At 40.9% G+C, this 144,179-nt stretch overlaps 1 protein-coding gene and 1 non-coding gene across 2 annotated transcripts; one reads left to right on the top strand and one right to left on the bottom strand.

Moving 5' to 3' along the window:
* The first annotated feature begins 36,317 nt into the window (after positions 1-36,317).
* LOC126469793 (zinc finger protein 257-like) lies at positions 36,318-125,782 on the top strand. Its single transcript, XM_050097045.1, has 5 exons — positions 36,318-36,590; positions 82,486-82,638; positions 84,586-84,640; positions 101,270-101,447; positions 123,326-125,782. Exons 1-5 carry the CDS (start codon positions 36,474-36,476, stop codon positions 124,281-124,283), a joined length of 1,461 nt encoding a protein of 486 aa, XP_049953002.1. The 5' UTR covers positions 36,318-36,473; the 3' UTR covers positions 124,284-125,782.
* Trnaa-cgc (transfer RNA alanine (anticodon CGC)) lies at positions 102,940-103,012 on the bottom strand. Its single transcript has one exon. It is a non-coding gene; the product is annotated as a tRNA-Ala (tRNA).
* Positions 125,783-144,179: the final 18,397 nt, after the last annotated feature.

Raw genomic sequence — 144,179 nt, 5'->3', positions numbered from 1 at the left:
CAGCCATGATCTCCGAGCTGATAGTCTATGCTGCTGCAAACGTCGTCGAACTGTTCGTGCAGATGGTTGTTGTCTTGCAAACGTCCCCATCTGTTGACTCAGGGATCGAGACGTGGCTGCACGATCCGTTAAAGCCATGAGGATAAGATGCCTGTCATCTCGACTGCTAGTGATACGAGGCCGTTGGGATCCAGCACGGCGTTCCGTATTACCCTCCTGAACCCACCGATTCCATATTCTGCTAACAGTCATTGGATTTCGACCAACGGAAGCAGCAATGTCGCGATACGATAAACCGCAATCGCGATAGCCTACAATTCGACCTTTATCAAAGTCGGAAACGTGATGGTACGCATTTCTCCTCCTTACACGAGGCATCACAATAACGTTTCACCAGGCAACGCCTGTCAACTGCTGTTTGTGTATGAGAAATCGGTTTGGAAACTTTCCTCATGTCAGCAAGTTGTAGGTGTCGCCACCGGCGTCAACCTTGTTTGAATGCTCTGAAAAGCTAATCATTTGCATATCACAGCATCTTCTTCCTGTCGGTTAAATTTCGCGTCTGTAGCACGTCATCTTCTTGGTGCAGCAATTTTAATGGCCAGTAGTGTAGTTTCTTGTCAGGTACAGGAAACGTCGTTAATGTCCGGAAATCTCAGTATGTGATTTGGAGAGCAACACCATGGGCTCGTGACTTAATTCATCACAGATGTCAACATACTACCGGAAAAAAATGGTACACCTGAAAAGACGATATCGATTTTGATCCGATGACGGCAATTGCCATCTGGGGGATACTGGATGTACTGCTAATAGTTTCAACATCGTCCGCCAACAGATAGCGTAGTGGCATAGCTCCGAGAGCGCCATCTTTGTATACCCTTTTATAGGGAATGATCACAGCCGGAAGGCTCAGTGTGGTGCAAACGTGTGAAGGAAGGAGATAAACACGCTACAGACACACACTATGCTTGATACAGCCAACTGAGCGAGATTGGAAGTGGTCAAAGTGTGGCCTTGTGAGTGGCGGGATGGTCTTTTCGGGGAACTGCCACGTAGATTGGACGTGCTGCGCCAGTTGTGCAAGGACGCTGGCATCAGTGGTAACGTGAACATTCTCGCACTCATAGATGAGGTTATGGACGTCCAAGCAGTACAGACGCTTGCCAGAACCGTTGTATTGTGAGGGCAGATTGTACAGCTACCACAACAAAGATAAGAGGGTTTGTTAGCTGAGACGTGTCAACACAAACTGCTGTGAACTTGTTATTAGCAGTGGGACTACAGCCACACACACCTGTAGCCCGTCTTCACACTCACGCCACAGTATCGACTTGCGCGGCTCTGCTGACACCGTCAGTGGATTGTTTGGAAGATGGAACGGTGCACTATGGTCTTCAGTGATGAAAGCAGATTCTGCCTGCACCCAAGTGATGGTCGTTTGCGTATACCACATAGATCTGGTGAGCGCTGTCTTGTAGAGAGTATTCGTCCAAGACACACTGGCCCCACTCGATCCCTTATGGTCTGGGGTGTGATAAGCTACGACTCTCATTCACCTTTGGTGTTTCTGGAGGGGACGCTAACGAGCGGTCGATACATGCAGAATGTTGTTAGACCCGTTATTTTACCGTTCTTGCAACAGTTGCAACAAGAAGGAGATGTGTTGCTCCAACAGGATAATGCTCGCCCTCACACTGCCCGTGAAACTCAGCCTGCTGTGCAAGACGTGCAGTAGCTTCCCTGGCCAGCATGATCTCGGGACTTGTCTCTTTTTCGAGCACTTGTGGGATATGATTGGACGAGGAGTGAGTCATGTGACTCATCAACTAACAATTCTTACGGAACTACGTGAATAAGTCGTGCAGGCGAAATATAAGATATCCTAGGACGGTATTCGCCATCTGTACAACCGACTGGATGCCAGTCAACGCCTGCACTGCCGCCCATGGGAGCTACACCACATACTGATATGGGTGTTTCAGCATAGGTCGATGGCTGGTACCTCAGAACCGCTTGTGCTTTTGATCTGTAAATGAAATTGTTTCATGTACTGCATATGCATTGTTGCAACAACAAATCTTGAGTGAATTGGAAACCTCTAAAAAAGTGCACTAATTTTTAAAATTAATTTTTCTGCTTATGCAAAAATACTAAAGGTTACGAGAAATTATGAGAGACTAAGTGTACTAAAATGATTGGTAAATAATGTCATGCAACTGAAGCCATAAGCTTACCAATACTTACAAAGATAAGGGTGTATCATGTTTTGTTTTCACAGTTGTTATCTGTTCTTCGCTGCCATGTGGAAGTCATAGGAACCCTACAATTTCCTACTTGTGGAATAAGTTTTAGCGAAATAAACAGGAAGCTGTTGGATGACTGTCAGAATGCTGTGTTATGCTTTTCTTGTACATTTGCAATTCCTAGGCTTATTTTCTCGTTTACTAAAGCGAATCAGTTAATAGCGAAAGTTACGTTTGAAGATAAATTGTTTTACCAACTCATCCATCAACTCTTTACAGTTAAATGTGGGCAGTAAGATGACTATTTAAGCATAGTCGACATAAAAACGTTCAGTGTATAGGATAACTTTTCAAGTACATAGAATGTTAATAACAATTCATAACTGGAAATATTCTCAGGAAATTAGAGAGAAATAAAAAAGATATTGGAGTTCTTCATCCACGTTTGGGGAATGGTGTACCTGTTTCATCGAGCACCTCTGCTCCCACTGGCAAGTGAGTAGTAAACACATACGTGTAGCCTACATGTGGGAGCTGCTGTCGTCTCTGGCCTGTTACTATCGTGTTTTGACGGCCAGAGAGCAAGCAAGGAACATACTGCATCATGGAAAGAAGCCGACGAATTACAATTCGGCAGTGCCAGAGAGAGCGACTATTCTCTATCTTAATCTCCTCTCTCTCTCTCTCTCTCTCTCTCTCTCTCTCTCTCTCTCTCCCATCCTCCCCCCTTCCCTCCCTCTTCAGTAACGTTGTCTCTCATCTGGCAGGTGTGTGGGTGATTGAGGCTGTTGCTTGGCTGTGGGACTGGAACGTGGGTGGCTTGATATCTCTCTCCCTACCCAGCAATCTGTGATTCGCTGATCGAAAAATGGCGAGGCACAGAGTCCTCTGTGAGACAGCGATCAGTTGCAGTAGTACTTCCCCCAGCTGAACACTGTTACAGTATAAGTGAGACAGCAGCAGCTGCAGAAGGCCCTTGCCGGCAATCTGCAGAGTTGCACACAGCTACAGAGATGATGACAGTTGGGTCTTCTTCTCGAATTTTTTAGTTTGTTTTAAGTAAAGTGCATGTCTATCCTTTCTCCATTCTATTCTGATGATGGTGGTGGGTTGGGGTAAATTATTTACAGTATAAGTTTAGCGATGTGGAGTGTGTGCATTTTTTACCGGTATTTACAAGTTTTCTATAATCCCATAGGGTGAAATTCCAGTAACGCAGTCTTATGTTGATATCATTGTCTTTATCATATTAATAATACAGGGGTGACTTCCTCATAGACTTGGTAAATACTGAGAGCGTCATTGCGAAAGAAGGGATTAAATGTAGGGGTCGTCACCTTTGGATAGCTGATTGGAAATGCTCCACAATGCCGCAGACTCTTCCAGTTCCCATATACCGAGATGTCTTTGACATTTTTGTCAATAAGAAACACTTCCTCTGTCTTTTATTTAAACCATTCTGTGAATTGTGGGAGCAGCTTGTGATGCTCAGCTTATTGTGGGGGCCAATGGATTGAAACGTGACAATATTGTTTTAGTATCTGACACAGACCGCAAAGTGACAATTGAAAAACAAAGGTTGTTTGGTTGATTTGGGAGGGGTGTGGGGGTGGGGGACCAAACAGTGAGGTCATCGGTCCTGCAGGATTACGGAAGGATATGGAAGGAAGTGCACTGTGCCCTTTCAAAGGAATCAGCCCAGCATTTGTCTGAAGTGATGTAGGAATATCCTGGAAAACCTAAATGAGGATAGCCGGAGTCGGCTACTCACAAACGCCAGTCATCACCACCTAACGCAGTGGAAAAAGAAAATGTATGGACGTGTACATAACTGTAATTATACATTGCTTCGATGTGCTATAGAAAAAAAAATGTATCGAACTATTTATGAAACAACAACACAAGGACCCTTTATTGTGACTGATAGTCTGTGGGATATGGTCTTCCTCCAGTAAAGGTGACGAAACTTCACACAGGTCTGTGCAAGTGACTTCAATCCTTGGCCACCTGTGGACCAATACGTTTACATTTAATAGGATCACCACATGTGCTCGATGTCAACACGCAGACGATATTTGTTTTCGATATATCGGAAGAGTGGGACATGGCAATATTTTATCGAGTTCTCTACCGGCTGACTTTTGCGAAGTTTTTACAGTTCGTAGTTTTACTCCATCAGATGTTACAAAAATAACGAGGGGGAGAGGAGGGAGAGAGAGAGAGAGAGAGAGAGAGAGAGAGAGAGAGAGAGAGAGACTGCTGTCTTCAAAGTCTCTAGCACCATTACACCGTTGTATTTCGAACGTAGTAATGATTGGAATAGGATAAAGGAGATCAGGACATGTGATATTTATGGACAGTCATTCGATATCGATGAATTATAGGTATTATGCTTCTGAATTTCTTTGTGCAGTCCACATACTCTCCATCTTTGTGAATTCCCTCCTGTACGTTAGTGCGCTATTTTTCTCGTTGTGGAAACCCTCTGCCCAGTCAATGACTGGTGGAGAACTAGACATCCTTCTGACTAATGGAACAGTGCCGTTGGAACGTGAAGGAATTTCGAGATCTTGGCAGGGGACATTTCTTACTTGTGGAGATCGTGTGGCTTCAAATGCCGTATATCGAAAACTGCAAGATTTTTGAGAATACAGCAGGTAGAAATACCCAGACGAAAGGACAATAGAAAGTTGAGCTCTATACCGCTTCTTCCAAGTGTTATGGGAAAACACATTACAACCCCTCATATACGACTCGTGAAGTAACTACAATGAAAACAATTAGGAGCTAATTCGAAGATTTTTACAGAGAGACAGTCAGCTGCAAAAGTTGTCCTTTTTTTCTCGATAAATAAGAGACAATATTCTTCTGTGAGATTTGTGTGCCTATAAATGTATGGAGTGACATCTTAATAGGTGGAAAAAATGGCTCTGAGCACTATGGGACTTAACTTCTAAGGACATCACACACATCCGTGCCCGAGGCAGGATTCGAAACTGCGACCGTAGCTAATAGGTAGACTAAATTTACATTTACATCTATATGCTTAGATGGCATAGTACGGTGTGTGGCGGAGGGTACCCTGTTCCACTACTAGTCATTCCCTTTTCTAGTCCGCTGGCAAAGAGAGCTAGAGAAAAAAACTGCCTATATGCCTCTGAATGAGTGCTAATTTCTCTTATATTACCTTCGTCGTCCTTATGCGAAATGTATGTTGTCGGTGGTAGAATCCTTCTGTGGTCACCTTCAAATCTCAGTTCTCAACAGTGATCCTCGAAAAGAGCATCGTCTCTCCTCCAGGGATTCCAGTTTGAGCTACCCGGCGGGAGTAATTCTACAGCTGGAAAAAATTACTCACCGTGAAAAATGACTCATGATCAGTTTAACTAATTAGCCTATCAATTTGATATCAATGATATGGTGCTGGGCGGGTGGAAGCGAGAGCTAGAGTATCATAGATGTGATTCGGGTTGGTAGGTTGGTTGGTTTAAAGAGGGGGGGGGGGGGAGGGACCAAACTACGAGGTCATTGGTCCTTTGTTCCTAATAAAACAATGCCACAAGTGTGAGAATAGAACAGACGAGACATGTAACACAAAACGGAAAGAAAGGAAAAACCACAAGATTGAAGGAAAGGCAACGAACCCTAAAAGGAACAAAAGAGGACAAGAAAACAACAAAGACGCTAGAAATAGAAGAGAGTAAAACAAGAAATCAGATTACAGAGGCTGGCCGACCACGAGAATAAAAAGGAGAACCCAGTCACTCTGCAACGCATTAAAACTTCCACCCTAAAAGCACCAGGGTGGATGACACAGAGGGAGAAAGGACATGCGCTAAAACCTACATAGAAGTATAAAACCCATTCTCACGGATAAAACTTAAAACTAAAGCTGCTGCTGAGGCATCGTCACCCAACACCCAGGGAGCTGAGAAAGTTAAAAGTCCGCCGCAGAGCGGCTGAAAGTGGGCAGTCCAGCAAGAGGTGGACGACTGACATTTGGGAGCCACAGCGACACTGAGGTGGGTCCTCGCGATGGAGTAGATGACCATGAATTACCCATATATGGCCAATGCGGAGCCGGCAGACGACAACTGATTCCCCGTGAGAGGACCACATGGAAGACTTCCACACATTCGTCGTCTCCTTAATGATATGCAGCTTGTTGTGCGTACTGTTATGCCATCCCGTCTCCCAAAGCGTGAAAACACTATGGCGTAAGACAGAATGCAGGTCAACTTCGGAGATACCTATCTCCAGAAGCGGTTTCCGCGTCACCTGTTTGGACAGCCTGTCGGCAAGTTCGTTGCCTCTGGATTCCGACGTGTACACGGGTCCACATAAACACCACTGAACGACAGGACCGTCCCGGATGGACGCTACCAGAGGATGGCGAGGGTAGCACTGGTCGATAGCTCGTAGGCAGCTCAATGAGTCTGTACACATCAGAAATGACGCGCCAGGGCATGAGCGGATGTGCTCAAGAGCACGAGATACGGCCACCAGCTCTGCCGTGAAAACACTGCAGTCATCTGGCAAAGAGTGCTGTTCAATATATCCTCCATGAACATACGCAAAGCCTACATAACCATCAGCCATCGAGCCGTCAGTGTAAACCACTTCATAGCCCCGGAACACGTCAAGAATCGAGAGGAAGTGACAGCGGAGAGCCGCAGGGTTAACAGAGTCCTTAGGGCCACTTGAAAGGTCCAGAAGAAGCTGCGGCCGTGGCGTACACCATGGAGGCATACGTGATCGGAGCGCAAGTATAGGTGGTAAATGGAAAGAGTCCCCTTCGGAAAGAAGGGACCGCACACAGACCACAATCGTTAGCCCGGACCTGGGCCGCCGATGTGGGAGATGGACTGCCATGGGCGGAAAAAGGAAATGGTAATTCGGATGCTCAGGAGAACTACGAATGTGTGCAACATAACTGGCGAGCTGTTGTGCACGTCTGATCTGCAATGGAGGGACCCCAGCCTCCACCAGTACGCTGGTCACTGGACTCGGCCTAAAAGCTCCTGTCGCTAGTCGAGCCCCACAGTGGTGCACAGGGTCGAGTAAATGCAGCGCGGAGGGCGCTGCCGAACCATAAACCACACTCCCATAGTCAATTTGGGATTGGACAAGGGCTCTGTAGAGCCGCAGCAGCGTAGAGCGATCTGCACCCCAATTGGTGTTGCTCAGGCAATGGAGGGCATTGAGGTGCTGCCAGCACTTCTGCTAAAGCTGACAAAGATGAGGAAGCCAAGTCAATTGAGCATCTAAAACCAGTCCTAAGAATCGATAGATCTCCACTGCAGTGAGTGGATCGTCATGAAGTTAAGGTTCTGGGTACAGATGAATGGTACGACCCCGACAGAACTCCATGACACATGACTTTGTGGCTAAAAACTGGAAGCCGCTGACTAGAGCCCATGACTGCGCCTTATGTATGGCTCTCTGCAGGCTACGCTCAGCAACACCAGTACTGAAGCAGCAGTACGAAATGCAGAAATCGTCTGCATACAGAGAAGGTGAGACAGACGGCTCGACAGCTGCTGCTAGACCGTTAATGGCCACTAAAAATAGAGATACACTCAATACGCAGCCCTGCAGAACGCCATTCTCCTGGATATGGAGGGAACTATGGAAAGCACCACTTGGACACGGAAAGTATGGAGCGACAGGAAGTTTTGGATAAAAATCTCTAGCGGGCCCCAGAGACCACACTGATACAATGTGGCAAGGATATGATGTCACCATGTCATGTCGTATGCTTTAGGTAAGTCAAAAATGTCAACCAGGTTTTGCCATCTGGAAAAGGCTGTTCGGGTGGCAGACTCAAGGGACACAAGATTATCAGTGGTTGAGAGACTCTGGCGGAAGCCACCCTGACATAGAGCCAATAGGCCACGTGACTCCAGGACCCAACCAAACCGCCGATATACCATACGTTCCAGCAGCTTACAAAGAACGTTGGTGAGGCTGCTGGGTCGATAGCTATCCACAAAAGCGGGTTTTTACCGGGTTTGAGCACCAGAATGATGGTGCTCTCCCGCCATTGCGATGGAAAGACGCCATCTCACCAGATCCGGTTGAAGCCGACGAGGAGATGTCGCTTGTAGTCATATGAGAAATGTTGAATCATCTGGCTGTGGATCCGATCAGGCCCAGGAGCTGTGCCGGGGCATTGTGCAAGGGTACTTAGGAGCTACCACTTTGTAAATGGGGCGTTATAGGCTTCACTGTGGCGTGTAGTGAATGAGAGGACGTTCCCTTCCAGCCGCTGTTTGAGAGTGCGAAAAGCTGTGGGGTAATTCTATGATGCACAGGCTAGAGCAAAGTGCTCAGCAAAGTGCTCGGCAATCGCGTTTGCGTCGGTAGAAAACACGCCATTTATGGTAACACCAGGCACACCTATTGGGGTCTGGTACCCGACAAGACGTTTGATCTTTGCCCAGACTTGGGAAGGTGACGTATGGCACCCAATGGTCTAGACGTATCTCTCCCAACACTCCTGCTTCCGTCGTTTGATAAGTTGGCGAATGCGGGCACGGAGCCGTTTAAAGGCTATGAGGTGCTCCAGGGAAGGGTGGCGCTTATGCCGCTGTAGAGCTCCCCGACGATCCTTAATTGCTTCATCGACTTCCAGCGACCACCAAGGCACTGCCTTATGCCTCGGGCACCCTAAAGAGTGAGGGATCACGTTTTCTGCTGCAGAAACGATTGTTGTAGTCACCTCTCAACCATCACATCGATGTAACCGTGTGGGGGAGATTCAACGGTGACAGCAGAGGTGAAAGTTTCCCAGACCGCCTTGTTTAAAGCCCACCTGGGCAGGAACCCCCCACAAGAACCATGGACCTTGCCGTTGGTGGGAAGGCTTGCGTGCCTCAGTGATACAGATAGCCGTACCGTAGATGCAACCACAACGGAGGGGTATCTGTTGAGAGGCCAGACAAACGTGTGGTTCCTGAAGAGGGGCAGCAGCCTTTTCAGTAGTTGCAGGGGCAACAGTCTGGATGATTGACTGATCTGACCTTGTAACACTAACCAAAACAGCCTTGCTGTGCTGGTACTGCGAACGGCTGAAAGCAAGGGGAAACTACGGCCGTAATTTTTCCCGAGGGCATGCAGCTTTACTGTATGATTAAATGATGGGGCCCTCTTGGGTAAAATATTCCGGAGGTAAAATAGTCCCCCATTCGGATCTCCGGGCGGGGACTACTCAAGAGGACGTCGTTATAAGGAGAAAGAAAACTGGCGTTCTACGGATTGGAGCGTGGAATGTCAGATCCCTTAATCGGGCAGGTAGGTTAGAAAATTTAAAAAGGGAAATGGATAGGTTAAAGTTAGATATAGTGGGAAATAGTGAAGTTCAGTGGCAGCAGGAACAAGACTTCTGGTCAGGTGAATACAGGGTTATAAATACAAAATCAAATAGGGGTAATGCAGGAGTAGGTTTAATATTGAATAAAAAAATAGGAGTGCTGGTAAACTACTACAAACAGCATAGTGAACGCATTATTGTGGCCAAGATAGACACGAAGCCCACGCCTACTACAGTAGTACAAGTTTATATGCCAACTAGCTCTGCAGATGACGAAGTAATTGAAGAAATGTATGATGAAATAAAAGAAATTATTCGGATACTGAAGGGAGACGAAAATTTAATAGTCATGGGTGACTGGAATTCGGTAGTAGGAAAAGGGAGACAAGGAAACGTAGTAGGTGAACATGGATTGGGGCTAAGAAATGAAAGAGGAAGCCGCCTGATAGAATTTTGCACAGAGCATAACTTAATCATAGCTAACACTAGGTTCAAGAATCATAAAAGAAGGTTGTATACATGGAAGAAGCCTGGAGATACTGACAGGTTTCAGATAGATTACATAATGGTAAGACAGAGATTTAGGAACAAGGTTTTAAATTGTAAGACATTTCCAGGGGCAGATGTGGACTCTGATCACGATCTATTGGTTATGAACTGTAGATTAAAACTGAAGAAACTGCAAAAAGGTGGGAATTTAAGGAGATGGGACCTGGATAAACTGAAAGAACCAGAGGTTATACAGAGTTTCAGGGAGAGCATAAGAGAACAATTGACAGGAATGGGGGGAAAAATACAGTAGAAGAAGAATGGGTAGCTTTGAGAGATGAAATAGTGAAGGCAGCAGAGGACCTAGTAGGTAAAAAGACGAGGGCTAGTAGAAATCCTTGGGTAACAGAAGAAATACTGAATTTAATTGATGAAAGGAGAAAATATAAAAATGCAGTAAATGAAGCAGGCAAAAAGGAATACAAACGTCTCAAAAACGAGATCGACAGGAAGTGCAAAATGGCTAAGCAGGGATGGCTCGAGGACAAATGTAAGGATGTAGAGGGTTATCTAACTAGGGTTAAGATAGATACTGCCTACAGGAAAATTAAAGAGACTTTTGGAGAACAGAGAACCACTTGTGTGAATATCAAGAGCTCAGATGGGAACCCAGTTCTAAGCAAAGAAGGGAAAGCAGAAAGGTGGAGGGAGTATATAGAGGGCCTATACAAGGGCAATGTACTTGAGGACAATATTATGGAAACGGAAGAGGATGTAGATGAAGATGAAATGGGAGATACGATACTGCGTGAAGAGTTTGACAGAGCACTGAAAGACCTGAGTCGAAACAAGGCCCTGGGAGTAGACAACATTCCATTAGAACTACTGACAGCCTTGGGAGAGCCAGTCCTGACAAAACTCTACCATCTGGTGAGCAAGATGTATGAGACAGGCGAAATACCCTCAGACTTCAATAGGAATATAATAATTCCAATCCCAAAGAAAGCAGGTGCTGACATGTGAAAATTACCGCACAATCAGTTTAATAAGTCACGGATGCAAAATACTAACGCGTATTCTCTACAGACGAATGGAAAAACTGGTAGAAGCTGACCTCGGGGAAGATCAGTTTGTATTCCGTAGAAATGTTGGAACACGTGAGGCAATACTGCCCCTACGACTTATCTTAGAAGCTAGATTAAGGAAAGGCAAACCTACGTTTCTAGCATTTGTAGACTTAGAGAACGCTTTTGACAATGTTGACTGGAATACGCTCTTTCAAATTCTGAAGGTGGCAGGGGTAAAATACAGGGAGCGAAAGGCTTTTTACAATTTGTACAGAAACCAGATGGCAGTTATAACAGTCGAGGGGCATGAAAGGGAAGCAGTGGTTGGGAAGGGAGTGAGACAGGGTTGTAGTCTATCCCCGATGTTATTCAATCTGTATATTGAGCAAGCAGTGAAGGAAACAAAAGAAAAATTCGGAGTAGGTGTTAAAATCCATGGAGAAGAAATAAAAACTTTGAGGTTCGCCGATGACATTGTAATTCTGTCAGAGACAGCAAAGGACTTAGAACAGCAGTTGAACGGAATGGACAGTGTTATGAAAGGAGCGTATAAGATGAACATGAACAAAAGCAAAACGAGGATAATGGAATGTTGTCGAATTAAGTCGGGTGATGCTGAGGGAATCAGATTAGAAAATGAGATACTTAAAGTAGTAAAGGAGTTTTGCTATTTGGGGAGCAAAATAACTGATGATGGTCGAAGTAGAGAGGATATCAAATGTAGACTGGCAATGGCAAGGAAAGCGTTTCTGAGGAAGAGAAATTTGTGAACGTCGAGTATTGATTTAAGTGTCAGGAAGTCGTTTCTGAAAGTATTTGTATGGAGCGTAGCCATGTATGGAAGTGAAACATGGACGATAAATAGTTTGGACAAGAAGAGAATAGAAGCTTTCGAAATGTGGTGCTACAGAAGAATGCTGAAGATTAGATGGGTAGGTCACATAACTAATGAGGAGGTATTGAATAGGATTGGGGAGAAGAGAAGTTTGTGGCACAACTTAACTAGAAGAAGGGATCGGTTGGTAGGACATGTTCTGAGGCATCAAGGGATCACCAATTTAGTATTGGAGAGCAGCGTGGAGGGTAAAAATCGTAGAGGGAGACCAAGAGATGAATACAGTAAACAGATTCAGAAGGATGTAGGTTGCAGTAGGTACTGGGAAATGAATAAGCTTGCACAGGATAGAGTAGCATGGAGAGCTGCATCAAACCAGTCTCTGGACTGAAGACCACAACAACAACAACTGGGCAGGAGTCCGTGGGCCTGACGCTGGGGCAGTGACAGAAGATGGGGAAGTGGTTACTACCACACAGGTCGTCATGTGCTCTCCAGTGGATAGATGGGAGACGGGGCAAATTGATAAATCAATGGCCGAGTAACTACCATAAGCCACACTGAAATGCATGGCGCCCCCAGTATTTAAGAGGCATAGGTCGAACTGAGACAGTAAAGTTTCGACATCTCTGCCTCGGCCAGTAAGCACAGTGCCACCTCACAAGGGATTATGGGCGTTAAAATCTCCCAAAAGTAGGAAAGGTTTAGGGAGTTGATCAATCAGTGCACCTAATACATGCAGGGGTACTGCAGCATCTGGAGGAAGATATACATTGCAGACAGTTATTTCCTGTGTCGTCCTTATCCTGACAGCCACAGCTTCAAGAGGGGTTTGAAGGGGCACAGTTTCACTACAGACTGAGTGTAGGACATAAACGCAAACTCCACTTGACACTCGATTATAGTCTCTACGTTTCATGTAATATCCCTTATAGCCGCAGAGGGCAGGGGTCCGCATTGCTGGGAATCACGTTTCCTGGAGGGCAATGCAGATAGCAGGTGTAAAGCTTAACAGTTGCCGTAGCTCAGCCAGGCGGTGGAAAAAACCGCCGCAATTCCACTGGAGGATGACGTCATTGTGAGACTGGGAAGCCATGGAACATTCAGTGAGGTAGTTTACACCTCAGAGTCACCTGCTCCCACTGACTTATTGCCTGAGCAATCTATATCCATCGTGTGTGAGGGCCTGGCGAGATCTAGGTCCTCAGCGGACGCCAAAATCTCCACCCCATCCTCAGATGCAGAGCTTGTAGATAGCAGTGATGTGGGTGCCACCGCAATTTCCTTGGTCTTAGGGGTTTTCTTTTTATCTTTCTCTCACTGCTCCTTGGGTTTCCCTGGCTGGGAGGACTTCACTGGCTCAGTCTCCGGGACTGAGGATGAGTGTGAAGCCCTATGGCCAGTTGCTTTTGGGCTCTTCAGCCAGTGGCGGGTGTCATCCTTCCCACTTGCAGAAACCTGGGAAGGGAGTGACCCGAGGGACCCCTTCCTAGCGAGAGAAGCCGAAGAAGAATTTCACTTCTCCAGACTAGAAGTGGGGACGGACGTCCCCGATGGTTGGGAGGGTGTTGCTCCAATAGTAGGTGGTGCAGGAGCAACAGGGGGGTTAAAAAATGGCTCTGAGCACTATGCGACTTAACTTCTGAGGTCATCAGTCACCTAGAACTTAGAACTAATTAAATCTAACTAACCTAAGGACATCACACACATCCATGCCCGAGGCAGGATTCGAACCTGCGACCATAGCAGTCGCCCAGTTCCAGACTGTAGCGCCTAGAACCGCACGGCCACTCCAGCCGGCCAACAGGGAGGGAAATGCCCCCACCATCAAGGGGGCAGGTGTAGTCTTCCAGCTCTGAGAGGTGACTGGGGTTGGAGGGGCTGGTGGTGCCAGAACTGTTGTAGTGGCAGTGTAAGACGATGTCATACACACAGGATGCAAGCATTCAAATTTTCTCTTAGCCTCAGTGTAGGTCAGTCGGTCCAGGGTCTTGTACTCAATGATTTTCCTTTCTTTCTGGAGATTCCTGCAGTCTGGCAAGCAAGGCGAATGGTGCTCTCTGCAGTTGACACAGATGGGAGGCGAGGCACATGGAGTATTGGGATGTGATGGGCGTCCACAATCTCGACATGTGACGCTGGAAGTACAGTGGAAAGACATATAGCCGAACTTCCAGCACTTAAAGCACCACATCAGGGGAAGGATATAGGGATTTACATCACAGCAGTAGACCATCACCTTGACCTTCTAGGGCAATGTATCACCCTCAAAGGCCAAGATGAAGGCACCAGTGACAACCTGATTATCCCTCAGATCCCGGTGGACACGCTGGACGAAATGTACACCTCGCCACTCTAAATTGGCGCGCAGCTCATTGTCAGACTGCTGGAGAAGGTCCCTGTGAAATATGATACCCTGGACCATATTTAAGCTCTTATGGGGCTGATGGTTACAGAAACATCCCCCAGCTTGTCACAAGCGAGTAACGCCCATGACTGGGCAGAGGCTGTTTTTGTCATGAAAGATTCCCCATCAGCTCTCAAATATACAAGGTACCGGGGCAAATAAGATCCGCTGCCATCCTTAGACTGACATTCCTCCCATTTTGTGGCCAGGGAGGGGAACGATTTGGGGTCGTGCTTCTGTGTATTGAATTGAGCTCGTGAACGCTTAGAGACGGCTGGTGTTTCACCACCAGCATGAGATGGTGGACTACGCTTCATCGCGTGTCATCCGCCCTGATACGATTCGGGAAGTGGAGCGGTGATCAGGTGGTTTTTTTTTTTTGTGTGTTGCGGAGAGATCTTTTAACGAAATTTCAATCTCCCCTTCCCCCTACACAGGAGGGATGACGATCGTAATAAAATCATCTATATTACCGCATTTATAACGTGATACATAGTATAAACCTGATATCTATAACTTCTCTGTGCTGCTACCTTAAGAGACTTCATATGTGACGAAGCATTTGGTTACTTTAACATAGTTCGAAAGTGAGGAAGCATCCTATGATAGATGGCTCTGAGCACTATGGGACTTAACATCTATGGTCATCAGTCCCCTAGAACTTAGAACTACTTAAACCTAACTAACCTAAGGACAGCACACAACACCCAGTCATCACGAGGCCCTGTGATAGAGGTAGAGCATGCTCTTAGCTCTTTGTCAAAAAAAAGTTTAATATTCTACTCTTATGGTACAGCATGTAACAGATAACAGATTTTTTTTACCAGATGAGGGAATACTTAGAGGAAATATAGCCTATGCCGTACTGTTAAAGGATTTTCGCAGCAAGTAACGATACTTTACCGATGTAAAAACGTTTGCATGCCCCAATTTCTTCTGTCGTCGAAAATAACTCGTACAAAATTGACAAATCTACATTTCGTGTGAGAAATTCGAGGTGTGTGGTCAACAAAATCCCTATCTTAGGGTGGAACTGGTTAGAACTACTGTGTACATCCAAGCCACTACTGCTTGTCATGGAATGCCTGCCGACTAGATGTACTGACTTAGTCTTACATGACCGGCGGGTACAAAGAAAGTATTCTGGCTACTGGCTAGTCTGCTACTGCCCACAGCCACAGAGACAAATCCCGGTCGTTGCCCTCTGGAGAGCTGAATGGTGAAGTAGCCAGTATGCTGGTAGAACAGCGACAGAAGCGGACGTTTGTGTTGCGTGAGAAGAATCAAATGGCGAGTGTCTGTGGTGCACAATTATTTCCCCTCATGTAAACTGACCGGATGACGGCTGGGCGGCCACGGTGATACTCTCTCCAGCCTCTGAGGGTCTGGTATGGCAGCAATGGAAATGCCAGGAGATTGGCGCTTAACTGTCGATGCCCACAGCACAGCTGTTTTTCTCGACAAATATGTTTAGTGGAAACGTTGCGGTGGTGAAGGGTACTTTCGTTCTCAAAGGTCGGTGCATGAAAGATCTCAGATATATTTAGCGCTACGACCTATTTGCGGTGAAAATTTAATTACTTGATTTGCGTAATGTGTACATGCGATACTGAAACTTTTAAACTATGTTTCAATACGAAAAAGGATCATTGTAAAGTGGTGGTTAGTGTTTTAAGCGATCTGTTTGACTCTTGTAAATTGTTAAACAATTAATTTGATAGGGTAGTGCAAATGGACTATTTACCTTAATTTTTGATGTCGGAAGTGCGTCAGCTCTCCCTTTGTCCCCAGCATTAGTCAATAGTAACATGGTATTCTGAGGGGAAATGAAAACCTCTGTCTGTATGTTTGGAGATCTTAGTTCACACACAACAGAAAGTATCTACTTGAGAGAGGCAGATACAGGAAGCGCGTCGGGAATTTCCCACTCAGCAGAATGCTGCCACCTGATGCTTTGCTCCGGGCCGTGAGAACAAAGGAGGCCGGGCCGACATCCTGTTTGTGGTCAGTGGTATTTAGTATCATGATCTGTAAATAGAACATTGGGCGTTTTTTGACCTCTGTGGCTGCGCCTGGGCGACAGACATGTGTGGGGGACCCCAAACGTCTGCTACTATGCTCTATGCTGCCCTTCATTTCATTCCTTGGTGCTCACAGTCATTACCTCATGGGAAGTTGGGGTAGGGGAGGGGGCGGGTTGTGGACATGAGCTCTGGCCAAGTGGGAGAGCACTGTCTTCCACAAACTGATTAAATAAAGAATATGCGTCAGTATATTACTGACATTAATTTGAATTACATTTCAGGAGATTCTTCCTCTCCAGTGCAGAGTGAGTCTTTTTACTACCAAGTTTTCTGGAACGATTGGGGAGGGAGGGGGCAAGAGGTGGGGGAGGGGTGGGACATCCTCTGGTGATTGCATTGTGTACTAGCTCAATCGAGGCCCATACATCAAGGTGAACACCTCTGGTTCATTCTGCCTTGAGTAGTGGAATAGGACCAAGTTGTCTCCTGCACTGTGGGCCTCTGTGGCTGGGCGGGGTTTTGTCGTCGCCGTTGCTCGTATGTACAGTCTCTCATTATTAATTGCCCACCTACCTTAGTACGGCTTCCTTACGACGTCCCTTCACTCTTCAGTAGTAGATACTCACTAGGCTGTGTAAAGCAGCTTTGATGAAACCACGATCTAATACCTATAACACAGAGGCCGTGTTACATAAGTTGCGAATCAGTTCCTGTAAGTTCATTTTAACAAATTTCAGGTGGTGGGTAAATGCAGTTTACCTGCAGTAAGCTGGCTCAAATGGTTCAAATGGCTCCAAGCACTATGGGACTTAACATCTGAGGTCATCAATCCCCCAGACTTAGAACTACTTAAACCTAACTAACCTAAGGACATCACACACATCCATGCCCAAGGCGGGATTCGAACCTGCGACTGTAGCAACTCTGTGGTTCAGGACTGAAGCGCCTAGACCCGCTCGGCCACAGCGACCTGCAGTAAGCCTTCGGAAATTTTAGTAAACTGTTTTTTATTTTTAAGGAAGCACCTAAATTTGCTATCAAGTCCGCACTTACTACTTTTAACTACTCTACTATTCCCATCTCATAGTCTGTAAAAAATGTTCTCACACTAAAAAAGTAGCCAGAATGTCTACCAGTCCGACCCAATTAATGTTCGATCTGATAGTTACTGACTCACTCCTATAGCGAGTTGAAACTTTGATCGTATCAGTGGTCTTCAAAGTCAGAAGCGCTTGCCCAAGTATTCCATAATGTATACGGAATATGCCACGCGGAATTTCACTAAGACCGAGATATTACACGCTCATAACACATCAATTAATCAATAAAATTGTCCTCAAAATGTTCGTAACTTAAACTGAATAAGTCACGACACTTCCTATCAGCGATGAACTCAACAGTTCTTCATTTTACAAGTTTTTTTTCTCGGTGACATTTAGCTTGATGTTACATTTACGAAAGTTGGCTAGCGACTCTCTCGATGCCATCCCACTCTATGCCTATAACTTTCTGAGCGCGGGAACAGCTTAATTCTGATTGGCTAATGGTTTGAATGCCCAATCAGAATGATCCTTCTAGATCATTCTCGTGGCAAATCTTGCCTGTGCCAATCACTAATCAGAAAATCGTTTACGTCATTCCAATGCCAATTTCTAATATAATATTTAATAAAATAGACCGAAATGTAAAATAATCTTTAATTAATTTAAAAACTTATTCCACTTCCGAACTCTATTCTGGCAGCTCGCTTACAAAAACAAACAGACATCGACATACGTCATCAGCCTCGTGGTTGCACCACAATTTTCCCAAGATTCATTTTCATAAGTTTTTACATAAATAGTATTAAGTTTTTACGTATGTCCCGCAGACACTCCCTCATTCATCCCATGTATACACACAACAAAATAATAAGCAGATAATAATTTCGAATGATTCTTTTACACTACGAAATGCAGAGTAATTAAAGTTTTGAAAAGACAATTCCAGTTAAGTGATTTTATACACTGAGAACTCTGTTTATGACTTCAGATGATAACAAAAGACAAACTGCTATTGTTCCTAACTGAGTTTTGAAACATAACTGTCGGATTTTTGACATTGAAGTAATTTTCTCAATCTCCGGAACTATAAGAGATAAAAGTCTGAAAATTTTACAGGTTTCTTTACTTAATAACAAATGATGGTATACCAAGTTTGAGCAAAATCGGATGATAATTACTATGGTTTATTTAGATTCGTAGGGGGTATTAATTTACGTTCCTACTAGATGTTACTTGAGACCTTTCTCACGGCTAGTAGCGTCAGCTGCGCTGTGAGTCGTAGCAAAGACACAATCCTGCAGCCACCGAGCTGCACGGCTGCATGCTTTACTGCGATAAACGTTATCTCGTAATAACTTGCTATGTTACACACCCCCTAAGAACCTAAAATTCCTCTTGACTGTATTTGAGGTTCTTACAACGGCAATGTTATTACTGAACTCTTTGACAATAGCGACACATTTAACTATGGGGCTTCTAATAAAAGTTCTTCCTACATACAAACAAAATTTTTTTCAACTGAATAAATGATCAAAAATTACATTACAACTTCTACACTGTTACATCAAATGGCAAAGGCTTGGACTTCATAGCGAGTAACAAAATTATTGTACAAAATTTCCTCCTTTCCCCAGGAATCGTATATTTTTTTTTTTTTTTACAAAATTACGCATTTTAACATGTTTCCACAAAAATTGATCTAACAAACCATTTAAAGCAGTACATGGTTCAAATGGCTCTGAGCACTATGGGACTCAACTGCTGAGGTCATAAGTCCCATAGAACTTAGAACTACTGAAACCTAACTAACCTAAGGACATCACACACATCCTGAGGCAGGATTCGAACCTGCGACCATAGCGATCGCACGGTTTCGGACTGTAGCACCTAGAACCGCTCCGCCACTCCGGCCGGCTACAGCAGTACATATTCAAGCTTTCCTTGAAATTACAATTTTTGGAAAACAAAATTACTTTCCAAAATTTTTTATAGGTTGAACAGAATCGAACATTTTACAAGTCGCTTTGTCCGCGTTTAAGAAACCCACTAGACTATTTTTATCGCTTTAGTGAGTGTCCTTTTTATATCTAGCCACTTTACAATTGCTATCCTAGTGCTCATGAAATCTATTAAACCATTTTAATCGTCGTCGGTAGCGTTTTTGTTATCTAACATTTGGAGGTTTGTTCTTTTTACACAAAACGAATTAACTGACCTTCTGGTCGCTTTGGCGTGAGCTCCTTCCTTTCCAGCACACACCGAGTCTTTTTCCCGACTGGCGGGGAAGGGTGTGGTGCTGGGGAGGGGGGCAGGGGGATTTTCCAAAGAGTGGTTAATTAATTTATCGATTTCATTATTCAATTAATTCGATACAAAAATGCGTTTTTATCGGTTAGGGGGACTTCATTGATTGTCATGCTACCTTGTCACAATTAATATCATTGAGTGTTCCCACAAGCAAACAGGCTGACACAGTAGGGAAAAACCAATTTATATGTGGGGAAATTTGAGAATGATGCTCAGACCGATTTAGTTTCATGAACTTATTTGAAGTACTGATGAGTCAAACACAGAGGTACCTAGGTACTCTTGTTGCAAGGTGATTATTTTAGTTTACAAGTCTCATTGCTTACTTATGCTACACCTGTTTTTAGATTTTGGTCAAATATTTAAGAAGAAAGAAAACAAGACTTCCTAGGAACTACACAATGGATTCTTTTCCGAATTTTCATAGCCAAAAAAAAGAGTGGCAAATAGACAAATGGGATATCAAAGTGACCAGCAAGGTGTCTAGTTTCGCAGAAAATACTTAATTGCCTGAGTGCCTCAAAGCAATAAAGACAGTTAAGAAAAACTTGATTATTGATTTGAGAGAGATTGAAACAGCTGCTACTAGAAGTATCAAAAAGTTCACCTCTACATGGTCTAGCTATTTGGCGCATAAAAAGTTAAATTGGTGGATAAATTGCAGAATTCTTTGCTTCATGTTCAAAAAATAAGTTGAAACAGAAATTGAGACTTCTCTGGTTTCTCTTGATCTGTATTCTCTTAATAATAATACAGTCCTGATTGACATTTAAATAATTATACTTCATGTCTTCTGGACAAAACTAAATTAAAAAAAACAGTTAAATGTTTTATGGAATGATTTCTCTTAAAATATGAAATAAAATAGGTTAGAGAAACACTTAACGTATCTTATTTTCTGTATATGCTTTTGAGCATCAAATGTTTAGATAATCTATTTTATTTCTTAGTTCTAGAAAAATAATTTCACAAAACATTTGACTATTTTTTTAATTTTTTAAAACCCTGTAACCAAAACAAACATTGCAATACTGCCCACAATTTGCATCTTGTTGCCCATTTTCCACTTGTCTGGCAGATGTCTTAACACTATAGTGCTGATCCATGGTGCTGTGAACACCACAAACATTAAAAATAGCTTGTATTATCAGTTAAAATGTTCATACTACGCTAAAACTTCTGTAGTCTTTCTCTCTAACAGTTATGTAAATGATTAAATTAGAATACACTAAATTTCAGTTATCATTGTTATTCAGATCCCAAAACCAGGACACCCCATACCAGTCCTGATATAACAAAAGGCAAAATATTAATAACTTGAATACAACTTATTAACGTTCCACAATAATATTTATTAGTTCGTTATTAACCAGTTTCGGCTTCTCAGGCCATTCTCAGATAACTTAATGCTGAACAGATAGTCACAAGCATGAATCCAATAGCATCCAGGTTATATGGCTTTCCTAAGCTTCACAAAGGTGTTCCAATAAGACCTGTAATGTCTTCAGTTTCAGAATCTTGTCACAAATTAATGAAAGAGCTAGATTCACTAATTAAAACAAGAACTGAATATCAACCAAAATTGGTAATACCCAATTCACTTGTGTTAGTGAAAAAACTAAAAGATGTATGCATTCCACCCAGTGGAAAACCAGTCTCATTTGATGTTAGTAGTCTTCTTTCTAATATTCCTGTTGCAGAGGCAATGGAAATTTTAATGGAATGGTATTATAAAACTAGAATAAATCCAGTGGAGATGAAAGATACCAGAACAGGAACTGAATCGTGCTTAAAGCAGAATTATTTCTAATTCCAACACTCTCTGTACAGTCAGTCAGCTGGGTTAGCAATGGGGTCCTCTCTGAGACCCTCATTAGCTCAAATGTTTATGGATAATTTTGAACAAACATTTTTAGATAAAGAGCCGCCAAAGTTCTAAAATACAATATTGGACTAGGTACGTGGGTGATGTACTGTGATTGTGGACAGGTACCATCAGACAATTAAATAAAGTTTTTCCACATTTGAATTCACACCACAGTAAAATCAAGTTAACAATGGAGTTGTGAGGAGAATCTATCAATTTTTTAGACCACGCCATTGACATCAGTAATCAACAGCATTTTTTTTAAGATATACAGGAAAGTAACCTCAACAGACACAGTAATACCAGCCAGTTCCCAGCATCCCATAACACACAAACATAGAGCCTTCCGCTTTGCAGCATAAGATTCCACCTTTAGTACAGAGTGGAATTTATAGAATTTACTGAAATATGTGTGGAAAATTATATGTAGGTCACTAAGGTAGGTCTGTAGCCATCACACTGACTGAGAATGAGGAGAGTTAGAGACTGATAAAGAAAGTGTCACCCGTGCTGAACATGCCCTGAATGAATGTCATTTATGTGATGTGAAATGTGATGTTCTCCATAAAGGAACTAAAGTGAGAAAAGTAACATTACTTGAAATTCTGGTCATTAATAAACACCAATCCAAAAATCCTGACCTGGCCCTTATGACCAAACACAGTTTCATTACTTGCCCTTATTAAAGTAGCAGCCAGTTATTGTTTCTCTCAACATTAGCTAATAAGCTTTTTAGAACTGTTCCACACCCATATTCTGTAAACAATTTTCTTCCACTCCCTTTATTTGGTCTGCTCATCACATTCACCAGTTTGTCCATATGACATAGTAGCCTGTGCCATTACTCACTTGTAGAACATTTCTGTTTTATACACTCACAGTTTTAACATTTGAATCTACTGCACTGTAAGATTTATTTGTTCAGTGTCTCTTTAGGTTTTACATCTTGCTTGTGTTTTGTATCGATATAGTCACATATCTTCGTAAAGCATTCTTTGTCCAGCTATAAACTCTCGCTGATGTGTGGACTGTCTGTTAACATTAAGTTATCTCACAATGACCTAAGAAACCGAAAACCAGTTAATAATGAACTAATAAATACTATTGTGGAATGTTAATACATTATATTCAAATTATTACTATGTCTATGTCTCTCCAAGCACCAACTGAAAATTCCATAAATATTGTCAAAAAGCAAAATAAACCTAATATAAGCTTTTTAAAAATTTCATTGTTATTAAATTTTACATTATATTAACTGGACCCATTGTTGTCTATTACCATTATTATAGCTACTTCTCAAGTAAAACAAAAGTCTTGGAGTCAGTTTGTTTTCTGTCACTGTATGACAACAACTCAACCTACACTATGTGTATGTTCGAAGAAAACGAAAAACAAATTCAGAGTTTACTTGAAAAGTTCGAAGCATTATGATAAATCAGAGTCAGAATCATCTGGTGAGCGTGAAGAACTGGAACATAAAACTGATAGAGCGATATATGGCGATGACAATGATATGAGCTTTGAAAATAATTATTTATACTTACGAAAAGACAAATCAACGAAATGGATGAAGAATGCTCGACCAAGAAATGTAACGACACAATCTGAAAATATTATTATTCACCTATCAGGTGTGAGAAGTGAAGCCAGAATTGCGAAATCGATTTTACAGCTTTGCCTCTTCTATTTTGATCAAGGTATTTTCGAAAAATATGTCGATATACTAGTGTACATAAGAACCATTTCGGGGGATCTTGCCTGGTGACGGAACGCCAGAGGCAGATCTGACTGAAATTAGGGCTTTTAGTTATTTTGGCCTGGTTTTTACCGCTCTTGGCCCATGTACCTAAGGTATCGGTGGGATACAGATGGTTTTGGAACTGAGACATTCCACTCAACAACGATTTTGTTGCGGTTTGTGTTCCTGATCGCATACATACAATTTGAGGACATTCAAAGCAGGCCAGAGAGAATGGAAATAGATAGTGGCATTAAGAGGAAAGTGTAATTTTTGCCAGTATATACCAAGCAAGTCATCGAAATGTTGTCTGAAATTCCAAAACACTATGGTGCCAGGACTTGATATGCTCTTACCATGGAGGTATATGTCGGAAAATAGCCAGATGGGCCACACAAAGCTTCAAGCTCGCCACAAGATGTGATACGAAAATTTGCCTGATCAAGACAACCGATGGCACTGGCTGTAATATAACAGCAGACAATTGTTTTACTAATTGCATGTTGTCTAAAGAGCTGGGAAGAAAAAACTCACTTTGGTTTAATGTGTTCGCAAAAATGAAACTGAACTTCCTCCTGAATTTGTGGATATACAGTAACATGAAGCAAATAGCAGCTTAATTGAAGTAGAAAACTATTTGACTAAGGTGTCGTATGTGTCAAACAAGAACAGGACACACATTTCTTTTATGTACTTCAGTAATAAAATAGATGACAGCACAAGAGAGAAAAAGAATCCTGAAATTATCACAGTGTACAATTCCACAGAAGCAGGAGTCGATACTTTTAATGAAGTGCATACCACCTGCTCCACGTCAAGAAAAACTAGATGCTGGTCTTGTGCAATATATTTCCATATCCTGGATATTTTTGGAATAAGTTCTCAAAGACTATTTACCAGAAATAATAAGATTAATAATAGAGCCAGACGACTGTTCCTATGAGAACTAGGATTTCAGTTAATACAACCGGTATAAACAAGAGAGCAGAAAAGATACCCTTACCCAGATCCATCAGACAGAATGTGGCCAAGATGACAACACAAAAACGTGAAAACGAAGAACCTTCAGCAGGAAGACTGGGGCTTGCAAAAAGAAATGTAGAGTATGAAAGAAACAAGAAGGGAAGATGTATAAAGTGTCAAGAAGTAAAGACTGGGAAACCAAAAGTTTTTGTGTGAAGAACATAAAAAAATGTATCTAAATCATATAGTAAAAATATGTAATGATTGTTTCCGTAAACAAGATGTTTTTGATTCAGAATAAAGCAAGAAATAAAATAATTACTATTTGCAGTGTTAATGCATAAATTAATATTACCAATGCATTTGACTTGTATAAGCCAGTGGAAGAATTTAAGACGTCAATAGAATAATATTACAGCAAAGATTTTTTGAACTATAACATTATTTAGTCACTTCTACATCTACAACTACGTAGATACTCCGCAAGACATCATATAGTGTGTGCGGTGGATACCATGTACCACTACTAGCCATTTCCTTTCCTGTTCCATTCGCAAACAGGAAGCGCCAAAGAAACTGCTATAGGCATGTGTATTCAAATACAGAGATACGTAAACAGGCAGAATACGGCGCTGTCGTCGGCTGTCTGGCGCAGTTGTTAGATCGGTTACTGCTGCTACATTGGCAGGTATGAAGATTTAACTGAATTTGAACGGGGTGCTATGGTCGGCACAGGAGTAATGGAACACAGCATCTGCCAGGTAGCGATGAAGTGGGGATTTTTCCGTACGACCGTTTAACGAGTGTACCGTGAATATCAGTAATCCGGTAAAACCTCAAATCTCCGATATCACTGCGGTCGGATGAACATCCTGCAAGAACGGGAGCGACAACGACTGAAGAGAATCGTTCAACATGACAGAAGTGCAACCCTTCTGCAAATTGCTACAGATTTCAATGCTGGGCCATTAACAAGTGTCAGTGAGCGAACCATTCAACGCAACATCATCGATACGGGCTTTTGGAACCGACGGCCCACTCGTGTATCCTTGATGACTGCACGACATAAGGCTTTATGCGTCGCCTGAGCTCGTCAACCCTGACATTCGACTGTTGATGACTGGAAACATGATGCTTGGTCAGACCAGTCTCATTTCAAATTTTATCTAGCAGATGGACATGTACGGGTATGGAGACAACCTCATGAATCCATGGAACCTGCATGCCAGCAGGGGACTGTTCAAGCTGGTGGAGGCTCTGTAATGGTGTGGAGCGTATGCAGTTGGAATGATATGGGACTCCTGATACGTCTAGATATGACTCTGACAGGTGACACGTATATAAGCATCCTGTTTGATCACCTGCATCCATTCATGTCCATTGTGCATTCCGACGGACTCGAGCAATTCCAGCAGTACAATGCGACACCGCACACGTCCAGAATTGCTACAGAGTGGCTCCAGGAACACTCTTCTGAGTTTAAACACATTCGCTGGCCACCAAATTCTCCAGACATGAACATTATTGAGCATATCTGGGAAGCCTTGCGACTTGCTGTTCAGAAGAGATCTCCACCCCTCATACTCTTCCGGATTTATGGACAGCCCTGCTGGATTCATGGTGTCAGTTACCTCCAGCACTACATCAGACATTAGTCGAGTCCATGCCACGTCGTGTTGCGGCACTCTTGCGTCCTCGCGGGGGCTCTGCGTGATTCGTATTAGGTAGGTGTACCAGTTTCTTTGGTTCTTCCGTTTATATGCCTCTGCATGAGCCCTAATTTCTCGTATCTAATCTTCGTGGTCCTTACGCGTAATGTATGTTGGTGCTAGTATAATCGATCGGCGGTCAACTTCAAATGTCGGTTCTCCAAATTTTCTCAATAGTGTTTCTCGAAAAGAATGTCTCCTCCTCTCCGGGTATTCCCATTTCAGTTCCCAAAGCACCTTCGTAACACTTACGTCTTGTTTGAACCTACCGGGCCGGCCGGAGCGGGCGAGCGGTTCTAGGCGCTACAGTCTGGAACCGCGCGACCGCCACGGTCGCTGGGTCGAATCCTGCCTCGGGCATGGATGTCTGTGATGTCCTTAGGTTAGTTAGGTTTAAGTAGTTCTAAGTTCTAGGGGACTGATGACCTCAGAAGTCATTTGAACCATTTGAACCTACCGGCAACAAATTTAGCAGCCCACATCTGAATTATTTCGATATCTTCCTTCAATCCTAGCTGATACAGATCCCAAACACTTGAGCAGACTAGGTCACCCCTGCGTCCTATATGCGGTCTCCTTTACAAGTGAACCATACTTTCCTGAAATCCTCCTAATAAACCGAAGTCGACCATTCGCCTTCCCTATCACAGTTCTCACATGGACGTTTCATTTCATATCGCCTTGCAACGTTAAGCCCAGTTATTAAAACGTCTTGACTGTGTCAAGCAGGAGTCTACTAATACTGTATCTGAACATTACACGTTTGTTCTTCCTACTCATCAGCGCATTTAGAGCTAGCTGCCATTCATCACACCAACTAGAAATTTTGTCGAAGTCGTCTTGTGTCCTCCTACAGTCACTCAACTTCAACATCTTACCGTACACCACAGCATCATCAGCAAACAATCGCAGCTTGCTGCCCACCCTGTCTGCCAAATCATTTATGTAGGCCTATACAGAAAATAACAGCGGTGTATCACACTTTCCTGGGCACTCCTGATTATACCCTTGTCTCTGATGGACACTCACCATCGAGTACAACACACTGGGTTCTATTACTTAGGAAGCCTTCGAGCCACTCACATATCTGTGAACTTATTCCATATATTCGTACTTTCGTTAACAGCCTACACTGGGGCACTGTGTCAAACGCTTTCCATAAACCTGGAAATTTGGAGCCTGCCTATTGCCCTTCGTCCATAGTTCGTAGTACATCATGTGAGAAAAGGGCAAGCCCAGTTTAGCTCTAGCGATGCTTTCTAAAAACCAGTAGAGTGTTATAATTCAGTGTGCCAGTTTATGGCAGTGATATGGAGAGCCTTGTGGTAGCTTTACATACTAATGTCACATGGCATTTACTGAGCTGGCAGGCGCTCTCACTGCAGCGATGACTCCCACAGTGTCGTGGTCATGTGGTCCGAAGCGTGTTCAGTCAACATTAGTGTCTTCACTCCTAGGCACGGCATGGTAGTGTTTGAGGAAAACGTAACGTGTAGTTACTAAAACTCGCAGTAGCATTTTCTCACATTCCATGCTACTTGAACTGTGCTGTAAGTCTGGTAAGGAGTGAAATCGAAGTATTTACGATCAATCGTCCCACGTTGTGCCGCAAGGTACACAACAGCAATCAGCTGCAGCAAATACATGTCATGAAAAGGGCTCTTTCTGAAATGCTGTCGGACAGACTGAAACGGGTCTTCCGCAATTCCGTAATTCAGAAGCCGCTAATAACTCTCAGATCTACTTAAAAAATAAGTAATAATGAACAGTCCTATTACCATAGGTTGCCTGTCCTATCCTCATAAAGCATGTAATGTATGCTGGGAGCTTCGTGTTTTGGCCTGTTGATTTGCACTGTATTACCTTGACAAATCCTATATCATTGTGAGATGATCCTTGAATGAATAAAGAAATCAATACACATTATAAAAAAGTATTTGTGAGGATGTATGTTCCACAACTGTTTCTAAACCACTAGATTGATTTCAGACAAACTTAGTACACATACACCTTACTGTCAGGTGATAATCGCTGTGGAGATAAGAACCATCTACCTATCAAGGGGTTGGAGATGAGGGTGGAAAAAGAGGCGTACTCCGTGACGCATGAATTCCCTGACTTTATTCATCTGTTACTTCAGAATGAGAGCACTTAGCGACTTGCAACAAACTTTGCTTATAATTTCAAACCTTTACGAATTTTTTTCTCTCTGACAATCCCTACAAAATGATGAAAGGAAATATGTTTATCGCTTACTACACTTCCGATGTTCAGGCAGTAAAAGTACCACATGAAGTTTGACTTTATTACTTCTTTACTAGCAATTGTATTCCCAACACATTTTACAGAGTCTGCACGTATACCACTGAATTTAAGTGCAAAATTATATCGTCGTACGACGCATAGCTCAGGAGATATGCCGTCATAAACAATGAGATGGGTGAAAAACTGTGTCATCACGTAGTTACTTCTTTGCTACTAACACCATTCTCAATAAATTTCGCAATATGTATCTATGTATGCTGCTGAATGTATCTACAAAATGATATCACTCTACAACACACAGTAGGAGATATGACTTCATAAACATTAAACATATAACAATAGGTTGCGTGACATGGACAAGGCCCCAGAGCTGTAAATAAATACCTGAGCAACGCTATGTTTCTCCACAAGAAACTAAATAAATATAAAATTAGGACGACTTGGAGTTGGAAGATTTCTCTTTATTTAGGAGGATGAATCTAACATTTTTTACCTGCTTGATCTAGATAACTTGAAGTATGCATAACAATTGTGCAAAATAATTGGTACACCAGCGACAAATAGAATGGATTCGTACTGCTATCTTTATTTGAGAAACAGTATTTCTTTATAAAGCAGAAATTTGTGTACATCACAAGTGCCTCTTTGCGGGAATTGGCCTCATTTCCTCATCTTTCTGTTTATCAAACACTTTGTTTCATTCATAGTTTATTTATTTATTTGTCCTTAGACAATTCGGTACAATAATATTGGACATGTCAGAAACAAACGTTAATAATATATCTGTATAAAACATTTATAAAACAGCATAAGGTGAGAATAGGGCAGGAAATTGGACATGGCTTAATCAAAGGAACCATCTCAGCATTCACCTATATCAAAAGAGGAAACCATGGAAAACCCAAGTCAGGATGGTGGGGTGGGGAACAAACCCCAGTCCTCCAGAATGCAAGTCCAGTACAGTAAGTGCGGAGTAGCCACCTGGCTCAGTACACGATTGGATGGAGAATAGTGAAATACATCAGCTACATTGTGAGTGCAAAATGCACTGTAAGTAAATTAAGAAATTTTTTAGAATCAAAAGTGAAGACATAAAAGAATTACATGACACTGGATGCCGTAAAGAGCTCAGGCTTACGGCATATCAAATCAAATCAATTTTTATTGCATTAAACAACTTAGTGTTGTCATAGACAGCATCAAAAAATACAAGGAAAGGTACCAAAACACAATACAATACTTAAATATAGGTTTTTTTAAAGGTACCAATTAGTTTTGAAAAATATACAGAAAAGTAAAGTATTTACAGTTATACATCTCCTTGGATCAAATCTGTCACAGAATATGATACTGCCTATATTTTCACTACATGCTAGAATCATCATTCATTCTGTAGGCGTCTCAAGTTTTCTTCGAATTCCAGAATGTTGTAAGTTGTATTCAGAATCAGCCAGTTTTTTTAGTTTCTTCCCTAGTTGCTGTACTGTGATTTCCCTCAGTGTTATAGGCAGTTTGTTGAATAGCTTACCTGGGGCGTGTCAATGTAACGTTTATTTCTTGGGTTTTGTGAATGTACCTCCCCCCCCCCCCCCCCTGCTGTGAAGTTACTCTGGTTTTCTTTGATGTCTATCAGACAGTGGTATATGAATATTATAGAGAGAGTCATTATTTTCAGCTCCCTGAATACTGGTCTGCATGATTCATTGTCGGGTAAGCCCTTTATACCCCTAACTGCCCTCTTCTGTCACTTAAAACCTTCCTGAGCCCCTGAAGAGTTCCCCCAAAGTATTATGCCATAGAGCAGGTGCGAGTGGAAAAAGGCGTAGTATGCCTCTAAGATTTGGCTCTTACTGACACAAGTCCTAAGTTCAGGCAATAAAAAAATTATTCTGGACAGTTTCTTGCATAGTTGTGTCTTATGTTCACCCCAGTTCAAATTCGAGTCTAAATAAATTCCTGGCAGTTTGACAGATGTGTTTACCGTCCCTTCTGGTTTCAACTTACTCAAATGAAAATATATTGTCTCTGTTTTATTGCCATTTAAGACCAATTTATTGCTTTGCAACCATGTGATGGAGTTTTCTACCATGTCTGTATTTTTGTCCTGTAAAGTTTCCAAATTTCCGTCTGATTTTATTAAGGTGATGTCATCAGCATATAGAATTGATTTGTCTGGCAAGTTACGTGGGAGGTCATTGATATACACTAGAAAGAGAAATGGACCAATTACTGATCCTTGAAAAACTCCGATTTCAATTTTGAGTATGTCTGATAGTTGGTTCTCAATTATGACCATTTGTTGTCTGTTATCAAGGTACGATTCTATTAGCGATAACTGTGAGCCCTATATTCCGTATAGTTTTAACTTAGAAAGTAAGATCTCATGGGAAATAGTGTCGAAAGCCTTACTAAGGTCTAAGAGTGTAATACAAAAAATTAAATGTAGCTCGAAATTGGTAACAATCTCGTTGATGATATTGTCTATGGTTTTAGTGGTTGATTTACCTGTCCTAAATCCAAACTGAGTGTTGTTAAATAAATTGTTCGTTTCAAAGTACTTCAGTAGTTGTGGTTTCATGCAATATTCAATGACTTTTGATAAAATAGGGACAATCGAGACTGGTCTGTAGTTATTTGGACAGTCTCTGTCCCCTGGACTGGAACTGTGATAGTCATTTTAAACAACCTGGAAAGATTCCCTCCTCAAGGATGCAATTTAGGAGATACGTTAACGTTAACAATATTGTGTCTGAGATTTGTTTAATATCCCATTAGAGAAACTGTAATAATCCTTGGTTTTGGAGTTACTTAATTTTGCAATTATTTTAGACACTTCCGTAGGGGTGACTTGTTCCAACTAAAATTTAATCCCTTAGTTCTATCTGCGGTGTAGTTGCTCACTCTATGTTTATATGCTAACTCGAGATTGTCAGTGGGAGTAATATTTTTAACATTATTTACAAAGAACTCATTAAGTATGTTGGGTGCAATAGGCACTGATTCCTTTCTTACTTTTCTTCCTAATTCTTTATTTATAACTGCCCAGGCAGCTTTACACTTTTAGAATTATTGATAAAATTGTCATTGTCTCTTATCTTGGCTGCTTTTATTTCCCTTCTATAGGCTTGTTTTGCCCTGGTATACCTATCTTTATCTGCCTGGTTTCCCTGTTTGGCTTTTTTATGAAGGATGATTGTAACCTCCCTAAGGGCTGCGAGTTCTGGAGTGATCCATTTGCAGCTCTGTTTCCTTTTCAAGTTATTTTGGTTATTTAGTGCCTTTGTTATCTTTGGACAGTATTTATTAATATTAAAGCTAAGTGTTGACAAAAAGTTTGTAAAGGCCTCATTTATATTCTTATAGTTTAAAACTTTATTCTCCCAGTCCATCTCCCTTAAAATGAATCTCAGTTTTTCTGTATTCCTTTCCCCTAACATTCTGACATTTTCTGTTCCTTTTATAATGCTCAGTTCTTGTCATTGGAAAATGACAGAGATGAGTGGATCTTCAACTCTGTATGAAAATGAATTTCTGTCCATGTTGGTGAGAATATTATCTAGGCAAGACTTCTTTCTTGTTGGTTGGCCATTAATCAGATAGAAGTTGTATGATCTTAAAGTATTACATTGGGCCTTAGCATTTGACTGGGTTAAGACATCTATATTAATGTCCCATAGATAAATTATATTGAAATTCTTGTATTTCTGTAGATGCTGTGTCAGTTGTTCCCAGTGGGTTACAAATATATTTATGTCTGCGTCTGGGGTTCGGTAGAATGAGGTCAGAATCAGCTTAATTCCTGAGAAAATGACACTTGCTACTTCATATGACTGTTCTAAGCAGAAAGTTCCTAGATTCAATAACTGATGGTCTAGATGATTATTACTTCTCAGAAAAATTGAGACACCTCCATGACCAACTCTCTGTCTGTAAAAACCTTTTTTTAATTCAAACCCAGATGGAACATAGAGAGTTCCTTCAACCTCTGAGAGCCAGTGCTCATTAATACATAGAATATCACATAGAAAATCTTCCAAAAAATTCTCTAGCTAATGTATTTTGTTTCTCAGACACTGTACATTGATATGAAAAACACTTAAAATATCCTTCTCAATAGGGGCCTTGTTTTACAATTACTCTGTAAGGCATTCTCTGTGCAGTTGTTATGGGTACATATTTCTAATCTAAAAAGTATTACTTTCCTGACTGACTGAACTTGAATAATATTCTAATGGCAACATGTTACTAATATCCTTATGCTTAGATAGTACAATTTTACAAATTTCATCACTCAATAATCTTTTTCCTGGCTGATTTAAATGAAGTCCATGTCTGGTGTGCATTCCCCTTTCAGGGTCAGAAATATCTACAACTTGAACATTTTTAAGTGCTTACTGACCTTTAATATATTAGAGTTTGTTGTTTTCACTGCTAAATTTACGCAAGAATTTTCCATCAAGTCGTGGCGGTGTGGTATATTTCCGACAATTACATTAGTGTGAGTGAGTGATGACAATGAATCTTTCAATGATTTTTTCACTTTTTCCCCTTCGTTTCTATAAACGTCATTTGCAACACCGATAATAATCACAAAATCGTTTGATGATAGTTGTGCACACTCACGTTTCAAGTCCTTCGTAACTTCAGCTATATGGGCGCCTGGCTTGACCATCGATGAAACTTCTATTTCCGGGCTACTCCTGTGAATCTCCGCCGCTACCCCTCGTCCATGACTGTCTGCATAAATAAGCGCCTTCCCTAGTTTGATCTTCTTTCTCCTTTTTTCACTAACTGCCTTCTGTTGCATGGGTGTGTAGTCGTATTTAGTTTCTACGTTTTCCTCGAGAACTTTGAAGGAATTTGAGAGCGGAATTTCCGCTGTTACGTCCTCTTTTAGCAGTCTTATTATTTCGTCTTTAGAGTCTATTTCCTTCTTGAAGTAATCGTAGTCGTTGCTTGTAGGCACATGTGACTTAGCACAACAACAACACTTCCAAGTCTCTTCTCGAATATCATGTTCACTTACGTTGGAGCATTTCAGGAAGTGATACCATTTGTCACAATAATCACACATTATTCTATTTTTCACTACTCTAGAACATTTTCCGAACTTTACATAGATCAGAACTCTTGAAAATCGGGAGTTCGACTCACGTACATGTAACTGCTCTGCCGCCATCTTGCACCTTGCAAGCCTTTTTTAATGCACTCTTGCATTATGCAATACTTGTTTTGAGAAACTCTGCTGGAGCAAAAGAGGTTTTCCGCTAGCAGAAGAAAGCCATTACATGCTATTTTGGTTTGAGCAACTTAATGTCCTGCAGATATACCTTATTAAACACAAAATACTTTCAGTCCTCAGGCTATACAGACTCAGTGTACTCATGTACACCAAACAGAATGTTCACATGTATGAAAATAGGCCAGGTGTGCCTGCATATTAAACTTGAGATAGGAACTTCCTTGAAGTCGTTTAAGTGAAGTCCAAAATAATTTTCCACATGCTGCCAAACATTTTTAACAATGTCATTATACCACATGATGCAAGGGCATTACATGAAAATAAATTTAAAGTAGTGTTGAAGCCATTGTTGAATACAAAATTGTCCTATAACAGAAACGAATTCATTTACAATGAAAAATGATAATCTTTTATTATAAATGTGATTGTGAGAAACAAAATCTTAAGTTAAGGCATACAACCTAATTTATTGTCCGAATAATCCGTGTGATAAAACTAATTACATGATGAGTACAAGATAAGTAATATCTCTGTAATCATATTTTAATATGTGTGCATGAACTGACGATGCTGTAAAACATAAGTTTTTTGACAGGAAAATGATTCCATTCAATTCAATTCAGCTCATTATTCACATGCCTCACAGCACTGTTACCCCGGGTTCATGGCGCTGTAGGACGTCCTGAAAATCTCGCAATTGAGTGTTTAGTTGCTATTTTGATCCAGGTCATCTTTAATGCTGTAATTTCTGTCCTCAGACAGCCTACAGACTATCAAAGTATGTTGTCTTTTCTTAAAATAATTGGCGAATATCGTTTGCAGTTTCAAACTATTTCTGTATGATATATAAACAGTTTTGATTTTAGGAGTAGAATTCTCTCAGTGATCTGTTTCGGTGGTTCCATACGGGTATGGCTGCTTTTGCTGCCGCTCAGGTTCTCACTTGTGTCTTGGGAAAGTAAATCTTTCTGCAGATCGGGTGAGGTGGTCGGTTGGGGTCGGCTGACCTTGGATCTGCCGCTCGTTGCGCTTTCTGGTGGCAGACAGTGAAAGCTTAAATTCGCCTTTTCAGGACCAGGAGCCCTTTGATTCTTTCCGCGCGATATTCAAAATTGTATTTTAATTACTTAAGTTTTAATCTCATGTACGTTGTCACAGACTTCACATCACGATGTGCCAAAGTGCCTAGGCCGCTTATGCATTTTTTAGGACCTACAGTTTACGGTAATGAAGAACTTAACAAAAAAATTCTTGAAAATAAACCCAACTGAAAACATAGGTGTGGTCTCCCCAGACAAAGAGTAGTTCTTCCCTATAAAAGTATTCCAGCTGTTATTATAGTAACTGACTAATAGTATATGTTTCTGACTACAGAGGTCTAAGGGGATACATTGGCCCGAATCCCGTGTTTATCGCCGATGGCTGCACAAACATCATGGACACTAGTTTCCTTCATTAACCTGGAGCTGAATTTTATCTTTAAGTAGCGGAACTTTATGTAGTTCTCTCGTGAAGTTCGTATATATCTCAGCAATTTACGAGTAGCTTTGAATTTTTATGTACAAAGACTTGTAACTATATTTTACAATCCTGCAGGTGCAGAAGTATTTATCCCTGGATTGTAATGGAGTGGAGAATAAGCTGACAGGCTTTGTGATATAAGCTAGTTAGCGTAACGAGTCTATTATACTGCGAGAGCTATGTAATACCAATGTTTATGTAGTTTTGTCAGCGTATGAAATATTTTTAAAAGTGGGCGAAATGTTTTATAGTGCTTAGCCCAAGTAGTAGTGACCTAAGAAATTTTATTGCTAAAGATGTTTCGGATGAAGAAATTGCTAGAAGTCTGCAAACTGTGTTGCAGGAATTCATGACTATTTATTATGAATGCTACTTTAGTACCATTCAATAGTGTGAGGTTAGAATAAAATCAGCACGTGCTGTTTGCCATTGGTGTTTTTACTGATAAACGAAAAGCAAAGTGAATTGTCACTGCCGATGAAAATGAGTTAAAGAAGTAAAGCAGACAGTCAAAGCTTATTTCTTTATGATAATATGACAGAGTAGGTGACAATGTTTTTTTGATACAATTTGTAAACTTCTAAATGTCACAGAAACGAGATTTTAAATTGTGCATACAACAAATGATACATTTTATATCAGATTACTCAAATAAGTGTTATTTTTTCCATCAGTTTCAATTTTCATGAAATTTGATATAAATTACAAATATGAGACACCCGATACTTGGTATGAGAGTATAAGAACGTTGTGGCGACATCGTTCTTTCCATTATTTTCTAGATTAGAAGGTGTAAGACATTCAAGGTTAAAAGTCAGGGAGAATGATCTTGAAATGTAATTTGTAGTAAGGATTTGTAAGTTAAATAAAAATCTGTTTTTCTTAGCTTCTCAGCTGAACTAAAGAAAAAAGATATGGCCATTGGGTAGTATTGTTAATTTTAACGAATAATTTTGTTTTTATTATATTTGTCTCTTGGACAGTTTGGCGATATAAATTACTGCCATATTTTGCAGTGTACAAACTGCAACTATATTTTTCTATTTTCAAACAAGAGCTTTCGTAATATAAACAAACTACAATAACCAAACCAAGGCCACAGTACTAAAAATAGACTAGTATCGTAAGCTTTCGCTGTCTTCCGCCAGATAGCACTACAAGCTGCACCCCCTAGGCCAGCCGGGCGCACCCGATAGGCAGTAGGCACTAAGATTTGCTGCGTCTAGACGCATGTCAAGTTCTGTTGCATGTAAAATCTTTGTATTGCTAGTAACAGAGTCCTGTTGTTTTGTTTGTGGTAAAACAAATAGAAAAGGTGAAAGTGTTAGGGACTGTTTAAATGAATCGTGTAAACAAAGTCTGTGTTGACAATGCCTTTTACTACGGTTTAAAAAGCGTTCAGCGCGAGCATAAATTTTATTACTAAAGCAAACAAATGGAACTTGTGAAGTGTAGATTGTGTACCTCTAATGAAAATTTAATTGAAATATTCAGTGAGGATGGACATGCTCGCCGTCTCGCCCTGAAAATCAACGAATGCCTACCAGTCGTGGTAAGTAACTATTGGCACCTTCTTTGACTAAATATTGTGGATCGCCCGCAGAGGGGACAGTTAACGAAACCACAATAAAATATGATGCTGTGAGAGACTTGTACAGTGTTAGATGCCTTGACAGTCATGGGGAAAAGTAAATTACTTCACCCAAAACAAATAAGAGGAACTATAACGACAAAATGTGAAGTCTATGAAAGTGATCTAGTTTTAAACTGTTAACCCTCACACATTTAAAGCTATAACAATTTTTTAGGTTAAGCATGTTTGCTGGAATCTAAATGAAGGCATTGAATGTGAGCAAATTACTGGCATTATGAATTAATTTTGTTATTTATTTATGTATTTATTCCTTGATAGACAATTTAGTACAAAAGTATGGCATGTGAGATACATGACAGAAATAAAATATACTTATATAAAACATTTACAAAGTGGGCTAAGATTAGGTGAGCCAAGAGCAGACTAGAGCCATGACCCTATTAAAGGAACCATCCCAGCATTCAACTTAGCAATTTTGGAAACCATGGAAAACACGACAGAATGGCCAAATGGGGAACAAACTCCTGAATTTGTGTCCAGTACATTACAACTATAGTAGCCACCTTGACTCAGTACATGATTGGCAAGGGGAACCACAAATACGTATTGTACATTGTGAGTGTAACATGTGTAAGAAAACAATGAACAAGAAATTTTGAAAATAAACACACAGCTGGAATAGTGGAAACCATGAACACATTACATAAGAGTGCTGAAAAGTATAACGTACAATAAGTAAGTCAGTGCTATAGGTAAAACATAAAACTTTGATGCAAAACGTATACTGAAAAAGTAAAAATACAAACATGTTGTATAGCACTGCAGGAAAGTGTAACAGAAGAAAACCTGCCAACACTATATCAAGCACAGTGAAGCTAGTACCAGATTCCTTCTCAGAGGAAAACAGAAAACAAACAGCAGAAACACTCTTTGTGAAGACAAACACAGCAAAGATGGTACAGCATTTACATTGTAGAAAGACTTCTCAACAAGAAATCATTCTAACTCTGATCTAAAAGCCATTTCTCCCTCCAGCCCCTTTATGTATGTTGGCAGTGCATTATAAAGAATGACGCCAAAGTGGCTCGCATGTCTTCCGAGTATGGGTTGTTTTAACCTGGTCTATTTAGAGGGATCCACAGTTGCAAGTATTATAACTGTGGTAATATGAGCTGATTTGCAGGTCAGAGTCTAGCTCATGTAACCAACACATATACAAAGAGAGTACAGTAAGCAAAAAGCATTTAATATATGGGCTTGCGACTAGCCCTAGTGGAACTGTGTAGCAAGATAGCTATTATCGGTAATGTAAGAATTTCAATGAATCGACTATTAATTTTACATCAGAAGACTATTCTGTAAATTACAGGTGACTGGAAGTAACCAAAATAAGTCATTCTATCACCATCTGTGGAGCAAACTTTAGAAATAATTCTCAGAGCAAAACATGCGGAATTGAGTCTCTAGCTCAGTTTAGCTGCATGATCTTTTCAGTTTAAGTCTTGATCAACATACATCCCTGAAAGTTTAGTGCAATGTATCTTTTCTAACTCATTTCCACACAGTACGAGGTTAAGGTACTGGTTTGATTTATCTTCCCAAGTTTTATGTCATTTGTTTTCTTCACAGTAATGGTCAACCCGTTCGCATTGAACTATTGCTCCTTAGGGAATATCATAACTCTGCATATATATATTTTTTTCATGTTATACAGAAGATAAAAATAAACCCCGGATTTGCAGGTAGGTATTAAAAACCTCTCAGAAATGTTTGACATACTTTGTATAACAGAGGGACAACATTATCACCGAGAATGGTATTGTATTTCTGTTGAGTCCATGTCACCAAGATACTGATACAAGATTTGTCAAGAAAATTTACAAAAACGTATAATATTTACATATGATCACTATTCTCACTGTCAGACATTATAAATAATGGCAGACTGGGACGCCACCAATCTGTTTTGATCAGGGATATGACCAGTGACAACAGTGACAGATTCGTTAAGGCTTCCACAAAAATTTGTGTAAAGTTGATGTGTCCAACTATATGAATTTCATCAGTGCAATAAAAGCTGTTGGCTGCTAGCATGTTTTTTTAGTTATTTTTCAAAGTTGCATAGTTGTGAAATTTGCTTGATTCTTTGTGGCAAAGTGATGAAGACTTTTTACAGCCCTCTCCTGTAGTTAAAAGGTTTGTTCTGCGATGCTTATGTCATCTAATGTCAATTAGCCGTAGCAGCAATGCTAATTTTTTAAATAAATCTTTCTTAACAACAAGTAATTTTTATTTGTAATATTTCCATTGCACTGAAATATTGCATCATTATAGAAAATGGGAAGAGCTATCAGTGGTATTTTAATAATGATGTCAACAGAAATGAGCAAAACACTTGGCATAAGAAATGGTATGCAATTGCTGAGACAGTAGGTTACCATTTGTTGTGGTCTAGAAAATGTACATGTAGTGTGCAAAACTTTCCCCATCTGTTCTAGGTGGTAGTACCCCAGTGTGGTTGTCGGACAGCAATTGTATTACAGAATGGCACGATCCCTGAACTCTAAGTGTTTTATGAAGTGTGATATCAGTGAAGTACAATGCTGCATTTGCTTTAAAGATTAGAAATGGGATGAGCCACAGCGAACTTGCAACATCATAGAGCGAGAAAACTTCACTATTCATTCTCAGCGTACAGTACAAATAAAAATTAGTGGAAAGTTTGCCTGTGTTGGCATAATATGCCTTGATGTGCTTCTAGCCCTTTGAAAATGGACAGATTAACACAAAAAAATAGTTTTTGAACTTCAATTTTCACCCTTTAGCACTGACTACTCATAATGCGAAAATAGTGGCATTATCCTCTATGACAACATGATTTTTGAGCAGAGTTTCAAAAATTAGAATTAATTGAAGCTTATCCTCTTTCCAGAAAAGTAACAAACAGTATACAGACTAAATTTTTATTTTATTTAGCTGTTTAACGTAATGTTTTTGATTCTGTGCATCTTGAAACAGAGAGAGTCAAAATTCTCCATTTTGTGTTCGATTTCTACGTTTATTACTTCCCGCAATAAGTATAAAAAACTGAGAACCAGTAATTTTATCAGAAACCACTTAGTTTGAGAGGTTTTTTTAGTTAGGTTAAACTGGCGTAGGAGAGGGGGGGAAAAACATAAAACTGAAAACTGGTTGTTTCAACGATATTAACCATCCCTAATCCAGAGTAACCTTAGTGGAATGACCACATAAAACAGATAGTAGGAAAAGCAGGTGCCAGAGAGAGATTCATAGGAGGAAGCTTAAGGAAATATTACTCATCCATGAAAGAAGTGTCTTACAACACACTTGTTCAACCGATTCGTGAGTATTGATCATCATCTGGAACCCCTATCAGGTAGTACTGATAGGGGGGGGGGGGGGGAGGGGAAGAGAGAGAGAGAGAGAGAGAGAATCTAATGAAGGGGAGCAAGTTTCATCATGGGATTGTATGGTCAGCGCAAGTGTTCTACACAAATGCTCAACAAACACCAGTGGCAGATACAAGAGAGACATTGGACATCATGAAAGGTTTACTATTGAACTTTTGAGAGAGTATTTTCGGGAAACATTCAGATAACATATTAAATCCTCCCATACACATCTTGCGAAATGACCATGACAAGAGAATTCGAGAAATAAGAGCAAATACAGAGGCTTACCAACAATTATTCTAACCCACATGCCATTTTTGGATGGAACAGGGGAAAAAGGGGGGGGGGAGGCAGTTAGCAGTGCCAGAAGTACCCTTCATCACACATCATCAGGTGGCTTTCGGAGTGTCAGTGTAGATGTAGATCATCAACAGTGCAAAACTTAGAAGCTCGTTAAACACAGTGTGTTCTAGATTCATATAAAGTTCTTAACGTACTTCCATCCATTCCAAAAAATACCACCATTATGGTTTGGTTGACGAGCTTGCAATAAAACAAGAAACATTCGTACAGTGGAGTGGGGTGTGGATTGATATCACTGCAGACATTCACAGGCGAAACTATTCAAAAAGTTGATTAGTTTAATATACTAAATATGATATGGGATGGGGAAACATTTAAAGTAGTTCAGTTTGAAGCCATATTGACTGTCAAATGACCATGACTGTTTCAAAAATATGGAAACATTTTTCAGAGAATGCATCTAGTCAGAAAAGTTGTTGACTTACTTTATTTAATGAAGCAACATGTTTTGAGATATAGACATCAGTATTGGGCTACAATGAATCTTAACAAGAAGCCCTAGCAATGGAGGTAACTGAACACATCAAAAGAAGACAGCCATTTTATCTGAACAAAGTGAGTGAATATTTTAAAAAAAGCTTTATATGAACAGCTGACCAACACATGAAGTGAATATTCCCTCATATTTGGCTATCCATCTGTCCTCTTTTAAAATATTTTATTTGTGCTACTGATTTTGGACTCTGCTTTTTGCCATCTGCATCTGTGGTAACAATGTGCATACTTCTCCTCCTCCACAGAAGGGATACAAGACTGTAAAGACCGACTTAAATATCTACGTCTGTGTCTTTGTATTACCATTGTAGTGTCAAGGTGATGTTTGTGTCTAGAAACATGTTGCTTCATTAAATTATTTAAGTAAATCTGCAAATTTTGTGACTGGTAGAGTCTCTGAAAAACCTTTCCAGACACTTAGAATTCTTATTACAAGCTGAGTCATTATGTGGGACATTCCCTTCCAAGGCATGACATGCAAGAAAATATTGGCTCTCCCTCTCTTTCTAGTATAAAAATCTGTCTCATAAGTTCAGTTTATAATAACTTCTAATACTTCATCGACTAATGCTTACTTGCAAGTAGTGAGCCACTCCACTGGAATTTGATGCACTGCCATGAAGGTGGACTGGGTTTTGCCTAAGGTAGATGTAAGTTACACAAAATGCTATCAGAGTCAGTACAGCACTAGAAACCGTGACACTTAAGTCATGACATTGTGACCTTGCCTATCAGAGTACTGACATCTTCTGTGGTTATCAGTACCTTTTGTGAAGTTATTGGCTTACCTAATGAGTGAAGGAAGTCTAGTTTCAGGGAAGCATTTAAAAAGGCATGGTTCTGGGGTGACAACATGTTTGGAGGACTCATGTGATTTTGTCAGATTTATTATAGCTGTTCCAATGATGGTAGCTGAAAGACGAAATGTTGTACTCGTTATGTCACAGTTCATCCAATTGCCTAGTATTCCTCTATCGTATAATTTCAACCTTCTCCTTCAATTAGGTGTTCGTAACAGTTTACTATTACCATCTCGGGAGGGGGGGGGGGGGGGGACAATAAACCCAATGCGTGCCCACCTTCTGAAAATATGGGTGTAGCATCAGGCCTTCCTTCTGATATTCTGTTGCTTCCGACTTACCCAAAAGTAACTGAACTTCCAGTGCCCGTGCTCCCATCTGGACCATCCTAGTCAGTCATATTTTAATACTCGCACTATGACACAAGCCTAGTTTCTCTGCTGACATTGATATGTAGGTTTCTTTCCTCTTCTAAGCTAACAGTACTTTACATTTTCACTTGCGCAAATTTATGTAATCTTCTAATTTCACTGGGTGGGGATAATCATGAAGTGCTGGTAATGTGCATCCAGCCCCCCTACTGGCAATCACATCAGTACATGAGGCCTTGCTCTGTCTCTATTACCTAATTACAGTTGTTGATGTGTGATGGAACATTAACAAGCTCTGTGCCATTGCTTCCATTACTTCTGCCCTGAAGAGGTGCAGTATTGTCACTATTTCACACGTATTCTGTACATTCTCAGTGGCAATGCCACCTGGGAGAAAGTTGTTTGCATAATTCTTACTCCCTCTTTTGTAACTGTGGCCGTACAACAGTTGTTAGTACATTCACACAGCATCACAGTAATCCCTTCCCATTTACTGAAATTAAATATTTGCTTTAGCAAACGAGAAAGATATAATTAAACTTAACAATAATCATAAAAACAATCCCACAACATACAGTAAATCAGTGACCGAATTACCATACACATTATTCATAAACTACTTCATAAAACCCTATGACATTGCTGTCTGTTACAATGTGGTCTAAATACATAGGGCATTCCAGTTTTACCCTGCTTGTCAATCTCCGTTTCCTTCCTATCTTTCTTAAAGTTCTTTGCCAGTAAGCACACTAGTACTTGTAGCAAAGTGTCCACAGATCTTTTAAATGGCTTAATGTGCCCCATATGCACAATGGAAGTCCTTGTTGAGAGTTGTAACTTCACATTTACAAGTGATGCCATTTCTTATGACTGGGTATGGTCCCTGGTATTGAGTTAGGAACTTCTTCGTCCTACCCTTTGGTCTGTAGGTACTCACCAGCAAGACCCATTGACCGATATAGTATTCAGGTAGCTTACTAATGCGTCGAACTATTTGCTCTCTTTACCTTCTTCTAAACATCTCATGATATCTTTGCAGACTTATTCACAGACTTCCCATTCTTCCCAAACTTAGGCTTAATTACTTCAAAAGGTGAAGGTGTCTTGTCCCTGTATACTACCTCATTTGGTGATAGCCTAACGGTGCTATGTCCTTTAGAAATATATGCCGCTATGAAGTAAAAAGGTAAATGTCCCAGTTGATGTGATGGCTGTTCACATAACAACTTAACATTTTGCCAACATTACGTTGAATGCATTCTGTTCTTCAATTTGATTGAGGGTGGAGCAGGCTCGTTCTGAGCTTCGGAATGTATTCTAGATGGTATAGTTGCTTAAACAGATCAGACACAAACTTAGTACCTTGAGCGGTAATGAATTCTAATGGGAACGTCAAATTTCAGTAACCAACTCTACATATACATATACATAGATGCTCTGCAAGCCACCATATGGTGCGTGGCGAAGGGTTCCATGTGCCACTACTAGTCATTTCCTTTCCTGTACCACTTGCAAATAGAGTGAGGGAAAAATGACTGACAGTATGCCTCTGTATGAGCCCTAATTTCTTGTACCTTACCTTTGTGGTCCTTCCATGCAGTGTATGTTGGTGGCAGTAGAATTGTTTTGCAGTCAGCTTCAAATGCTGGCGCTCTAAATTTTCTCAATAGCATTTATATATTAAAAAAAAAAAAAAATCATCTTCCCTACAGGGATTCCCATTTGAGTTCCTGAAGCATCTCCGTAACATTTATATGCTCGAACCTACCAGTAACAAATCTAGCAGCCCTTTTCTGAATTGCTTCAATCTGACCTGGTATGGATCCCAAACACTCAAGTAGCACTCAAGAATAGGTTGCACCAGTATCCTACAAAATGTGGTCTCCTTTAGAGGTGACCAACTCATTCCTAAAATTCTCCCAATAAACTGAAGTCAACCATTTGCCTTCCCTACCACAGTTCTCACCTGCTCGTTCCATTTTTACCATGGCCTTTGCCATCATATTTCCCTGTTGGTAAGAGATTGCAATCATCACAAAAAACATAACATGAAAAATGGTCTGTGATTGTCGACGTACAGTGGTTATCTGCTTGTATTAGGCTGAATTGACCCAGAATGTCCATCCCTACCCTTTCAAGCTGCTTGGATGCCTCCAGTTATATTTACAATGGTACGCATTGATGATCGTGATGGTGATGTTATGCACATGGTATATAATTTCTTATATACTATCTGATGTCCTGCCCATGTGTCCTTCACCAGTATTTCTCGACTGCCCTCTGTGACCTGCGAATACATTGCTGTGTGCTTTTATTTGACATTTTGTGTCTCAAAGCTGCAGGTATCACAACAGTGGTCCATACATTGTCATTGTACATAATAGCCCCTTGTATGTTGTGAACTGTTACTGTGTCCTAAATACTTGACAGTCCGCATCAGCAATCTGCATTTCTTGTCATTCAGCAAGCTGTCTGCCAAGCACATACATGACCCCAATCTTCCCGCTCAAACCATCAGCACTGCTGTGTTTCTTACTGGAAATTCGCTTGGTTTTAGTACCCAACATGTTAATATGATTGAAGTGACAACAGATATATTTAATACCATAAGTAACACTTAGTATTTCCATCTTTGTGGTTGAGTAATTCTATTATGCTTTATTCAACTGTCAATGCGTGCACTATCAGGTGTTCTAATCTGTATCCTGGCTGAGAATACATCCAATTACCTGATTGCTCACGTCACAAGATATGATAAATTCCTGAATGAATTTTCACTCTGCAGCATCATGTGCACCCATATGAAACTTCCTGTGTGCTGGACCAAGTCTCAAACTCAGAATCTTAGCCTTTCACAGGCAAGTGCTCTACCAGCTGAGCTACCCAGCCACAACTCTCAACCCATCCTCACAGTTCAGTTCCAACAGTTTCCCATCTCCAGCCTTCCAAACTTCAGAGAAGTTCTCCTGCAAAACTTGTAGGACTAACACTTCTGGAAGAAAGGATGTTGCTGAGGCATGGCTTAGCCGTGGCTTGGGGGGGTTTCCAGAATGAATTTTCACTCTGCAATGGAGTGTGCACTGATATGAAACTCCCTGGCAGATTAAAATTGTGGTAGAGCACTTGCCCAAAGAAGGCAAAGCTCCTGAGTTGTTAGAGGTTTTGTTCGGCACACGGTTTTAATCTGCCAGGAAGTTTTAAGATTAATTACTTTTCATAATTCGGAAATATTAACACTGGACTTGTTAATGCCTCTTTCACTTTATCAAATGTGGTTTGACAGTCAGTTGACCAGTGAAATTGCACACCATTCTCCAAGAATTTCGTTAAGGTTTTAGCAATTTTGAGCAGAGCCCCTAATGAATTTTGTATAATAATTTCGGAATCGTAAAAATGATTTTGTCGTTTGCAGTGGCAAGAAATTGCATACAGCCCCGATCAACCTGGATCAATATTGGTTCCATCTTGGCTGGTCAGATGACCTAGTCTGGGATAATTAACTCTTGTTGATGTGAAGTGATACCCTCAGTACTTAGCATTAGATGTTCTGCACACAACCTCTTGAAAACTTCCTCCAGTTGTTGCACATGCTCCTATAGGTTTTTAAAAAATACAATAATGTCATCCAGATGAAACCTGCTCTGTTTCATCAGTTTTTGGTCCCTTCAACAGTCCATCCAATAGCCTCTGGAAGTAGCTGGAACATTCTTAAAACCAAGAGGCGTCTTTCGATACTGATAGCGGCCCATGGGACAGTAAATGCAGGCTTTGGTTGGTGGTAACCACTCTTTAAATCCACTGCTGAGAAGTTTTTGCGTAGAACTAGTTGTCTGTGTTATGTTCAGTATAGGTTATGCTAGGACATGCGTCCATGATTGTTCTGGGGTTTAGATATCACTAATTGCAAGAAAAGCTGTACCACATCATATCATTTGATGACTTCTTCGGAACAGTTAAAACTGCTGCTCCTCAGGTCTATCAGTCTATTCAGTGATGCCATCAGCCAACTGCTGACTGATGAATTCTTCCAGGGGAGTGTTGTAGGACCGTTCCTACTCACAATATATATAAATGACCTTGTGGATAACATCGGAAGTTCACTGAGGCTTTTTGCAGATGATGCTGTAGTATATCGAGAGGTTGTAACAATGGAAAATTGTACTGAACTGCAGGAGGATCTACAATGTATTGACGCATGGTGCAGGGAATGACAATTGAATCTCAATGTAGACAAGTGTAATGCGCTGCAAATACATAGAAAGAAAGATCCTTTATCATTTAACTACAATATAGCAGGTCAGCAACTGGAAGCAGTTAATTCCATAAATTATCTGGGAGTAGGCATTAGGAGTGAAAAAAAATGGAATGACCATATAAAATTAATCGCTGGTAAAGCAGGTGCCAGACTGCGATTCATTGGAAGAATCCTAAGGAAATGCAGTCCGAAAACAAAGGAAGTAGGTTACACTACACTTGTTCGCCCACTGCTTGAATATTGCTCACCAGTGTGGGATCCATACCAGATAGGGTTGATAGAAGAGATAGAGAAGATCCAACGGAGAGCAGCGCGTTTCATTACAGGATCATTTAGTAATCACGAAAGCGTTACGGAGATGACAGATAAACTCCAGTGGAAGTCTATGCAGGAGAGACGCTCAGTAGCTCGGTACGGGCTTTTGTTGAAGTTTCAAGAACATACCTTCACCGAGGAGTCAAGCAGTATATTGCTCCCTCCTACGTATATCTCACGAAGAGACCATGAGGATAAAATCAGAGAGATTAGAGCCCACACAGAGGCATACTGACAATCTTTCTTTCCACGAACAATACGAGACTGGAATAGAAGGGAGAACCGATAGAGGTACTCAAAGTACCCTCCACCACACACCGTCAGGTGGCTTGCGGAGTATGGATGTAGATGTAGGTAGGTTGTAGGTGCTCATGTATTCTTTATGGTTTCATATAGAACAGAGGGTTATTACCTGTCAGTATTCTATGTTGTATCACAGGTGCTCGTGGTAATGGTCCACCAAGATTGAACAGATCTGTGAATCGTACTAACCAAGCTTCCATAGATGGCTTATCCTTCCCTTCCAAATGCTTCACATTCTCGCATAATGCATATGGGTTGAGGGTTTTCTTGTAGTAGCTTGTGGCAGCTTCACTGATGGGGATTCTCCATAGTTCTAGAAGGGACAGACTGGCGTGTGGAGATTGTTTGGAGTGAAGGAGTGAGCCAATTGTGCCAGAGCCATCACGTGAGTAGGATATGTATGTGTGTGAGAGAAGCATCATAGTGTGAACAATAATTATGAAGCTCAGGATTAATTTTGTGTCAAGGGAATTATTATATAATTAAAAAATGATTGTACGGTAAGAAATCAGCGATGTTAAACTTGTATAAGCTTGTGATAAATGAGTGAGTAATTGTAATGCGAGTGCGACCAGAAGAAGTGGGAACGTAATACTGGATTTTAAAGTGAAATAAATTGACTATGTCATACAAAAGTGTTCACATATTGCAACCTCTTCATTATTATTAGAATTTTTGGAAGGCAATGAGCTGTAGAACAGTGTAGGAGAAAAGATGGGGCATGTATCATAGGCTCATGATCGGATGTTTAGTTCTGCGTGCATGTATCAAGAGAGCAAGTTCGCTCTCCAAACCTGGCTGCTTATGAATGTCCGATGCCTGATTTTCCAACCAGCCGGACTATACCAAGTAATAATCAATTGTAAATCAATAAATACTACAGAGTGGCTGCTTACATTTGTGACATGTGACAACTCTTAACTGCTTAAATCATCGGAGGTGATCGTAGGAAGTATGGGACACGTGCAAGAATAGTTTTCAAACGTTTGGATAGGACGAAATAACCGCTACAAGAAAGAAGAAGGAGCCTCATCACAGAACGAGACAAAGAATACATCAAGCAGATGCTACATCACAGTGAACAGCAGCCAGCAGCAGTGGAAAATATAGAATGTAAGTGTCGCAATTTGCTGTAGGCCATTAACAAAAATTATTTCTATAGAAATAGTCTAACAGTGCAGCATAGGCTATGAAGTGAAGTGATTAAAACTGCATGTGACAAAAAATGATATTTTCAGAAATTTAAATACTGATAGAAGTTGTGTAATATTTAGGAAACATAATAGTAAACTTAGAATTGCAAAAAATGGAGCCGAAATTGCTGATAGATGGGATTTAGAGAGAGAGAGAGAGAGAGAGAGAGAGAGAGAGAGAGAGATTTTATCAGATGGCAGACGATTGTGCAAATGTAAAGGAAGAACAACTACTTTTATCAGAAAGAAAAATTAAACAGGAAAAAAGAGTGTAATAGGGAAGAATATCTTAATAGTGACGAGACCGAATTCTTCTTTTAGAATATCTGAGTACAGGAAACATAGCTACACCCCTGAGCGATAAATGAGGGAAACATGAATACATACACCTAGAACAGAAAGGCACAAAACAGTAGTAGCGAGCAAATATAGTGGGTTTGGCGCATTTGTAGAAACGCCAAAACCAAGGGTAGGAACCGGTATCGATCTCGAACAATTAATGGAAGTGTTGGGAGAAATGAGGAAACAAAAGGGAGATGTTGAAAAAATTAAAGCATCAATAATACAGAAGATTGATAAAAAATGGGATAAACAAAATGTAAATGTCAAGAAAATGTTTAAAAGTAGGACAAAAAGGTGGGTGAGAAAATAAAGAAAGGAAGGGAAGAACAACAGGAAATGAATGAAGAAGTAAAATCACAGCTAGGGAGACAGCGAACAGTAATTAAGAAAAGAAAGGAACATCAGCATGAGAATGTAATGAAAAAAGTATATGTGATAGCTGTTCTGACAAATATGACTATACAGAGGCAAGAGAGAACTAATAAACACATAAAGGAGATCAAGCAAAAATTGGAAATCACTAACCAAGTTGTAGGAGAAGCACAGAAAGTACAGCAAACTATAAAACAGTAGGTTGAAGAGGCAGTCAATAGCAAACTACACAGTGAAGCAAAATCAGCGTCTGGCAAAACTGCAGTAGTGGCCAAGACAAACCCCTCAAGTGGAATTTATACATAGTTGTAAATGTACTAATTTCATCCCAAAGTTGTGTCCTTTTGCAACCATAACAAATTTCCACGGGCTATTGCCAGAAGTATGAGATGACAAAACAAAAATTGCTTATTTCATACATCAAATGGACAACGAAGCATATAACTGGGATACACAGTTAGAAAAGGAACCCTTAAAAGTATGCAGAATTTGAAATAATAAAAAAATAAAATAAAAAAATAAAAAAAAGTTTCTAAACAAACATTGGTCCAAGAGGAAACAGGATAATATTGTTGCTTCTATATGTAATAATCCATACATAGGCGAATGGCTGGAACTTAGTGAGTTCTTGTTAAAGGAATTGGAGAGAAACCAAGGTCTTGACACACCCTACAACAATAGAAATGCGGTGAGATAGATGGTAAAAAGATTACTGTGTGAAGTACGTAGCCATTCAATAGGAGCAATTATTGACTCAGTGGAGCAGTCCAGGATCATATTTGTGCAATTAGATGTGAAGATAGGCAACCAGAAACGCAAAGAGATGACTACAGTAATGAAGCACTGCAGCACGCGGGATACACTGAACAACAGTCGAGAAGTGAACATAGAAACAGAAGAGGCCAAGGATGCAACAATTATGCTTTCAGATACCATGAAGAAAGAGGGCAGGTGGATGAGAGGAAGATTCAAATAATGGAGGTCAAGTAGTGTGGAGATGGCTGAGAATGAGAGCGTGGCAAAAGTATAGGGGTTTTGGATTGGGCCGACCGGAAACGTACTTGAAGGGACCTCGAACAATTAGGGAATATATGAGAAACTTTTGTTATCAAATCAGAAAAGATGAACGAGAAGACCTTTTAGAAGATGATGTTACACTGAAAGATAAGGCAGTACTCACTCCTACAATCGAGGTCAAAATATGTGGGCATGTGACTAAGTCGTTAGTCCACTTAGGAAGTCAGCTGTGTGCAGTGGCAAACAGTGTGTATAAAGAATTACTGAAATCGGGAGATTACAATAATAATTTCCTGGTCAGTGGATTCAAACTAAAAGGGGCTGTATGTGGATATCGGAAAACAGCTGTCAGAGAATGTTGCAGAATGATATAAAGAAGAATCTTATTGTACGGACTCTGTAGTTGTGCCTAATTTGCAAGAGGAAGTCTGATTGGTTGATGGAGCACAATGCAGAAGTAGATTACGTAATAAATAAAATGAGGTTTTAGATGGAGAGGAGGAGAAAAAAGTAAAATTTAATGACAAAACAACAGTAGATAGAATACAAGGTTTTCTCGCATACACTGATTAGGAGCTTGTGAGGGTGAAGTAAAAAGAAAATTCAGTAGATCCTAGCCAAAGTGGCATATTTCTGAATAGTAAGTAAGAAGCAAATAAGTTTACATGAGAAGAAATTAACAGAAGAATAAATAGTACTTGTGACGTAGGAAGCATAACAGCTGGACAGTTATCCTTATTAATTCAAAAGTTCAGGGAGATTTTTGGAAAAAGAACAGCAATAATAAATGGTCCTCCATATCATATAAAATTAAAGCCCCATAAACCTTATTTAAGTCACCTTATCCAATTCCACAGGCCATAAAAGAAGCAGTAGAAAAAGAATTCCAAAAAATGCTGAATACAATAGAGAGGGGTCGAAGTCAGTGTAGTAGCCTTATAGTCATTGTGGCAAAGAAAAGTGGAAATGTGGAGCTTGGGTTGGACACACAGCAAGCAAACAAAGTATTTGAACCAGAGAGGGATTGAGCACAAAGCTTGATTTAACATCTGGATATTGTAAAGTTCTGACGGACCTGAAATTGAGGCCGTATACAGTGTTGTTATATGAAGGGAAATGTTATCAATACGTAGAACTACCTTCTGGATTGAATATAATGGTATCGGCTTTTATCATGACTCTAGACCAAGTGCTAGGGGAAGAAGTGATGAAAAAAAAATTACCATTTATGTGGATTATATATTAACAGCCAAATTAAGTTGGGAGGAACACACAGTAGAAGAGATACTATAAAAGTGTTCACTTGAAAGTGGAAGACTTAATTTTCAAAAATCGGAGTTTTGAAGACTGGAAATACCTTTCCTAGCACACATTGTAGGGCTAGAAGGGATAAAACCTAACTCAGAAAAGTTTTCCTGCCCAAGAAATAAGAAGCAATTAAAAAGTTTTTTCTGTCTCTGCGGATTCTATTGTCAGTCCTGTGGCGAATGAACTTTAAATGGCAAAGCACTGCATAGACTATTGAAGAAAAATACCACATGGTCATGGACGGTAGACTGTATGACAGATTTTGAGGAAATAAAACAAAGGCTCTGTAACACTGCAATACTGGCTCATCCAGATGTGCGGAAAACATTCTGCCTAGTTTGTGATGCATTGGGTTATGGTATCAAGGTCCATTTATACCAAAAAGAAAAAGAAGATGGGAAGGAAGTAACAAAAACAATTGTCTTTAGTAGTCTGGCATCAAATGGCCGTGGACAGAAGTACTTCATAATTGAAGTGGGGTGGGGGGGGGGGGGGGGGGGGGGGAATTAGTGGTAGTGTTCGGATTCACAAAGTTTAGGCTCTATGTGACAAGGTGAAACTCAGTTGTAACAGATCATAAGCCTCTGTCTTGTATGTTAACGTGTACTGTAGACTTTGGCACGGCAGATTGATGGGATGGATGCTCGCTGCGCAAGAATGTGATTTTGATATTCATTGCATGCTAGTCTCACGACAAATAGTGCTGGATGAACTATCACATTTGCCTAGAGGACAAATTGACACCACCTCAGCCAAGGGAAAATTGTATTTGTCTTATAAAAGGGGTTACGCATGAAGGAGTGGTAGAAAGGATGATGATAAGGAACATCAGGAGAGAGCAAAATGAAGACTGAAAACTAGTGCTAATCAGGAGAAAATATAACAATGCCAGGAAAGATAGATCCAAAACATGTAACTTTGTGTACGAGGATGTACTGTACTACAGAAACAATGCAAACGAAGATGAATGGAAAATGTGTAACACTAATATGGTTTATCCACCTTAGCTGCAGGCATTTTGGTCCAAAGAAATGTATGGAAAAGCTGCAATGAGAGTATTGGTTTTTAAATATGGCTGGGTAAATAAGGAAATTATTGAATAATTGTGAAATATGTCAAAGAACAAAAACTATTACAGTAAAACATAAAGTAACTATGCATGCTGTACTACCAAAAGAAACCGTCACAGTGGTTATACCTACTAAGGAAAGCCACTGGCAGCAAGATGGCTGAGACGATGGCCAAAGACTACTGTAATACGGTATGCCTGCCTAAGTGCATTATCAGTGCCAGTGGAACTCAGTACTTTCGTAAGGCATGCAACGATACATTGAGACAATACAAGGTGGAACCAAAATATATATTTGAAGATGTCACAACAATGTGTCTCATGACTAGACGGACTACGATCTAGTGAAAATACTATGTAACGCAATTCTGAGCAGCCCAATTAGAGATAAAAAAACACCAGATAAAGGCAATACATGGGAGGAAAAGATTGAGAGGGCTGAACAGATGCTTTACTAAAAGAGTTGAAACAAGAAAAAGACAGCATGATAAACTGGTGCATCCTATAATTTACACACGTTCAGTCGAAAAAGAATGATCGTGAGATAAATAAAGTTCCACAATGTATATAAGATTGCAGTATTTGAAACACCTTAACACATTGGAACTTCAGGAATATACATGCAGTAAGCACCATGGCAATGAATGCATTGAGAATGTAAAGAAATATTTTACCAGAGATCCGTCAACCCCAAAAGAGGAGGAAGAGAAAAATACAAAAAGAAGTTAGCAATGTTGAAAAAGTAAGACCTAGTTGTACTAGATGTGACTGTAAGGAGCGAACAGTGTCAGTAATGTGTGTCAGATACGCTTCTCTTAAGGACAATGCTATGTGTGTGTTTGTCTTGACCTTGTTAATGAACAGTGCTGAAGAGGTGTTACGTGTACACCTCCATTTTGTGCTAATTAAGGTTGCTTTGAATGTATTCAGTTATGCAGCCACTTATTTAGACTGTTGTGTGAAAGTGTAGTGATTCAAAAGATAGATAGAGTGGGCGCAGCACTTGCAACACTCGTTAGGTTGTGTGGCAGGTGCGAGCGGTCATAAAGAATTTATGAGAAGCAGCTGTGGCTCACACAGCATAATTTGTTGTTACATGTCGTGAGCCGGCGGGGTGAGGAGGTGCACATAACTGCAGAATGGCGCCGGGGAGAGCAGCTTGATCATAGGTGAGTCTTCAGGCAGCATATAAAGCAGCCGATGGGACGAGGAGAACTCAGCAGCCAGCTGGAAGTCTTCAGCAAAAAGAGACATCGACCCCATCAGCACACAACAGCAGGTGCGGGCCAGCTATCAGCAGCTCACCTAGTTGCGTATGTAACGCAGGACTATACCAGGGTGGTACGCAAGGAGAGTGATTTGCAGTGCATCACAGTGATTAAGCGGTGTGTGCGTGGATGCCGTTTGATATTCCAGTAGTGTCTCCCAGTGTGTTTATCTGTGCAATGTAAGGACGTACTCGTGAATGCTCAGAATCTTCTTTTTTTTCCATATTTGTGTTATTTTCTTCCTTTGCAGCAAACTGAAATTTTCAATATATGTCTTGTTAGTTGTATCATTCACGTTTATTAGATTTCAAAAGCATTAGAACAATCAATGGTAACATTAGGACAATGGAAGAGGGACATTGAAGGAGGGAAACATTTCTATGGCACAATAATAATTTGATGAAGTGTATTGATTTCTAGATTTGTTGTCGTTGTTTTTTTTTACTTAAAGTACTTAACAGATGTGGATTATTTGGTTAAAGTAAATAACAAAATATGGTGTGAAGAACTTTGAAAAATGTGTTTCTATATATTTGTCTTTCAGCATGGACTTTTACACATCATATACATTGTGAAATTGAATATACTTTTGTGAATGTCAAAAATAATAGGTATGGATGGATTTTGTGTGTGTGAAACATAAATTTTGTGATAAAAAATATATCCTCAAGCTATGAGGGTGCCATTGCCTTTGATTATTTTATGTTATTAGGGGATTTCTTTTTCAGTAATTGACAGGCAGTTTTAATTCTTTTTCAAAAATCCTTGTTTCATGTGGATCTTGAAAACAGTTGGTCGGGGTGGGGTGGGGGTGGGGGGAGGGCTGTAGAAGTGCAGATATCAATCCTGTACTTTGACAGATCATATCTACCCTTATGCCTCTTAGCTACAGCACAGCGGTGTTACTGGCGGAGGATGCCCCATAGTTCTAGAAGGGACAGATTGGTGCCTGGAGATCGTTTGGCATGAAGGAGTGAGTCAGTCACGCCAGAGCCATCACATAAGTAGGGTGCATACATATGCAAGAGAGGTGTCATGGTCAAAATAATGATTTTGAAGCTCAGAATTAATTTTGTATTGGGGGAGTCATGGTATAATTAACCCTTTCAGACCCTGTGGCTCCAATTGTGTACATTCACTTTTACTGTGTCTTAGCTGCAACAGAAGTATTTCTCCCAATGAAAACCTGAGATACACATTTGTGAATGTACAATCTTTTCATCATGCAAGTACTGCGTACTGTTAGCCACCACTCTGAAAATATCAGAAAGTGGATGTAGCGGTGTGCAGCAGCTTGTGACCACCAGAATGCATGGGTTTGATTGGTTGGCTATATTCTACTGTGTAATTGAATATTGTTTTTTTCCATGGTAATTATTGAATGACCATTTCAGTATTTATTACAGTATGGAATATTTCGTATAGTTAGTCCATAAAATGAAACCAAGTGTACAAAGTATGTTTTGAAAATGAGCACATATTTTTGTATAAAACTTACACCTAAAATGATTAAAAAATCACCTAAGAGCATTAACACTTGGAGAGAAATTTTCCTTCCTCCAGAAAAAAATTCTGGTCTGAAAGGGTTAAGAGGCAGTCATACGGTAAGAAATTGGCAGTGGCAAACTCATAAGCTCATGATAAATGAGTGACTGTAATTGTAGTGTGAGTGTGATCAGAACAAATAGAAATGTAATGCTTGATTTGAAAGCGAAATAAATTAACTGTGTCATACAAAAGTGTTCACACATTGCAACCTCTTCATCATTATAATTAGAATCATTGGTAGGGAACAAGTTATAGAACAATGTGGGATAATAGATGGGGATTGCATCATAGACTCACAGTCAGAACTTGAGTTATCGGCACGTGTACCTTTGAACGACACAGCTCGCAGGGTCTTTCTCCTACTCCTAACATCACGTATTGCTTTCAGTACAAACAATTACTATGCAGGAGCAAGTTCCACCAGAGTCAATTCAATGTATAGCCATTAACTTTGAGCGTGGCACACTATCTTCAATAGGGGGGTGGCTATACACTATCGTTCTATAGCCCAACAACTCAGGATGATAATGTTTGTACGAAAACCTTATACTAGCAGGGAGCGAATAATTTAATGAAAGATGAACTGAGGTTGGATCTGTCAGTTGAAATCTCAAAATATAATAGTATTGCAGGAAACAGATTGATTTTAACGTTGGTACAAATTCCTTTTATTTTTCAGAAATGCTCAATGTATGCAAATTGTGGCCACATAGAAATAACTCAGTGAATAAGTGGTCAGTATCTATCAGCACTGTAAAGTTTTGTGCAGACATAGCATTTACACCCAGCCACATCTCCTAAGTAATAAAGTACATCAATGCAATAAACTCTCAAAAACCTGAAATATCTCTCAACGTTCACTAGCATGAGCTGTATCATTCCCAGTGAATCTACATTTTATAGACATCCATGCTATTCCAACTAAATCAATTCAAGTCCATTTTAACATAAATTCGTATAACCACAAGTCTTCACAAGTTCACAACTGCAGTGACATACAACAAAAACTAAAGTCGCTCACGCAAGATCTCATCACTAACTAAACTGCGTCTAAAGAGTGAAGACAGAGTCTCGAGATTTACAAATTATTGCATGCACCCAAGATTATTCGAAGTCCTGCTACACGAAAACAACATTTGTGGCATACACACCACCCATAACATGACTTGCTCCAGATGAAACCGAGATGAAAATACCTCACCGAAAACTGCAGTTGCAGGACAATGGATGAAAGACCATGAGCTCTGCCATGCACATTTATTTAAAGGTTTAATCACGTGACCACACGTCAATTCAGTGCAGGTACCTTCAGCCTGACCACCATTCATAATTTTCACAGTAATTTTATTTAAGTACTTGTGATAAAGCATATAGAAAATTCCTGTAGTCGATTTGTGACCTCTTAATAAAATAACTTATGTTTTGTTTCAGCAATTTTAAACAAATCTCAAACATCTAAATATCGGCAACTGGCACTTGAGTCAAAATACTAACTTTGACCTATTTTATAAATCACAACTATAATTAAATCTACATTGAAAATTATCAGAATATTAAAGGAGGAAACTCATGCTGATAAGATGATTTGTATACCTGTGAAGGATTCTGTAGTTATGGCACTATTTAAGTAAATAAACGAAATTGTTTTTAACATTTTTGTATATTTGTGTAATCAGAAAAGTAATCTGTTCATTATATTGCTGATATTATCCTCTTTCATCTGGTGTATAAGTGCGACTTCCGTGATCGGTTCAGTTGTTACATTTTATTATTAACGATAATGGCAGTAATGTTATTGTTTTTTAACCATTAAAGCTTGAAACATGGATTTATGTTCAATGAGCTCATCCCACTACCATAGTTCCAAAGTTGTCATTCTAGCATATTTGTAAGGCATTTTACGTATTTCCATTAAAATTGTATAGTGATGATATTCTAAGTCACAAGCCCCTCCAGCTCAGCTCATCCCACAACTATGCCACTGGAACACAACCTTCTTAACACCTTTGAAAACCCTGATGACAACTGGGCTTTGTGGCTTGCTAGCCACCTTTACCTTTGCTCAGCTCGTGTGTTACAGGCTGTCTGACTGCTGGCTGCCCCAATAAACATTCATGTTGGCCCACACCTGTCAGATTCAGTCCACCCTGTAGCAGTCAAACCACTTGCTTGTGATGTTATGTTGGGAGCAACTTCACACTCCAAAACTAGCTACCTATGAATGTATGATGGCTAATTTTCCAACCAGCCAGACGATAGCACATAATAATCATGTGTAAATCAATAAAGAGTATGGAGTAGTGGCTTACAATGTCTCTACTCAACCTATTCAGATCATCCTCATCTAGGACATGCAAGTTGATTGTCAATAAACCCTTTGGCAGACTTTTATCGTAGCCAAAGTATCCACACACACCAGAACCATATAATCCCTCTCTCTTTATTGTACGTGTGCCATGCTTCTACGAACAAAACAATGCCAAGTATCTGATTCGTCATTCCATTCCAATGGTTCTGTAACACAGAAAGCATAATGCTCAGTAGGTCAGTACCCACACTTACCCAGAGTAACTTTGCTGTGCCTCTTTGTACTTTATCATGTGAACTGAGCTTTAATGCCCATCTGCAGTTTGTTTGGTACCACCGTCATTATTGGTGAACCTTGCAACAAGGTAACATTTTCAGCTGTCATTTCCAGCTGGAATAATGTTACATTGATTTGGATAGTACACAGCAAAAGATAAATTTTGCGTGATGCTTAGCTAAAAAATCCAGCACTTGGATCGTGTAGTCCCCTTCACCGACATGTGGCAATTCTTTCATATGTTCTCAAAAATCCATTACACTAACATTAAAACTGACCAGTGCCGACTCCAATGATGCCACATCATTGTCCCCCTACTCCACATAACCCATATTGTGGAGACTTAAGTTTATTCCCGCCTAGGAGCTCGCGACTAGCTACAAACACATGACCCCCTGGTCTACTACAAATTTATGTTCCTTTCCATTCCTCATGCCCACCAGGTTGCATTTTCCCCCTGCATAAGCTTTTGCAACATTCTATTTCATCTGGAACACCGTCCGGTGGTTGAGGAAATCCTGTTGATGTTTAACGAACACTTATCATGACACTGTCAGTTTTGCTTCCTGTTCTGTCTGTCTTGTGCCCAATGCCTCACTTCTCTGCACTCACAGCACTTCAGTTGGTGACAGTTTCCGAATGTGACCTGCACATTGAGGAAAAGACACTCCGTTTATCCTGCCCATATTTTTCATTGTCAGTCTCCTCAAGTTGTGTGGCAACCATAATGGCGGTGGCCAAATAATTCAGATTTCTCATTCTCATACCACTCGACACTTTGACTGGTAGCCACTTCAGAAACACATCTGACACCATGTATTCCACCCTTTGCAGAATGTTTTTTCTTCCTCCTCATTCTGTGTCAGTTTATATGTCTGTGGATTTATTTTTCTAATCCTGTCTAAGAATGCATCCACTGACTCATCCTGTTTATGAGAGAATCCTTTAAGCTGTTCCCGAAAAAAATGTAGCACTAATTTGTTTTTGGTAACACGAGCCGTTCAGATGTGTGCGCCATATTTAATCCTTCATGGTACATGACATACATATTTCCATTACCAACCAATCACAGCTGGGCTATGTCCAAACTTGCCTCATCCAACCAATTACCCATCTTAGCTGCTGCTAAGTGGAGAAAAGCCACAGGCAAGACTAGGAGCAGGAAATATGCAGCACACTTCAGCAGATCTCAGGAAGTCTAGGAATGTGCAGAGTGTTAGGAAAAATAAAGTGCTGCTGCTAGATAGTAGCCATGAGTGAGGTGTAAATCTGCAGTTAGAGGAAAGCTTAGGGGCAGCATACCAAGCCATCAGCATTTTAAAACCAAATGCAGAGCTAAGTCAAGTGAAAGAGGACCATGTGGTAGTGGGTGGCATGGGAAACAGTTTGGACAGGGTGTATGGCATAGGTGGTGACTTGGACAAGATGTGAGGTGCAATTAAAAAATAAGATAAATAATTTTATTAGAAACAAAAAAATAAGCTAACATGGAATTTGATTTAATCCTCCTCAAAGTAATATTCTTGGCAATAGCAGTGCTCTTATCTCAATGCTGAATCCATGATGAAGCATTTCTAGAAAGCTTCTGTTGGAAGAGCATTCAGCTGCTCTGTCATGGCTTTTTCAATGTCAGCAATGGTATCAAACCTTTTTCCTTTAAACACTGTTTTAATTTTTGGGAAGAGCCAGAAGTCGCATGGTGCTAAATCTGGTGTGTAGGGCAGATGTGGACAGACAGGAACTCGTGAATCAAAAGTGAGATGTGGCACAGCATGTTGTCATGATAAAGGAGGAAGCTATTGGCTCATTTTTCTGTTCTCTTTCTTTGTACATTGTTTCACAAATTTTGTAGTAAGCCCTTGTAAAATTCGGCATTTACAGTTATTCCCCTTGGAACGAACTGATTCACTATGTCCTCAGTCTTGAAAAAAACAATGGGCATGACTTTGATATTAGGGTTTGACTGATGTGCCTTCTTAAGGCGAGGAGATTCACTGGTTTGCCATAGGGAACATTGAATTCTTGTCTCAGGATCATACCCATAGACCCAGATTTCATCTCCACATACAATTTTGGACATTAAGCCCAGATCTGAATGAAGATGATCCTTCAACTCTATGCAGACTGACATGTAAATTTCCTTCTGTTCACACCTCAAAAGTCTTGGGAACAAAGTCTGCACACTCGCACCTTGTTTACAAATTATCAGTAAAAACGCTTTGCACAGACCTGAAGAAGACGCTAAGTTCTTCAGTAAGCTCTCAAACAGTTATTCACCTGTTTCAACAAACAATTTTTGCTAATTTTTGCACATTTTCTTTTGTTTTTGAAGTTAGTGTGCATCCCAAACATTGATCTACTGACTTATTTCTGTTTTGAAATAGCTTGTACAGCTTGCAAACAGTCTTCAGAGTTCCAGCATTATCACCATACACAGATATCTACATTTCATGAGTTTTTTTGGCATGTTTTTGGAACTTGAAACAAAATTTCATGTTCATGCATTGTTTGATATCCATGATGCATAACAAACATTGTAAACACAACCTCACTCTAGCATTTCTGGACCCTGGCTTACTTTCCAGAATGTGTGTGGACTTGATGCTGTCTATCCCAACAGATCCACCTGTCGGAGAAATTACTTCAAATGGTTGTATTAACACTGCTCAAAAAATGCATTTGTATTGTCAACAGTTGCTGCTCAAAATGCATTCACTTTATTTTTTGATCACACCTTGTAGTTTCCCTGACTTGGGGTCTAATGTACACTTCATTGAGCTGTTTCAGGGTCATGATTGGCCACACCTTAATGGAGCTGTGAGGCCAATTAATATGCTCTTAGAGATGGCACTTATGGCTGTCGACATTGCGCATGTTGCTCTGGTGCCTGTTGGGACTATCAGTAGATGGGGATTCACTAGGTATGGTCTACACTTAAAGAGGGCTGGGTAGGGAAAATTGGTACAGTTGATCCACGAAAGTGTAGGGGATAGATCTTGGGCCATGTCTGGTCAAATACCTGTCGTCACAGAAAGGAAAAGTAGGTCTCTTTTAGGATAAATCCAGATGACAGGTTCCCCTGCTTAAAGAGTATTTCTAGCAGTTTAAAAAATTCTGAAACAATCACTCACAATATAGATTCTGAATCACCGAATTAAACACATACTACATGCCACTAAGAAAATGAAACCATTGGAAAAAGCAACACGGGACAATTCACAGACATAACAATCCTTCATTAAAACATGCAACCAATTGAAAGTAAAACACAACAATTTAGAGACTCAGAAATACAACATGTACTGTTATCATTGTATGAAAGGACAAACTCTTAATTTAGGACTACTTCAAAGCATGGAAGGTCATACATTTAGATCAGATAAGGAACACAATTCAAATCAAGGCGTTATCTTAGTACAGTAAGTGAAGACAAACACTTTGAAATATCAGCTGTTGAACTAATGAGGCTTGATACCACCAGGGAATTAATTATTTTGTGTATGTATTGATATCCCAGTGGTAATGTGGACACTTTTTCCAACAAATTAACCGAAGTTCTAAACGTCTCAAATTCAAAAGTCAACATAAATTTTTGTGGTGACATAAACATAAACATAAATATTGTAAATGAAATATATTGGCGCTCTCATAAATATCCTTCAGAGTTTTGCCACGTCCCTGTTGGTCAATGGTGAAACTAGGATTAGTACAGTGAATGCATCAGTAATTGACCATGTGGCCACAAATATGAGCAGGGAGAAGTGTGATGCAGCTATAAAAGAACTTGCACTGTCATACCATTACTGCCAAATAATAACAGTAAAATCGGGTATGGAAAAATTCCCTAAACTATAAGCTTACAAAAGGCATTTATCATAAACCAAAATACAAGATTTTTGAAAAGAACTTGCAAACCAAAGCTCATGGGTGAAGTGTACAAAGAAACCAATGTAAATGTGAAATTTGCTGAATTCTCAACATTATTTAACCCTTTCAGACCCTCTAGCTACAGTTGTGTACATTAACTTTTACTGTGTCTTGGCTGCAACAGAAGTATTTTTTCCCCAATGGAAACCTGAGGACACAACTTTTTCATCATGTGCAAGTGCTGCCAACTGTTGGTTATCACTATCAAAATATAAGCAAGTGAATGTAGCAGTGCGTAGCAGCTCTTTACCACCGGAATGCGTGGATTTGGTTTGTTTGCTATATTCTACTGTGTAATTGAATATTGTTATTGTTGTTTTGCATGGTAATTGTTGAATGGTCATTTTAAAATTTATTACATCACAGATTATTTAGTAATTAGTTATTTTAGTTCATAAAATTAAGCCAAGTGTACAAAGTATGTTTTGAAAATGGGTACGGTACTTAAGTCACCTAAGAGCATTACCACATAAAGAAACTTTTTCCTTTCTCCAGAAAAAAAATTCAGGTATCTTAATACAGGGTGTATACGATCCGGGAGAAACCCGGGAATTTTTTCATCCGGGATCAAACCCGGGAATTTTTTAGAATTCCGGGAATTTTTCATTGTTTTAGTTTTTTGATAAATTTTTGTAATTTTGACTGGTAAGAACCGATACTCTAACAAAGGATATTACTGTACCCCGCTGCTGTAGAACAATACTTAAACAATAAAACATAAACGAGAGAAAAAACGAAAATAACTTAAATTGCAAAGGAAATGTGCCATATACAGCAACGGCACACAGTGCTCATGCAAGCGTCTGCCAACAGCAAAATGTGTCAAAAGGTTTTAGGAAGACTATGCAATGCTCCATAACAACAAATTGCCTCCGATGAGTGTGAAGTCACAACTGTTTACATTAGATTCGTTTTAGCAGGAGCGGGCTCATGTGCATGCGCAGTTGAGTCGCGTTTGAGTAATAGATTCCCACTTTTGGCTACAAGAATTGTGGCTGTTGGCTGTGCAAGCAGTCACAGCAAGCAGCTAGATGCTACCTGGAAAAGGGGGGGCGCCAAATTCATATTCTTGAGGAAAAAAATTTGTTTCACAAAGCGCCTCGCACGTTGGTCTATCGATTATTCATGTGATTTTGAAACGCATCCCTGTTGGTTTTCGAACACATTTTAAGTAGATTTCTGAATGAATCATAAGTTGATTTATGAATGCGTGCATAGTGTATGTGCTGTCTCTGTCAGGAGAATACTCGTCGCATCTAGAAATAAACTTTCCGCAGACAGAAGGGGACGGGGCTATATACGAGCTGAGCGGAGTAAAGCCAAACGGATGAATGTCAATCGCTGTCTGATTATGTGGTTGATTGGGTTTGCAAATGATCAGCGTTGTTATAATTACTAGCGAAATCCATAGATTCAGACCACCAGAATGGAAATAGACGAGTAACAGAAATAACAGGTGAGAAAGATTACGTATTATCTTCTCGGTGTAGCCTACCCAAGAAAATGACATTTTAACAGAACATTTTTGGCCAGATCGCTACACTAGTAAGGACCAGTTGTACAGTCCCCAGCTAGGAGCCGCTTAAGTTCTGTTCTGGAAGTAACGCGGAAAACGTAATAACGCCTAACAGGAGAATAATCGCGGAATAGCTAAACCTGTGGTTCCGGCAGGGGGTAGTGAAGTTAATCGGCGAACAAATTTTGACAATGGCAGGAATAGCTACAGAATTGGTGATGATTGATTGTTAGAACGAGGAAGGAGAAGAAACGGGGACATCACACAAATTATGGAAGAATAAGGCGATTCCAAATTTATATAAATACTTCGTAATACTACTTTTCGATCTCATGCTTGAAACTGGTGCGTATGAATGAAATGTGAAACTATTTCCTTACGTAAAGCTTTTTGCTTGTAGTAGGCGTAATAGGCATTTGATATTGATACTTCGTGAATTGTATTCTGCCGTGTCATAAAAACGACCATTTGTGCCAAAACAGTCTCGTTTATTTGGTGTGTATTACAAAATTACTGGAATATTAGAAAGCCGTATTTTGTTTTATCTAGCAGACAGCGACAAAAGAGGCGTAATCACATCGAGAAACCACACCAGTCTTGGGTATTATTTGTATTAACAGCTTTTCAGTATTAGATAACATTTCGTTTTTTCATGTAGCAAAACGTTTGACGAACTTTGATGAGGTAATAGATTCTTTCGCAGAAAGGAGAGAACGCCATGTAAAGCTGTAGCAAGATTTGAGAGAAAAAAATGCTACGATCTAAGGATTGAAGAAATGTGTACTTTATTGCTTGTCTCTTCCCTTCATTGGTTTTATGAATCCTATATTAAATATTGTCGCCGGCCAGAGTGGCCGAGCGGTTAAAGGCGCTACAGTCTGGAACCGCACGACCGCTACGGTCGCAGGTTCGAATCCTGCCTCAGGCATGGATGTGTGTGATGTCCTTAGGTTAGTTAGGTTTAAGTAGTTCTAAGTTCTAGGGGACTTATGACCACAGGAGTTGAGTCCCATAGTGCTCAGAGCCATTTGAACCATTTAATATTGTCACACAAAACAGCAAGTTATTAGGTAACAGGAAATAAAGAGCTCAAATTTTCTGACGAGTTCTTGTTCTCCCTATTAGAAATAATTCCATCCGTTATTAATTGCGAGATTTTTTTCTAATTTTAAGAGGGGCAGGCTATCAAACCGACCGACTGGGAGCAGGAGAGGCACCACAGGACATTGTTCTGAATATAGTTTGATGGCATCCATTATAAAATGTACACGTTTCAATTCCACAGAGCGAAATACAGTGACGTGCGATAGAGGAATGCTGTAGAAAGAGGCGTGGCACTGCACTTTGGCACACTTAAGACCAAATAACCTGTCTTACATTGCCTCGAACACATATGTTTTATCTTTCAACCTTTTCAGAAAGACGTGCGCTACAAGATGAACAGATTTTTGAAAATTCGATTTTATTTTTTTTTTTTTTTTTTTGATCCGGTTAGCAAATATCGTAGATCCGGTGCTGATGGGCAGAGCAGTCTGAGTTATAGTGAGTAGTCTCCACGTGACCCTTGTTACATTTAGTGATTTTGCTGTTCCCCTTCGTTTACTCTCACGTCAAACACGTCAAATGAAAACAAAACGGATATCTGTGGCCGGGAGCTGTCAAGTGAATTAAAATACATTCACATAAGGAAGGCTAAAATAGGTTATTAGTTTCAGATTTTAATTTATTTCCACCTTTCTGACAGTCAAGCATTAATCGCCTTGCAGAACATCGAAGTTATTTTTGTCTGTTTGCTAAAGAAATTTGACTTTTATTAACATTTTCCGCACAGGCAGTCAATGTATTTGAAACGAAATGTTTAATTCCACAGTACTGGCTAGTTGTTGGTTCGCTGCATTTCAAGTGCACGTTTTCATCTTCTAGCACGTATGGCATTAAGCCATAATAAAGAACCAAACATGATATAATGTCGTACTGGTGCTCCAAGAAAATTCACATCCCGGAAACCACACTGAAAAGTTTAATATCAGGTCGGGGTCTACTTCATTGGGAATCTGGACATACGAATGTGCACTTTAACTATGCACTTTAAATGTGCACATTTTAGTATGGTTCACGAAATTCCGATGGGCTTGGAGTATCCTTTGATGTCTTGTTTCTTCTATGACATAATGTATGATCTTTCTATGCTTTACATGTACATATGGGGTTCCCATGTCATGGTAGCTGCGCAAGCGCCGTGTCACCTGTTATCTGCGCTCTCTGGCAACTGTTGAAACGAACCATTTCTTACAGGTCGCGGGAAAATATTGCGAATGGTGGTTTGAAAAGCGTTACTTTCAAAGTAAATATCCTTTGACGTAAGTTGAACTATGAGCGAGAATGTACCATGAATTTCTTAAATCACAGAGCTTTTGACTCTCATTTAAAAGTCAATTCTTTGATGACGAGCCATTTAGAAGAATTTCGAACCCTGAAGATCAGACATTTATGTCGTTATTAAAAATTTTACTGGCACATTTGTGTGATATATCTTAAAAGTGTAACACGCGCAAAAAAGATCAACATTATGTGTGAAAGCTTTTCTTTTCTTGTAGCAACGCTATGTATATTAATTTAAGCTATTAACTTCCCCTGTTTGTGTGGTCGTGCTACGTAACAGTGATGTTGCTGTTGGCTGACTAATCAAGTGTCCTATGCTCTGACTATCCGCTGTTATCGGCAGGCGAGATCACGTGACATGAGCTATGACTGGCTTACAAAAGCGCATCGCAATCGCGATTTCAATGATCCAGAAGGTAACATGCGGTGTTTGGTGCAATTCCAATGTATACTTTCGTAATACGAAAACCAACGAACATGTTGCTGCACATCAAAGATATTTCCAAAACATGTCTTTTTCCATGAATTTCGTTTTCTAAAGTGCCGGGAAATTCTATGCCCGTGTATAAAACAATAATCACTCAAAGGATTGATAAATTTTGCATTTCTGAGGGAAAATATACTGTCACTTAACACGGAAAAAGCGTGTTTACATCCGGGAGAAAGTGCATTTTCAGTTGGGAAATCCGGGAATTTTTTTCCTTGTCCGCGTGTACACCCTGTAATAATCACTTGTTTGAAGAAGGTCCTCCCTAATATGTAGCTTCTAGGTATTCTTTTAGGCTTTGTGGACAGCATGAGAATAAGTAACCTATTAATTTATTTTTCATTGTGAATATGTTTTCTATTACCTTTCTAGTACTTCTATTAGTCTCATCATAATTGTTATCGTAGTTCCTGACATCAATCCAATTTTGCACTAAAGATTCTGAAACCATTCCATTGGCTTTTCATACTTCTAAAATACTTGATTTTTAAGTCACTGCTAAGCAACCCCTCACCTGTTGCTGATTGATGTGTGACAGCAGTCAATCAATCTCTCTCTCTCTCTCTCTCTCTCTCTCTCTCTCTCCCCTCTCTCTCTCACACACACACACACACACACTCACACACACACTCTGCAGTAGGCAAACTCTACATTAGATTTTGAGACCTGCTTATCTGCTCATTTTTGTGGTTTAGTAGACACTGCACTAACTCACAAACACACAGATAACCAGATGCATCAAGTCTCTGCAGCCTCAGGTGGTTGCATTATCTCTTAGAAATAAACTAATTTGTTCATAGGACTAATTCTACAGTTGTATATCAGCTTGTACTAAGTATCTCTTGATACAATATTTTTGATGCAGACTTACACATGATCTCAAGGGCACTGGTACATAGCAAACGTATTAATTTTGTGAAATTCCACATCTGCTCAAACTCATGGAGTCCTATTCAAGCTACAAAATGTATGTACCCAACAGATAATGAAGTCCACAATATTGAGGAAAAACTTCTGCCTTCATCTGGCTGCAATGCTATTGGTCAGACTGCAAGCTCATACAATGTGCAGGCTGTTCTGCAAGAAACTGATAGATATCCTGTGCTAAACATAGCTAGTAATTTTGAGAATTCTGAACACTTTCAAGAAGGAGGTTTAATGCTACATCATTCTCTGAAAGTTAGCTGTGAATTTTGAAAATTGGTGTAACTAAAATATATAAATGCTTCTACTAAAATGGAATGGGGGGGGGGGGTGAGATCATAACTGCCCTCCCCACCCCCTAATAGTATCCACACCTGTCATATGTACCTTTACCAGTAATTACCATGCCACCCTATTTCATATTTGTACCAATTCAATAATAACTAAAACTTGCACTACAACAAAATATTACAGCCAACACTGCAGCTGTTACAACAAAAGGGAAGAAAAAACAACTATGACATGCCTCTACATTTGAAAATGCTGGACATAAACTGCTCTCCAGTTACCTATGCCTCTTGAATAGATCAGTTAAATTTCTAGTTATTTATGGATGTCTGTGTGCCTCCTTGTGAAGCCCACGTATGCAATGTAGGGCACAGATATCTGCAAAAGAATAGTGTAATGGTCTGGGAGTTAACACTTTTATTATTTTAATGTTTATTTATTATGTTGTGTTGAATCTAAGGGATAAGCTTAAATCAGAATTTTCAACCTGACACAATGAATTCACAATATTCATGAAGGGTTTTACTGCCAGAAGTTAATCATTTAATACAAAAAAAATGTATGCTTCAGTAGAACAAACAATTATTGTGTAGTTAAATTATCAGTGGATAGCAACAATATAAAGGAGCACAGCCATCCAACACAACACAATTAAAGGCCAAAGTCTTATTTACTTGTAAAACACAATTTCAAAATAATCTTTTCTTGAAAAACAAACAAACTAACCAACCATGGCATGAAAAACTACGAGGGTTATTCCAAAAGTAAGGTCCGATTCGCCGTAACTATTGAAATTTGGCGCCAATGACAAAACACGCATGCGCGCCGACTCCCGGCAAGCCTTGCGCGTCAAACGCCGCCATTCGCTTTGTTACTGTTGCTGAGTGTAGTTCACAGTGTCACTTTACAATGTTTAAGACAATTGATCAGCCCGCCGATTGTGTAGTAAGGGCAGTGATATGGTTTTTGTCTGCAAGAAACAATTCAGCGGCGGAAATCCATCGGCAGATTACTGAAGTGTACGGTCCTAACATAATGAGCGACAGTAAAGTGCGCAAGTGGGTGCGAGCTTTTAATGAAGGACGGGATAATGTGCACGATGAACCACGGTGTGGCCGACCATCAGTGATTTCAGACGATTTGGTCAATGCGGTTGACAAAAAAATTCGTGAAGATCGCCGATTCACTATTACAGACGTAGACATGCATTTTCCGAATGTGAGTAGAACAACTTTGTACAGAATTGTGTCTGAACATTTGAAGTTTCACAAATTGTGTGCCCGTTGGGTTCCCAGGCTGCTTACTGAGCCCCAACGAATGAAAGGAATGGCTTTTGCTCTTGATTTTTTGGAGCGATATCATAAGGAAGGTGACAGTCTTTTAGACAATGTTGTCACAGGGGATGAGACATGGGTTTCTCACATCACTCCAGAGTCTAAACGTCAGTCAATGCAATGGCGTCACACGTCATCGCCAGTCAAGGTCAAGGCAAAGCAGACAATCTCAACACGTAAGGTTATGGCGACTGTGTTCTGGGATAGACGTGGAGTATTGTTAGTCGACTTTATGGAGAGAGGAACAACGATTAATAAAGCCGCCTACTGCGCTACCCTGACTAAACTTCGACGTGCAATCCAGAATAAGCGACGTGGTCTTTTGTCGTCTGGAATCTTGTTGTTGCATGACAATGCCAGACCCCACACTGCAAATGAAACGCAAGCTCTGATCAAGAAATTTGGATGGGAACAGATGGACCATCCTCCTTACAGTCCGGACCTGGCGCCAAGTGATATCCACCTGTTCCGTTGCTTAAAGGAGTTTCTCGGCAGCAAGCGCTTCGACACAGATGATGAAGTGAAAGAAGCAGTTAAGGACTGGTTATCGTCACAGGCGGCCGATTTCTATAACATGGGCATTCAAAAGCTTGTTGAACGATGTGACAAATGTTTAAATAAGTATGGAAGTTATGTAGAAAAATAGATAAAGATGTAAGGAATGTAAATAAAACAATTGTTTTGAAAAAACATTTTAGTTTTGATTTTTTTTTATAACCGGACCTTACTTTTGGAATAACCCTCGTATATTTGTCCGTTCCAAGGCAGTCGTAATCTTCAGCTACCTAAAACACACTTACATGACTATTCTTGACGCACATAAAGACTGATGCTTCAACTGAGTACTTTTCGTGTCAGAACTGCAATGCCAATACTTACAACTGAGGTAAGGGTTAGTACACGTTACCTTGAGCAATTCCACATGTGAATCTGTTCGTTAAAATTAGTCACCAGTCTAAATAGGAAAATTATTTGATTTAGGCTTTAATCAGTTGGTTATCAGTATGTTCATTCATGACGACAGTTTTCGACTTTAGTGAAGACCGCAATGGTGAAACAAGCAGCAGCTTCAATTTTTATATCAGTATCAGATGTCTTTCCTCATTTCAAAACTTGTATTTATAGTAATACTGTAGTATAGTATTTTGATATAGTAATTGTAGCAATACAATTACTATATCAGCTTGCGATAACTACACAAATCATTCATGTAATAGTAACAGAAAGTAACATTTTTTTTCAAGAAAATAGAACAGCTGTCTTAGCTTTCATAGTTCAAACTTAACTGCTTGTGAATTAGCAAAGACAAACTTTAGTTAAGATGTGACATAAAAATGCCACAAGTCAAAACATTACAGCGACAGTAACAAATTTGTCAATATATTATATTTATAACACAAAAATCCACCCATGAACCTTGGCGATGTGGGGTTGCTTGCATGCTTCTACGATACAGAGAGCCATACCATAGGTGCAATCACGATGGAGAGGTATTAACATCTTCAACTGTTGTAGTCGTGCCTTCCTCACTTGTGTGTAATACTATGATATGTTGATAATTTTTACTTGTTGACCAAAACATACCATCAAAACAAGTGTTCGGTTCCTAGTGCTGAGAAGTGTGGAAAACAAAAACCCAAATGGCAATTATTAGAAGAAGAACAGCATCAAAAATTGAACAAAAACACATGTAGAAAATCATCCCTGGAATCTGTAAGTAGAATTTAAAATATTACTATGCCATAGAAAAGCCAACCACCAGAACTGTTTATAACTTATACAGAGTGGAGAAAAATTGTGTCACAAAATTTTAACCATGGATAGCTAATGCCAGTAGGAACCTAAATTACTAATGTTCTGTAGGTTGGCAACACACAATTTTTAAACTACAGAAACTTGGCGCCACATGCTCTGATTGGGCACAGGATTGCCCTGTTGCCGGATTCTCTGGACAACGTGTGACCGCGAATGCTTTGCCTGCCGGGGATCACAATGTATCCAAGGCAGCCTGCAAAGTCGGTGGTAGCGTGCCAGCCTTCCACTATGGGGACCTGGGGGCGAATCCACCACGGTCTCAAAACATCCATTGTAGTTTCATGGTAAGATGTACCAGGAACAAATCCATCAACAGCTTTTAGTTTGCATACAGAAAGTCTTTTACAAATTGTGTCAGCCCCAAAAAGGGCCTTTTTTGTAGCTAGGACATTGTTTACGTAAAACAGGTGCTCGAACTGTTGACCCTCTAACGCGACACAAGCTTGGTAACTTCAAATGGTGTTTTGCCGAACTCTTTCGAAGATTCTTGCCATTGCCCTGATGTGATTGGCAGCATGTTGAATGCGCTCCATTAATTACTCTTCATTTCTAGGTGGTTCCTGTTCGGGTGGGTGAACTAGAACATTGAAGAATCCTCACTGGAAAAAGATCGGTGGCGTGAGCACCTCTGCCTATTACCTGGCCATCAAAGAGTTCATTTAAATATCTGCGCACAGCACAAGTATGTGCAGGTGCTCCATCATGCTGCAACTACGTGCATAGCCATATTTCTAGGGGAACATCTTCCAGCAGGCTGGGTAGAGTTTCTTGCAAACAGTGAAGGTAATTTGCCCTGGTAAGTCAAGGAGGTAGGTGGACCGGCCCAATCAGATGGTCACCCACAATGCCTGCCCAAATGTTGAGTGAAAATCGTTGCTGGTGTACATGGACGTACATGACATGAGGATTTTCTTGCCCAGTAATGAATGTTTGAAGTGTTGTAAAGGCCATGCCGATGGAAGGTGCACTCATCAGTAAACAACACAATAGTGAGGAAGTCAGGATCTCGTGCAACACATCACAGACACGGCAAAACCCTAGCCTGTGTTCATAGTCCGCTACAGGATTTAGGTCTTGGACAGCATGGAAACTAAATGGATGCTGGCCATCATCCCTCAAAACCTACCAGACTAACCGATAAGTGACCCCCATGTCATATCCAACCACTTGAGTACTTGTCGTAGGTGCTTCCTCGAAGCACTCAAGAATAGTCTCTCCAAATGCAGCATCCCGTCGTGTTCGAGGTCTTCCAGCATCACCATGATATCCCACTAACGAACCTGTTTCACCAAGTTGCCGGTGAACTGCTGTAAACGTTTGAGGGTGTGCGTGGTGTCTTGCTGGGTACTGTTCCTCATACAAGCGTCAAGCTTCATGCACATTACAGTTGGCTAGTCCATAAACATAGTCGTCGTTCTTCAACCGAATACTCTACCACCATGCTTACTATATGACTAAATCACAGGTGGCGAGTGTGGCTCTGAAGCGAAGCTTATGTGTGAATGCCTCTAACGTGAAGTAGAGACAAACAGCAAGACCTAGTCGACATGTGTGCATATCACGTTAGGGCAGTGATGGGGTGAGGGACATTTGCATGTGTGAACTGAAAACCATAGCTCTGCCTGTCAACCAATAAACGGCAACAGGGCAATGCCACAGCCCATAGGAGCACGTGGTGCCAAGTTTCCATAGTTTAAAAGTGGTGCATTGTTGACCTACACAACATTAGTAATTTTGGTTCTCTCTGGCGTCAGCTACACATTCCAGGCAACTGAAGGTGCCTTGTAGAGAATGAAGGCGAAACACGTATGGCACCAAAATTTTGTTTCATTGAGTTGTAATTAGACAGTCAGCTAGTAAAAATTGTCAATATACTGTAACAATGGAGAGGTACCTGTGGAGAGACCAGATAAACTTGTGGTCTGCAAAGACAGGCAACAGCTTTTTCAGTAGTTGCAAGGCCAACAGCATGGATTCTCCCCCCAGGGGGCTCGCCACTCTTTGACCAGTTCATGTTTCGCTACCATGGGGCCCCAGCCTTTGCAGCATCTTTTCCCCTCTGTGCTGCATGTCCATCCATTTGCTGTTCTTTTTCCCCTCCCTTGGGGAATATGTCTGGGGTGTTATTGGGAATGTTCTGCATTGTCTGTCGCTGACATAAAAACAGTCTCTCAACTGTTTTTCGCTTGCTTTTCCTTTCTTTGCTTTCCTTCTTCTCTCGTCCCTCCACTTCGGAGTTTGATGTTCCTCTTTTTCTTCTTTCTGCCTCTGCGCTCTTGAAGGCCGGCCCATGCGTCTGACATGTAACAGGTGACTTGGTAACTTGTAATTCCTAGCCCGTGGTCGACAAGTATGATTCACACGTACCCCCTGGTACAGGCCAGGCCCAGGGAGGGGTGATTGCGTGAGCTGCAACCTTCCCAAATTGCCAATTGGTCCCTCTGTCAGGTGTTCGGGAGTTGTGACCTGAGGTGTGAATAACCACCTAAGGCAGGTGTGCCCCCTTCTGAAGGGGGCCCCAAATGAAAGGAGTGCACCATCGGAGATGCTGGCAGTCTCTCAATGAGCCAATCGTCTTCACAATCAACATTTACGAAATGTAGACATAATGAGGCTAACAATTCGAAGACCCTTCCTGCTGCACAATAGTTCCTCATGGTCTCACATACTGAAGACAGTCAGTTCTTCACCACAGTAAATCCATTTATTATTCAGAAAGGTGTTGATGCAATTGCTGGCCCTGTGAAATCCTGTTCTCCTTTACGGAATGGCACTTTTCTTTTGGAGACTACTTCTAATTCTCAAGCACAACAACTGCTTGCCGTCTCGCTTCTCCACAGTTACCCTGTTCGTGTCGAGACCCATAGAACTTTGAATTCTTCCTGTAGTGTTATTTACACTAGGCTGCTCGTCAGTCTCACTGAGGCCAAAATCCAATCTCACCTCTCTGATCAGAGTGTCATTGCCATCTATCGGGTGATGTAAAAGGTAGATTCCTCCTTAGTGCTCACCTGCACTCTTTTTCTCACCTTTGATAGAATGATGCTGGTGTCCAAGATCAAAACAGGCTATGAAATTATCACAGTCCAGCCGTACCATTCCAAACCCGATGTGCTGTTACCAGTATCATCACTTCAGCCACACTAGAACGTCTTGTCGACACCCAGCCAAATGTGTAACCTGTGGTAGGGATGCGCATAAGAGCGATTGTCCGCCTCCTTCTCCCCACTGTATCAACTGCAGTGGCGGCCTTGTCTCAGGATTTTCCCATCTATCTTGATGAGCAGGCTGTCCAAGAGATCCGGGTAATAGAAAAAGTGCCTTACCCAATTGCTCACAAGTTATTGGCTAGTCACAAACCCTGCATTCTCCCGTCTGGCACCTATAGTTCTGTTCTTGTTACCCCTTGGTCCATGAAGGACATGGCTACACAGACATGCAACCTCAAATTCAGCTCTGAGGTTGTGAAATTGCCCATTGTGAAGGTAGCATCGCCATCCCCCCGTCCAGCTGTGCAACAACCCATCACACACTCGCCTCAAGGGGTGAAGCCATCAGCTAACACAATGGTACGCCGGAAGGGACAGAAGTAGTACTCTCGTGAACACTTCCTACGTCCCTCCAGCCAAACACCCGAGTCTTCCTCTAACCGGAAAAGCTCAAAGAAGTCCACCACAGGCAAACAGTCTTCTCTTTCGCTGACTCGAAGATCTTCTTCGACGGTGTTGCCACGTGGTATCTTAGCCCGGCCAGCCTCCATGTCACCGGTGCACACCACCAACCATTTTTCAGCATTGGACTCCACAGACTGACAGCACAAGCAAGCTGATGCTTCTGTGGACCCCATGGAGCAGGATCCTCCTGCTTCTGTGTCCTATAGCGACTCTTCACAGGCTGTCACTCGGCAGCCGCTGAGGTGTCACCCCTACATCTCTTCATCATCGTAACTCTCCTCCAGCTGAACATTTATGGCTGCTTTTAGCATCGAAGTATCCCCTTGTACTCTGCCTTCAGGAAACAAAATTGCACCCTTGCGACTGTTTTGAGCTTTCACATTTTTCCCGGTTCGTCTTGACCTCCCTCTGAAGTCCGTATTCCATGTCAAGGGAGCATCATGCTGCTCGTACAGGATGACATTCATAGTCAGCCCATCTCCCTGACCATCCACCTTCAAGCTGTTGCAGTTCACCTTTTTCTTCCCCACCTGACTTTTTCCCTCTGTACCATTTATTTCCCACTGTCATTCAATATCACCATGGCAGACTTCCTTCAACTTATTGGGCAGCTGTCTCCCCCCTTTTCTGCTACTCAGTGACCTTAATATGCATCATCCCCTTTGGGGTTCTGTCAGAGAGGCGCCCTCTTGGCTGATCTTCTTAATGAACTCAATCTCCTCTGCCTTAACTCTGGAGCACCCACTTACTTTTCTGACTCCTCGCACACCTATTCCCATTTGGACCTATCCTGCACTGCCCAGCTTGCCCATTGTCTTGAGTGGTCCTACTCAAGTGACCATTTCCCTTGTGCTATCCATTTGCTGACTCCTATCCCATCTGCGTGCACACTCAAATGGAAACTTATTAAGGCTGACTGGCGGCTTTACTCCTCCCTGGCGGCCTTTGAAAAACAAGATTTCCCCAGTTGTGTTGACTATGAGAAAGATAGGTGCCACCTATACGAAAAGTCAAGAAACCCGTGGGGAAAAGAGAAGCAGCTGTGTGAATATTGAGAGCTCATACTGCAAGCCCATGCTAAGCAAAGAATAGAAAGCTGAAAGGTGGAAGGAGTAGATGACATAATTGCTGAAAGATTCAAAGAAAACTTGAGTCTAATTTTGAAAACGTACCCAACTCGTACAATGATAGTTTGTGGTGACTTCAATTTACCGTCAATATGTTGGCGAAAATACATGTTTCAATCTGGAGGTATGCATATAACATCATCCAAAATTGTGCTAAACACATTCTGTGAAAATTATTTTGAGCAGTTAGTTCATGAGCCCACGCAAATAGTAATAGGTTGTGAAAGCATACTTGTCCTCTTAGCAACATATAATCCTGAGCTAATAATGAGCATCAAAACAGATATAAGGATTAGTGAACAGTGTTGTTGCAGTTAGACTGAGTATTGTAACTCTCAAATTCTCCAAAAATAAATGAAAAATATACCTATTCAAGAAATCGGATAAAAGATCGTTTTACACCTTCCTGAGAGACAATCTTCACTCCTTCCAAATTAAGAATGTAAGTGTAGACCCAGATGTAGTTTGAATGCAAAGAAATAGTGCCACCAGGAAGAGAGAGAGAGAGAGAGAGAGAGAGAGAGAGAGAGAGAGAGAGAGAGAGAGAGAGAGAGACCAAATAAATTAACAAACGGCAGAGCTGATCTCCCTTGGTGCACAAAATGAGTCGCAATGCTGTTGCAGAAATAATTAAAAACATGCCAAATTTAAATGAACGCAAGACCCCAAGATTGGCAGTGTTTCACAGGAGCTCAAAATTTTGCGTGGACTTTAATGCGAGATGCTCATACTATTTTCCACAATGAAACTGTCTCAAAACCTGGCAGAAAATCCTAAGAGATTCTGGTCATATGTTAAACGTGCTAGTGGCAAGACACAGTCAGTGTCTTCTCTGCGTGATAGCAATGGAAATACTATTGTCGACAGTGCTGCTAAAGCAGAGTTACTAAACACAGCCTTCCGAAATTCCTTCACCAAAGAAGAGCAAGTAAATATTCCATAATTAGAATCAAAAACAGCTGCTAACATGAGTAACTTAGAAGTGGACATCCTCAGAGTAGTGAGGCATCTTAAATCAATTAATAAAAGCAAGTCTTCTGGTCCATACCGTATACCAGTTAGATGCCTTTCATAGTATGCTGATGTAGTAGCTCCACACTTAACAATCATACACATAGCTCCACATTTAACAATCATACACAGCCGCTCGCTTGACGGAAGATCAGTACCCAAGGATTGGAAGTTTTAGAGGTCACACCAATATTCAAGAAAGGCAATAGTAGTAATTCACTAACTTAAAGGCCCGTGTCATTAACATCGATACGCTGCAGGATTTTGGAACATATATTGTGTTCAAACATTATGAATTACCTCGAAGAGAACAGTCTATTGACACACAGTCAACACGGACTTAGAAAACATCGTTCTTATGAAACACAACTAGCTCCTTACAGACACAACGTGTTGGGTGCTATTGACAAGAGATTTCAAATTGATTCCGTATTTTTAGATTTCTAAAAGCCTTTTGACACTGTTCATCATAAGCAGATTGAAATAAAATTGCGTACCTATAGAATATTGTCTCAGTTACGCGATTGGATTTGTGATTTCCTGTCAGAGAGGTCACAGTTCGTACTAATTGACAGAAAGTCATTGAATAAAACAGAAGTGATTTATGGCATTCCCCAAGGTAGTGTTAAAGGCTCTCAGGTCTTCCTTATGTATATAAACAATTTAGGAGACAATCTGAGCAGCCATCTTGGGTTGTTTGCAGATGATAGTACTGTCATCTATTGTTTAGTAAAGTCAGTAGAAGATAAAAACAAATTGCAAAATGATTTAAAAAAGATATCTGTGTGGTGCGAAAATTGACCCTAAACAGTGAAAAGTGTGAGGTTATTCACATGAGTGCTAAAGAGACTCTGTTAAACTTCAGTTACGCAATAAATCAATCATATCTGAAGGCCATACATTAAACCATATACCTAGGAATTACAATAATGAACAACTTAACTTGGAAAGAACAGTTTTTATGTTGTGGGGAAGGTGAAACAAAGACTGATTTATTGGCAGAACACTTGAAAGATGCAAGAGACATACTAAGAAGACTTGCCTACATTATGCTTGTCTGTCCTCTTTTGAAGTACTGCTGTAGAGTGTGGGATCCTTTCCAGATAGTAGTAACAGAGTACATCAAGAAAGTTCAAAGGAGAGCAGCACGTTTTGTTACTGAGAAACAGGGCAGAGAGAGTGTCACAGACATGATAGAGGATTTTGGGTGGACATAATTAAAACAAAAGCATTTTTTGTTGCTGCGGGATCTTCTCACGAATTTCAATCACCAATTTTCTCCTTAGCATGTGAAAATATTTTGTTAATGCCAGCCTACATAGAGAGAAATGATCATCATAATAAAATGAGGGAAATCAGAGCCTGCACGGAAAGATATAAGTGTTTCTTTTTTCTGCACATTGTTTGAGAGTGGAATAATAGAGAATTATTGTGAAGATGGTTCGATGAACCCACAGCCAGGCACGTAAGTGTGATTTGCAGAGTATCCATATAGATGTAGATGTGAATGGAAGGACTATACAAGGGAAATGAACATTATATAAATAGAAGAGAAAGTAAATGAAGACGAGAAGGCAAACATATTGTGAGAAGAATTTGGCAGAGATCAAAAGACCTAAGTTCAAACAAAGATCACAGAGTTAATGAAATTCCCTTGGATTTATTGAGATCCTTGGGAGAGCCTGCCATGACAATAATATTCCACCTGGTATGTAAGATGTACACCATCTGATGAAAAATATCCAGACACCCCTGTGTAATGTTGGATTGATCTGCCAGAATAAAATGAGGCAGGCAGTATTGTGTTGTCACTAGAGAATTGTAACAACAGAATGGGTTGGTCAGGAAAGCTCAGTGACTTTGAACATGGACTGATTATTGGATATCACCTGAGTAATAAATCCATCAGGAACATTTCAACCCTTGTGCCCAAGTCGACTGTGGGTGGTGCGATTGTGAAGTTGAAACGTGAAGGAATTACCACAGCTAAACCAAGACCAGTCAGACTTCATGTACTGATGCACAGTGGTGTCAAGCATCACATGAAATCAGTGTAAGGACTCACTCATGAATTCCGAAGTCCTACCAGCAATCAATCTAGCACAATTACTGTGCTTAGGGAGTTAAAAAAAAGGGGCATTGGTTGAGCAGGTTCTCAGAAACACACTTTTCTGTAGTCAGTAATAAGCAATGAGTGAGGTGATGTAAAGAGTGATGCCACTGGACAGTGGATCGCTGGAAGTGAGTGGGTTGGAAAGCTGAATCACCGTACACCCTATGGCAATCTGGTGGAAGGTTTGGGTTTGGCAAATACCTGAAGAACATTACCTGCCATCACATGTAGTGCCAACAGTGAAGTCATAAAGCAGCATCTGTGAGGCAATGGTTTGTGGACAGTAACATTTCTCAAGTGGACTGGCCTGTCCAGTATCCCAACCTGAACCCGATGGAACACTTTTGGGAAAAGTCAGAACCTTGGATCTGCTCCAGTCCTCAGTGCCCAACATCAAAACCTTCTCTGATTTCAGCTCCAGAGGAAGAATGGTCTACCACTCCTCCACAGACATTCAGATAACTCGTTGAAAGGTTTCCAGCTGCTTTAAAGAGGTTCTCAATGTCCTCATTATAAAGGCAGAGGGTGCACAAATTCCATATCAATGTCCACCAATAGGTATCAGCGTACTTTTAATCGTGTGATATATATGAGACAGGCAAAATGCTCTCATGTTTCAAGAAGACTGTAATAATTCCAATTCTAAAGAAGGCAAGTGCTGATAGGCACGAATATTAAAGAAACATTAGCCATGGTTACCAAAATTCTGGCATAAATTATTTATAGAAGAATAGAAAGACTGGTAGAGTCTAACTTCGAGGAAGATAGGTTTGGGTTCTGGAGAAATGTAGGAACATATGATACTGAGCCCACAACATATCTTGCTGAAGAAAAACATATATACATATGTAGCATTTTTAGATTTAGAGAATGCTTTTGGCAGTGTTGAATAGCCTACACTCTGAAATTATGGAGTTGGAGAGGATAAAATACAGGGAGTGTAAAGTTATCTACAACTTGCATGTAAGTCAGACTGCAATTTATAAGAGTCAAGGGATATGAAAGGGAAGCAACAGCTGAGAAGAGACTGAGATAGGATTGTACTCTATCCTTGACATTATTCGATCTACACATTAGCTAAGCTGTGAAGGAAACCAAGGAGGAATTAGGAAAGGGATTAAATTATTATTCAGGGAGGAGAGATAAAAACTTTCAAAATTGCTGATGACAGTGTAGTTCTGTAGGAGATGACAAAGGACTTGGGAGAGCAGTTGAACATACTGGACAGAATCTTGAAAAAGTGTATAAGATAAATATCAACAAAGTTAAAACAAAGGTAATGGAATGTATTCGAATTAAACGAGGTGATACCGATGAGATTAGATTAGGAAACGGGACACTAAAAGTGGGTGATGACTTTTGATATTTGACCAGGAAAATAACTGATGATGTCCTCAAACACAATTTTTTGTTAAAGAGAATAGCCTGTCATTAAATATGAAGAAAGGAATGGATTATGTAGAAAATACGGATCAAAGTAACTACACACATACATTTTTAATATTAACAAGCGTGTGTCCTGTATTCTTCAGAAGTGAGGATGCAAAAAAGAAAGCAAGCTTCTTTTCCTCTTCAAAAGTGAAGGGAATAGTGAATGGCCCTACCATATTACAGGAATTATTTTAAATATCAAAATTTTTACAGACTAGCTGTCATGATAGATGGTATGAGTGGCCAGACACTCATTTTTGTGTTTAATCCATGTTGACTACACATGCTGTAAATTTGTTTAACTTTATTTTCATTAAACAGATCATGGTGATTCATTAAATTTGTAAATGGGTTGAAAAGACAACAGATTTTCACCCACAGAAGCCACACTCCAAATAAAGAATGGCACAAAAAACAAAAAATATGTCAACATCAAGGATGAAGATTCATTATCCTATAATCATGTCATAAATGACACAATCGTGCATTTCTCAGCTTAATTTTGAATTGAATGAGGTGATGCAGTGTCTGAAATATTGAACTTGCCTTTGAGATGAGTTAGATTGAAATATCCACCCCAGTATTCAAATTTAGGTTTGTTTCTTTCCTCATAATTTCTTGAGGTGGGTTCTGGGATGATTCCTTTGAAAGGGATATTTTGTTAATTTCCCCATTTCTATTATATGCAGTCTATTATATACAGTCTTTGATGACCTCATTGCCTACATAATGTTAAACCCTGATCTTCCTTCCTTTGTGTCCATGTGCCACATCTCACATATCTGTATTAGGAGCTTTATGTTGTGTGTTCTGTTCTCATATTTGAAATTTTACTACTACTACTACTACTCTGCTTTCAAATTTCTAGATGTCCTCTCCATTTTATCCAAAAGAAGACAATCACTCTTACCTTTCTTTTTATTTATTTTTTCCTCTGTCACTGTATAACTGTTTGGTAGTACTCATTGTTGGCATGCACCATACTAGTTGAGATGGAAAGCTGGAATAGCAGAGTAGGACACTACTAGCCATGAAGCTGTGATATTGCTGTAGACCCAAACTGCCGATTGTACAAATCTGCCCAGCTTGTTCTGTGATAAAATGTTAGGCACTGTCCATCATGAGGACATTCGGATATCAACTGGAGCCTTTCGGACCAGCTCAGTTAGAGAATGGTGAACCACCACTCTGCATTTGGTGACTTATCTTGTTGGCTCAACAGGCACTGAAAGTCTCAGCATCACCTCAGTTATTGCCATTTAGTGTAGTTGCCCAACCCAACTTTGAATGGCTGTTCAGGAATTGGCCCCATGTGACCAAGCCATTCAGAATATGTGCCATTGACTATCTCAATGACCTGGATCTATCACACCTCCGAATACACAGCCAGGGATGGAACATGTTGCCCCCTTGCTGTCTTCAGAGGCCCAAAGTGATTTTAAGCATGACGCGGTACAAGAAAACTTGTACTCAGGATTACGTTTTTTACAACTTTATTTTCTTCCAGTTTAAGAATGTACCACAGTTTTATCATTGTATATGCAGGTGGACCCGAGCAAGAGGATGTCCTCAGTTCTTCCACTGTTTCCCTAATATGGTTTTCAAAGTGCATCTTCTGGAACAATTTACAAATTATGATGCGGAGTTATATGGCATTATTATGACACAGCAGAGGCTTCACAGGCATTGTTGTTCGTTTCTTATCTGCACACTGCACTACAAGCACTTCACCCAGTGCAGACCAGTTGATTCAGCTCATCCATGATTCCTTACAGCAACTCCTGTGGTGTGGCAAGGAGGTTATCTTTTGCTGAGTACCTGGCCACATCAGGATACAGGGAAAAAACACGGCTGACAAAGCGGCCATAGAAGCATTCGGGATGGTGGTGTCTGTCAGTGTTCCGTCCCGTTGCTTGCTGTCATCTCATTTTGTGACAGACACGTCATGCGTCAGCCGGGGACTGAATGGTTGAAGGTGACAGAAAAAAACTGTGGTCCCTCAAATCGACCACACAGGCATGACGGACTTCATGACATCTGCACTGCTGGAAGGAGTTCTGCCTACCAGACTGTGCATCGCATATACCCCTTTAACACACTGCTTCCTCAAACGGCGAGAGGATCCACCACTCTGAGGTTTGTGGTGTGCCACTTTTAGCTGAGCATATTTTGGCAATGTGTGTCTTATATACTGTTATCAGGTAGCCCTCAGTCTCGATAGAGATCTGCCCATCATACTTGCCAGTACTGATTTCAGTGTTACAAGAGTGGTGAAGTTTTGTGAACTGTCAGGCCTCAACCCTGAATTGGTGGGGGAGGGAGGCAGACTTTATTGCTGCTCTGCATAAACTGCACAGCCTTCATCACCACCCATGAGGTTGGCATGCTGACTTTTTGTCAGGGCGCTGATGATCATGATGTTGAGCACCTCTGACCTAAAATAATAATAATAATCATCAGTTCTGCTATCCAACCATGGAGTAGAAAGTGTGGTTCACAGTTGTCACATGTTGGTGATCCAGATGATTTTACTAACAAAGGTACAGATTCACACTATTATTGTGTGAAGACACTTGTTGCACTGGGGGAAAAAAAATTAAAAAGTTCCTGGCATTTATTACCAGTTACATTTGGTGTTGCTGCAGAGTTGACTTTCTGCTTCAGCAATTGCATCATGTATGTTGTAAAATGGAGGGAGGACCTGGAGCATTAACTGTGCTCTCATTTTTTTAGCTATATATTGTACAGTAGTGGGCTCCAGAATTCTAAGATCTGAAGGTTAATTGTATAAATGTTTCTTTTGTGTAGGTGCATCCAGGAGATCGTCTTCCTAAGCTTATATGTGTGTCTTGCAGTAATAAAGTGGAAGAATTTTATAACTTTTGGAGAGCATGTGAAGAAGCCAATTTGACCTTGGATTCTGTATGTAACTTGCAGGAAGATCCAAATCTTCAATCTGAGGTAATCAAATCCATCAGTCTACTCTTATATACTCTTTCAAGTCATGGTGTTTCCTATTGAAAATATAAAGTCTTACAGGAGCCTGAAAAACTTATTCTGGCCCAGCTCTAATTTGAAAATGTGGAAGAGAGAGAGAGAGAGAGAGAGAGAGAGAGAGAGAGAGAGAGAGAGAGAGCGCGAGAGAGAGAACCTCTGCCCAGTATGAAATATTACGTAAATGGGTTTGACTACGAATAACATATGAATTGTGGTATGATAGCTTTGGTGTGAGTTGCAAATGACCGCAAAGTTTGGTATTCAACAGTTGTGGCACTGTTAAGTATGCCCATCCACCACAGCAAGATTGTACCACATTGTATGGGAAAAATAGGTATTTGACTATCCTAAGGCCAAGAACCACATAAAAAGCAGTGATGAGATCTGTTTTTAATTGTTGTGAGACTGGTGCAAGATATGTTCAATATGCTGTCCATTGTTCTGTGCCCCAAGTTGAAATTGAGAAACAGCGTTTTTCACAACAGATCGGAGTATCTCAGGGGTTGCATGCTGCATGTGTTGCTTAACACATACCTTCAGTTCAACTATATTTGTAACCAGAGAACTCAATACATCATCTTCCAGATTACACGACAGCCAGAGGTCACACAGATAAAGATTAAGTGATCTGGATGCCCTGCAGCAGCTGCTTCACTGGCTGTGCAATGTATTAGGAAGCACCATCTTGCCTAAATATTTTCCTACCACACGTCCACACTGTTGAAGAGTTGTAATGATGGTGAGCTAAAGACTCTCATAGCATGCACCAGTGCCAGTACAGGGCACAGGCCCCACAGGACTCATGTCTCCAAAAAAATGTGTCCCTATGATAAACAATGTCATCAACCCACACTACACAGTTACCTTTACAGATTAAACTGGTGCTGGTTGATGTGCGAGCAGATTTTCTGTTGCTCATATTCTGCAGTTCTGTGAAATGATCTGTCCTTGGAGATGGAAATGGGTTCACCTGTCACTCGAAGATAATGCTAGACGAGGTGAGATACTGTGGACAGGAAGATGCACATCCGAGTGTGTGGAGACTGTGTGCTGGATGAAGTGATCATTCCTGCAGTCAGCACTAGAAAGGTAAATGTTGTGTGTCATGTCATACATCAACCCATGTTGTCTACTTCTATGTGAGCAAGAAATTCAAGAGCAACTGTTTCTTATACGGGCAATTCACAATGAAGCAGCTCCTGAATATGGTTAATTTCGTATGGATAGCCATGCAGGATGTTAAGTAGAATTTTATGCTTTGGTATGTCCAAAGTTTGGGCAATTCCCCGTGCACTGCATATTTTCAGACCACTACTTGACCCCTCCTACAAATCTTCTGTTGTTGTTTGATCAGTTGTTTTCCTCCCTCTGCCACATTGCACTTCAAAAGAACCTGTGTTTTCGGATTTTGTAATCATTTTCTGCAGACCCTTGACAGACGTTGGACCAGTGCCATTTTTCATATGCTTGAGTGTCCAGAACTTCTGCAGAGCTACTGGCGCACAGTTACCATTCTTGAAAAAGAGCTTTACCAGTAGTGCGCAATCCTGTATTGAGACAGTGATGCCGAGTGTCTCAGATGCTAACTGAGAACAGCCATGCACTCTTGTCTTATTTTTGCATGTTCTGCTGCTTACAGTGCCATCTAGTAGTAAAATTTTCATTAAATTTAACATCATTCTCAGCATTGGTTCTGTTTTTACAGCATTTGAACTGTAATTATAATCACCCTGTATAAATCTGTGTGTGTGTGTGTGTGTAACCTAGTCCAGAGAGTTAGTTAATTCAGAAACAAAATAATTTTATTATTTTGGTGCTTAGTGCTGGCAGTGTTTTGTTACTTCTTTTTCCTTATACATGTGGTACAGAGTAATGATTTATTTTTAAAAAAATATTTTTTATGTCCTGTAGCAGTCACTGAGAGTGAGTCATCCTGCAGTTATCGAAGGATCTGATGCTAAGACAGGTATAGTTCTAAATTTATTGCTATTTTCCTTGCTATGGTTTCTAAATACAAAAGTGCACAATCACACTGTTACAATGTCACCAATCAGAAGTAAATTCCCAGTTTTTTTCAGTTTGTTAACAAAATTTAAGTGATAGAATAAATTGCAATGAAATGGTATTAAAGTTCTAACCCACAATAAAAGTGTAAAACAAGAAAGAGTACACGTCAGTACTAAATTTATTCATATTTGACTTCAATAATTGAACATTAAAGGAATAATAATAATAATAATAATAATTTATGCATTATTTTGTTGTAGCTCAAGAAACGTTTACTTGAGAACTGTTCAAAATATTTACATTGAACAACAGTTGTATTTTAGTTTATGGCAGATATGTTCAGTCACCCTGTTACTAGAGTTCTGTGGATAATAACATGGATTGATGGTAATCTGCCTTTCTCGGCCAATTAGTGCTCTGTTAATTTGACTGTGAAGTTGGTATTTCTGTGAGCAGTTAGTTTGTTGTGTCATACATCTGCAGTGGCAGTTTGCTGTAGGGTGTTGGCATTTGTTGTTCTGTTTAGATATTAATGATTCAGACAGTTTCGATTGTAAGTTAGATCACCAGAAATGGGAAACAGGAAAAACTTTACTGTAAAGAAAAATTTTCCAGGCTTGCGACTACCAGTTCTTTCTACCAGATCCTTTTCTAGCTAAGAGAAATGTATCAATCATGATGAGACACCTCCAGATCCCTGTTTTGTTTTATTTATTTACTATCTGTCTTTATTTCTATAGGTGGTTTCTGTTAGAGAACTAATAAAAGTTAAGGAACTGAAAATTATAGATAGTAATCACATTGTTTCAGTGTAGGTTTCTTGCTCACAAGTGTGACCATGTGTTTTTGACATCCTCATCTAAAGAGACAAAGTTGCCAGGTGTTGATATATTAGGTTTCCAGGCTGAAAACCAAGTTCTGTAAGAATCTCGGAAATGTAACGCAGTTACTGGTTATGACACACATTGCAGACACTCTGGGTAATAAACCAAAATGTCATGCTATGGTATTTATTTGGAGCAGTTGTAAATTTTGGAATGTAAATATTGTCATGTTCAGTGAAATGCAAATTTTATTTGGCACATGATGAAATAAATTTTGCAAATTATTTAGCCTGTGTGCATTTACATCTTCCTAGTGAGGACATTATGCATGAAAAGTGTAGCAAATTGCTGAAATTTCTGTGGGTTCTAATTCGATTGCACAGGAAACTACAGTGGCAAATTTAGCTTTGCACTGAAGATTTAGGTACTGTTGTTGTTGTCATCATCATTTATATCAATTTTATTTTACTTTATCATTCAGATTTAATTGTAGGACAGCAATTCAATGAATCTTGTATCATTTAAGTTGGCTTTATGTACCTGAAGGTCTTTTTTAAAAAAATTCTTTGGAGGTTTACTAGCATCACAGATGCAATCAAATGAATGGCAAATGCTGCAGAATTTTTACAGAGATTACAGATGTGAACTGACAAGTTTAGGTTGTTATTAATATGTAATAACAGGAATTTGATAGACACAAGTGCTCAAGTAAAAAGGGTAACAGATGTAAGAGAATGGTTCCAAAATCTATATCCCAAAAAATTCTAGTCTAATCTGATGAAGAATGTTCTCAGCAGCCAGCCGGAGTGGCCGAGCGGCTCTAGGTGCTACAGTCTGGAACCGCGAGACCGCTACGGTCGCAGGTTCGAATCCTGCCTCGGGCATGGATGTGTGTGATGTCCTTAGGTTAGTTAGGTTTAAGTAGTTCTAAGTTCTAGGGGACTGATGACCTCAGCAGTTAAGTCCCATAGTGCTCAGAGCCATTTGTTCTCAGCAGCTATAGTGAAGTCTTTCAGACAGAACCATCCAATGTTTCAACCAGTTGCCAAATTTTCACAGTTTCTATGTCTTGATGAAAAGAAATGTGGAAGGGGAGATGGAAACCTTACCTGTAAAAAGTCAGATCAATATGATTCATCATAAATGTTGGATGTATAATTTTCAAATGTGCATCTACTTGTATTTAATTAAAATGTGTATAATATTTAGCATTAGCTTTAATTTCGTTTAAACATTTTAAAATATTCGATCAGGCGAACATCTGAAATTGAGGAACATAATAATAGAATCAAAAATCCACTTCAGCTGCCAGTAATATCTTTTTATTGCATGACCTGTTTTGAAGCCCAAAGCTTCATTTTCAGGTGCCACCAACTGTGAATAAGAGGAGCTACTGGCATACAACTGTGTGGCTGACATACCAAAATGAAAGGTAAAGGTGTGAAAAGTAGTATACACACAATTATGGAGAGAGAAATGTGTGGCAGTCAGGCCAGTCAGTCATCAGTCGGGTTGGGGAGGGGGGGGGGGGGGGGTCACACTCACATCAAACACACACATGGGACTGAAACAAAGGCGCTGACATAGAGGGAGGGATCTGGACAAAAATGTACTAATAAATAAATAATTGCACTCACTGTAGGACCAGCAACTCTATGGTTCAAGCCCGCATCCAACCATCCAGGTTTAGGTTTTCCGTGATTTCCCTAAATATCATAAAGCAAATGCCAGGATGGTTCCTTTGAAAGGGCACAGCCAGTTTCCTTCTCTGTCCTTCCCTAATGCGGACTTGTGCTCTGCCTCTAGTGACCCTCTTGACAAGACGTTAAACAAGAATCTCCTCCTCCAGCTGTTTCGCCTGCCTTGACTGAATGACACAGAAGTTACTAGTGCAGCCAGCAAGGGAGCCAGCTGACAGTGTCAGGGGAAGTGACTGATGTGGGTGCCAATTAGGTGGGGAACCAAAATAGATAGCCGAAAAAGTGCAGGAAATGGGCTGACTGGTCCATCTTCCCGGGTAAGTGTGGTTCACAAGATTGATACAAAGTAGAACTACAGATCTAAGAACCTGTCCCTTTTTCCCCCCAAGGTAAGTCTTTCCTCTCCCAGGATTGGAATGACTCCTTACCCTCTCCCTTAAAACCCACATCCTTTCGTCTTTCCCTCTCCTTCCCTCTTTCCTGATGAAGCAACCGTGGGTTGCGAAAGCTTGAAATGTGTGTGTGTGTGTGTGTGTGTGTGTGTGTGTGTGTGTGTGTGTGTGTGTGTTTTATTGTCTCTATCAACGTACCAACGCTTTCGTTTGGTAAGTTACAGAGTCTTTGTTTTTAGATATAATAAGTATATTTAAACGTATTAACATGAGTGTTTGGCATAAAATGCGTAAAAAATCAATGTAACAGTGTTTCAGAATAAAAAGATAGAAAACAAAAATACAACTAAAATGGGGTACGCAAAGTATACAAAAAATATCTAAAAGGTGAGCAATAAAATGACAGGTGAAGTGTGGTAGGAGAATGATACCAGCCACGAAAAGATTAGTGATAATGTATAGACTTGTCTTAAAGAGCCAACTCAGTCATAGTATAAAAAGCTTAGTCAGCATTAGAATGACATACACAATACAAATACCAATGTTCACATATACATTGATGGAAAAAAAAACCAACAATGAGATGTTTTGCAACATAAACAAAAGCTGGTAGGTGTGTTACTACATCTGGAAGATGATGGCTATTCAAATTTCGCACCAGTCGCGTAAGAGTGGCACTAGCAGCACCACTATCAGGATAGTGAAGAATACCTTTAAGGCGAGAAAGACACCATTATCGACACCTCACTGAATTTGAATGAGGTCACGTGATAGAGCCACAGAACGCTGCATATTCCTTCTGTGATATTGCAGAAAGTCGTGGCAGGAATGTAGCCACTGTACACGATTGCTGATAGTGATGGTCACGAGGATGTACAGCCACAAAAGACCAGGCTATGGATGGCAATGTGGCACTACCGAGAGGGAAGACTATTTTGTTCGGCATATGGTTGTGGTGCATCATACTGCATCTTCAGCAGCAATTGGAGCAGCAGTGGGCACCACAGTGACTCAACAAACTGTTACTAATCAGTTACTTCAGGGACAGCTCTGTGCCACACACCATGTAGCATGCATTCCGTTGACCCCAAACTGCCACCATTTGTGACTTCAGTGGTGTCAAGCGAGAGCTCATTGGATGTCAGGGTGGAGGTCTGATGGATTCTGGTTCTGCCTCAGTGCCAGTAAGGGCCATGTATTGGTCAGTAGGAAGCGAGTAGATGGCTTGTAGCCAGCCAGCCAGCCAGCCTGCGTACCTACCTACCTACCAGCACCAGATGTAATAAAAATAAGTGAGAAGTAAAAGTGGGCTGTATACTAGGACCAAAGAAAGTGAATAAAGAAACAGCCTATGTGTAGTGAATGAAACACTATAATCAGGAAAAAATAAAAATGCTAAAACAGGGGGTACTGATAAAAAAAAAAATATATATATATATATATACACACACACACACACTCATCTTTAATGTGTTGTGTTTTGTTTTTAAGGTAGCCTTGGTTGCAAACTGGTTTTTATTTTTATCAATTACACATTTTGTTTTTGTGAGGCATCATCAGATTATATGAAAAGCATAGAACAGAAAATTTTTAATGTAACAGATGGTACCATAATGAAGCACGATTCAAAACTGTGCATCCATGCATATAAGGATAATAATATATGTGGAAACTAACGTACAAAAATAGCAGCAGCAGCTTCATTTGTCAGTTGCCACAATAGGACATAAAATAAGAATAAAAATCATTTGGATGAGGCATCTGCTTGTAAGATGCCTTACCAGACAAAACAATCTAAATGGGAACGAAAATAAAATAATTAAACTACTGGGAGGCAATAAGAATGCAAAATAAAATATGTGAACCGTTCGATACCTTACGTGTGCCAACACCAGATCAGCACAGTGTACAGATTGTAAACACATACAAAATGTACGCTACAAGCTAGTGTGTTCCAGTGGAACAGGTCTGCTAAGTACTACAGCAAAAGCTACTATGAGGTAAATGATAACAGGTACAGTACTAATTAATTATAAGAATAAACCTGATGTAAACATTTCAATATGTATTCTTCCGCGTTTGCTGGAACCTCATTGGATTTCCGCTCACACGGGACTGCAGCGAAGCTGTCTCTAGTACAGTCAAGTACGATCATAAGGATACGTTTTACGCTGTGTTATGCGCACATAGACTGCGCGATCATGCGGGACAATAGCTTTACCGGCGCTGTAAAATGGAGATAAAAACTGTAAAAAATTGGCGCACACAAAACAAAACCACACACAGGACCATAAAAGTATCGACGAACGGCGTAGCATATAACAATCACTGACAATAACTTTATGTACAAGTCTAGCACGCAATTAAAATCACAGCTCATGATGCATAGGAGAACAGCACCAAACACAACACTGACGCCGATGAGCAGAGAGGCTCTGCCAGGGGCAGACAGACGAGAGAGGAGGGAAGAAGGGAAGGTGGTGTGGGGAGGAGATGGGGGGGGGGGGGAGACGGGCGAGGAGTGCGCTGAAGAGGGCTGGGGAGGGAAGGACGTGGGAGGGAAGCAGTCGAGGAGGGGGTGCAGGGACTCAGGGAGGGAAGGAAAAAAAATCCGCTCTTGGGAGAAGGAGGGGAGAGGAAAAAAAAGAGGGCCCTGTGGAAGGGGGGTGGGGGTGTTACAAGTACAGGTTATAGTTGGAAGAAAGGGTAGATGTCACGTTGAAGTTCAACATCCGGGAGGGGAGGTGCTAGAAATTGCCCTGGTGAAGGAAATGGAGGGTGTGGAGGTGGAGAGACGAAGGGATACAGCGATAGAGGCACGGCAATGACTGGGGGGGGGGGGGGGGGAGGGGTAGAGAGGAAGGAGGAAGCCAGAGGGGGGGGGGGGGGGGGGATCAAGCCTGCGGACAGTGAAAAGGATGCGGAGATGTTGGAGGAAAAGGAGGTGTGGGAAAGGGATTGGGTCATACAGGAGCTGTGTGGGGGAAGGAAGGCAGATACAGAAGGCAAGGCGGAGCACATGTCGTTCGAAGATTTGGAGGGCCTTGTAAAAGCGGGTGGGTGTGGAGATCCAGGCAATGCTGGCATAACAGAGGATAGGATGGATGAGGGATTTGTAGGTGTTGAGGATGGTGGAAGGATGCAATACCCATGTCTGGCCAGGCAGGAGTTTCAGGAGGCGGAGGCAGGAATGGGCTTTCTGCTGGGTGGTCAGGAGGTGAGAGGTCCAGGTGAGGCGACGGTTGAGGGTGAGGCCAAGGTATCTTAGGGTGGGGGTGAGCTGGATGGGACGACCAAAAATGGTGAGGTGGAAATCATGGGGACGGAAGTAGTGGGTGGTGCGGCCTATGATGGTTGCCTGGGTTTTGGAGGGGTTGAGATGAAGGAACCACTGGTTACACCAAGTGGTGGACTGGTTAAGGTGGGTTTGGAGGGAGCGTTGGTGCCGTTGGAAGGGTAGGATAGAGAGCCAGGAAGGCAGTGTCATCAGCATATTGGAGAAGGTGGACAGGTGGGGGGTGGCTTGGGCATATCAGCGGTGTACAGGAGATAGAGGAAAGGGGAGAGGACGGAGCCCTGGGGCATGCCAGCAGTGGGATAAAAGATACGGGAGTTGGTGTTGTGGATGATGACGTAGGAAGGATGGTGTGAGAGGAAGAAAGTGACCAGATGGACAAAATTGACAGGCAAGCATAGGTTTTGAATTTAAAGAGGAGACCGGGATGCTATATGCGGTAATAGGCATTTTGGAGGTCGAGGGAAACAAAATTGGCGGAGTGATGGGAGTTAAGCTGGAGGGAAAGAAAGTGGACAAGGTTAAGGAGTTGGTGTTCAGTGGAGGAGGAGGGTCGGAAGCCACACAGGGTAAGGGGGAGTAGGTGGTTTTGATGAAGGTGCTGATGGATACGACGGGAGAGGATGGATTCAAAGACCTTACTGAAGACGGAGATGAGGCACATGGGACGATAGGAAGAGGTTTGTCGGGTTTGAGGAATAAGAGGACGTGGGAAGTGTTGTACAGGTCGGGGTAGAAGCCGGTAGAGAGGATGACGTGATAGAGATTGGCAAGGACAGTCAGGAAGGAGAAGGGGCTTTCTCTAAGGTGGTGGTAGATGCCACAGTCGTGACCAGGGGTCATGTTGCGTTTTGACTGGAGGATAAGTTTAATGTCTTGTGCTGTGATTGGAGTGTTCAAGACAGAGGGGGGCCAACTGCCCCAAGTATTGGAGACCAGGAGCAAGTGGAGCGACTGAGGTATCGGCGCGTTCCATAACGGTGGGGAAAAGAGAATAATCAAAGTGGGGATCGTCAGGGACGGATAATACCTTGGAAAAGTGGGAAGCGAAGTGGTTGGCCTTACTGAGGTTGTCAGGAAGGGGGCAGTCGTTACGGAGAAGGGGGTAATGGGGTGTGGAATGGGAACCAGTAAGGTGATGGAAGGTGGACCAGTACTTGGAGGAGTTGATAGGAAGGGTGGTGTTGGGTTGTGTACAGGTCTGGCACCAGTCCAGGTATTTCTTTGCTGTAATAAGGTTCTGTGGGTGTCCTGCATTTGCCGATGATGGAGTGTATCCCTGTCACAAGTGTGCAGGAAGGAGCGATAGAGGCGGCGGGATTCGCGGAGGAGGAGGACAGCCCATGGAGGGAGAGTGGGACGGTGGGGTTGGATTGTTTTAGAAGGAACATGGGCCTCCACGGCGTCAGTAATTACAGTCTGAAGGAAGGACGAGGCGTGGATGAAATCGTCAGGATGGTGATAAGTAAGAGGGTGGCTTTCGACCTGGGTGACGATGGGTTCCCAGTAGGCATCCCAGTTGGCACGACGGTAGTCATGGACGACCTTGGGAAGGGGTGCAGGGTGGGGAGCCGGAGGGATATGGTGAGCAGACGTTATGGTGAGAAGGATGGGGAGGTGGTTGCTGCCTGTGGGTTCAAGGATGTCGACGGTGATACACCCAAGGAGGTTGGCGGAGGCAATGACAACATCGGGGATGATGTTGCTTTCGGGACAGGCGTGCTGGCGAAGGGGAATAAGGTCACCTTAGATCATGGAGAGGAACTGATACCACTGCTGAAGGGCGGCAGGGGAGCGGCTATGGATGTTAATGTCAGCAGCAATCACATAGGTGGAGAAGGTGTGGTCAATGCGGGAGATGAAGTCATAGGGAAGAGTAGCAATGGAGCAGACATAGATGGTGGTGCAGATCATTGTGAGGGAGGGGAAGATGATGTTGAGGATAAGGTGTTCGGTGGGGTAATTTAGGAGGGGTTGTGGCCGGATGGAGATATGCTTAAGGTGGCCAATGGCGACTCCACCCTGTGCCCTAGGACCAGGAGCATCAGTGCGGTTTAGGATATAGGGAGAGGTGTGGATAGTATGGTGGAGCTGGAGAAAGGTTTCATTCAGGAGGAAGGTGTTGACCCAATGGTGGGAGAGGGTATTCATGAGTAGGTATTTGTTGGTGTGGAAGGAGCGGACATACTGGAATAGGATGCGACACTCATGCTGCACCGTGAGGGGAGCAGAGGGGGGTTGAAGAGAGGGGAGGGTGTCGAGGCAGGTGAAGGTGAAGTGGGCTTGGTTGTGGGAGTAAGTGGAGAAGGTGTAAGACGGAGTGGGCAGCGAAGGATATTTGTTGGAGGGTGTGGCGGTGCTGGAAAGGGTGAATGTTTTGGAGGACTATGGTGAGGAACCAGATGATGTCTTCAGCTGTGGGGGGTGGGACGGAGGGAATTGTTGGTGTGGACGGGGGAGGGGGGGGGGGGATCAATGGGATGGACAGGGTCAGTAAGCTCAGGGGTAGCAGGAGGGGGTTTAGCTTTACACTTGTGGGAGTAGGTGGGATAGGGGCCATTGTAGGTGTTACAGGAGGGGTGGTGAGGTTGGGGCAGTGTTTAAGAAAGTGGGAGGCCTTGCAATGAGGACAGGTGAGGGGACTTTTTGCAGTTGGGGGTCAGGTGATTGTTGTACATGAGGCAGTGTTGGCAGAGGTTGGATTGAGGGGGGGATTTGGAGGATTCAACAGGGTGGCGATGGTGGAAAATCAGGGCACCCTGGGTGAGGAGGTGGTAAATGGAGGGGGCGGACTCCAAAAAGACCCACATGAGATTAATGGGACCAGAGGCATTGTGGATATGTCAGTCAGAGCGAATTTCCAGGTCCGGGTGTGATTTCAGTTCCGCCAACACCTCAGCCTCCGTGATCACCGGGCTGAGCTTGGTGATCACGGCAGTGTAGGTGGGGGGATGACGGGGAGACTGGGGCTGAAGGGCCAGAGGAAGAGGAAAGGAAGGGTGTCAGAGAAGCATGTGGACCAAACATAATGCGCAGGAGTTTACAGAGGAAATCCATGTGAAAGGAGGGGGAGGGGGACTTGATGAGGACCGAGTCCCTGCGAGGAATCAGCTGGGAGATGGGACAACCAGGTAGACACCTTCATATCTCCATGGTGAGGGTACGGGCATCAAGGAACTTAGGGTCTGGGGTTGACAGGACATAGGTGTGGAGGGCAGGGACTGGGGTATGGGTGGCAGGAGGAGTGGGGGAGGTGGTGACTTTTTGTTGGAAATGGTGGGAGTAGGCAATAACGTGCTTCTGGGGTTTTGATAGTTCAAAAACCCTCATGACTATCATCTAGGTGTTTTATAATCCCCATCTCTTGGAGCCAATTCATCTTCTTCCCTTTGTGAGCTGTGTGCAGCATGCTTATGTTATTCAAGTTGGAGGCTGATGGCCACTTGATTTCAGGTGCTCAGCAAAGGCAGAATGATGCTTTAGTTGTCCTCTCTTAATAAGTAAATGGTCATTAAATCTGATTATAAGCTTTCTATCAGTCAGTCCCCATGTGATGCATCACAGTCTTTGCAGTCGATCCTGTAAGCACCAGAACCTGCATATTTGTCTTCGTGTCGTGTTCATTGTGGGTGTAATAATTTTGCACTTTATTAGCTGATGAGGAAACAACTTCCATATCTTGCTTCTTAAACAGCTTAGCAAAGCCACATGAGAGATTCGCTACAAATGGGGTCTTCACAATTTTTTGTCAAGATTAGTGGGATTCTGGACTCATTTGGTGGGGTCTTTTGTTTATAAAAATCATCGACTATCATTGAGCTATACCCATTGCTGATCGGAATATGTTTTAGATTAGCTAACTCTTTGTCTTTGTATAAATGGCTTAACGGAAGGTCACTGATGCAGTATAGCATGGATTGCAAGAAGCTAATCTTACTGCGGTAAAGGTGACAGGAGAAAGCATGTATGACTGCATCACTAGTGGTGGGTTTGTGGAAAATGTAAAACTGAATGATGCCCACAATAATGTCTCTCCCATAATATTTTTTGCTTTTAGGTAAGACTAACATACTTTATTATTCTTGCTTCTGCTACTTGCATGTTTTGGTTATAGTATTTTTTAATAAATGTACATCCACAGAGGATATTTATTAGTAAGCTGTGTTTTTTTCTTTTTTTCCCCCTCTCATGTACTCCTGGTTGCTTAAAGATTCTTTTATGTATTTAATTATGTTGCCTTCGTAAATCCTCCAACAGTTCGATCATTCACTCTATGGGTTAAGTTATGTTTTAAGATCCTGTTATGCAATTTTAAACACTTCATCTTAAGCATTTTTGTGAGTGGCAACGTTTTTCCCATATATTATTTTTCTGTGATCTTTAATTGTCACCAGTTAATTGGTCATTTATTAGATGCTTTTATATATTTTATTGTGGTAACATCGTAACCCTCTGATAGCAGTATTACTTACCCCACTTGGTTTGTGGTGGCCTAAGCTACAATTTAAGACCTTTTTACTCACAAGTTTTCCTTCTCAGCAATTTTGTAAACAGCAATGTTTTATCCCGCACTTTGTGTTTTGTTAGCCCCAGGTGTTATCAGTTAAATGTCATAACCTTCCATAATGTAAGTTGTCTCTGCCCCTTGCGAACATAGCCATATACACTTTAATTAATTTTAATTTTGATTCCCATTAAGTAATGCATATGGCTTATTCAGCTGTGGTTGATGCTTGTGTCATCTAGGCCACACAGGTGGTACAGGTACTGTGCCTCTTATTGTATACCTCATAGTAGCTTTTCCTGTAGTGCTTAGCGGACGTGTTTCACAGGAACACTTTCTAGCTTGTAGCGTGGATGTTGTTTGTGTGTTTACACTCTGCACAATGTTCTGATCTTGTCTTAGCACAAGTAAGGTATCTAACTGTTCACATATTTTATTTGTTTTACATCCTTCATTGCCTCCCAGTAATTTAATTAATTTAGTTTGATTTCCATTTAGACTCTCTTCAGTCTGATAAGACTTTTGACCAGCTGATGCCTTATCCAGATGATTTCTGTTCTTATTTTATGCCCTGTTGTTGCAACTCATGTATGAGACTACTTCTTCTACATTTTTATGTGAGTTTAGAGATACGCTATTATCAATTTTTGTGTGGTTGCACAGTTAAGAATCATGCTGCGTTATGTTACTGTTTGTTACATTAAAAAATTTCTGTTTTAAGTTCTTCAGATAATCTGATGATATTTCACAAGGCTAAAATGCATTATTGGTATGAATAAAAACAATTTTGCAACTGAGACTGCTTTTATTCAAGGAAATATCATAACCAGTTGCTGTACCGAACTGCCAGTGATGAACTGGAACCAGTATTGGCTTCAAGAGCCAAAACAAAGTCTTACTATAATAAGCTTAGTCAGAATTAAACTGATATACATGACAGGAATAGCAATGTAAATATATGAAACAGAACGGTGCATCTACACAGCACTAGATGTAATAAAAATAAGTGATAAGTAAAATGGCCTATAAACTAGAACAAGTGAAGCTGAGTGAAGAAACTAAACCTACGTGTAGTTGATAAGAATGCTAAAATTCAGTTACAGGATGTTCAGTGTAATGACGAAGTCATTAAAATGAAATAACATAAGGTATATTAAATACATGAGAGTATCAATGTGAAAATAATTTTTCAGGTACTAAAGAATAGAAGCTTGGCAGACTTAGTGCTTAAGAAATTCATAGTTATTGGGAATAAACTTGGGTTTAAGCATAGTTTGTCCATTTACCCTAAACACAGGGTTCTGGTTCAGATAGTGCAAAATTTTGTATTTCGTGAAGGATGTCAAGGATATGTCTTTTAGGATAGTGGTGGAGATTGCCATCATTCTTGTGCCACTCTTCACCTGTTGTCATTTCATTGCTTAAGTTTTAGATATATTTTTGTATACTATCAGTAACTCTTGTGTTAGTAGCATTTTCATCTTTCCCTAATTATAGTGTTCTTATCCACTATACGTAGGCTCAGTTTCTTTACTCACTTTCTTTAGTCATAGTTTAAATCCCTTTTTGCTTCTTGCTAATTTTTATTATGTCTGGTGCTGTGTGGATGCCTCATGCTGTCTTATACATGTACATTGCTATTCCTGTTGCATATATTGCTGTAATTGTGACAAAGCTTTTTATATTGACTCTTTTTTTTTAAAGATGAGTGAATGTGCGTTTACTGATCTTTATGGTTGGCATCATTCTCCTACCACACATCACCTGTCATTGTCTTACTGCTCAATTTTTAGATATATATTTTTATACTGTTCATACATCCTGTTTTAGTTGTATTTTTATCTTTTTATTCTGATGCCCTCTGATAGACTGACTTTTAGACATTTTGTGCCGAACACTCCTGTTTATAAGTTTTTGAAACATGGTTTTAGGAAATGTCTGCAGTCATAAAATACTATAAAAAATATAATATAAACAGTCTAGACCATGTAAAATATTTTATTTTAAAAACGGTGACCAGTTTCGAGCAATACCTGATCATCTTCAGATCAGTACATACTCCTTGCTGACTTCTGGAGCTGGTGGCATGAAGCACTGACTGCTCTTGGCTGGTGTGAAGAGCAACTTCAGGTGGCAGTTGTTCTTAACACCAGCCAGGAGCTGTTAGTGCTCCATGCCACAAGCTTCAGCAGTCAGCAAGAAATATGTAATGGTCTGAAGATGATCAGGTATTGGTCAAAACCGGTCATCATTTTCGAAAATAAAATATTGTATGTGGTCTAGACTGTTTTTATTATATTTTTAAACTCGTAGCTCCTCCTCTTGTTCGTAGTTGGTGGTGCCTCAAGTTGAAGCTTTGGGTTTCAAAACAAGTTGTGCAGTAAATGGAAATTACCAGAAACTGAAGTGGATTTTTTGTTGTATCAGTCTTGAAATATTGATAAATACTCACATTTCTTCAGATTCTCTTTAACTACACAACAACAACAGTTTAGGGGATGAATGTTAACAAACAGTATCTATAAAGGACATTGTTTCAGATTACTCGTATCATGTAGCATTCACTCATTCATATGATAGTTGCCAATTTAAAGAGCTGACCAGTCTGACAACAATTTCACAGTACATGTATACTCTTATGAAGTTTGTTCTTCGTCATCTGTTATATTCTGAAATAAGTGATAATATCCACAGTTACTCAACTAGAAAAAAAATTATTAGTGTGTGTCAAATCTAGCCCTGGTTTCCAAAAGAAGCGAATTATCCTGTAGAAAAAGTTTGTTGATCACTCACCCAGTTATGTAAATTGCTCGATAGATAGATGGTGATAAGTTTCTGCCTACTCGTTATATCCTTCTGAAATAATTTTTATTTAGAAACTTGGAGAATGTATTGCATAAGAGAATTAATTTTTGTTATTACTAAATTATTTTAGTTACTATTGGCAGCATGTGCCTGTATAAGTATTGCATTTAAGTTTTTTAAATAACCTGCAAACTACCTGGTTTCAGATTGTTAAAAAAATGTCACACAAATCTTCTATTGAGCATGCAGTTAACACTGATATGAGTACAAGACAGCCATTTGACATAGAGAAATAAACTTTAAGCAATAGTTAGGCACAGAAACAAGAATCTAATACCATACTGACTGTTAATCGAATGTGACTGTTTCAAAAATATGAATAGGTTTTTCAGAGAGAGAAAAAGCCTAACATTACAGCTCAGATTTTTAACTTGTGCAGTTTTTTGGTGAATACATCTCTTTTCATATTTTAGTCAACAGTTTGTAGTAAATGTTAGCTTTTGGTAGACTTGTTACTAAAGGTACATATATAGTATATTTATGTTTTCTGTAAGCTAGTGTAATGTGCACAATGGAGGAATGTAGAGCGTTTGTAGTCATTGTCCATTTGAGAGACATCATTTAATTTTTGATGATAAATATGGCTGCAAAATGGACATTTGTATGCTCATGACATGTTTTTTCCCCCCTCCAACACAGAGTACTGATGAGGACCTAACATCCTCAGAATGCCTCAAAAAATGGGCCTTCTGGGGTGCTCGCACATCTGATGCTGACCTTTCTAAACATAAAAAGAATAGCCACAAATGGTCCCTTTAAAGTTGATTGTTATTTGCCATACCTCTTAAGGTTGTCATCAATAGTGTTGACTACCATTTCTGATCCTAATTTGTGGATGCCAGCCTTTGTTTCTTGTGTAGGTAAAATGGGGTGCCTATCTGTCCAAATCAAACTTATTTGCAACTTGTGGATGCAGCTTTCATGGAAATAGTGATAGCATATTAAATGGACTGTAAACACCATATTTTTCTTTCTTTACTTGAGTGGTGTACAATTTTACACCCCTCAATTTAGGATGGTTGGCACACTGTCTCACACGGGTGATTCAGCAAGGTCATCTCACATTTAAATTATCTAGCTTTCTTAGTTACTCTGTAAATAACTTTACTGAATGGATAAAATTTTCATGGTTTTGTTCTTCCTGAAGCATGAATGAGCACTCAAGCCATCAGTGACTTTCATCCATCATTGTTGTCGGTAACTGTCTGGCTAATGGATGCTATGTTGGCCTTTTATACCTAATAGTTGGCCAGAAGCATTATGCTGATGATGTGCAAAAATCAAGGAATTTGCACATGCTGCTGCAGATTATGTTCACCTCCGTAGATAGTGATTAGCGCAGCTGACTGCCATGCAGAGGACCTGAGTTCGACTCCCAGTACTATCAGGAAATTTTCCTTGGTGGGAGTAGTAGTACAGGGTGCATTCAACCTCTTGAGGCCAACTGAGTAGCTATGTGACTAATAAGTAGCAGTTCTAAGGTCAAAAAACTTGACGATGACTGCGAGTGTGATGTGCTGACTGCATGGCCCTCAGCACTGCATTCGTTGACACCATTGACAGAGGATGACCTGGCTATCTGTCAGGTCTGATTGGTGTGTTGGGGCCCAGAATGTGAAACTTTACCTGCCTTTATGCATCACAGATTGTGTTGATGTTTGCAATGGAGGGATGCTAAGAACACCATGAATCATGAATCTCTTTAGAAATTAGGTAACTTGAGGTACATAGTTGTAGCAGTGAATATCTGCTGCTATGCACTGCTAAGAATATGGAAACTACCATGGTTTTATTTGATGTTGTATATTCCTATCTTAGTAACTTCCTTTATGAGGGAATCTCAGTAGGTTGAGCCATGGAACAAGAGACAGTTCTGTGCTTGTCTGTGAGACTACTCTCGAACCACCAATTTGCATTAATTCAATTAGGCAACAGTGCTCTTTTTGGGCAATACAATTGCTGTCACAATCACAAGGAATGTTACAAATTCAAGGAATCGATTAACCATGACTGCCTTATTGAACTTAGTGTCTCTGTTTCTGTTGTCTTCTTGGCTTGTCAAAAAAAAGGTTGAATGGCTTATCTGCCCAGGACCGTTCGTATTTTTCCCCACAGAGAAGAGGAACACGATATGCCGGGCAACCTATAATGCATAGTGGCTGGGATGGCAAGCCTCTCTGGTGGGTGGTTGAAGTGGGTAGGCAGAAATCAGGAAGCCAGTAGTTCACCACTCTGGGCAGGATGCCATTGGAGTGGTGACTGAATGCCTGGTATTTTTCCAACATATCATCATGGAACAATATTGTTGAAACATTCATTTATTGCTTAGCAAACTATAACAGTTGTGACAGTGCTCGGAGAAGCCAACAATCCCAGGATATGTAAGGTGTAGAGGGCCTGCGAACAGAAGTGGCCATCAGCAGTGGTGCCCAATTGGTAGAATGATGATGGCAGTGACTTGGCAAGGATGCTGACCACAACAGTGGGTGGTGGCCCAAAATGCAAGCTACAGCCATGTATAAGCCTTGCACCTGGAGGAAGATCAGTTGTCTGTCAGTCTCAGAATCGGCTGCCTAGCTGCACAGTACAGGGTGTGCTGAGGTGCGCAGAATCACACTGTGGATTCAGCATGGATAAGATGGCTCACAACAGCAGCACCTGCCCACACAAGCAGAGGCAGGCAGCTTGGAGTGTTCCCACATGATTGATGACAGCTGAACAGCTGCATGACTCTGAGCTTGATCCATAGTCCACCATGGCAGGAGGCCAGCAGTGCCTGATAAATGTTTGCCATTGCCATTCTGATTGAATTTTTCAGTAGACCCAGGGCATGTGGTTGGTGGAAACAGTAGGATTATTTGCAGTGATTGCTTTGACTCCATGTGTCAATAGTAATGGCTGTGTAGCCTGATAAAATAGTTATGTCAGCGATTTTTTGCTTTGAAATCTGTTTACTTCTCAATAGTTTTCCACATATCACATTTATGCAGTCACTTTTCTCATTACAGATAAGGAAAATGAAGATCAACTGTGTGTGCCAGTTGAGCCAAATGATGTAATGCAAGAACTGTGTGCACGAGCTGAATCACCAGTTGAGCCTACGTTCAACATTAAAGAGCCTCGCATTGGAGATTATGTGTTAGTAAAGGAGGAAACATTTGAACTAGCGAAGGACAAACATTGCAAGTAAGCAAGCACATGCCCCTTTCTTTAGATAGCACCATAACTACATTTTAATGTTTACAGTGTTGTTGTTGTTGTTGTTGTTGTTGTTGTTGTATTTCATGTGGCAGTAGCTGAATACTGTACATTTGAGGCGCCGAGTGCCAGAGGGAGTTATCACACAGTTATAGAAAAAAATGGTTTTTTGAAGCATTTGGACACCTTTTATTGTCAGTTAGTAAATGTTAAAATCCCTGGTAGGTGAGAAGAGAGGATCTTAAGGCCATAATCTAGTCAGGCTAAATAAACAGTAAATAAAATAAATAGAAGAAGGAAAACTTGCAAGCCTTCAGAGTTATCCTTTTATGAGCTAGAGTGGACACACACACACACACACACACACACACACACACACACACACACACACAGGAAGGAGACTGGGGGTGGGTGGCTAACACCTCGGAAGGAGGCCGGTTTGCCAGCTAGGAATGCCGGAGGGGGGTGGGGGGGGGGGGTGGCGGCAGGTATAGTTGTAGCAGCCAGTGGGAAGCAGCACATGCTGAAGGCTATGTGGGGACGTGAACTGGGAGGGGATAAGAGGACGGAGGAAGGGGAAACTGTTCGGTCAAGGGTGTGGGGACAGTGGATACCCGGGATTCGAGGCCAGGACAATTTGGGAGTGAAGGATGTGTTTTAAGGGTAACTCCCACCTGCATGGCTCAGAGAAGCTGGTGGGGGAGGGAAGGATCCAGATGCTGTGAAGCAGCTGTTCAAATTGAGCATGTTGCTTCAGCTGCATGTTGTGACACCGGGTGGTCAGCTTTGTTTATGACAACAGTTTGGCGGTAGCCATTCATCATGGTGGACAGCTGGTTGGTTGTCATACCAACATAAAAGGCTGTGCAGTATTTATAGCAGAGTTGGTATATGACACGGCCCCTTGTGAAAGCATGTGGCCTGGCCTCTGATGAGGTAGGATAAGCCTGTGACAGGACTGGAGTTTGGAAGTACTGGGTAGGTGGAATGGGCAGATCTTTCACCTTGGTCAGCCACAAGGATATGATCTCTGTGCAAGGGGTTGGGGTTTGGAGTGGCTTAGGGATAGACTAGGATGTTGTGTAGGTTGGGTGGGCAATGGAACACCACTTTAGAAAGAGTGGGAAGGATCTTGGGTGTAATGTCCCTCATTTCAGAGCAGGACGTGAGATGATAAAAGTTTTGGTGAAGCATAGGGTTCATCTGTTACAGTCCAGGGTGATTGTGCACTAGGTTTTGCAATGTATTACCTGCTTGTGAATATCTTTGAGGGGCCTTCAGCATACTGTGCGAGAGAGTTCTTCTCAGTGGTGGTGGTGGTTAGTGTTTAACGTCCCGTCGACAATGAGGTCATTAGAGACGGAGCGCAAGCTCGGGTTAGGGAAGGATTGGGAAGGAAATTGGCCGTGCCCTTTCAAAGGAACCATCCCGGCATGTGCCTGAAACGATTTAGGGAAATCACAGAAAACCTAAATCAGGATGGCTGGAGACGGGATTGAACCGTCGTCCTCCCGAATGCGAGTCCAGTGTGCTAACCACTGCGCCACCTAGCTCGGTCTCTACTCGGTGCAGATATATCGTCCATGGGTTGCTAGGCCTTGTGGGAGGGATTTTTTCATGTGGAAGGGGTGGCAGCAGTCGAAATGCAGGTGCTGTTGGTGGTTAGTGGGTTTAATGTGCACAGAGGTCTGAATGGAGCCATCAGCGAGGAGTGGAGGTCAATGCCCAAGAAGGTGGCACAATGGGTAGAGGAGGACCAGGTGAAGTGGATGGAAGAATGAAGCAGATTGAAGGAAAAGTGTTGGGGATGTGAAGAACTGTGGATATTGTGTGCTTGCCCCGAGTCTGGCTCATGAAGGTATCATCAATGAACCTAAACCAGACTAGGGTTTAGGAATTTTTGCAGGCTAGGAAGGTTTCCTCTAGATGGCCCATAAACAGGTTGGCATAGGAGGATGGCATGCGGTTGCCCGTGGCTGTGTCATGGATTTGTTTGCATACCTTCCCTTCAAAGAAAATGTAGTTGTGGGTGAGGATATAGTTTGTAAGGTTATGAGGAACGGGGTGATGGGTTTGGTGTCTGATGGAAATTGGGAGAGGTAGTGTTCAATATTGGCAAAGCGATGGGCATGAAGGATGTTGGTGTATGAAGAAGTGACATGAGCAGCAACGAGTAGGAGTCGGAGGATGAGTAGGTCTGGATCTGTTTTCAGGCTGTGTATGCTGTCGCTTTCTTCTGCTGAAAGGATAGTGTTCTTAGGAAGGGACCTGGGCAACGATGGTGAGACCAAGTTGGAGGTAATGAATCCCTGGAAACTGACTAGTTGGTTGGAGGGGGGGGGAGGGTCACAGTTGGATGGTGGTATGAACTGGACAAGGTTCAATGATGGGATTAGGTTGGCTGTGGTTGGAGGGATTGGTGGCAAAGAAATGTTTCCACTGTAGGGATCAGGAGGAGAGTAGGTCCTTGACAAGTCCAACATGACTGGGCAGAAAGTTAGGCCTTTTGATAGGACTGAAAAATTTCTGTGTGCCATGAGGAGTTGGCGTGGGGGTTCATTGTGAGGAGACTAGATGTTGACGGGTAATGGTACCCAAAGGTGGAAGTAGGATGTCAACAGGTTGGACAGTTAGTGGCAGTGGTGTCTGGAGTGCACATGCAGGTTTTGGAGTGCAAAGGTTTCTATTTCATAATGTTGTGTATGTAATGAAGATTGCACAGTAACAGTATCTTATGTAGAGAGTAGAGGTGGGTCAGGGATGTCTGTGCCATGGAGAGGTGTTTTTGCAGTACCAGGTTCATGAGGGATAAGGACTGCTGGAATCTAGAAAGGTGTAGCCTGTTGTGAAAGGAGGGGTGGAATCCAGGGAAGGGGATTTTTGTGGTCAGGTCAAACAGAGTGGGGATTACATGGTTTAGACAACATTTAAAGACCAGCACATGGGACTGTTTTTTTGCCAGGGAAAGGGATAATTTTCTGTTCTGGTGCAGAAAGGTGGAGCCAGGGCCCCTTAGGGTAGGGATGATGATAAGAAACAGGGAATGGGCGAGTGAAAGTGTTAGGTGGTTATAAGGAGAACAGGAAATTAAGCCCCATTCAGTTCGTTTAGTGGAAAGCGTGGAATAAATTATGCTGGGAACAATAGGATGGTTTTGTGGCATGATGATATTTAGATCGCGCATAACTTATCGTTACATGTGGGGGAAAAAAGAAGGAAAGACGAAAGTAATGACTAGAACCATGTGTGAGGAGGGATGGGTGGATTCGGATGTTAAATGTTGTGGTTGATAGCTGGAAGGTGTTATAACTGAGATCCAGTGGATGAGTGTTACATAGAAAAGTCTGCAGTGCGGTTGTAATGGGTGCGTCCGGTACTGCTGGACGTCACGAAAGTTGTGCACGACCATGTGATGTTATCCGGCACAGGCGAAATGTGTGTATTACAGAAGCAGGCAGGAAAATGCAGGAAAAGATGCAGATGGTCAATACAGGAAGACAAGGGATGGAGATCACATATTGTAACAGTGTGTATATGCACTGGGACAAACGTGAAATCTGGGAAAAACACGGGAATTTTTCCATCCAGGAGAAAACAGGGAAAAACTTTTTGGAATTTTTGATTGTGTTAGTTTTCAGTTAAATTTTTGTAATTTTAACTGGTAAGAACTGATACTCTAACAAAGAATTTTGCTTTAGCTAGGTACTGCAACAATAAAACATAAACGAGGGAAAGAAAACCAAAGCACACACAAGCGTCTGCCAACACCAAAATGTGTGAAAGCGCTTAGGACGAAGACTATTCAATACTTTATAACAACAAAGTGATTCCATTGACTGTTACGTCACAACGGTTTACATTAGGTTCGTTTGAGCAGTTGAGTCGCGTATGTACCTGCTTCCGCTTATGGCTACATGGGCGTACGGCTGTTATTGTAGCTGTTATCAGCAGTAGCAACAAGCAGCCAAGCTTGGTAGCGCATGCGCAGAGCAGTCGAAGTTGCAGTTGTGAGGGCGGTAGTCTCTACGTGACCCATGTTTAGGTTTAGTGATTTTGCTGTTTCTTCTTCGTTTACAACTCTCACGCCAAATGAAAACGGATTTCTGTGGCAGTGAGATGGCAAGTGAATCAAAATACATTTACATACTTATGGAAGGCTGTTGTTGTTGTGGTCTTCAGTCCTGAGACTGGTTTGATGCAGCTCTCCATGCCACTCTATCCTGTGCAAGGTTCTTCATCTCCCAGTACCTACTGCAACCTAAATCCTTCTGAATCTGCTTAGTGTAGTCATCTCTTGGCCTCCCTCTACGATTTTTACCCTCCACGCTGCCCTCCAATACTAAATTGGTGATCCCTTGATGCCTCAGAACATGTCCTACCAACCGATCCCTTCTTCTGGTCAAGTTGTGCCACAAACTTCTCTTCTCCCCAATCCTATTCAATACTTCCTCATTAGTTATGTGATCTACCCATCTAATCTTCAGCATTCTTCTGTAGCACCACATTTCGAAAGCTTCTATTCTCTTTTTGTCCAAACTATTTATTGTCCATGTTTCACTTCCATACATGGCTACACTCCATACAAAGACTTTCAGAAAAGACTTCCTGACACTTAAATCTATACTCGATGTTAACAAATTTCTCTTCTTCAGAAACACTTTCCTTGCCATTGCCAGTCTACATTTTATATCCTCTCTACTTCGATCATCATCAGTTATTTTGCTTCCCAAATAGCAAAACTCCTTTACTACTTTAAATGTCTCATTTCCTAATCTAATTCTCTCAGCATCACCCGACTTAATTCTACTACATTCCATTACCCTCGTTTTGCTTTTGTTGATGTTCATCTTATAGACACTGTCCATTCCATTCAACTGCTCTTCCAAGTCCTTTGCTGTCTCTGACAGAATTACAATGTCATCGGCGAACCTCAAAGTTTTTATTTCTTCTTCATGGATTTTAATACCTACTCTGAATTTTTCTTTTGTTTCCGGCTAAAATATGGTATTAGTTTTAGTTTCCTGATTTGATTTTATTTCCAAGTTTTTGGAAGTCAAGCATTAATTGCCTTGCAGAACACTGAAGTTGTTTTTGTCGATTTGCTAAAGAAACTTGGCTTTTATCAATCGTTTCCGCAGAGGCAGTCAGTTTATTTGTAACGAAGTGTTTCATTCCGCAGTACTGGCTAGTGTCAACTGTTTGCTGAATTACAAGTACCCGTTTTTATCTCCTGGCACGTATGGCGTTATGCCATAAAGAACCAAACATACTCCAGTACTGGTACTCGAAGAAAATTTGCAGCCCGAAAACCACAATGAAAAGTTAAATGTCCGGATTGGGGCTCACTTCTTCGTGAATCTGGACATACGAATGTGCACTTTCAGCTGAATTATGTATTTTAGTCTGGTTTACGAAATTCCGATGCTGTTTGAGTACCCTCTGATGTTATGTTTCGTTTACGACGTGCGTAAGATCTGTTAATGCTATGTAGATACCACAGTCTAACGTAACAGTCGTGACACTTCGCCTCGATTTTGTTGCCTACTGCGCGAGCTGCGCCCCAAGCGGCCAGTTCTCTGTTAAGTTCGAAGTGATCGTGAAATCGAAAGCGAATAGTAGTTGTTTATTTTGGTTTGTACAATGGCTTTTACAAATCGGAGCGCAGCGTAGCCCAATAAATTGCAGTAAAAACAAGAAAAAGACATCACATCTTTTTTTATGTTTCCTAAGGACCCTGAGTGGTATATACCATCATGTTACTAAACTGTATCGTCAGGATTCACTTGCAAACTACATCTATATTGATGATTAATGTTTCGTTTTAGGGGCATAACATGGCCAATGAATAGCAGATGAGAAGATCTTATGAAAAAATACCCTGTTTACTTTTATAATAAAATTAAGTTTTGTTCGCTACACGTCGAACGAAACCAGTTCACGAATGCAGACAATAATAAACTCGTGTGGAATGCGGATAACCACATTGTTTGACATTTCAAATAAGCCACCGCAACTGACAATGTAGAGGAAATTGCCACAAAGGTTCGACAATCCGTCTAAATTTGTAAAACACTCCTATGGCTCAGAAGCAGCCAGTTCAACTCTCCATATATCAGTGCCAGATTCGTCTGAATCTTCAACACAGACCTCCTTCGACGAAGTGGTAAAATTAAGTGCAGTTACTCGTATCTAGAAAAAGCGTGCGGAGTATCAGAATATGCAAGTCGCTAGACTTCATGCAAAATTGTTATGAGACAAGGTCAAGTACAGACAGCAACAGAAACTGCATCAGAAGGATTAAAGTGGAGAAGGACAAACAAATTTTGAAGACTATAGGATCCTGCTATTTCAAAAAAAAAGATGCCCTTGACTTGTTGTTAAGCCAGATTAGCATGCCGTCTACAAGATGGAAAGACAAAAATAACCCGTTTGCTCTACATTTATTATATTATAGCAATAAGGCAAACAAGTTTTTCCAGAATGTTTTATGTTTCCATCAGTGTGTATTCAACTCCCTGTTATCTGAAGATAGGTGGGAAGAATTTTTGCAAATAGATGACACCAACAAAAAATTTGAGAAATTTTCTAGCATCTTCATTGATTACTTTGAAATTGCATTCCCTCTCAAAACACAAGACATACGAGACACAGCTAAAAAAAAAACAAAGCTATGGGTAACAACACAGATCAAAATATCAAGTGCGAGGAAAAGAGAATTACTCATATACAGGAAAAACAATAACATATCCCCTCTTCTAAACAGTTACATACAGGAATACATTCTAATCTACAGAAGAGTGATACGACAGGCAAAAAAATGGCCAATGATAAGTTCATAACAGAACCAGCAAATAAAAGCCAAGCAGTATGGAAAGTCATAAAGAAGGAAGCAAATAAAGTGTCCCATAAAATGGAAAATATCACTCGTAACCATGAGAACAAGAGTATAACTAACTCCCAACACATCGCAGATCTTTTTAAATGTGACTTTGCAGAGATCACAAATAATTTAATAGTCAGTGACAAAACAGATACTAGAAAGAAACAGAAAAACAAAGTGCACCCTAGTTCCTCTTCAATCTACATTGATGGAACAACCCCAGATGAAGTCATCAGTGCTGCATCAGCTCATAGGAAAATGTCATCAGGGATTGATGATATTCCTGATTACATCATAAAGCAATGTACTAAAAACATTTCACTTCCTCTTGCAGATATAGTAAATTCATCTTTTCTGACAGGCACATTTCCAGACAGTTTAAAAATTGCTAAAGTAGTCCCTATCCATAAGAAAGGAGACCAAACAAATATAGAAAACTATAGACCAGTTTCATTATTATCAGGCTTTAGTAAAATCATAGAAAAAGTAATATATAATACAAAATTCTCACTGATTCTCATCATGGATTCAGGAAAAATAAATCAACAACCAATGCAATCTATGATTTGATAGAAAATGCTCTGTAAGCAATAGACAAAAAACAAAGAGCCACTGGCATATTTTTAGACTTAAGTAAAGCCTTTGACATTCTGGACCACAGCAAACTATTGGGAAAGCTCCAAGTATATGACATTAGAGGCACTGCAATAAAATGGTTCACTTCGCACTTGACAAACTGGATACAAAAACTACAAATAAAACATGAACTAAAGGAAAACACCAGGACATGCTTCTCAGATGCAGAAGTTCTAAATAAAGGAGTCCCTCAGGGATCCATTTTTGGACCGATCCTCTTTCTCATATATATATATATATATATATATATATATATATATATATATATATATATACACACACACACACACACACACACACACACACACACACTCTCCTGGAAATTGAAATAAGAACACCGTGAATTCATTGTCCCAGGAAGGGGAAACTTTATTGACACATTCCTGGGGTCAGATACATCACATGATCACACTGACAGAACCACAGGCACATAGACACAGGCAACAGAGCATGCACAATGTCGGCACTAGTACAGTGTATATCCACCTTTCGCAGCAATGCAGGCTGCTATTCTCCCATGGAGACGATCGTAGAGATGCTGGATGTAGTCCTGTGGAACGGCTTGTCATGCCATTTCCACCTGGCGCCTCAGTTGGACCAGCGTTCGTGAACTTGCCGGTCTAGGAATGGTAGAACGATAGGTTCGATGGCGGTTTGGATGTACCGTGCACTATTCAGTGTCCCCTCGACGATCACCAGTGGTGTATGGCCAGTGTAGGAGATCACTCCCCACACCATGATGCCGGGTGTTGGCCCTGTGTGCCTCGGTCGTATGCAGTCCTGATTGTGGCGCTCACCTGCACGGCGCCAAACACGCATACGACCATCATTGGCACCAAGGCAGAAGCGACTCTCATCGCTGAAGACGACACGTCTCCATTCGTCCCTCCATTCACGCCTGTCGCGACACCACTGGAGGCGGGCTGCACGATGTTGGGGCGTGAGCGGAAGATGGCCTAACGGTGTGCGGGACCGTAGCCCAGCTTCATGGAGACGGTTGCGAATGGTCCTCGCCGATACCCCAGGAGCAACAGCGTCCCTAATTTGCTGGGAAGTGGCGGTGCGGTCCCCTACGGCACTGCGTAGGATCCTACGGTCTTGGCGTGCATCCGTGCGTCGCTGCGGTCCGGTCCCAGGTCGACGGGCACGTGCACCTTCCGCCGACCACTGGCGACAACATCGATGTACTGTGGAGACCTCACGCCCCACGTGTTGAGCAATTCGGCGGTACGTCCACCCGGCCTCCCGCATGCCCACTATACGCCCTCGCTCAAAGTCCGTCAACTGCACATACGGTTCACGTGCACGCTGTTGCGGCATGCTACCAGTGTTAAAGACTGCGATGGAGCTCCGTATGCCACGGCAAACTGGCTGACACTGACGGCGGCGGTGCACAAATGCTGCGCAGCTAGCGCCATTCGACGGCCAACACCGCGGTTCCTGGTGTGTCTGCCGTGCCGTGTGTGTGATCATTGCTTGTACAGCCCTCTCGCAGTGTCCGGAGCAAGTATGGTGGGTCTGACACACCGGTGTCAATGTGTTCTTTTTTCCATTTCCAGGAGTGTATATTGATGACATTCCTGACCATTGAGTCACAAACAAACACTTTTTTTAGCAGATGACGCAATCATCCTAATTACAGGAAATACCCCAAATCAGCTTCAAACAGCTGTTAATAATACTACAGAACAGCTAAATAGATGGTTTGAGCTGAATAAATTTAGGATAAATACCAAAAAGCAACATTCCTAAATTTCTGTTTAAAAGGTGATTCATGCTGCACCAGTGTGACAGTAAACTCCAACAAAGTTTCATCTTCTCCAGAAACAAAGTTTTTAGTCTTATGGCTTCAAAATAGCTTCAAATGGCACACACATATAAACAAAATTAATGGAACACTAAATAAAATATGTTAAAGTCTGCGTTTACTCTCTGTCAAAGCAAGTTATAGCACTGTCCAAACTGTCTACTTTGCACAATTCCACAGCATCCTCCAGTACGGAATTATATTCTGGGGAAATACGCCATCTAGTTCAGTCATCTTCTTAACTCAAAAAAGAACTGTAAGAGCAACCCAACCTGCTCGACAAACAAATTCTTGCTAACCCCTCTTCCAAAAGTCATCAATTCTCCCTCTTCCCTGTATGTGTATACTAGAAATCTGCAAATATATTAGAAACAATTTAAAAGATGTAAATGAAAATTTTAGTATCCATGAACATGATACAAGACAAACGGTAAAGTTTCATGTCAAGTCAATAAGGACATCAGCTTATAAAACCCCCACAGTAAACAGCACTACACAAATTTACAATAGTCTTCCAAATAAAGTAAAAGACATATCATCATTCTTACTCTTTTGTAAAACCCTAAGGGAATTCTTATTGGATCATTGCCTCTATTCAGTAGCAGAATTTCTAGATTATTTAAGATGCAAAAGACTTGAAACAAGACAGTGCAGCTACTGCAAGAACCTTTGTGGATAAAGCTAAAATTAATGTATCTGCTGAAATAATTACTGTATTGTATATAATCTCCCACAATCTGGAAAGATTGATAGGATGAATCAATAAATCATTACATAGGTATGTGGAAGGCATACAAATAAAATGTGGGTTAAGTGACAATATGTTCCACCTTTTAATGCGGAAGGTACAGCAGTTCTCCAATAATGATAAACTAGTGCATATCTCATTGGATGAAACATCTCTAATGGCAAATTTAACATATGACAGCACTTTTAACAGTTTTATTGGCTTTGAGGACTTAGCTGCTTGTCCCACTTCGAATAATATAACGGATGGAGGTCGTGCTTGTGGCAACAGGTGACAATGATTAAAACACAGTAGGCCTACAGAAAGACAAGTGGGTTGTCAATCCCTTGTGCATGTAGAGATGTCTGTGCTTCTTATGTGTGAGTCTATGTGTTTATATTCCGTTGATATCAATGCGGTAAGCTACAGTTCTATCCAACGTAACAAGTGTTTCTTCACGAATGTGTTGTAACTTGCCACTGGATTCATGATTTTTATCCCTACTTCAGCTTACTTTATAATCATTTTTAGGAACATCTGTGTCTTCTCGTGGATAGCAAAAAATAATTCAAATATTTTGTAAATCACATAGGAAAGGGATGCAAAACAAATATTATGTTTATGATTCATCTGAAGTTCTCCTTTCTCACCCCTTGGAGTGCTAGTGTCGCTCTAGCTGTCAAACACTAACAACTTTTTCAATAGTGAGTGTCGCGTCTGTTATGTTAGACTGTGGTAGATGCGAATATGTGGGCTTCCTACGTCATCGTAGCTGCGCATGCATAGTAACACAGTTTCCTGGCGCTCTGACAACTGCTGCAATTAATTCTAACAGGTCGCAGGAAAATATTGTGAATGGTGGTTGAAAAGTGTTATTTTCAAAGTAAATTTCATTTTACGCAGGATGAATTACATTATGTGTGCGAAATCACAGAGCATTTTATTCTCATTGAAAGCCTAACAATCTGAAAGGGCAACAATTTCGAGCCCAGAAGTTTGTGTATTATTTAAAATTTTACTGGCACATTTGTGTGATGTATATTAAAGTCTAACACTTGCAAAAAAGACCAATATTATATGTGAAAGCGTAGCTTATCTTGTAGCTACACCATGTATATTAATTTAAACCATTAACTTTTCCTATTTATGTGTTCGCGCTACTGAGCAGTGATGTTGGTTGCTATTGGCTGACTATGTCACGTGTCCTATGCCTTGAATATCTGTTTTCATCAGTTGGCGAGATCACACGACATCAACTATGATTGGCTTACTAAAGTGCATCACAATCTCGATTTCAATGCTTCGGAAACCAAGGTGCTATGTTTGGTGGAATTAAAATATATACTTTCATAATACAAAAATATGCAGCGTATGTGCTGCTGCACGTCAAAGATCTTTCTAAAACGCGCTTCTTTCTTTTTGTGTGTGTGTGTGGGGGCGGGGGGGGGGGGGGGGGAGAGAATGGTTTGTTTTCTAAAGTGCCTGGAAGTTCCACGCCAGTGTATAAAACCTTAACCATTCAAAAGGTTGATAAGTTTTATGGTTCCGAGTGAAAATATTCTGTCACTTAACAAGGAAAAAGTGTATTTTTAACCGGGAAAAATCCGGGAATTTTTTTTCCTTGTCCGCATATACACCCTGTGTAACAAAGGAGGGACAGCACGAGGTGTGGAAGGAAGCGAGCCACAAGGCATATAAATCTTGTAGGAAAGTTCTTGTCAATTGTAAATACTTCAAAATTAAAGGAGACCACTTACCAAAAAACAGAAGCATTGAGTCATCAATAGGCACACATAAGAGAAGAAACACCTGCTTGCACACACATGCTGACACACATTCATACTCCTACATGGTGTTGGCTAGATTGACAATGCCAATGCTATTTGTGGCAGTGGGCTGGTTGTGGTGGTGGTAGAGTCAGGCCCTTGGGAAGTGGCACACACTCAAGACTATGTAGAGACATGAATTGGGAGGGGGTGACCGGATGAAGGAAGGGGCAGCTGTTGGGGGAAGGTTGTGGGGACAGTGAAGTGAATTACCTGAGATTGAGGCCAGGATGATCACTACACCTTTATCTCCCAGAACCCTACTCATCTGTTGATGCTACCTGCCCATACACAAACATCCCTCATTAACATGACGTTTCTGCTATCAAATATTACCTATCCAAACATCCATCAGACTTCAATCCAACCACATCAATTCATAAACATCTTTCCTACTATATCCTGACCCAGTACTACTTTTTCTGTGAAGGGAATGTTTACAAACTAGTCTGCGATACAGCCATGGGGACCCGCATATCACCCTCCTATGCCAGCTCATTTGTGGGCCATCTAGAGGAAACCTTCCTAGCCTCCCAAAGCTCCCAATCCATAGGCCAGCTCAGTATCATTGATGATATCTTCATGATCTGGACTTGGGGCGAAGACACCCTATCCACATTCCTTCACATCCACTTCACCTGGTCCTCCTCTACCCATCATGCCACCTTCTTGGACATTGACATCCATCTCACCGATGTCCACACTTTTGTCCACATTAAACCCACCAACCACTAACAGTACCTGCATTTCAACAGCTGCCATCCCTTCCACACGAAAAAAATATAATAAAATTTAAAAAAAATAAGGCTCCTATTCAGCCTAACCACCTGTAGTGACCAGAACTCTCTCGCCCAGATGCTGAAAGCCTCACAAAAGCCTTTACAGGCAGGCAATTACCCCCCCTCCCCCAAACCTAGTCCACAAATAGCTTTCCTATGCCATATTCCCTCACACACACCCAATTCTCCCACCACTCCTGAGAATCAGGTACAAAGGACAGCCCCCTCATCACCCACTATCACCCTGGACTGGAACAAGTGAACCATATCCTTCGCCAGGACTTTGATTATCTCTCATCCTGCCCTGAAATGAGGGACATTGTACCCAAATTCCTTCCCACCCCTCCTAAAACACTGTTCTGTCTCACACCCAACCTACACAACATCCCAGTCCATCCCTATGCCACTCCCCCTCCCAATCCCTAGCCACAGGAATCATATCCTGGTGGCTTACCAAGGTGCAAGATCTGTTCAATCCATCAACTCAGCACCTCCTACTCCAATCCCGTCACAGGCTTATGCTACCCTATCAGAGGCTGGACTACGTGCTTTCACAAACAGCCATGTCATATACCAACTCTGCTGGAAACACTGCACAGCCTTTTATGTTGGTGTGACTACCAACCAGTTGTCCACCAGGATGAATGGACATTGCCAAACTATTGTCATGAACAAAGTTGATTACCTGGTGGCACAATATGCAGCTGAAAATAACATACTCAAATTCAATGGCTGCTTCACAACCCAAGCCATCTGGATCCATCCTTGCACCACCAGCTTCTCTGAACTACACAGATGGGAGTTAGCCATACAATACGTCCCCTACTTGTGTAATAACCCTGGCCTCAATCTCAGGTAACACACTGTTTCTGCATCCTCCGCCCAACAATTTCCTCATCCTCCATCCTGTCAACCCCTCCCAATTCATGTCCCCACATAGCCTTCAGTGTGTGCTGCTTCCCACTGGCTGCTACAACTGTGCCTGCTAACCCCACCCTCAGTCCCTCCTGCTACCACTCACGCCCCTCTCCCTGTACCCACCCCACCCGACATTACCCCCACAACAACCAGCCCACATGCTGCAAGTAGCATTGGCACTGTCAGTCTAGATGGCACCGTGTGTGTGTGTGTGTGTGTGTGTGTGTGAGAGAGAGAGAGAGAGAGAGAGAGAGAGAGAGAGAGAGAGTGTGTTTGAAGGATAACTATAATAGGTAGCAAGTTTTCGTACTTTTGTGTGTACCTATCGATGGCTCATTGCTTCTGCTTTTCAGTGAGTGGTCTGTCTTAATACTAAAGTATTTACATTCTACAAGAACTTCCCTAAAACAAGTAAAATAAATAAATATCCCATCTGCCATCTACACCCATGTTAACAGGCGCATCATTTTGAGTTGGTTAGACTCGCAGTGCTAGATGGAGTTATTCCATATCTAATGAGGCTGGATTGTAAATTTAATTGCTGCCACTGGAATGACCTTTTAAACTATCTATTCTCAATTCTGTGATACCAAAATGTACACATAATATTAATATTCTTGAGTACAACATGATTTTACAGACTTATAGTACTTGGTCCAGTCACATTCATACGATCACTGCCTATGTTCAACATCAACGTTCAGTAACTACTCACAGGTGGCAGCACTAGCAGTGGAAGGTATATGAAGTATGTCAGGGGAACATGGAAAACAGTGCAGTTGTTGTTGTAATGTGAAAATGGAGTGATTTATCTGACATCCAAAAGGACATGATCATTGGCTTTTGGGCCAAGGGGGGCAAACATTTCTGAAATGACTAAGTTTGTAAACTGTTTGTGTGCCACCATGGTGAAAATATACCATGCATGACAAAATGGCACTATACAAAACTGGCCTTGAGGCAACTGTGGTGCACCACAGGAGATGGGTGAGCAACAGCTGCGGAGATATCTATGTGTTAATGGACATGCGACCGTTAAGCAACTGATCACCCAGATTAACCAAGGGGCTACCAACATTGTCTCCGCAACAACTGTTCAGTGAACGTTGCTGTGTCTGGGTCTCCACAGCAGGCATGTGTTTCATGCACCCATGCTGACTGCTGTTGATCGGTGATGAAGATTGGAATTTGCACACCAGTACAACAACTGTACATCCACTGAGTGGCGACCGGTGGCCTTTACAGATGAATCACATTTTATTCTCCATTACACAGTTGGCCTTTGGTGTGAGCGGCATGAAAGGTCTGAAAGCAAACATCCTGGAACAATGTTCGGAAGGTTCCAGGCCTGAGGAGGGAGTGTTATGGTCTGGGGAATATTTTTGTGGCATGCCCTGGGTGACCTCATCATTATGAAAGGTACAGTGAAGCTACACAACTATGCGTCTATCCGTTGGGACCGTATTCAGGCTGTTGACAGGTGGTCACATTAAAGTGATGGTGAATAAAACTAATGTAATCCTGTTATTAATAGTATTAATGAAATTTTGATTGTTTAAACATTGGAAGGTGTGAGGATGTGCTGAAAAGTAATGCCTCCAGATTTTTTAAGTGAGAACTCTTAAAGCCTTTTAAATAATACAAATGGTATTAACATTGTATAATGGATGTTCCACAATTAATGCAACACATTTTTCTCTCAGTCAGTTTCATTTGAAAAAAATGTGGAATTTGTTGTAGGACATTGTGGAATATTCCCAGTTCAGCCCCTATAGTTTCATGAAGTTCAGATAGGTGGAAGTGCTATACATAGTTTCAAAATGGTGTCTTTAATGAAGGTGTGTTCCAAGCAGAGAGCTGTCATTGAGTTTCTTTTGGCAGGAAACCAGAGCATCACATATGTTCGTAGGCACTTCCAGAATGTCTGCAGAGACGTGGCAGTGGTGGCATGGTGAGTTGTTGAGTGAGGCATCTGTCGTCATCACAACAAGGTCATACAAACCTGTCCAATCTCCCGTCTGCCGGCCTGTCGCACACAGCTGCGAGTACTACATTGTTGGAACATGTGGACACACTCATTCGAAGTGACTGATTGTGGATCACAAACAAACTCCTTGCTGCTCAACTGGATGTTTCTGTAGGTAGTGCTGACACACTCATCCACCAGTTGGGGTACTCAAAGGTGTGTGCCTACAGCCCAGATCTCACACCCTCCGACTTTCTTCTGTTTGGCCCAATGAAGGGTACACTCTGTGGGAAGCAGCACATAGATGATGGGGAGGTTATGGATGCAGGAAGATGTTAGCTCCGACATCAACCATTAGAGTGTTACCATGCGGAGGCATACAGCCCTTCCAGTAAGTTGGCATAAGGCCATCACATTAAACAGAGGTTATATCAAAAAATAGGGTTTTGTAGTGAAAAGAGTGGGAAATAATATAGGTATAAGAATCCTGAGTGGAAACAACCTACTTTCAGAAAAAATATGTTGCATTACTTATTGAACACCCCTCATACACCTTTATTCTTCATGTCTACATCTTTGCAGCACTCTGCCACTAGAGGGCTCTGAACAGTAACGTGTAACATGATGGTGTGCAATGTAACTATGTCAGCACATGAGGAACAGTGTGCTGTAATGAAGTTTCAAATTTGAAGAGTTTGTATATGCATGGAGCATCTTCTCCTTCATCATGACTATGCCAGACCACACATGAGTACTGCAACATGTACAACATTGTCATCGATCATCCTCCACACAGTCCTGGCTTGGACAGACCCAATTTTCATCAGTTTCCAGAACTTATAGAACTTCTTGGAGAATTTCACTTTGATAGTGATGAAGCAGTGCAAGAATAGGTAAGGGTATGGCCCATCAACAAAGTCAAACTTGTCTCTTGTGGTGAGAAATATGTTCATCACCAGAGTAACTATGTTGAGAAATAATATGTAGACATGAAGAATGAAGATGTAGAATGTTAATAACATTTGTTTTATTTAAAAAGCTATTAAGAGCTTTCTATAAAAATTCAGAGGCATTACTTTCTAACATGCCTTTGTATGTGAATAGAGACTGGGGGCTGAATGAAATAACTAGTGTTGAGAATAAATGAAAATGCAATAAAAATCTCAAAAAACACATGACCACAGGAAACAGAAATACTGATCAAGACTGTAAGATTTTTAATGTAACAGCATAATATTTGGTCATTTCTATACATCATTCAGAATTCATTTTTATTTTGATTAATTTGATAGAAAGAATGCACTCATTACTATAATTACGACAAAAGTTGTTCTTCAGCAAGCAGACAGATGTACTGTTTTGAGCATGAAATGAAATTACAAGATAGTAAATGCAAGAGAGGGTACAATGTTCTGTGAAAATGAGGAAGACAATAATGATTGTGACAGCGAAGAACGGAGAAGCTTCTTATCGTCACACTTTTATTGGAAACATAAGCATGCAAACACTCATAACAGAATTGTTGTTAGTGTGTTACTCATTTTGCAAGAGGTATGTGCTAGAAAGTAAACTGTAGCTCAGCTGTTCTTGGAATGTACAGGGGCTGGACAAAAATTGGAAACACCATGAGAAATGCATTTTTTTAACATAAATACAGATGCTAGCCAAGCCTCCAGATTGTACTGTTGTATTTGACCACTAAAGGCACCTATGCAATGTCCTCAATACATTGCAAGTGTCATGGAGTATCGGAACTGTGTTCTCCGTAGTTGTGAGTGAGTGCATTATATTTGCGCTGAGTGAATTCTTATGTGGGTAAATTTTTGGTGTTGGTATGGTGGGGTTTTTGTAACCAAGGTAGCCAAAGTGTTTGGTGTTTCTTGAGGCATCATATAGAAGATTTATACTGCGCGCAAGGAAAGAAGAAAAATGTTGTGCACTAATTCACAATGCGGATAAAAGTGTGTCAAGTGATCATGACAGATGGTAATTGAAGAGGACTGTGACAAAAAGCTGTAAAAGTCACTGCAGAACTAATATCACACTTGTGAACCCTATCACCACCAAAACAACACAAAGGAAGCTCCGTAAAAAGGGAAATGCAGGATGAGCTGTAATTCCAAAACCACTTATCAGTGATGCAAATGTCCGTAAGAGGAAAACGTGGTGCCGAAGCCATAAAACCCGAACAGTGGAGCAATGGATGGATGTCATTTGGTCGGATGAGTCTTGTTTCACGCTATTTCCAACTTCTGGCCAAGTTTGTCTGAAGAGTGAAACGTGACAGGGGTTCAGTGATGATTTGGACAGCCATATCATGGCACCCATGGTTACTCTCAAAGTTTGCATTAATGCCAAGGATTTTATGCCCATTTTATCTGATGAGGATGATCCCATGGTACAGTGTTTGTTCCCAGTGATGATGCTGTGTTCCAAGATGACAGGGCCCTGCTTACACAGCCTGCATAGTCCAGGACTGGCCTTATTAGCATGAGAATGAATTGTATCTCTCCTGGCCACCACAGCCACTAGATCTTGATAATATTGAGTCTTTGTGGTCTGCTTTGGAGAGAAGGGTGTGCGATTTATATCTACCTCCATCATCATTGCCTGAACTTGGCAATATTTTGCAGGAAATGTGATATAAGATTCCATTGAAAACTATAGAGGACCTTTGTTTACCCACTCCGAAGCGACTGGAATGCCAAAAGGTTTCCTACTCCATATTGGGCATGGTGATGTGTTTTTGGTTTTTCCATATTTGTCTGCCTCCTATGAATCACAACAATAAACCTCTTCAGAATATGCTATTCCTCTTCTGTAGTGTCTTCTGCTGAAGTTTTTTTGACCATCTCCGTAACATTCTTGCACTTATCAAATGATCCTGTGATGTAACATGTTGCTCTTTGTTGAATTTTTTTTCTCTCTCTCTTCTATTAATCCACCTGGCAAGGGTCCCAGACTGATGAACAGTACTCAAAACCTATGTTTTATGGCTGGTACCATTTCCAGTGGTGTGTCACCAATAGTGTAATTGAGAAGTATTGTATTTCTTCACCTACTACTATGTATGCATGATATGTTGCATTTATCTACCTTAAGGATCAACTGCCAGTACTTGGAGTGACAGTCTTCAGGTCTTCCTGTGTTTCGCTACAGGCTTTTGGCATAATAGTCTGACTGTAGACAACAGCATAATTTGTGAACAGCCTCACTGATCTTCTGACATTATCCACTTGATTGTTCACATATATTATAAATGTTACCGACCTTGTAACACTTGCTTGGGGTACTCGCAAAATTAACTGTGCATCATTTAATCCCAGTGAGAACACTATGTTGCTTTGCCTTTTCTAAGTCTTCTGATCCAGTTACAAATCTGATCCGTTACTTGGTAAGCTCATAATTCATTCACTAAGTGGCAGTATGGTGTTGTACAGAATACTGTCTGGGAATTGAGGGCCATCTCCAGACGTGTCTTCACTGGTCATCCGGACTCAGTTTGAAGAGGGGCTCACAACTGAAGACAGTTCTACTCCAGTTAATGAGATTCCAAGTCGAAAATGTCCCTGGACAGCGGTGGAATGCCCACCTGACTGGCGCCCATCATGCCGCCTGACAACCATGGGTGATGATCTGGGGTGCCATTTCTTTTCATAGCAGAACCTCTTTGGTTGTCTTCTGCTACATCCTTACAACACAGTTGTACATCAACAATATTCTACATCCCGTTTTGTTGCATTTCATGGCAAGCCATCCTGGGCTTGCAATTCAGCAAGATAATTCCTGCCTGCACACAGTGAGAGTTTCTACTGCTTGTCTCCATGCTTGGCCGGAAAGGTCACCAGATTTCTCCCCATTTGAGAACATTTGGAGCATTATGGACAGGGCCCTCTAATCATCTCAGGATTTTGAAGATCTGATGTGCCAGTTCGATAGAATTTGGCATGATATCCCTCAGGAGGACATCCAACAACTCTATCAATGATTACCAAGATAAATAACTGCTTGCATAAGGGTTAGAGGTGGACCAACATATTAGTGAATTGGTCAGTTTGAAAAGCTCATTCTCTTAAATAAATTGTCCAATTTTTCTGAAATTTTGAACATTTTTTTGTCTGTACATGTATATCACATGTACTGATTTCCATCCCACTGGGGTTATTCCTTTGTATATTTGGGGGTGTAAGACATTATCCACACGAATTGGTTCTGTTACTAACTTCTCAAAGCATTTTTCACAAAGAAGTTGTAATTAAATCCCTCTCAAATTCCTGTACCTGGCACTAGATTTAATCACATGACTCTCCTATTCTATAGCTGGTAAGTTGAAACCTCCCCTCTAATGCTATAATCTGATGAGTGAAATTACAATATTTATTAATTTTTTTGTCTTAAATGCTCTGCCCCACTGTGCCTTGTATGCTTAACTCCTCCCACATTATTTTACAACCAAAATTTGTAATATCCTCAGTAGATATTATTGAACTCCTTGTGTCAATAAATATGCCACCATCGTAGTTATCTAGCCTTCCCCTGTGATACATATGCAGTCTGAATTTAATATTTCACTGCTGTGCGATTCTGGTTTCAGCCCGCTTTCTGTTTGTAATACTGTGTGGGCATTATTAACTCATAAGCAAGACAAATTCTGGGACCTTTCTATGGATGATCCTGCAGGTTACTAATACCATATTATCATATTCTCTTTCTGATAAGCAAGGACAAAAGTATTCATCCAAGTGTAACGTGAGTGATCCTTCTCTGATTATGGCAGGTAACTCATCATTGACCCTGTGGAGGAATCAGCCTAAAAATACCCAGTTGGCAAGTCACATTCGAGTAGCTGCTTCCTTTGTGTAAAGCACACCTAACCTATTTGAGGGCTACAGTTCTCCGCCTGATAGTGGAAAATGAGAAACTTGCATCCAAGATAGTCATACAGTTGCTTGAGCCTCTAGTTTAGGCCATTCTCTCAGCTCGAAACCAGAGGATTGCAATCAGTACTGGATGTGATGCTGCAAACAGTATTTCCATGTGTGTGGCTAAATTGTGTTTACCAATTCAACCAGCCATCCAATAGAAAGGACAGACAGACTCAGAACCCAGGTTGCAAGTGTCATTCATGCTGACAGGAGGTACAGTTTGCAGCTGGTTGCACCCAGTAGGTTCAGGCGACCAGAGCCACCTCCACATATTGGACAAGACTTCCAGGCAGACTGAGTGCACCCTGTTCTTCTTTCCCAATGTAGCTGCTGTTCCCCAGAGGCATTCTATTACCCACCTAATATTGGAATACCCAACGACCAATGTACGTGTGCTCTGTGCTTGTGTAATCTTGGCTGGAAAATTGGCTACTGGCCCAACAAACGAGGTGTCCTGTACTGGTTCAGATGTGTTATCAGCACTGGGCAGCACCTCATAACTGTTGCTATGGCACAAGGTCATAGCTTGTGCACCCAGTTCCCACATTCACTTTCTGCCCAGAGATACGCAATCCCACCTGTCCACGACTCACTCTCAAGTGAGGACAAACTGGTCAGATATTACACACTGGAAAATGGTGACATGGGGATTACAGGGGCACCAGAGTCATCACAGCATTCTCTACAGGTGCTCCAGCATCGCTGCACCTTAGGGTAGTAGCCTGAAGCCTATCAGCGAGTGCAAATGCAGCTTCTCAATGTTTATGGGTAGTGGTCAATTCACCCTGTGCCTGTACAACACAAGCATAGTCTCGAAAGCCACATAAAAGTGTGGAGAGGACAATATAATAACCAAGGCAGTCAGAAGTTGAGAAACTACGAGCAGACTGCAACAAGAGGTCAAGCTACCCTACTTTGGTGCTGATGAAAGTGGCTGTAGAACTTCATAGCTGTAGCTGATGCAGCTCATGCTTTACTGAAAAGATTCTGCTTTGACAATATCCATCTACCGGGGAAAACTTGGAGATGCTATCAGTCAAGCACATAATTTAAGTGTTATCCACTTTGTTATTGGTTTGGATCTCGAGTCAGGTTTTCTTCACAGTTGAATTTACACTTACATTGTGACTGATTTGGTGCCATAATAACACACTACACATTTGGGAGTAGTTAATGTACTTTGGTTTGGTCAGTCTGATTGGAATTCTCAAATGCTTGATAATGCATGTTTGTTACATATTACATAAGTGTGTAATTTAAAGATTAATGTCTGTTATTAGTTGCTAATGCTTTTGTCAATTGAGTGAGAGATATCAACCATATTTTTAGATTTATGAATCTTATCAAAAGTTCTTTATTTATTTATTTATTGTTATCAATATGTGCATTATTGTTGTTTCAGGGGTTCAAACAGTAATGAGGAAAAGATAAACCTGGAATTCTCAGAGCATGAGGCTGAAACTGATAAGGATATTTTTGAAGTTCAGCAGAAAAGGAAAGAGAAACTGCCACAGATGTGGGATGTTTTTGAAAAGCATGGTTCAAATTCTATGGTAACACATCGGCGATACATAATAAGCAAGGCAGCATTTTCTTGTTCATTGTGTGGCCAGTGTTACAAACTCGCAGAAGCATTATCTGGAGACACTACTGACAATAATGGAGCTGGTGTTGAGTTCCGAACATTTGCTTGTAGTATATGTGGCAAAGTTTTTCCTCGCCGAAGTTCTCTAAAACGACATCTGTCATTGCATGGAGATGTAAAACCATTTCCTTGCCATTTATGTGGCCGAGCCTTTAACAGAAAGGAACATTTGTCGAGACACACTCTTTCTCACACAGGTGGGAGGCCTTATAATTGTGACATCTGTTCGAAACCATTTACAAGAAAAGAACATTTGGCAAGGCATCGAAACATTACTCATTTTTCAGAACTGCATCCTAATAAAATTTTTGTGACTGCAGGGTCTTCAACTGAAAATATTAAGAAGGAATCAGAAGACAGTAGGACAGACCAGCCTTACAAGTGCAATTTCTGTGGACAGTGTTTTTCTGAAGAAGAGCACCTTATCAAACATCAGGAAAATGAACACTGGCAAGTGACAGCTAGTAGTATGAAGGAGACCATCTTGCGACCTTACATTTGTACTGTGTGTCATAAGAGATTTACTCGCAAAGAACATTTAGTCAGACATCATAAGATCCATGAGAAGCATTATACTAGTGTTCAAAGAACAGATTTGTCTGTATCCCTAATGAAAAACCGTACATTTTGCATTGATATGCAGGGAATGGAAATCAGAGGCTCAAGCAGCTGTCCTCTGCCGAAAGTTGCAAGTATTGACACAGAAGACCTTTAGGCTAGTTTTCCCTGTTCTTCTCAACTATCATGAAGTATGGACTGTTGCAGGGAGAGCACATTCACTAATTTTCTTTTAGAATGAATTAAAAATTGCTGTTCATTATAAATTTCATCTTTTTAGTAACATTTAAATTAGAGCAAAGGTTCTGGTTGATTGGAGGTTTTAGGTAGACAGATTGATTTGTGTGTTTGGATAATTGTCACAATGCTTGTAGCCTAGCTTCAAGTACTGGTCTGGCATACAGTTTTAATTTGTCATGAAATTTTTTTATTTTAAAACAGTTACCAGGTTAGAGAAGCATGCATCAGTTTAAGATTATTATAACATTTTCCCACTGTCCTCTATCATGTCATAAGCAGTTGACCTTGTATCCCGGACACTTTCCTTTCTCACATATACCTCATACTTCTCATCTTAATTACACTTTTCTCCCCCTCTCCATCACACATTGCTTACTCAATCCCTACCTCCCCCTCCTCCCTTCTTCCATTCCCTTCCTTCCTCCTTCCCTCCCCTTCCTCCCTCCTTCTTTCCTCTTTCCCCCTCCTTCTCCTCCCTCTTCCATCTCTTTACATTTCCTTCCCGCCTCCCTCTCTCCCCATAGTCCATCCCTCATTCCTTCCCTTCCTACCAAGGAAGGTGGGGCATGGACTCTCATTGGGAAGGACAATGGCTCAATATGCATCCGGCCATCCAAATTTAGGTTTTCTGTATTCCCTAAATCGCTCCAGGCAAATGCTAAGATGGCTCCTTTGAAAGGATGCAGCCAATTTCCATCCCCATCTTCAAAACATTCAGAGTTTGTGCTCCATCTTTAATTACCTCTATGTTGACTGCACAATAACCACTAATCTTCCTTCCTGTGTCCCGTACTGACTCCCCTACTCCACTCCCTCCATTTCTCTCTCTCCTCTCTCTCTCTCTCTCTCTCTCTCTCTCTCTCTCTCTCTCTCTCTCTCTCTCTCTCTCTGACATACTCAACTCCCACTATCCTACACATACCCTCTCTCTTCGAACACCTCTCTCACCTCCCTGTAATCATACCTTCCTCGCTCCAGCTTTCTTCCCCATTTCCTTTCTTCCATTTTCCCTCTCTCCATTACAGCCCCCCTCTTTCTCTCAGTTAAATTTCCCATCATCCTTTACACTTTTTTCCTTCAGTTACACATCTCAAATTACGATTTCATTAAAGCACATTGTGTGAACGATTGATTTATTTCACTCATGTGGCTCAGGCCCTTATAGTGGACACCACTGTGAGTGTGAGGCGTGTAACTGTCTTGTATCGGCAACTGTAATGATAAGTGTGTAGTGTATTGTAGTGCTCACCCCTTATACCCTCCTGTTTCCACCACAGGGCCTATACCCATCCCAAGTACTCCAACCATTTCCACTCTTCCCTCCTCTTATTCTCCCACCTTCCTGTTGTTTCTTTCCCCTCCATACTCCATCTCTCAACCCCCTCCCTCCCTTTTCCTCTCCTCCTCCCCTCCTCCCCCCCCCCCTCTCTCTCTCTCTCTCTCTCTCTCTCTCTCTCTCTCTCTCTGTGTGTGTGTATTACTCCCAATACCCCAGTTTGTATTTGCAGTGATATGGCATGCACAATGTTGTTATACATTTGTTATACTTCTTATTCTTTAAACTGACAAAATGTAGCATATATAAAACTTAATTTTCTTTTACCTGGAAGGTTTGTTCTCTTAGTTCTTTGTACTTGTCTGTAGATATACTTTTCATTTCCTTTTGTAATGATCTTTAATTGTTTGTAGCTTCTATTCAAATTTTGAATGCTTAATGTATTTAGTGAAGTAAATGTACTTGACTATTTGCTTTCCATATTAATTTGGCAAGGACTTGTATTAAACAAAATGTCTTCTTCAGAGTGTGTTTACCTTCTCATTCTGCGCATGTAATGGCAGAAAAGACACACTGTGACATATCAGGGTGAAGTAAATGTTAAATTGGGACCAAATTCAGTGTTGCAACATTGTGAACAATTGTGTATCTCATTTATGCATGGGTGACCTCTAGCCCATTGTAATGTTGTAGTCTGATTGGTTATCTCTACAGAAAATACATGCCTACCTCATTAAGGAGTGGTAAATTTGCATAGGTACGTTTAACGTAGAAAGGACTATGTGGTTAAGAACAGAAGAATATATTCAGTGTTAGGGGTATTTCACTGCTTCAATATAGGGACTGAAGATGCAGAAATTGTATTATGCATTTAATTATTATTTAAATGTTATTTTTATTGTTTGATAGTTTAAAAATGTTATTGACTAGTTTTTGTAATAGAAACTGTTGTGCAATATTGTCTGTATGTATGAATTTTATTGTTTGTTAGCAGAGATGTAGTACTTTTGGTGTCTTGTGCATTGTTATTAGACCTGTGTCTTTCCAGTTCACTTCAAAGTTTCCTTCACCAAAAGCTCCAAATTGATCCTGCCACCATCTTACTTTTGCTGTTCTCCGACAGACAGCTTCCTGTTTAATGGTATTAAAATGTTTGTTGCCAGCAGCTCAAATATCCATTAGTGTAGTGGAGTTTCATGCCATCTGTTTCCTATGGACTTGTCATACATTTTGTTTAATGTTGCTTTTCTTTTTAGCTTGGAATCTCACCTAGCTCACTGTGTAGAGATTGTCACTTTATTTTTAGAAAACAGAATCATGATTGCTGAAATTCAGCATATGTCAATGTTTCATTCCTAAAACTAATATATTGGATGATGCAACACTTTTATTGTATCATTTTCCACATTAGATTAAAAGAAATAGTAATCCCACATTTGTGATGACCTAGGCTACAGAATGTAGGTGTAAGGATAACACATACAATAGGTGTTAATGTGATCGTGACAACAATTACTATATCTATTGTGGCAAGTTCAATGTATTTAGTATATCATGAATACTGTTAAAATGAGCTGCCAGCATTCATTTTTGAAAATGTTTTGTTGAAGGTGTGATTGATATTCAGTAACTTGCCCACTTTCAAGTGGCTGCACTTCATTTTACTAGATTGTCAGTATTAACAACATGTTGTATGCTGTTGTGTTGCAGTGCGAGTTTGGTAACCTCTCAGTTTGGAGACACACGCACACGCGCACACACACACACACACACACACACACACACACACACACACACACACACTCCCTGTTTGTGACAAAGAACATCAGAATGCTACTAGTCACTTCACAGAGCAGTTAACATGTGTTTTACAAACAATATTTTATAAACTTTTATAGTTTGAGGAATTATGTCACTGTAGAGTTTCATGAATTGGTGACGGTACTTTCTGTATTTGACTTTGACTTTGTTTCATAGTGTTACTATTTATTAAAATATATATTTTGTATTTCAGGAAGTTTATTGTATACATTATGTGGCAGAAATATATATATATGTATATTGTGCTTTTTAAGTACTATTGTGTCAATGTATCTGGTGGCCTCCTATTTGTGTACAATGTGATAAGACTGATTTTTTGGGATTTTTTATCATTTCTTTAACTATTAATGAACTTCCCACCTTTAGCATTCTCTAAAAACACACACACACACACACACACACACACACTCTCTCTCTCTCTCTCTCTCTCTCTCTCTCTCTCTCTCTCTCTCTCTCTCTCTCTCTCTCTCTCTCTCTACTGTCAATTGACTAGTTATGGAAATCTGGAGATAGGACAACATTTTGTTGAACATTCTCCGTAGTTCTCAGTGACCAGCCAACAAAATATGTTCAGTTATTCAAAAGTTAACATGCACAATTTGCCTGGGGGAAGGAAAGTAATGTGGTAAACGCTGGGAAACCACCATTAATTAAATCTTACTCATGGACAGTTCATCATGACAAGAACATTTTTGTAATCTGCACCAGATATCAGCTGCTCTGAAACTCTACATTAGTATTCAGATTACATGTGTAGTGACCTGTCCATATGAGAATTGATACAAACATTTGGAGCAAATTTTGCCAAACTGTCTCCTGCAAGAACTTTCCAGATGACTGTGACTTTCATTGTTTGCTAGAAAATCTGAAAAACAATTGTTTTAGCATTTGAGTGAACACATTAAATATTCTCAAAATATATTATAAAAGAAATGAAGATACATGGAAGTGTATCAAGATTCATTCAGTTACTTGCTGCTAGCTCCCTTTATGTAACAGGAAAATTTTTATTATTTTTAAATAGTTTTCCATTTTTGTAGATAATAGGAAATGTTGAAGCCTTTCAGAGCCAGAATTTGCCAAATTGAGCATGACAGTTTTATTGCTTTAAGTTAAATATGGACTGAAATTATAAGTGACATTATAGGCTTTGAGGGTAAGATTGTACTTTTCACCTGCAGATACATTATACAATTGCTTACTGATATTCATCTTGAGGTTAATGCTCCATTTTTGTACCTCTGTTTGCTTTCAAGTAATTAAACGCAGTTTTCTTTGTCTTTCACTAATACATCTTTCAATGAGGTTTCACCAACATCAGTGAGGTTTTTTTTTTTTTTTCTTCTCGTAACAGCACACACTGTCATTCATGTAGCTATCTGTTATCTGCAGTGTAATTGATAAGTTGGTACAGTTTGTCATCTTCATTTTTCTGGTTTTCCTCATTGTTGTGGCTCTGTGAAACTGTACTCGTAAGCACTCACTGTATCACTGTTTACTCAACACTGAACTATATGAACAATATAATTAACAAATTACTCTCATTATACTCAGTAAAAGGAATGCAGAAAGCTGTGGTATATAATTCAACAGCTGTAGACGTAATTTTTATGAGTTGTGGAAATTCATTGAGTTCTACAATATTCAATATTAAGTCCACTGTTTCTTCTCATGTATTTAATACATGTTGAGCAGAATTTGTTCTTTTTACTAGTTCCATAAGTATTATAATTGATCCCCAATAGACATAACAGTAGAAGATACTGTTAATTAAGTGCTTAAAAGAATTATTGACTGGATTCCTTCAAATGGTGACCCAGATAAAAAAAGCCATGTATTTAATTTGTTCAGTTTCCCACAATGAAGCATATGACACCAACAATAAATTTAAAGAATAAGCAAGCTTTATTGAGTTTAGCAGGACCTTTGAACTTTTTGGGGTGCACATGGTTACAAGAATTTAAACTGTAAAAATAAATTTAGTTTTGCAACCACCTCAGTTCAGCCGCCACTGTCATTGAGTCATTAAGAGAAGCATATTATTAAGTGAACTTACTTTGAGTGTTCTCATCCAGAACTATATTTTCGGGTAAGTCGTCTTGAAGAAAAACTCTACATGTTTCTAAAGTAAGCCACAAATGTGTGTGTTGCTCACCCATAATCATCTTATAGAGAATTGTTTAAGGAATTATATGTATATTCCACTCATAAAATTTGTTATAAATAATTCACTACAGTTCAGAAGAAATAGTGACATCTATAATTATAACACTAGACACATGACATTGATGTCTCTTAATTAAAACTGACTTTACCTGAGAAATGTGTGAATAATGCTGATATCAAAAGCTTGAAGCATGTAGGATGGAGGGACTGATGACCTTGTAGTCTGGTCCCTTTAACCCCATGAATCCAATCCAGTCACAATTTGAAATCACTTACATAGTGATATTAAATGCTTCCAAGATAAAAAAAAAAAGCTAAATTTGAAAGTAAGCCAAAAGTTGCTTCGGGGCAAGTCCTATTTCATACAAGAATTTTTGTTTCGAAAGATGAACCATGGACCTAGCCATTGGTGGGGAGGCTAGCGTACCTCAGCAGTGCGGATCGCCGTACCACAGGTGCAACCATAGCAGAGAGGTATCTGTTGAGAGACCAGACAATTGTATGGATCCTGAAGAGGGGCAGCAGCCTTTTCAGTAGTTGCAGGGGCAACCATCTGAATGATTGACTGATCTGACCTCTTGTCTTGCTGTGCTAGTGTTGCTAACAGCTGAAAGCAAGGGGAACTAAAGCCATAATTTTCCCAATGCATGCAGCTCTACTGTTTGGGCAAATGATGAAGGTATCCTCTTGGGTAAAATATTCCAGAGGTAAAACAGTCCCCTCATTCGTATTTCGAGGCAGAAACTACGCAGGATGATGTCTCATCAGGAGAAATGAAACTGGTATTCTGCAGATCAGAGTGTGGAATGTTAGATGCCTTAATTGGACAGATACATTAGAAAATTTAAAAAGGGAAATGAATAAGTTACAGTTAGATATTGTGGGAATTAATGAAATTCGGTGGGAGGTGAAACAGGAGATCTGGTCAAGTGAATATGAGGCTCTAAATAAAAATCAAATAAGCATAATGCAGGAGTAGGTTTAATAATGAATAAGAATGGAGGTAAGTTGCCATGAACAGAATAGTGAAGGCATTATTGTAGCCAAGATGGACATGAAGCCCACACCCACCACAGTAGTACAAGTTTATATGAAAACTAGCTCTGCATATAATGAAGAGACTGAAGAAATGTATGAAGAGATAAAAGAAGTTATTCAGATAGGTGAGGGAGATGAGTATTTAATAGTGATTGGTGACTGGAATTTGGTAGTAAGAAGAGAAGGAAAAATTTTAGGTGGATGTAGACTGGGCGAAGGGAATGAAAGAGGAAACCACCGGGTAACATTCTGCACACACAACAATTTAATTATCACTAACGCCTGGTTTAAGAATCATGAAAGAAGGTTGTCCACATGGAAGAGACCTGAAGACACTGGAAGGTTTCAAATTGTTTGTATAATGGTAAGACAGAGATTTAGAAAACAGATTTAAAATTGTAAGACATTTCCAGGGGCAGATGTGGAGTCTGACCACAATTTATTGGGTATGAACTGTAGACGAAAGCTGAAGAAATTTCAAAAAGGTAGGAAATTGAGGTGGAATGTGGATAAGTTTGAAAGAACCAGAGGGGTTGGGTTGTTTGGGGGAGGAGACCAGACAGTGAGTTCATCGGATTAGGGAAGGAAGTCGGCCGTGCCCTTTCAAACGACCAACCCCGCATTTGCCTGGAGCGATTTAGGGAAATCACGGAAAACCTAAATCAGGATGGTCGGACGCGGGATTGAACCGTTGTCCTCCCAAATGCGAGTCCAGTGTGCTAGTCAATGCGTCATCTCACTCGGTAGAACTAGAGGTTGTTGAGAGTTTCAGAATGAGCATTAGACAATGACTGACAAGAACAGGGGAAAGGAACACAGTAGAAGATGAATGGATAGTTTTGAGAGATGAAATATTGAAGACAGCAGAGGATCAGATAGGTAAAGAGACAAGGCCAAGTAGAAATCCTTGCATAACATGCATAATGAGTTCAAATGGAAGATCAGCTGTAAGCAAAGAAGGAAAAGCTGAAAGGTGGAAGGAGTACATAGAGGTCTGTACAAGGGAGATGAACTTGCAGGCATTGTTATAGAAACAGAAGGGGATGTAGATGAGATGGAAGACATGATACTGCAAAAATAATTTGAAAGAGCAAAGTCAAAACAACACCCATGAGTAGATGAGATTCTGTCAGAACTACTGATAGGCATGGGAGAACCAGCCATGACAAAACTCTTCCATTTGGTGTGCAAGATGTATGAGACTGGCACAATACCCTCAGATGTCAAGAAGAATATAATAATCCCAATTCTAAAGGAAGCAGATGCTGACAGGTGTGAATATTACTGAACTATCTGTTTAATAAGCTGTGGTTACAAAAATTTTCGCGAAGAATGGAAAAACTGGTAGAAGACGACTTCAGGGAGATCAGTTTGGATTTCGGAGATATGTAGGAATGCGAGGCAATACTGGTTCTATGACTTCTCCAGGAAGATAGGTTAAGCATTATAGCATTTGTAGATGTAGAGAAAGCTTTTGGCAGTGCTGCCTGGAATACTATCTTCGAAATTCTGAAGGTAGCAGGGGTAAAATATTGGCAGCCAAAGACTTCTTACAACCTGTACAGAACACGGATGACAGTTATAAAGAGTGGACGGGCATGAAAGGGAAGCAGTGTTGATGATGTTTGGTTTGTGGGGCGCTCAACTGCTCGGTCATCAGTGCCTGTACAAAGTCCAAATCTTTACACAGTCCAATTTTAGCCACATTCATGAATGATGATGATGAAATGATGGGAACAACACAAACACCCAGTCACCAGGCAGAGAAAATCCCCAACCCAGCCAGAAATCGAACTCAGGACCCCGTGATCCAGAGGCAGGAACGCTAGCCACTAGACCACGAGCTGCGGACAGGGAAGCAGCGGCTGAGAAGGAAGTGAGACTGGTTTATGACCTGTCCAGAATGTTATTCGGTCTGTAAATTGAACAAGTAGTAAAGGAAACCAAAGAAACACTTGGAGTAGGAGTTAAAGTCCAGGGAGAAGAAATAAAAACTTTGAGGTATTGTAATTCTGTCAAAGACAGCAAAGGACTTGGAAGAGCAGTTGAACAGAATGGACAGGGTCGACTTGGAAGAGCAGTTGCACAGAATGGACAGGGTCTTGAAAGAAGAATATAATATGAACATCAACAAAAGCAAAAGAAGGATAATGGAATGTAACTGAATTAAATCAGATGATGCTGAGGGAATTTATTAGAAAACAAGATATTTAAAGTAGTAGATTGAATTTTGATATTTGGGCAGTAATGTAACTGATGATGGCCAAAGTAGAGATGATATAAAATGCAGACTGGCAATGGCAAGGAAAATGTTTCTGGAGAAGAGAAATTTGTTGGCATCTAATATAGATTTAGGTGTGGGGGAGTCTTTTCTGGTGTTTAGCCATGTATGGAAGTGAAACATGGGCGGTAAACAGCTTACACAAGAAGAGAATAGAAGTTTTCGAAATGTGCTGCTGCAGAAGAATTCTGAGGATTAGATGGGTAGATCTAATGAGGAGAAAATAAATTTATGTCACAACCTGACTAGAAGACACATTCTGGGACAACAGATTGTCAATTTAGTACTGGAGCGAAGTAAGGGGGGTAAAAATCAGAGAGGGGGACCAAGAGATGCACACAGTAAGAAAATTAAGAAGGATGTGGGTTCCTGTGGTTATTTGTATGGAAGAGGCTTTCACAGGATAGAGGAGGATGGAGAGAGGCATGAAACCAGTCTTTGGACTGAAGACGACAACAACAACAACTACTACTTTATGGGTAACTCCATTGGAATTTTGTCATTTATGGGCACTTGGGCTGGACCAGTCCTGTTATTTCTTGTTATTCTCATTTTATTAGGACACAATTTCTAACTGTAATACATCTTCAGTAATAGTGGGTATATGTTCCCCACTACTGTGTTTTTCACCAAGAAGTAAATCACTGTAAATATCAATCTGTCTATATGGTGTACTGCTAGTGTTAGGAGAGCGTACATGATTTTATTAATATGTTTTCTACATAAATGTTTTATTGTACAGATGTCCCCCATACCTTGTGGTGGTTGTGGTCTTCAGTTGGTTTCATGCAGCTCCCCATGCTACTCTGTTCTTTTCCAAATAACTACAGCTCACACCCTTCTGAATCTGTTTACTGCATTTACCTATCAGTATCCTTGTAGGGTTTTTACCTCCCACACTTCCCTCCAGTACTGAACTGGTGAGCCCTTGACGTCTCGGAATGTGTCCTATCACTTGATCTCTTCTTCTAGTCAGGTTGTGCCAGAAATTTCTTCTCTCCCCAGTTCTATTCACTGCCTCCTCGTTAGTTACATGCTCTACCCATCAAATCTTCAGCATTCTTTTGTAGCAACATATTTCAAGAGCTTTCGCACCCTTCTTGTGCAAACTGTTTCTTGTCTATGCTTCACTCCCATACATGGCTACACTGCAGAAAAATACCTTCAGAAAAGACTTCCTAGCACTTAAGTCTATTTTTGACGTTAACAAATTTATCGTCTTCAGAAATGCTTTTGTTGCCATTGCTAGTCTACATTTTATATCCTCTCCACTTCGGCCAACATCAGTTATTTTACTTCCCAACAAGCAAAACCTTTCTTCTTCTTTAAATGTCTTGTTTCCTAAACTGATTGCCTCAGCATCACATGATTTTCTTATATACTCCTTTCAGGACACTGTCCATTTCACTCAACGGCTCTTGCAAGTCCTTCACTGTCTCTGACAGAATTACAATGTCATCAGCAAAGTTTTTATTTCTTCTCCCTGCTCTTTAATTCATACTCCAAATGTTTCTTTGGTTTCCTTTACTGCTTGTTCAATGTACAGATTGAATAAGATCCGGGACGGGCTGCAACCCTGTCTCACTCCCTTCTCAACCACTGCTTCACTTTCATGCCCCTTGACTCGTGTAACTGTCACCTGGTTTCTGTACAAGCTATAAATAGCCTTTCACACTCTGTATTTTACCCCTGCTACCTTCAGAATTTCAAAGAGAATATTCCAGTCAACATTATCAAAAGCTTCCTTTAAGTCTACAAATGGTATAAATGTAGGTTTGCCTTTACTTAACCTATCTTGTAGGATAAGTCGTAGGGTCAGTATTGCTTCAAGTGTTCCTGTATTTCTCTGGCATCCAAACCAATCTTCCCAGAGTACTATAATGTAATATGGAAACAAACTGTATACATGAAACCTCCTGGCAGATTAAAACTGTGTGCCTGACCGAGACTCCGCTGCAGAGTGAAAATCTCATTCTGGAAACTGTACACAGTTTTGAATGGGTCTGTCAAATACAAGATGTCAGTAGAAATAAAAAGAATAAAAGTTACAAAATCACTAATTAATAATTGATATACAAATAAAAAAGCAGTAAAGATTATAAACTACAAAAATCATTTTAATGTACCTGAGAGTTACCAACAACACTGGGGAAGGCATAGCCAAGATGAGTAACTGCCCACTAATACCAATTGTATTAGAGCAACAAAGAACCAGGTGAAATAAAAATATTGAGTGTTTAACTTAAGAATCATGAACCAGTATCTAAATGATAGAGCAGTGTACAAGAAAGAACAGTTCACCTCCATGTAATGGTCAAATATAACTTCCATATCTCCCTTATAAAGAATCAAAATTAGCTAAGAGTTAAAACACTGTAAATATCAGTCTGTCTACACAGTGTACAGCTAGTGTTAGGGGAACATAATGTGCAGTCCTAAAGCATTGACTGCACACCAGCCTCCGCAGCACCTCGAAACGGCATCAAGAAGGCACTGACCTGTGTGCCAATGGAAGGAGCGTGCAGTGCCACACCTCCAGGAAGACTAGAGTTCGGCAATCCCTGTCAACACAGATTTAACCAGATGTTCGTCGGTGATTAGCCCAGTTCAGTCACAGACTTTGAGAGTATCGGTACTGATTAATATGAAGCTGATACTTAGCATGTATTCTGCAATTAGTAATAGTGAAAAGTACTTGCATGTAGGAGGCACAGGAAGAAATTCAGTTTCTTTTCTGTTTAAAAATAAAGTGATCAATTAATCTTGAAGTATTATGTACAGATCGTTTTGGATTCCTGCCACCAGGCATCGCAACTTCTCACCTTCCTTGTTTGTGTACAGTAGCCGACACAACACCCAACATAATTTTTATTTGTATCAGAGGTTTAAATACCGCTTCAATTGTAAGATTCCTTACATTTTTCAGGAGTTAAAACATGACTGGTTTTGGGCTCTTACATGCCCATCATCAGGTGTTATACTGAAAACAAACAACAGACCAGAGCTAATAATAGTTTTTGCATGTGCAGAAACTGTTATTAACTCTGGTCTCTTGTTTATTTTCAGTATAAAATCTGATGATGGACATGTAAGAGCCAAAACAAGTTATGTTTTAACTACTGAAAAATAAAAAGAACCTGATAACTAAAGCAGTATTTTCAACCTCTGCTATAATGCTGAGTTGTGGATTTCTTCCAGTGAGAGTGCTTGTTTTATTAGTATGTTTTCTGTATAAATGTTTTATTGTACAGACATCCCCCCACACCTTCGTTGCTGGCAGGTATTTTTAATTTCAATTTTGCACTGCACCGTGTCTTATCACTATTGTGGCTATGACTTGGCATACTGGGCACATCTTTCTGTGCATGTGTGACAGAGTGGTTTTCCGTATATTACTCCCAAACTGTCAGTACATCATATACTTTTGGCTGGACCGCTCTGCGTGCATCCTTTCAGACAACCTGTGTAAGATCTTTTTATTACTAGAGGTTCTTAGAATGGTTTCTCAATTTCCCTTGAGTAATCATTACACTGGTCCACAAATTTCCATTTTTTATTTTTTGCAGAATCAAAAGTATCCGTACTTGATATACACTCCTGGAAATGGAAAAAAGAACACATTGACACCGGTGTGTCAGACCCACCATACTTGCTCCGGACACTGCGAGAGGGCTGTACAAGCAATGATCACATGCACGGCACAGCGGACACACCAGGAACCGCGGTGTTGGCCGTCGAATGGCGCTAGCTGCGCAGCATTTGTGCACCGCCGCCGTCAGTGTCAGCCAGTTTGCCGTGGCATACGGAGCTCCATCGCAGTCTTTAACACTGGTAGCATGCCGCGACAGTGTGGACGTGAACCGTATGTGCAGTTGACGGACTTTGAGTGAGGGCTTATAGTGGGCATGCGGGAGGCCGGGTGGACGTACCGCCGAATTGCTCAACACGTGGGGCGTGAGGTCTCCACAGTACATCGATGTTGTCGCCAGTGGTCGGCGGAAGGTGCACGTGCCCGTCGACCTGGGACCGGACCGCAGCGACGCACGGATGCACGCCAAGACCGTAGGATCCTACGCAGTGCCGTAGGGGACCGCACCGCCACTTCCCAGCAAATTAGGGACACTGTTGCTCCTGGGGTATCGGCGAGGACCATTCGCAACCGTCTCCATGAAGCTGGGCTACGGTCCCGCACACCGTTAGGCCATCTTCCGCTCACGCCCCAACATCGTGCAGCCCGCCTCCAGTGGTGTCGCGACAGGCGTGAATGGAGGGACGAATGGAGACGTGTCGTCTTCAGCGATGAGAGTCGCTTCTGCCTTGGTGCCAATGATGGTCGTATGCGTGTTTGGCGCCGTGCAGGTGAGCGCCACAATCAGGACTGCATACGACCGAGGCACACAGGGCCAACACCCGGCATCATGGTGTGGGGAGCGATCTCCTACACTGGCCGTACACCTCTGGTGATCGTCGAGGGGACACTGAATAGTGCACGGTACATCCAAACCGTCATCGAACCCATCGTTCTACCATTCCTAGACCGGCAAGGGAACTTGCTGTTCCAACAGGACAATGCACGTCCGCATGTATCCCGTGCCACCCAGCGTGCTCTAGAAGGTGTAAGTCAACTACCCTGGCCAGCAAGATCTCCGGATCTGTCCCCCATTGAGCATGTTTGGGACTGGATGAAGCGTCGTCTCACGCGGTCTGCACGTCCAGCACGAAGGCTGGTCCAACTGAGGCGCCAGGTGGAAATGGCATGGCAAGCCGTTCCACAGGACTACATCCAGCATCTCTACGATCGTCTCCATGGGAGAATAGCAGCCTGCATTGCTGCGAAAGGTGGATATACACTGTACTAGTGCCGACATTGTGCATGCTCTGTTGCCTGTGTCTATGTGCCTGTGGTTCTGTCAGTGTGATCATGCGATGTATCTGACCCCAGGAATGTGTCAATAAAGTTTCCCCTTCCTGGGACAATGAATTCACGGTGTTCTTATTTCAATTTCCAGGAGTGTATTTAGATGTGCTGAACATGAATTCCAAGATTACAATTGTCTCGTAGGTGAGGGTTACAAGTAAATGTGTTAATGTTTCAGTCATACGTATGGGACATAATAAGAGTTACATACAAAGGTATTGTGAAATGGTTCCTCTGCCATGAGTGAGTGCCATATAATTTGGCAACACTGCTTTAAACCATGACATCTGTGTGCACACACAGTCATGTGAGCATTGTCGAATGTAGAAACCAGATGTAATTTTAATTGTTGTTTGTAACGGCTGCATGCTCTTGTGCTGCATTAGTTTACAGGAACAAGAGTAGTGCCAGCTGGCGGTGAACCAATGTGAAGTGTTGAAATTGAAGAATTATGTTAATGTGCATAGTATGCTTTCACAAAAATTCCCCACACTTGCAGTAACAAACCTGATAACTTTCATTACATTTGTGCAGATCGTATTTATGGTTCGAGAAGGTGACCATTGACTAAAGCACTGAAACAAGACTCACACCTTGTTTTTCAGGTGTCGAGTTAGAGACCAAGATAAATCGTGGGTTTCAAATATGTGTTGCCACTCATGTCCATATACACTGAGTGCTTGGATGTATGATAAAAAAGACTCCCAAGTCCCATGTGCCTGCTGTTTGTGGTGAACCTACGTGTCATGCATCGGATTGCTATTTATGTATGGTACCTCCCATGGGGAAAGGAGTCAATACCAAGAGGAAGCTGATTAACCAGTACCCTAATGTCCCATATGTCATTTGCTCTGTGACTCATAGTGAAGGAGTGCCAGTTCCTGTTTCCCCATATGTACTCCCATCAGGTAGTGGAAGCGATCATGTTGAACAGGCACATACAGCTAAGGAAGTGCAATCAGCCACTCATGACGCTGAGCATACATTTACATCGACATTTGTCATCTGGAGAATCACACAGTGTGAACTCAGTGATCTGATTAGGGATTTAGATCTTCCAAAGCATAAAGGAACTCTTGGCCTTATGGTTGTAGTGGTGGAATGTTGTTACTGAAACAGTATGTGTGTCTGTATTTCAAGACCATTAGAAAAAGCTTTAGTGTCATTTTAGTACTGAAGATGACATTACATTCAGCACTGACATTGACAGCTTGTTGGAAGATCTAAACAATACCTATGAACTAACTCAGTGGAGATCCTAGGGATGGTTCATAAACAAACCTGAAAACAGTACTGTTACACGATGTAACGGAAGGCCGTCCATCTCTGTTTCACAAGCTGCCTTAGCTAAAGGAAGTTATACCATGTTGAAGTCTGTTGTAAACTGTGTTAATTACAATAAGCATGAGTGGGTGGCATATGGAGACTTCAGAGTCATTACAATGCTGTTGGGCTTGCAAAGGGGTTACACTAAGTGTTGCTATTACCTGTGTGAGTGGCACAGTTGCCCAAAGGGAAAATGCTGCACACACAGGGAATAGCTTCCACAAACATCTCTTGGTGCTTGGGTGAAAATATATCGCCAAAGAACCTCTAGCGAATCCAAACAAAGTTGTTCTCTCACCATTGCACATTAAATTGGATCTCATGCCAGTATTTGTTAAGACTGTGGACAGGAATGCAGCAGCATTTCAGTATTTGTGTAAGAAGTTTCCACAACTCAGCACAAAGAAGATCATAAAGGGGATATTCATTGGTCCACTGGCATACTAGCTGTTGGGGGACACACACTTTGAGTCCACCCCATCCCCTGATCAGCTGTATGCATGACATTGTTTTCGTAACACAGTGTGAACTCAGTTCTTGGGAAACAGGAGAACGGAAAATTATAGGGGCCTTGTCAATGAATTCATTCTAGCTTATGTAAGGTCATTGGCTGCAACCTGACCCTGAATGTGCACTTTCTTTACTCCTAACTTGAGAACTGTGGTGCATTCAGTGATGAGCATGGCGAGTGGTTCCACCAGGATATCTCTCTCACAGAACACTGGCACACAGGATGGTTGGCTACTGCTATGTTGGCTGATTTCTGCTGGATGCTACAGATAGGTATTCCAGACACCATCCACAAGAGGAAGGCAAAGGAATTGTCCTGGTGAACTAGAGAAGTTCAATTAATGTATCTATCCTATTGATTATGGTAGCAATATGTGTGAGACATTAAGTCCAAACTTACTTTCAACTCTGAGCATGGAGATGTTCTGAATCATGATATTTGTGTTCAGTGCATCAAAATCTATAAAGACGGTCTATTTTGGTTTCTGCAAAAAAATCCACTTTGGACCAGTCAGTTGTTTATCACCAGGATTCCTTTACAAATTGGTCATGTTCTTAGTATTCCTGTTTATTTTAGGTTACGCCTCCCATGTAGTCCACTGCCAAGTTGTTGATGGCTGCATTTTTTACTCTATGATCAGCATAAGGATAGGGGACATCAACATCTTATTGTGGGATGGCTTCTCTGCTTAAAAAAATAAATTAAAGAAGTCTGTGGTCTTTCTTTGTTACTCCCTGGTAAATTAAAACTGTGTGCTGGACCGAGACTCAAACTCTCTCTCTCTCTCTCTCTCTCTCTCTCTCTCTCTCTCTCTCTCTCTCTCTTTTGTTATTTGCTGTGTAATTAAAAATTTTGTCATATAGTTTAGCCTATGTAGGTTAACAAAGAGTATTTTATGTGTCTTTTTTTTAGGCCAACTGTTTGGTGCCTGAGGAAGTGACTTTACTGGTTCTGAACCAATAACTGATCAATAAATCTGTCAGCAGCTTTTGCGGTTATTTATTTATTCAGATAAATAATAATTGCTGTTAACTCCTCTGAAATAGTCAGCATGCAGCCATGATTAATACTGATTAAGTTAATGACCTTTAAATTGACTTGTTCCGTGCCGTTTCATGTGTCATGTGACACATAGAAAATGTAACTGACTAACTACACAACTCCTAATTGCTATTGACTGTTACCCAAGGCCTTATCATGTTGAGAGCCTGACAGAACTGAACCTCCAATAATGTATGCATTGCAGGCATATTGGTGCAGAAAAACTATGCTCACCTAGAAAAACAGGTGTGTAAATTTCACGTCATTTTATGTTGTTGTTGTTGTGGTCATCCCAGTCTGAAGACTGGTTTAATATACCTCACTATGCTAGCCTAAACAGTGCAAGCTTCTTCATCTATGTATAACTACAGCAACATTCATTTGAATCTAATGACTGTGTTCAAGCCTGCCCACCCTTCCCTCTATTATCAAATTGATTATTCCTGGATGCTCACAGGATGTGTTCTATCAACCAGTCCCTTCTTTTAGATACCATACATTTATTTTTCCATGTTTGGTTCAGTACCACTTCATTAGTTATTATTTATCCAACCTTCAGCATTTTTCTGAAGCACCACATTTCAAAAGCTTCTATTCTCTTTTTATCTGAACTGTTTATTTTCCATGTTTCATTTATGTCCAAGGGTACACTCCTGACAAATACCCTCAGAAAAGACTTTCTAACAAATTTCTCTCTTCAGAAATATTCTTGCTGTTGCTAGTCTGCGTTTTAGATTCTCTCTGTTTACACCATGGTCAGTTATTTTTCTGCAAACATAGCAAAACCCATCTACTTTTAGCATCTCGCTTCCTAATCTAATTCCTTCAGCATCACCTGATTTAATTCTGCTTCGTTACGTTAATCTTGGTTTAATTTTGTGAGTATTCATCTTATAACCTCTTTTCAAGACACTATTGATTCCGGTCAACTGTTCTTCAAAGTCCTTTGCAGTTTCTGATAGGATTACAATTTTATCAGCCAATGTAGGAGTTCTTATTTCCTGTCTTTGAGCTTTAATTTATTTTCCAAATTTGTCATTGGTTCCCTTACCTGTGTGCCCAGCGTATATATTTATTAACTTTGAGGGACCAATGACCATCGCAGTCTGGTCCCTTCAATCTCACAAACCAATTAACTTTGAGGGTAGGGTACAACCCTGTTTCACTTTCTTTTCAATTACGTCCTCCTTTTCGTGTCCTTTAACTCATGTAACTGCCATCTTCTTTCTGTACAAGTTGTAGATAACTTTCAGCTCCCTGTATTTTATCCTTGCTACCTTCAGAATTCCATGGACTGTATTCCAGTGAACATTGTCTAACAGGATTCTCTAAATTCACAAATGCTATAAATATAGGTTTACATTGCTTCATTCTGTTTTCTGAGATATGTTGTACAGTCGTTAAATGGACTGTATTGCCTTGCGTGTTCCTACATTATTCCAGAACCCAGTGTGATCTCTGAGGTTGGTTTCTACAAGTTTTTCCATCCTTCTGTAGGTAGTTAATGATAATATTTTGCTATAAGGATTTATTAAACTGTATCTATACCAGAATTTGTCTTATTGCTTATTTGATCCTCTGCTGCCTTCACTATTTTAGCTGTTAAAGCTATGTTTTTATTTTAATAGTAGTAGAAATCCTTATTACCACTTTTGGGCTGCTTGTATAAGTTTTAACTTTCCCTTCTCTGGACAGGCAGTCCCCCCCCCCCCCCCCCCCCTTGGGTTCTCAATATGCATCAGATATTGAGGACAGACAGCCAACCATACACAACAAGAAGCAGTTGAGTGATGTAAACAAAAGTTGGTAGGCATGTTTCTCATCTGAAAGATGATGATGTGTTCAGATTTCACACCAGGAGTGCCACTATGAGGATGCAAATCAGGTTTGCTTTAAATACATTCTGTAATGGTCGTGGATGTTAGTTTTTAGATTAGATGTGATGAGTTGATGTTAGTCAAGAATGCCTTTAAGATGACAAAGACACAGCTCACCGAGTTTGAATTGGGTTTTGTAATAGGACTTCAAGAAGCTGGATGTTCCTTCTGTGATATTGCAGAAAGAGTTGGCAGGAATATAGCCACTGAACATGATTGCTAGAAGTGGTGATCACAAAAATGTACAGTCGCAAGATGACCGGACTCCAGGCAGCCCCATGGTACTACTGAGAGGGAAGACTGTCATACCTGGTGTATGTCTGTGGTGCATCGTACTGCATCTACAGCAGCAATTTGAGCAGCAGTTGGCCCCACAGTGGCACAATGAACTATTACAAATCGGTTACTTCAATGACAGCTCTGAGCCAGACACCCTGTAGTGTGCTTTCCACAGACCTCAAACCACCACCATTTGTGACTTCAGTGGTGTCAAGCAAGAGCTCATTGGAGGGCAGGATGGAGGTCTGTTGCATTTTGTGATGAAAGCTGGTTCTGCTTCAGTGCCAGTGATGGCCGTGTGTTGGTTAGGAGGAGGCCAGTGGATGGCATGCAGCCAACCTGTCTGTGGCCTAGACCCACTGGACCTAAACCCAAAGTTATTGTCTTTATTGCGATATTCATATGACAGTAAGAACCATCACATGGTGTCCCATGCACCCTGACTGCAAATTTCTATGTCAGTCTGGTGATTCAGCCTGTTGTGCTGCCATTCATGAACAGCATTCCAGGGGCTGTTTTCCAACGGGATAATGCTCGCCCACACACCACTGTTGTAACTCAACATGCTCTACAGTGTGTCGACATGTTGCCTTGTCCTGCTTGATCGAAAGATCTGTCTCCAATTGCACACATGTGGGACATCATCGGACGACAAGTCCAGTGTCGTCCACAACCAGCATTAATTGCCCCTGTTTTGACCAACCGAGTGCTAAAGGTGGCATGGAATTCCATCCCACAAACTGACATCTGGCACCTGCACAACATAGTGCATGTATGTTTGCGTTCAACATTTTGACAGTTACGCTGGTTGTTAACATGCCAGTGTTTCACATTTGCAATGGCTTATCTCACGCTTACATTAACCTGTGATCTTGCACTGTTAATCACTTAAATATGTTACCTAGGCAAATGTATTTCCAAAATTTCATTACTGTACATTAATTATTTTTTGGTGTTGCAATTTTTTTCCGTTGTGTATATCACACTGTTGCACATTGTGGCATTTACCATAAGCTGACTAATTACGTTCACAGCCCAATTTCAAACATAGCACAACATGATACTGCACCATTTTATTTGCCACACAATCTCTGAAAAGTATTTGCCTACTGTAGCAGCAATGTGCAAAACTATAACCAATGATTTTTTCATAAACCTTTACTTTTTTCTTTTAACACTGAGCACTTTTGATTCAGTTCGATCTGACTTTGCTTGTTTGTAGTTGGAGTCTCACATAACACTAATGGCACCTCATATGATCAAGCTGTACAATTGTATT

The sequence above is a fragment of the Schistocerca serialis genome, chromosome 3 (genome assembly GCF_023864345.2).
Source record: "Schistocerca serialis cubense isolate TAMUIC-IGC-003099 chromosome 3, iqSchSeri2.2, whole genome shotgun sequence".
Lineage (NCBI taxonomy): Eukaryota > Metazoa > Arthropoda > Insecta > Orthoptera > Acrididae > Schistocerca > Schistocerca serialis.
The sequence above is the reverse complement of the archived record's forward strand: the minus strand, read 5'-3'. Positions and strand labels throughout refer to the sequence as shown.

What these genes read in the sequence shown, in the direction of transcription:
- LOC126469793 (XM_050097045.1), top strand. Translation starts at nt 36,474, where the DNA reads ATGGAACTTGTGAAGTGTAGATTGTGTACCTCTAATGAAAATTTAATT. An exon ending in ATCCAAATCTTCAATCTGAG is followed by an intron (nt 82,639 to 84,585) that starts GTAATCAAATCC and finishes TATGTCCTGTAG; the next exon opens with CAGTCACTGAGAGTGAGTCA. An exon ending in GCGAAGGACAAACATTGCAA is followed by an intron (nt 101,448 to 123,325) that starts GTAAGCAAGCAC and finishes TTGTTGTTTCAG; the next exon opens with GGGTTCAAACAGTAATGAGG.